Here is a 144,179-nt window from a genome sequence, read left to right as displayed (position 1 = left end):
AATGTTTTATGTGTTATTCAATACTCATCACAAGAAAAATTTAGGGAGAATTTTGGCTGCATTTTTTTCATATGACATGGCTTCATCATAGAGAGTAAATAGCTTTTTTGAAATTAGGATTTCAAATGAAGGATTTGAATATGGGTCTGCCTGATTCCATATCTGATTCTCTGTGCACCCCACTAAGCTGTTTCCTATCATTTCTCTGGACCCACATTCTCTTCAGCCATCCCCCCACCAAAAAAGATGATACCTTCTTATTTCATATTTTTAGCCTTAGCAATGGCACTGTTAGTATCGATTCTGTATCCCTTGGCCTTTTTCATGTGGTAGGAAAAATTCCTGAAGGCATTCAGCATATCTTGACCTTACAACTGTGCTTTTAGACTATTGTTTTTCAAAATAATATGGAGCGTAATGATTTCTTCAGAAGTTGGATTAAAATTTGTACCAACATCTTGGTGACTTCTCTTCAATTTATAAGGTCCCATTCTTGAAGCTGACAACACAGCGAGAAAGTTGGCTTCCCCATGCATGGGACACGAGCTCTTCAGGGAATGATCTGTGGAAGATGCTGAGGAGACATGTTTTCTATTCCTGTGCTACACAATACCAGACTTAGCAGCTTCAAGCAGACACACATTTATTACCTAACACTATCTGTGGGTCACAGTTCCACACATGGCTTGGCTGTCTTCTGCTTAGGATCTCCCAAGGCTGCAGCTAAGATGTTTCCTGGGTTGTGCTCTTCTCTGGAGGCTTTAATGGGGAAGAACCCTCTTTACTTGCTCATGTCATTGGCAGAATTCGTTTCTTTGCCGTTGTAAGACTGACGGCCTCAGCTTCTTGCTGGCTGTTGGTTGGAGGTTGTGCTCAGCTCCTAGAGGTTGCCCTCAGACCCCAAAGGCTGAACACAGATCCCTACCACATGGGCTTATCCAACATGGACACTGACTTCACCAAGGCAGCAATGGAAGTCTCTAGATTTTCATTTACCTTTCCTCTTACTCAATACTGCTTTAGCCTAGCACCAGGTGTATGATGTATGGTCCTTGCTCTGAAAACATTTTGTAGGAGATTGGATGTAGAAATACACAAAAATTAAATATCAAGTCAATAATAAAAATGTCCTAGAATAATATAGTGATGATTGCATGACTTTGTTAATAAGCTAAAACCTACTGAATTGTATAATTCAAGGGATGAATTTTATGTTATATGAATTATATTCAACAAAAGTAAAATACCCAAACTATCCATTAAGTGAACATGCAAAGTAAAAACAATTCAGGTGTGCAAGGATTCAGAAATGTACCTATTCCTTAAAAGCTACTAAAGAATGTACCTTAGGACCATGAAGGATTCAACCACCCAAAATGGGAGAACATTAAATCCAGGAATCCAGGAACGCAACACAGAAGTCAGGCCCCATAGCAGGGGCCTGCACAGGGAACTCTGTATCAGGAACACAGTTGCAAATGCCACCAAACTTCCCCAAAGGATGACCCGAATATACTAGAGTCACCCAGCCATCAGTTTCTATCAGCAGCACATATGGCATTTCTAATGCCTGGAACTCCCTGACAAAAGTGACACCACTGGGGGTGCCTGGGTGGCTCAGTTGGTTAAGTGTCTGCCTTTGGCTTGGGTCATGATCCTAGAGTCCTGGGATCAAACCCCATGTTGAGGTCCCTGCTCAGTGAGGAATCTGTTTCTCACTGCTTGTGCTCGCTCTTGCTCGCTCTCTCTTAAAAAAAAAAAAAAAAAAAAAAAAAAAAAAAAAAAAAAAAAAAAAAAGAAAAAGAAAGGAAGAAAAGAAAAGGAAAAAAAAGAAAGAAGAAAAAAAGTGACACCACTGGGAAGGACTGACGTGATTTAGAAAACTTTAGAAAGTTAAGTCGGGAAATAAAGCACAGAAATTTGATCTCCTGCCCATAACCTTGGATCACTTGGGATTCTGGCAAATAGATCCAAAACTTTACTCAGTCATTACATGGTTGTTAGGCAAATAAACTGGTTTTTATAACTCCCCTTTTTAACTTTGGAAAATGAGGAAATATTGTATTTTTCAAAGAGAAGGTGAGAAAGATGGTCCCTCCAATCTAGAGAAATGGCTGTTTACATGCTAAGTTCATAAAACAATGACAAGAGTGAAAGGGTCAAATATGAAATGGTTACATAGCTCTTTGGGTTAAAGAAGGAGATGCCCAGTAAGAGGACTTAGCAGGTATAATAGGAGGATCTAAAAAGATGACTTCGTCACTGACAAATAAACACCAGCATTTTGTGAAGCAAATATTTCAGCAACACGGAGGCCACCAAAAGTAAAATCAAAACACAGAATCAGTTGTACCATAGTGAGTGAGGGTGGGAGTACTTCACGCTGGTCCACACCATGCACTTGAGAATGGATGAGATGCTAACTTTCCTGTTAGTGTATCTTGCTGCAATTAAATTTTTTCCCATAGAGAGAGAGAGAACTGGTTGCATTGATCGACTCTAAGATAGCAAGAAGTGGGTATGAGACCGCTGTATTTTATTAAAACTCTTGTGTTCTTTGGGTTTGTTAATCGTGTGCCTTCACAAAGCCAGGGTAGTATTTTTGATATTTTGCACTTTGATAAAAACAAAGCAAGTAAATTTTCTATCAGATAAAATACTTGGAGCTGCGGGTAACAGAATTTCCACCTGAAAGCGGTATAAAAATTAAGCAATGCATGGTTTCCCTTAAACAGGAGTCTGGGAGCCGAGTGGGCGGAAGTTCAGCCGGATGGTCCTAGGGCGCCCTCCTGCACCACGTTCCGGTTTGTCGGCTCCGCTCGCTGAGCCTGCTATCCCTTTACAGCACCAGTTTCAAATTCACTCGTTTTTGCTCTGCTTCGCGATGCTGGCGCTGGACTCTGTGCTCAGAAGGCACAATGGTAAGCTTCTCCAAAGAGGGTGCTCCAGGGGAGGGGGCGCCCCTTCCCGGTTGCAGAGAGCAATGCCCCGCTGGCTCCTGCGGCACGCGGTGGCTTGCGGTGCACGAGGCATCGTGCGGGGCTAATCCCCACTTCGGAGGGTTCACCCCCACTCCAGAGGGTGCACTTCCCTCCCAGTGCATCCTGCCCAGTTCCAGCCGGCTTCCCGGTGTCACTGGGGCCCCGGCTGGTTTGTTTCAGCAACATCCAAGAGGGCAGTTTTCCAGAGAGTTCCGCCGGCATTCGGCCAGCTTCCTGGCGACCCGCGGCATTCGCTCCTATACCACTACCCTGCAAATCTGGTGCTTTCCTAGAACGGTTTGCCAGCATGCCGATGGGCAGTTTCCTGCTTGCCAGTGCCGCCCTGGGACACCACAGTTAACCTCTCCACTGGGTTGGGGCAGGGGTGGGGGTGGGGTGTGCACAGCCACGCTCTTGGGAGGTATGAATCTCAGTCAGTCTGGGGGTTGTTGGGCTCCCTTTCTGATTTGTTCCTTCCTTAAACACTCTGCCTCTGTTTCAGAAGTACTGGCTGCTCTTTGTATCTGCTCATCTTGTATTCTTAGAGTTCTCCATACACTTTATGGATTATTTCCCTGTTGACTTAATCATCCTTTCTATTAAACTTTCCTGGTCTAATAAGTGTCTCCTGCCTGGGCCCCGCCTAATGCATGGACGGTGTGTCCCATGACATAGGCAGAATGATGCCTGGAGGGAGACCCAGAGGGACTTTTTCACTTGTGAGATGCTCCCAGCAGATTTCCCATGAAGCCTCAGTGAACAGGGTGGAGTACCAGTCAGAAGAGAAGAAAGCTAGAAAATCATGCATCTGAACTTAAAGTGATAAGCAAAGAACAGTATTGCAAGTTTAAAGTTAAACATCAGTCAGGACATGCAACAGGTTAGAATATAATTAAGCTCGGAGGAGAATCAGAAATGTCTTAGACTCAGGGGCAGACGGTGGTTACGGAAGAAGGCAAGACCTGAGCAGGAACGTAAAGATAGGTCGTGTTTTCCAAGCACTGAAATGAAAAGCAAGGCGTTTTAGATGGAAATAAGTCAATGAGGAAACAGGGAAAGGGAAGCTCAGGTTTTTGTTCTAGGAAAAAACAAAGAAGTAGAATTTTTGAAGGGGAAGTGACCAATGAAATTGACCAGTTCCGTTGTGGCCAAGTCACTTGTGGCCAAGTCACGGGAGCTAGGAATTTCCGCCTCCCGAATGCTTCTTCCCCTGTATTTCTATCACTCTGTATTCAAACCTGTATACAGAAAGGAACTAAATGTCTGCTCACGTGTTTTTGTGATGACCTGTCTCATACGCATTCCTTGGAAAGAACCGTTATTTCTTCCTGTATCACAAGTTACATGCCTCTACTGCTCAGACCTCACAGATCTGCGAAATGCTTATTGGAAATTGGAAATTTTTTTTTTAAATTTATTTGACAGACAGAGATCACAAGTAGGCCGAAAGACAGGCAGAGAGAGGGAAGAAAGCAGGCTCCCTGCTGAGCAGAGGGCCCGATGCGGGACTCGATCCCAGGACCCTGAGATCATGACCTGAGCCCAAGGCAGAGGCTTAACCCACTGAGCCACCCAGGTGCCCCGGAAATTGGAAATTTTTTAAATAGTAAAGCTTTTGGCTATATTTTGTACATGTGTATACAAGTGAAATATTTATTGTATAGTCTAAAGTCATTAGAATAAAAATAACAACCAGGATTATTTTGTCCATCCACTGCCTTAGACAGCCTGTACCAGCTCTCCCCTCACTTACCAACATCTGGGCAGATGCCAGAGTCCCTCTCAAGTATTGAGAATGTTAACCCCCCCCGCCAAAAAAAGTGTTGGTTTGTTTCACTGAACTGTTCTGGCTGATGGTTTTGTTCAGCGTGGGCCGGCCCATGGCTACGTTGCTCTTGGAAAGTGTGCATGATTTCTCTAGAAGCCCTCTGCAGACTTTAGCACCTCATAGCTCGCTGATGAGGATACTGTGCTGGCAGCTCTTCTCTCCTTTCTTCTTGATCACCTCCAGCTCCTGTCCCTAAGAGCACAGCCCATAAAGACTCTTACACTGGGCATGAGACCCGTCAGCAGGCATGAAGAAGGTGGTCCTTCTCATAGAGGCACCTTTGAGAAGTCTCAAGTCTATATTCTTCTGTGTCTGGGGACCTGGAAAAATTCAAGCATCCTTACCATGCTGCTGATCTCTGTCCTCAGCCTTCATCTCTAGGCTGTTCAATCCAGTCTCCTGCCTTCAGGATTCTCTGGAGAGAAGCGAGCATCCCTACCCACATTCACCAGCGCTGCGTGCTCTCAGAGACACACAAAATTATCCCTAGAACACTCCTGTCCAACTTCCCTCTCGGGGGCTGACGGCCCTAGAGAAGGCCTTGGAGATACCACAGCAAACATCTCGCTGAGGAGGTAAACACCAGCTTTCCCTCCTTTAGGTACCCCCCGTTTTCACACATGGCTATCCTAGAATCTCTGTCAGCTGGCCGGAGAGCGGGAAAATGCCTACAGCTCCCCACTCAGCCAACAGCACGCAGCACTGAGACTTCTAGAATTTGGCCACTACATCGAACTCCCCTCAAATTTCTTGTCTTCTCTTGTTATAAATATTTGGGGATTGGGACAGGCACTTGGAAGACCAACTTGGCCACCTCATACTATTTCCTAAAGGCAATCTAGGCACTTGTAAAAATTTGGGGGTACTTGTCAAACCTTACCCTTGGCTCAGTGCCTTTTGACAGAAGTATTCAATGACAGGAAAAGTCCAATCAATATTTTGTTGTTATGATACATATAAATGTCCCTGTGTTTAGACCAAAACTCATTTTGAAAAGGTTGTACGCAGCTTCAGAAATGCATAAAATACAACTTAAAACACAGGTGAGATCCAGAAAAAAATCCGTCTGATACTATAAAGATACTAAAGGTATATCTGTGATTTTTTTTTAAGATTTTACTTATTTATTTGACAGACAGAGATCACAAGCAGGCAGAGGCAGGCAGAGCGAGAGAGACGGAAGCAGGCTCCCCACTGAGCAGAGAGCCCAACACGGGGCTCGATCCCAGGACCTTGGGATCATGACCTGAGCCGAAGGCAGAGGCTTTAACCCACTGAGCCACCCAGGCACCCCTGCGATTTTTGAACAGAAGAGTGACATGATGGAAATAATGTTTTAGAAAGATTAAACTGAGGGGAGCACCTGGGGGGCTCAGTCGGTTAAGCATCTGCCTTCGGCTCAGGTCATGATCCCAGGGTCCTGGGATCGAGCCCCACTTTGGGTTCTCCACTCTGGGGGAGCCTTCTTCTCCCTCTGCCTGCCATTCTGCCTGCTTGTGCTCTGTGTGTCAAATTAATAAGTAAAATCTTCAAAAAATTTTTAAAAAAGAAATATTAGACCGAGGGTGGTGCGATGGCTGGGCGGAAGTGTGACAAGCCTGGGTGCAGAGAGAACTAAAGAGGTCTGTTACAGAAATCTAGTCGTGCAGTGAAAAGGACCTGGCACAGGTGTGCTACTGGTTGTGGGGGCAGAAGGATGTGGGGGACTAGTGGGGGGACTAATGAAGTATGAAACATCTACAGGGGTAGAAGGGCGTTGCTCTCCTACTAAAACCAGGGCATGATGTGTTCAAAAACAAAGCACATTTGAGGACTACTCTTCTTTTCAATGCAGGCCTTTGAGGCCCGGTCTCCGGGAAAGTCCCTCCAAATGGTTCTCCATGGACCCAACAGAACTGGGCACATAGACTCATTAGATAATAACAGGCCAAGCTGGGTGTTTGCTGAGTGCTCTTTAAGATGATAGAGTAAGCAAATGAATCATTGCTCCCCGAGCTCCCCCCACCTTGCCCAAAGGGCAGTTCTAGCCCCATAACCAGCCCTATATTAGATTTTGGAAAACAGCACAGTGATGCCAACTGCTGGGGTAAACCGTCTGTTCAGCTTCTCAGAGAAGAACAAACACCTGGATGCTCCCATCTGGGAAGATGCTCTTTCCCTCTCGGATCCCTAGTCATCCCAGACCCCCTTCAAATGTGGGTTCAGGAGAGTTAAAGGAGAGTCAGTGGAGCAGAGGCACCGGGCTGACATCCTTCTGACGAAAAGCTGGGCTTTGCAACTGTCCTCCATCACATTCTGGAAAGTTCTCTGTGGTTCTCAGGCTGACTGCTTTCAAGCAGTACCAGGCGAGTCCCCTGGAACTTTTCTCAACTATTCTCTACAGCTGTAGAGACAGTTCCTTGGGTGAAATCCAGCCTGCTGAATCACTCATTTCCTGTTCTTGATCTCAGAAATTTCTGTTTGATGCTGTTTTCTGGAAAAAAAATAAATAAATAAATAATAATAATAATAATAATAATTTTTGGCAAAAAAATATCTTATTGTAATGCAGCTTTATGGGTTCATTTTTGAAGTCATTTTTGAAGTCTTGCCATTATAACCACCTTCCTAAGAAAAGTTCTGGGTGCTGAGAAAAAGGCGAGGAGGTTCCTCCCACGACGTGAGGATGTTGGGTGTCATAGGCAAGATTCCCAGTTCTGTTTACACCATAAAGTTGAAGATGTTGCTCAACTGGTCAGCGACAAGTCAGGAGAAGCTGCCATTTAAGAAAAACATCAGACGAATTAGAGGCACAGCCCCAGAATCAGCTGTGTAGGTGTTTCCAAGCCTTCCATCTGTGAGAGCACCCTCTTCTCCTTTAATATCGAAATAAAAGTGAGTTTATCCCCCATCCCTCAGTTAGCTGACTCCCTGCATTTCTCAGGAATCTCAGGGACTTTCCTTTTCTTACAGTTCCTCCCTGCACTAATATCTTCCTTCTGTTCAATTATGTTTCACTTAGATTCTCATCTCTTACATCTGCTTCCTGTCTCCACTCTACGTCAAACCAAACGTGGAAAGATGGATACTCTTCCATGATTTTTCTGAGGTATCACTCACACGAGACTATAGTTTTAATGAAGTTGCCTAAGGAGTCAGAAGTAAGGGAAGGTACTCCATAGTCATACAGCAGGTGGCTGGAAACCGCCTAATAGTGCACATGAGGAGACCCCTCCCCCGTCCCTGGCTCTCTCCTGGCCATTTCCCCCAGAGGGAACATCCCCCTGGCTGACCCCTGCCTCTGACCTCCCTCCATGCAGCTGGACCCAATCCTTCCCTACTCCCCAATTCATCCGCAAGCCCTCTCATAGCCTCCCTCTTAAGCTGCCATGAAAATTGTGAATTCTTGTTTTATCGGGCAGGCCAATTTAATTTTCTTTGTCTCACTGCTCCTCTAGGCCAAGGCCTGGGGTCTCTTTCCCTGCCCAAACTCAACAACCATCAATCATGCTGCCAGCCAAACTGTTTCCCAACTCCCATCCACTACATTAGTTTTTTTAATCATTGAGTTAAAAAAAAATTACATAAATCTTATAACATATCTATTCTTATTAGAAATCAGAAACAGAACATGGATGGCCTCCGTTTCAAATTACCATTCTTAGATTTATTCTAAAAAGTCCATCCACTTAACTTGGGAAAAATAATTTCTATGCTCAACAGTGTTTAGACAAATTTTTTTTCCAGTTCCCATTGAGGGTAATGACTGGGAAAAAGGAGCCATGGTCTGTGGACATGCATTTGGACAATGGATCCTTCTCAACGAACAAAAGACCGGCACCCAATGACACCCAGCCCATCTTGCTTCTTTGCACAAGAGAAGAAACCCATGTGTATGAGAGAAAGACACACAGTGCAATGTAGCATGTGCCATGTTAAAATATGAGAAACACAGACATTGTAAGAAAAAGAGAGCTCTTCTTCCTGTGAAGTTCGCTAATACTTAAAATGTGTATGAAAGAGCCATCATTTTTTTTTTAATCTAGGTTTTTACTCATCTGAATGAGCAAATCCAAAACATGCTGGTGCCGATCTGTGGCAGAGTGTTAACTGGTTTAAGACAAAACGAGAAAAATAAAGATATGTGTTTTGGATACATCCATGTAAGGTTCCCATTGCCTGTGGTAAAGATTGTTCTGTGTCGTGAGACCATCTTTCCACTTTATATCTTCAGTGGTAGAATGTCCTATTTAAAATGAAGCAATGATAATCTGAGATAGTAGTTTTGAGGTGAGGAATTTTTTCAAACTATGTTGTATCAGAGTAAACTATGTCCTCAATTTAGGGGGAAAAAAAAAACTGTTTTTGAGTATCTGGGAACAAATTCTCTAGAAACATATTTAAAGGATTAAGAAAAGAAACAAAACAAAACAAAAACATAAACTCCATCCCCTAGAACTTTTTAAAAAATCACGTAGAGCTTTCCTCAAGTCAGGAAGCAGAAGAGCTATGCGAAAGTCTGTAGACAGGGCCCATCTCTCTCCCAACGTGGAGGGTCTAGAGATTGAACACCAGGGCCAGCTGAAGACCTGGGGTCAGCCCACTCTGCAGTGTCTTCAGTCTCTACTCCAGATTTCCAAATTCTCCTTATGGAGCAAAAGAGGAGTCTGAAATTTTAGCTGCACAGAGAAAAGAAGACACTGTGGTATGATGAGAAGGTTTTAACTCCATCTTTGGAAAGCGGGCTGTGCTGGGGTAGAATCTGATGGCCCCACAGCTGGATCTGTTCTCACGGGAGGTCCAATGCTCACACGTTCACGATCCCAAGAATCAGCGAGGGCTGTTGGATGAGATTTCTGATCGGGAAATGGCTCCTCAGACAGATTATTTTTCTAACAAGCTTTCCCTTTCTTGCAATTTATCTGATCCTTCAAGAGACATCAAAAGTTTATTCTACGTTAATGTAAAATGCATTGAAATTCTAAGTTAGGCAAGTACTTTCTAAGATGAATGGAGGGAAGAGTGGATTTAAGTCTTGAAGAGATCTTGGAAATGCAGAGCCCAGTGCTCTTTCACGGATGCAACACTCCGATGAGAAACTACAGCAGTTACGGGTTCCATAATAAACCAGGATATCCAGCTCATTGTATGACAACGCTTTGCCTCTAAGGCTCCTTCACTCAAATCACGCCACTTCCCTTACTTGCCAAGCTTATATTTTTTTCAGGAGATAGACTTAAGAACATAGTTCTTTTATCTCAGCCTCTTTGGCAAGGCATAATGCACAAATGTTCATGTTCTGGAATTTGTTTTTGATTCTACCTATGTACCTAGAAAATGAAAGTAGTAAACTGTAGTGTCCATATCATCTCCTTGTGTCCAAGTGTTGATTCTTAAATATCTATTTCTTCCTTTATTCATATGTTTATTCCCCCCCCAGCCCCTTCAAAATTTGCATGAGAAGAGAGGACAGTATTCAAAGAGAAGAGAGCACCAGTTCAATGTTCTTGTCTCATCGAACATTCTTTCTTTTTTTTTTTGTTTAAGATTTTATTTATTTATTTGACAGAGAGAGAGAGAGATCACAAGCAGGCAGAGAGGCAGGCAGAGAGAGAGAGGGGAAGCAGGCTCCCTGCCGAGCAGAGAGCCCGATGTGGGACTCGATCCCAGGACCCTGAGACCATGACCTGAGCTGAAGGCAGAGGCTTAACCCACTGAGCCACCCAGGCTCCCGCACATTCTTTCTTTTTAATTTGAGGAGGAGGAAGCTTAAAAGCCTGTAGCTAGCAAGGCCAGTTCCCAGGATATCTGCACCTTCAACAGACTCCCAGCATCTGAGGAGACTGTAGGTAGAACTAAAGCATGGATTCTGGAAGTATTGTCCTGAAACAATACAAGGGAAGAGCAACAGCAAAGTGAAACTAATTCAACTGTATCAGAGCGCCTCCATGAAGAAAGGGATAAAGAAGCCACAGTTGTAGATGGAGGCTGAGGGAAGGTGAGGCTGGGGGCCTTCTGGAGTCCCAGAGGGTGAGAGGCCCTGTGGGCATGGCTGCCAACTTACTGTGTTCACTGCAGAACCTGAGCCAAGGGAACGGGGTCTAGTTTAGCCTGGCAGTGTGCTAAGAGGGAGGAGGAGGGAGAGTGGGAGGAGGTCTGAATAAAAGCAGAGGTGGAAGGGGCCATCCTGTCAGCCAGAAAGACATGTCTTTCTATGGATGGCGCAGGGAGAGGGATCCGTGTGGTTGCACAGATGTTTGAAGGGGAAGAACAACGTAAGATGAAGCCTTTCCTATTCCTTCCCTGTCCCTTCCTTGGTCCAAGTGGAGGCTACGTCATCCTCGTGGAATGTTGGTGAGGAACGTCGGGTAGGGGGAGACAGGAGTATGGTGAAGCCTTGCTTCCCGCTACAGGGTGCTACTGAGGACAGAAGAACGACACTCCAAGCAAAACTGTGGGCTCAGCTGCCATTGTAGACCCCAGTGTGCCGTGGTACCGACCTGCCCTGCTGAACTCAGACACAGGAGTGGAGATGGTATATTTTGGGAAGGCTTCAGAGTTGGAGATTTTCAGGGCAGAGTTTCTAGAGGGAGAGGGTTCTATGTGCTGACTGCTAGAAATGGAGGGACTGTGGGTCCTATGCATGGAGGAAAGGCTGTTGCATTAGGAGTGAATGTGAGACAGAGGAGATGTGAGGGAATGCGGGTGGGGGCTGCCTTGAGACTCCTAGGGAGTCTAGGAGTGGCTTCCGTTGCAGGCAAGTGAAGGAGGCTCTAAGAACAGTTCTTGGCATGACTTAGCTTCACAGACACTGGAAATCCCCAAAGAATACAGGGAATTGAGTTAAAGAGGAAAACCATGACTCAAGCACCTACATCTTCAAGGATCGTGAGGCTGTAACCAGGAGACAAAAAAGTAATTGAGGTCAAACATGAGTTTCAGATAGAGGGTATTTTTCATAAAAATGTAGCGGGGGGCGCAATTATAGCAAAGACAGGGCACCTGGGTGGCTCAGTGGGTTAAGCCTCTGCCTTCAGCTCAGGTCATGGTCTCAGGGTCCTGGGATTGACCCCTGCATCGGGCTCTCTTCTCAGCGGGGAGCTTGCTTCCCGCTCTCTCTGCCTGACTCTCTGCCTACTTGTGATCTCTCTCTCTGTCAAATAAATTAAGGGAAAAAAAAAGACAGGTTGCTAAAGCAGAGGGACAGTGGGATATTTTGGAGGAAGAAAGGGCTTGGGACAAATACAAACGTTGAGTATGATGTCGCCTGTGGAACACAGGGTATAAGTAACCCCAGACCCCTCACCAACTGACAGGATCAGAAAAGCCATTTTCAATAGTAGAAAATGAAGGCTTATGTTAGTTGGGTCTAGAGCCCCAAAGAACCAAACAATGACAATAAAAATGTGGCCTCTCTAGAGTAAATCAGTTTGATGGGGCACGGGGCTTCTTCCCATGGAAACTGTTGGGTTCCATGGATAATATGAATCCCTAGTTGAGGCAAGCCAGGTTGGTCTTTGATGTCATTCAACTTCCACCCACCACTCATTCAGTGAGTATGTATTGAGTACCTTTTCTGTGCCAGGCATTGACTAGAAGCTGAGAAAAACTCTGGAAAACAAAAGTAGAGGTGACCCTTGCCCACACAGACCTTCCAGTCTAATGGAACCAAAGCCTCACCCTCAAGTGTCGAATTACAACATGGTAAGGACACAAAAGAGAAGGGTACTAGGAGATACTGTGATATGGGGCCTCAGCTAACTTGGGGAGTCGGGATGTTCTTCTCTAGGACATGGCATCTGAGCTGAGATCTGAGACATATGTGGCATTAATCACAACAAGCAAGGAAAAGGGCCCAGCATGGGCAAGGATCCTGTGGCAGGAGGTGGTATGAGTGCTTGACTAACTGAAAGGCCAGCACCCCAAAACGAGAGAGAGCATAGTATGTGCAAGATAAGATTAGATGTGGTTCCATGGGGCTAATAACACATTATATGTTAATAAAAAAAAAAAGAGCAATGATATTTCAAGAAAAGACAAGTATAGACCAATATCCCTCAGGAAGACTGATAGAAAAATTCTAAGCAAACTTTTAACAAATCAATAAAAATTGGATAAACTCAGTGTGGTTTATCACAGAAAAGCAAGATTGACTTAACATTCAAGATTCTCCCTGTTAACAAAAAAAAAAGAAGAATTTTGTGGGGCACCTGGGTGGCTCAGTGGGTTAGCCCTCTGCCTTCAGCTTAGGTCGTGATCTCAGGGTTCTGGGATCGAGCCCCACATCGGGCTCTCTGCTCAGTGGGGAGCCTGCTTCCCTCTCTCTCTCTGCCTGCCGCTCTGCCTACTTGTGATTTCTGTCGAACAAATAAATAAAATCTTTAAAAAAGAAAAAAAAAGATTAGATGTGGTCCCAGTAAAGATGGATTGATAAAGGATCAGCACGTAGCATATGCCAAATGTTAGCAATTAGAGCTATTTAGATTTCAGAAGAAGGGGAACCCCAGTAGGGTGGGGAACTTAGGGCCACTTAGATTACATATTTGTTATTGTTTATTTGTATAAAGTACTATTTTTCCATTGGCTTCTAGACTCAGTTTATGGAATCCTCTTTTGTTGAACTTGAGGGGTTTTTTTTTTCCCAATCCCGGAACTGGAACAAAGGAAGGTAAGAAGCAAAAATGTATTTAATTCACCACTTGCTTATTCTCTTATCTTTTTAAAACTTAAAAGTATTTTCTCTGGACCCTGGTCTGGCTCATACATGGCTGTGTGTCCCCGTGGCCTTCTCCCTCTGATCCCTAAGCTCCCCCCACCTATTTTGCAGGATTCTAGTCTTTCTAACCACCACCCCCCTCTGCTTCTCTCCATGAGGCCTTCTTTAATACTGATGAGTTTCATTTCAATTACTGTCCCTTTCATCTCAAACACCAGTGAGGCAGAAACAATGTATAAAGTCAAATTGTTTCTTTGAAAACTAGAATTTATTGTGTCCTGGTGTCACTTTTATTAATTGTTTAAAGTTAATGGTATCCAGACCTGCAGAAACTCTTATAAACATTTAACTTTCTTTCTTCGTCAAAGGGAAATCTCTCTTACACTCTATATACGGTGATGTGCCTTCTGTTGCAGACTAGCTATACACAGTGGATTTATTTACACCAAGGAAACCAGGAATTTGACCCTTGAATAACATCACTAAGGAAAAATATCAGATCAGATAGAATGCAGCTGAACCAACCAGACAGGTAACTGGGAGGATTTTCCATAAGCCTGTTCCGTCCCATAGGCCCTAGCTGTCTGGGCCATAGCAGGTTCCTAGGAAGAGAGGGATCCTTTTTCTGGGGTTCTGAGCCAGACCCAGTTGGAGAGATGCACAGAAAATCACCCTCCAGATAACACAAATAAGAGAAGAATAAGATGCCTTTTGCCAGATTTTTTTTTTAATTTTTTAATTTTTTATTAACATATAATATATTATTAGCCCCAGGGGTACAGGTCTGTGAATCGCCAGGTTTACACACTTCACAGCACTCACCATAGCACATACCCTCCCCAGTGTCCATAACCCCACCACCCTCTCCCTCCCCTCCTCCCCCCAGCACCCCTCAGTTTGTTTTGTGAGATTAAGAGTCTCTTATGGTTTGTCTTGCCTGATTTTTGTCTTAAATTTTTTCAAGAAAAAAGTCCGGGGGGTGGAATATCAAAGGAATCTTAATTTCAACATTAGAGGTATTTTGACGTAATACAATCCCCTGGTTGTGGGGGGTGGTGAGGGGGGACGAGGATCCTGGAGGCAAAATTCCTCCCCAGGGTAGGCGGTGTCCTTGCAGTCATTGTCCCCAAGAGGATCTTGTACCTTGTGGTCCAAGAACAAACTAAGAACAAATTTTGGTGGTTCGAGTGGATGCCAAAATTCACACCAGTCACCCTGACTTTATGGAGGAGAATGTGGAGTTCTGGGCGGGCTCAATTCTTTGATCAGTGGGCTGACCTGCCTGCATCTTAACAAAGAAACAGTTTTCTTTGTGTTTGTTATAGACATAGCAAGTGTCTTTCCCCTTCGTGCTCGAAATTGGATTATAAACATAATTCTTAGCCGTGCTGCCTAATTTATCTGCACAAACTTCATGAAAAGCCATTTCATTACATGAGCTGGAGTCACACTCACGTCTGATGTGTTGCACATGGCAAACAGCATGATTTATATCCTGGTGAGTGGTCTGCCGTAGTCAGGCATTTCAATGCTCTGCCCATTATTTAGATGTATTCAGAATCTCGTTCTTTCTTGCCAGTGGATACTGGGCTTTCTCCAAGAGCTCTATGTACGTGTCAAGATATTCTTTTCCTCGGAGAGATGCCAAAACCAGATTTATCCTGTTCCCCCAAGGTTAAAGCAATGAGGGAGATGTCCTTTGCTTTTTCTTCACTTTTTACTCCCAGAAAATAATTCATCTACATCCACACAGTGACAGCTCTTGGCATGAACAAAGGTGTCCCAAGAAAAGCCAGTAGGCATCCATGTAATTGTTCATGATGGTATCATTGTGTATTTAGCATATTGGTTGGCTGTTAGGTTTAAACAGCAATCTGACCCAAAATAAGACAATATAAAACAAACAAAATTTATACATATTCAGTAAAGTTTTATCATACTTTACAATATGCTTGCAAAATGTCAGTGGGAGTCCAGCAGGTGAAGAAATCCATTATCAGAGATTCCCAAGAAAAGTGAGTCACGTATCTGCTTTTCTATTTTGGTAGCTCTGATTTTCTTCCTGGACTCTTGAAGTAATTTTATATATAATTCATCCGCAATCATATAAGCGGCAATAGTTTTATTTGCTTGCGTGCTTTGGGGATGTAGCCTGGCTTTCTGCCTTTTGCCACCTACGTAGCTGATGCTTCTCATGCTAGTGTTAATTTCCCCATACACCCAGGTATGGATGGGCTGCAAGGAGGTAGAAGCAAGAAGACTGGGGTTGACAATGTATGAGAACTTTTCCAGTGCATGTAATATTTCCAGAATTTTTCTTTTTTTCCCCCTTTCTTGTGTTATTGCCTCCTTTCAAGTTTCCCTTAAGAAAATCATTTTGAGATCAGTGATGATTCCACTGGGTTATAAATATCTCATGTATGTAACTCTCAGGACAAGTCGTCTCGTTCAGTCTATGATATGTTTGAGTGCCGCAGACAGTATTCCCATTTCATACACAGAGGAAGGAGCGATAGAGGTACTTATATCTTAATTAGATCCGTTAGTGAGAAATGACCTGGAACATAGTCCAGTCTTACTGCCTTGAATCCTCTGCCCCCCTCACCCCCCTTAGAGCTGGGTCTCAGCGGTGACTCCGTCTGGTGGGGCGTGACAAGTAAGAAGAGAGAGATCCAGAGCTCAAGGAGAGTTATTTTTAAAAAGTAAAATGCAGGAAGAACACTAACGAAAGACAGTAGGAAATTTGGGATCCACCAACCGTGCAACATGCCCTAAAAATGAACATGGATATGATCACCTTAATAGATGTAGGAAAAGCATTTGACCAAATTTAATGCCAATTTATGATAAAACAGTAAGAATAGGAGGATTTTCCCAAATTGATAAGGGGTATCCACAAAAGACTTACAGCTAACATAGTTACTGGTTTCAGGAATAAAGCAAGGATGTCCACCTTCACAACCTCTACTCAGTATCGTACTGAGTTTCTAGTTAGTGCAATAAAGCAAGAAATAGGGATAAAAGATATACACATTAGAGGAAAAGAAGCAACACTTACTTTATGTAAAGACATGTTATCATGACTTTAGAAAATCCTTCTTAAGAAATACACCCAAAAACCTACTAGAATAAATTAGTGAGTTTAGTAAAGAGACAAATACAAGGTCAATATAAACAAGTTTTATTTCTACATACTACACAACAAGCAAGCAGAAATTGAAATAAAATACCACTTACAGTAAGGAAAAACAAAATACTTAGTCATAAATTTAGCAAAATAGGTGTCAGATGAGTGCACTGAAATTTCTAAAACATTACCAGGAGACGGGGCGCCTGGGTGCCTCAGTCTTTAGGTGTCTGCCTTTGGCTAGGGTCATGATCCCAGGGTCCTGGGATCAAGCCTCACAGTGGGTTCCCAGCTCAGCGGGAAGCCTGCTTCTCCTTCTCCCGCTCCCCCTGCTTGTGTTCCCTCTCTCTCTCTGTATCTCTCTCTGTCAAATAAGTAAATAAAATCTTTCAAAAAACAAAAACAAAAACATTGCCAAGAAAAATTCAACAAGACCTAGGTCAATGGAGATGCATACCATGTCTATGAACCAGAATATTTGATACTACCCAAAGTCTTCTTTTACCGAAGATGTAAATTCTACCCAAATTGATCTATAAATTTAAGGCAATTCCAATCTAAATTATAGTAGGTTATTTGCAGAAATTAACATGTGAATTTTAAAATTTATGTTCACATGTAAAGGATATGGAACAACCAAACAATTTGGGAAAAGAAGTACAGAGTTAAAGGACTTACACTACCTGATTTCAAGACTTTCTATAAAGTGAGTGAAAAAAATAGACATTCCTTGGCTTTGGAACAAAATCAAGAGTTCTAAATAAAATCTTTAAAAAAAAAAAATCAAGAGTTCATGAATAAGTGCACATGTAGGACTGGTTTTCAAGAAACATGCCTTGTAATTCATTGAAAAAATAATAGTTTTCAAAAATAACAAGGGAACAACTATATATTCATTTAAAAAAGAATCCCAATCCTTACTTTAGGTCATACATAAAATTTAACTCTAGGTGGATCATAAGCCTAACTAAAAGTTTATAAATGATGAAGAAAATCCAGGAGAAAATTACTATCATCTCAAGATCATCAAATAGTTCTTAGGATACAAAAGGCACCAACCATTAAATAATGAAAAATTAGATTTTAAAATTTCTGCTTCTTGAAAACACTGTTAAAGAAAATTAAAAGGAGAGACAAAGATATTGTTTTAAAAACTCTTACAGTCTAGGGTGCCTGGGTGGCTCAGTGGGTTAAGCCTCTGCCTTCAGCTCAGGTCATGATCCCAAGGTCCTGGATTGAGCTCCACATCAGCCTCCCTGCTCTGCAGGAAGCCTGCTTCTCCCTCTGCCTGCTGCTCCCCCTGCTTGTGCTCTCTCTCACTATTTCTGTTGCTCAAATGAATAAATAAAATCTTTAAAAAAACTCTTACATTATGATGTAATAATGAGAACATCATAAAAAATAAAGACAATTATGTAAACAGTCACTACACTAGAGAAGGGACTCAAATCACTAACAAACACACAATGAGATGTGTAACACCAGTAGCCACAATGCAATACCACTTCACGCCTCTTAGAATGGCCCCATAAAACAGACTGACAGTCCCAAGCATTGGGGAAGATACGGAGCCACTGGAACGCTGCACACTTTTTGGTCAGAATGTAAATTGGCACAAGCAATGGGAAAATCATGTGATGGTTCTTGATGGTAGAACAGGCAGTTTGCCCACGAACACCAATTCCATACCTAATTATTGACCCAAGAGAGATGACTAGTCTATACAAAGGCTTCCACATGACCGCTTATAGCAGCTTTATTCATAACCGTCAACATCTGGAATTAATCCGGTGCCCATCAGCAGAGAAACTGAGGCACATCCACACAGTGGAATACAAGGGATGAGTTACAAAGCATCCTGAGGGCAAGAAGTGACCCAGGAGCGTCTGCAGATGACTCCATGTGCGTGGCAACGAAGGCATCCGCAGGGATGGAGAGCCGGTCAAGGCTTGTCTGGGGGGGAGGGGTGACTGGGGAGACCGACGGGGAAGGAGCACCAGCGAGCTTTCTTGGGGGAGAGGATTGCTCTCTATCTTGACTGTGATGGTTATTATACGTGTATCATTCATTGAAAAGTATACATAACATGTTTTGGTTTTGTTTTTAAGAACAGACTGCTTAATAAGCATTTCCGGTCCATCAGTCTGTGGCACCCCGGCCAGCATGATCCCCGCTGGGAGCACTGGGAGCTTGGGGCAGTCTCTGGGGCTGAGAAGAGAGCTCCCAAACCCACAGGCTCTGCAAGCAGCTAAGCGGAAGAGGAAAGCCAGCTTCATAATCCTGTTTCCTTCAACCAGAAGAGGCCAAAGGAGAAACTGTCCTAACGGAGACTGGAGGGATGGAGCTATTCCCAAGTCCATTTTCAGCTCTGGGCCAGGAATGGCCCTGGAGAGCTATACAAAGCTGGAGCCAGCCCAGCTGAGAATCACTAGTGTCTGGTGTTCTTTTATTGCCTCCAGTTCCTCGTTCTCTATGTCACCCTGTGGGGGTTAGTGTCTACTTCCCCATCCCAGGTATGGTCTGCCCGGATGTAGTCACAGTGTCTCCTCGGGGACTGGGGTTCCTGCTGCAGAAATAGGCGTCCCATCCCACCCCACCCTCATTCCTAAACCTTGCAGGACTGACAGAGGGGCCGGCTCACCCTCCTGAGCTTCTGGCCTCAGGAAAACCTCAGACTCAAGGTCCAGGGAAGAAGGCACCTACCGTCAGGGGCTGTAACTGGACAGACGCCGTTTTACCCACATGGGTGCTTCTGTGTCATTACCCAGCAGCTGGGACTGAAATGTGGGTACCAAGGACTGTTTGCTTATCTTTGTTTTTGCCAGGCCCGTGCCCACCCCTTTAGCATATGGTATGATCACCCCCTAGGGGTCAAACTCCACTTAGCAACCACACAAATACTCAGACTTTGCACACCCAACCAACAGACTCAAGCTCTAGGAAGACGTTGGTTTACCTTTCAGAAGCCTGAGGGAGGTGACACAGCAACATGGTAACTGCCGGAAATATTCCTGGGATTCCAAAGAAGGCATGAGAGCAGGAGGGACCCTGCTTCCTGCCCTTCCCTTCCCTGTTCCGCTCCCACTTTCTGGGGTCATTTGCAAATACACCTGGGGGAAATGAGACTTTCCCCCTTTCCACTGTACCATCTAGGCATGCAGCCTGTCACGCCCTCCGTCTTCACTTCTGGGTCATGACGACCTTCTTACTCGTCTTAGTCCCTTCTTCCTCCATCCTCCAAAGATCTGATACAGAGAATCAAACCGTAAAGATTTGGGGTAGCTGAGAATAGCTATGGTACCAGTTAAGAAATAACTTCAAATTCACATCTAGGTGCCTCCATACAAAACTCCTGTAGGCCACTCAGCACCATGTCCCACCCCTCCCAGGCTTATCCCCCTCTCAAGCTTTCTGGGGCTACTGGGATCACCAAATTCCTGTGATGCTCTTTCCTATCTAAGCTCGGCCCAAGTGGCCTTGATTTTGTTGTTGTTGTTGTTTTGTTTTGACCTTAAGGTGTGTTCCTCACTAAAAGGTAATTTTGACTTCATCCTAAGCAGGTAGATTCAAAGTACTGCCAAACTTTTACAATAATTCTCCTTTTGATCCTGCCCTTCTTATGTATGTGTGTAAATATACATGTGTGTTTTTACATGTGTGTGTATATATTCTACCTTTCAGACATTAGTACCAATAACTAGTTTTTAAAGATTTGTTTATTTATTTCAGAGAAAGAGAGAGTACAAGTCGGGGAGGGGCAGAGGGAGAGAGAGCATCTCAAGCAGACGCCTCGCTGAGCACAGAGCCGGATGCTGGGCTCGATCTTATGACCCTGAGATCCTGATCTGAGCTGAAACCAAGAGTTGGATGCTCAACCAACTGAGCACTGAGGTGCCCCAATAACTATTTTTAATGTTTATCCAGTCTTTTCACTAATAACAAAAAACTCTGGTTACTGTGTGCACAAATACTTTTCACATTAACATGAAACTTTGCCATGTGCCAATTATTGGACTTGTTAGCCAAACACTTGTTCCTACTTACACATGGCCCCTGAGAAGAACAGTTTCTGGTAACATTTTTCTTCCCAGTTTGACCCTTTGCATGCAGGATCTAAAGATCTTCGGTGAGTCTTTGAAGGCAGCTCAAAATAAGATTCTCCGAGGGACTGAATATCAGATAGCTTGTTCGGGCTTCCAAGAGAAGGTTCCCACTGTCCGCGGAGGCCGCCTCTCACAGAGCATTCGCTGATGGTGCCCTAGAAGGTTTCACGTGCACTCTGCTCAGGAAAGCAGCCTCGGGAGCCCCATCTTTTTGGAAAAACCAATTAACCCTTGGGATGGAAAATAAATTTTCTGACCTAGCCAAGGTGTTTTCTAGACTCCCCTTCAATGCCAGACATAGGAAGCATGGAGGCTTAGCATCCGTGTGGAAAATATGACTCAAACTCGACACTTGCTCATTCCAGACAGCAACATGGTACCTGAATGTAAAGCTAACTGTAACAGGAAACCTGGTTTTCATTACAAGAAGGGTCTGTGTGTAGCTGAAAAGAATCTGACCAGAAAGAAATCAGTCAGTAATTCTACACGCTCAAAAACCAAATGATCCCATAGCAGAGGAGAAATGTGAATCAGAGAGAGCTAAGCCCTCGCAGTAATGTGTCAGAACTCTTCAATAGTGATGAAATCTCAGAACATTTATTATCTTCCTTCTGTCAGCGCTTCCTCCTCAGTGCCTGAGCTCTGGGCCCCGTGTGCCCAGCGCGGACACCTGGAAAGCAGGTGAGCTTTGTCCTCAGTCTTCCCCGAGCTCATTTTGGTTTTTTTACAACTCTTCTCCTTTCCCCTGGACTTTCCCCTCCAGAAACCATGGCACACCGGCAGTCTCCTGCATGTGCCCAGTACTGTACCTGGGATGTGGTAGGCACTCACATATCAGAGGGGTGTTGGGCTAAGTCATTCCCCTTCTTTTCCTGATTCACAGGACAACTGCCCTTGTCCCTCTACCCATCTAGCCCAGTTCTTAACTCCAGTGAGCACGAGTCTGCACAGAACTTTCATCAATGAAGAGCTTAATGTGTTATCAGATCAAGGCTATTCACCGAGATGTCACTCCACAAAGGACACCGTGAAAGCAAGAAGTTGGTGAATCAGGTATCACCGAGTCCCCGGAAACAAAATGCATCAGGATGATTCCTGTGTATTCCTCGTGGACAGACCTGGTCCTTCCTATAGCAGCCTCTACCCCAAGATTTCAAATATTAGTGAATCACGGACTCTGAAAAAATATATGGAAAACAACAGTATCAACAACACATGGTCACTTCCCATTGGAAGACTGGGCTTCTTTCCCTAACTAGTGAGCTGGGTGGATTTATTTTGTGTTCATGTTAGAATCCATCCTGACCTCACATTGCTGAAGATTCTGTGCTTATTCACAGGGCTTTGCATTCACTTTGCCCTCACCCACCCACAGGATTCCCTGGAGCAACTGGAACTCAGAAAGAGGCCCCCATGTTTCCTTGTGTCTCCCCAGCACTGGGCTAGGCAGGAAGTTGGCCAGTTGATCTGCCTTGGGGTCCCAGGCTGGTATGCAAACACCTTCCTCATATGCAGCTCAGAGATCACAACTGGGGGCTTTGGTTCCAGTGTGATTTCTGGAGAACCAAAGAACCTTGACTAACTGTGTCTAGTTGGCCTCTAGGCCTTGAACACACTCTTCTTCACCTAGCACAGTCTTTGCCAAGCTCACTGCAGACCAACTCCTATTCAGCCTTCAGTTTCCAGGTGATCCTCAGGCTTGAGATCTTATCGTGACCTACCGTGTCACCTGATCAATTCCTTTCTAGAGCACCCATCTATAAAAACTTGTGCAGAGCCGGTGTCCCTCATAAGACATGGCCAGGAGGGCTAACTCAGTGCCAGGCTTTGGTAAGACACTTGGTGAACATTTGCTGAATTAAAGACAGAAGTGACCCAGCCACCACACCTCCAGCTGAAGGTAGCTATGTCCTGCAGGTTTTATCCAAAGCCTAGTTACTCCTTTATACTTGAAGAGGAAAACCATAACTTGGAGAAGGAATCAAAAGAGAGGCAACGGTATGAAATACTAGTATGGATGTTGGCTAAGAAAGCAAATCTTTATGGTACAATGTCCAGTGTTACCTCCTACCAGCTCTAAGACCCTAGAGAAATCATGTAACCACTTTTTCCCCCCTTCATTTGTAAAACAGGGATAAGACTATTACAAAATGAATCATGCCATTTGTGACAGTTATGTGAAGTAATACGCACATATAGAACACAGTTAAGAAATAGTGTGTGCTATCACCGCTCAAAAGGAGGATAGCTACCTTAATCAAAGACATTGCTCCACAATGTGCCCAGATCCCAATTCTCATGACTGCGGGCCCTCTACCTGACTTCTCTCAGAATTCATGGACTGGGACCAAGACCAATTCCTGGGGGCTAATGTATTATGAAGTGACATAAGGTACCAAACAGTTTAGAAAAGTTTTTGATCATACACCATGCATATGTCCCACCCCTGCCCCAATCCAAGTCTGGTCAACTTTGCCAAAACACTCTCAGCCATGGATAAGGAAAAGAAGGAAAACAAGTCAGTAATGATTAAACTCAAACCAGAACAGAATTCACTGGTTTGCCTGGGGGTACCCCAGAGCTTGTGCAAGATACCTGGGACAAACTGTAGACCCAGGGTAGCAAATCCATAATAACAGAAGCATTCAGCCTCACTCCCAGGACCCACTCTTCATTCTGCAAGCATTGTCATGATATTCCCTGGAATAATTAAGGACCCCAGAGCTCTGCCTCTGTCAGCTGAATTGAGGGGGGGAAACAAAGTTCTAGGGCAGAATAAGCTGTCCTGAACCTGAGCAGCCATTGGCTCTTGGCACTGGAGCTGGAAACAGAAGTTGGCTCTAAGTCAAAGCTATAAAAGGGGTTGTGAGTGGGATATGTGGAGCTAAGCAGCTGCTGACATTGCAGAGTTCTACATAAAATCCCCAGGTCAGTTTCAGACATTACAACTAGGAGAGCTCTTTATAGCATTCACTGGCAATTTCAGGAAGGTTTCCTTAGGGAATAGAAGATGCCAGGTTGAAACAGCTAAATGTTCCAAGCCTTCAGGTCCTCACGGCCTTCATTCCATATTTCATCAAAATAGAGAGATATGAGTGTGATGAGGAGGGAGGGAGAAGCAGGAAAGTCAACCCCCAAGCAAGTGAAGGGAAGAGAGTGTTACCAAGGAGACACTGAGGTTGAGCTCACCGGAGAGGACCACAGCGGGGAGCTGAGCAGTGACGAGGACCAAACACTGATTTTTTAAAAATTAAAGGAAGCAGAGTAATTGTCCAGCTACCTTATCTTTGGCCAGGCTAAAGAGGTGGAGGGAGGATGAATCTGAGAAATCTTTTCCAACTGTTTCAACCTCTCCCGTCATGCATTTTACTAAAGCTGCTGTGTTAGCATTGCCTCTCCTTTCTGCCTCCCTGCCTGGAGGAGTTTGTGAGTAGTAAAAATGGCTAAAGGGCAGGCCGTGGAGGAGAAGAGGGGGAGAAGGAGAAGGAGGAGGAACAAAGCCCCAGATAATCTTTAAATTGTATAATCGGGTTCCAGAAATTTGACTTCATCTATGTTAAGGAGTTTTGCAAAAATAAATCTTACAATCAAAGAATGTTAGAGCTGGAAGAGGCCTTTAGAAAGATCTTCAGAACTCTATCTATGTAGGGGATAGATAAGGCCACATTTATCCCAGAATAAAGGGCTGATAAGAATGCTTCAGAAAATACATTTCAGTTGGATAATAATTCATACAGCCAACAAGATGCTCAGTATGTTTGCAACAAGAAATGGGAAAGCACCACGTTTAAGAAAGAAGGGATAATTTTTTGGAGAAACTCCGAAAGACAACCCAGAAACAGGCTAGGTAGTGTTCACAAGAAGAGAATGAAAATTTATTGGAAGCCTAGCACGTATTGTGTATTTCCACATGCTTTATCTCCATTAATCTGCATCATAAGTCCTTCAGATTATATACAGGACGGATACCTGATGGAATTTCAGGGAGTGGTGGGGTGGTCAGGATGAGGAGCAGGAGAAGGGGAAGCACTCTGGAGGTCGGTGCACCTGTGTGGGCAAAGACACCAATGCAAGATGGAGCATGGCCAGGCTAAGGACACACAGAAGCCACCGCATGGGGAAAGCCAGTCAAGAAGGGGCAGGAACTATGCTGCCAGGACTCAATCATATAGGCCACGCAAGGATGGTTAGCCTTCATCTTGAAGGGCCTGGAGCGATGTAAAGGAGAAGGGATGACACAAGAGAAATTGTCACTTTCATCTCTTGAAAAATGATTCCTGCTCTAGTTGGAAGGACCACAGTGTTAGAGGCAAGGAGATCAGAGGAGAGATTTCTGGGAAAGAGGATGAAGCGAAGAGTTGACTCTACTCTTTTCAGTCTGTCTAGAACATTTCCAAAATGTGGGTGATGCTTCAGCCCAGTGACAGTTAGAAAGACGTTGAAGGAGTAGAATGTTAAACACAGTGTCCAGAACAAATCACAAATCAGTGATAAAGATCATAGAGTTCATAGAAGAAAAAGAATAATTTCTGGATGAGATTTAGAGACTAGAGGTTTAAGTGAAATTGGGTCTAATAAGAACCATCACCGCTTCAGACCACAAATGCTGCTCCCAGAGGAGCCACAGGACAGCAGGTCACAAGCAAAGAACCAAAGAAACACAGGACACTACTTTGAATGGTCAATTTAAAAAATCCTGGCCAATTTTAAGTTCCAGGGATATTAACAGTAGTTATCAAACCAATAGAAGACTTTCTTCAGTAGTTGGCAGATTGACTAGAAAAGTGGAGGCAGATTTAATTCCCCAGGACTTGTGTTGAGCAATCCAGAAATCTGTGATCAGATAATACACATATTTAATCAACATTCTTTCTGGTATAGACTAGAAAACTGGGTCTTCGGGTGGGCAAGTGACCATCCTGAGTTCACCTATCTAGTGAGTAGTGGGGTTGGAATTCAGACTTACGCCAGCTTCATTTCAAAGTCTGTGCGCATAGCTACTACTTCTTAGTGCTTTTGTTAAAAAATAATAATAATAATAAAAACAACAACAATAAAAAGCAAAACAAAAACAAAAACAAAAAACTCTTGGGGTGCCTGGGTGGCTCAGTCGGTTAAGCATCTGCCTTCAGCTCAGGTCATGTTCTCAGGGTCCTGGGATCAAGCCCCGAGTCAGGCTACCTGCTCAGCAGGAGGCCTGCTTCTCCCTCTCCCTCTGCCACCTCCCCTCACCACCCCTGCTCATGATCTCTCTCTTGTTCCCTCTCTCTCTTAAATAAATAAATAAAATCTTAAAAAAAAATGCTTGTGGTAATTTATATTCTCCAGATGAGTATTACAGAAGGATTTCTTAGAAGGCTCTGTGAACTATTGTTACAAACATTGAAGAACTAGGCCTTTTGAGCTGTGTAAACACGATTCTGATCCACAGTAACAATGGAAACGGTCTTTCTCCATCTGTCGCTACCCCACACTCTACTACTGAGGACTTGAAACACTTAGTGAAGCAACATGTTTAATTTTAATTGCAGCCTTGTCTCCCTCCTCCCCAGAAATTTGTATAAGTGATGGATACCATAGAAGACTTTGAAGTGTCACTTGTAGCACTGGTGCCTTGTCCTTAGACTGGATGAAACAGGTGGCTTCCCAAGGGTCCTATTTCCTTGGTGGCTGTTTGTTTCAGTGCAAATGGAACCGTGGCACCTTCCATACAACCCCTCCAGAAGTGCCTGGACATTTTGTTGCATTCTCAGGGTTCAACATGGGACCTGTGTGGTGTAGATTAACATATATCTACAGGCAATAATCAAAGCAGTCAATGGTTACGTGAGTTTGTTCTTAGCAGACCTGTTTGTAAGCCACAAATAGATCCAGTTGTATTTTTTTAAGATTTTATTTATTTATTTGAGAGACACAGAGAGAGACAGAGAGTACGAGCTGGAGGAGGCACATGGGGAGAGGAAGAAGCAGGCTCCCTGCCGAACAGAGAGCCCAATGCGGAACTTGATCCTAGGACCCCGGGATCATGACCCCAGCTGAAGGCAGACACCTAACCAACTGAGCCACCCAGGCGTCCCTACATCCAGTTTTGAGGACGTAATCAATGACAATGGATCTTTGTCCCTAGGACTAGACTTAATTATCATAATGGAATATGCATGGTTTTTCTGTATGGCTCCAACTGACTCAGAAGAAGAATTTGAGAGAAGCTGAGGAAGTGGTATGGTCACTGGAGTGTGTGTACAGCAGTTCAAGTCAATTTCTTTGACAGATGACTTTTGTCTAGATGTTTACTTTGTTTTTAAAGTCACTATCTTTGCCATTAGTCACACCTCATACCCTGCCCTACCCCGAGTGTGTGGTAGAAAGGGGGAAAGATTTGATGACTTTAATCAAGCCCGAACGACTATTCATATTCACAACAGCTGTTGGCATATGTTGAGTTTTACATTATTTCCTTCCCCTGGGAGTCCTTCATTAATGGGGGTAAAGAATTGTCCTAAACATTTTTTTTGGCAATTTCACTAGGCAACTGTCAAACACTAAAGTATTATATTTGCAGTTGGCCTGGGCAGAGTGTAGATTTTGACCAGTAAAGCTCTGCTTTAAGTCTGCTTCTGTCCTAATCCACAGAAGAGTAAAACTTAAGCCAAAAAAAAAAAAGTTGGATGATTGCCACATATCTCTGCAACTACGGGTTGGATATGAAATAATTTAAAATGCAGTAAAACACAGTAATTTTAGCACATAGGTTAGTGAAAATGCACATGTTTTGCCAAGAGGCTGCACACAGATGGAAAACCTATTTCTAGACACCAATTTATTGGGTTCTAAAAGTCCCCTGTTTACTCCATTCATTGGGGAGCATATTTTCATTTGTAGTTTTTATGTCAAAGCAATTGGTAGTGATTCTAAAGCCCAAGAAAAAGTCTTAGGAGTGATTCTTTGCTACCCATATATATACCGGCAATCAGTGATGGGGAGAAAGTGGATAAAACAGTGAAATATAGACCTGCCAAGTGATTGCAAAAATTAGGAAACTATTCTTGAGAGAAAGAAGTGGGTGATATATGGATGTTCCATCCTTTTGTGTTGGATAGACCCCAGGAGTTATATATCTCTGTTGTCAACAGCCACATGGAGGTAGATAAGGGGACAGATTCCAGGCTCTCTCAGAATTCTGTGTATCATTTTCATGTACAAATATCTACTTCAGTGTCAAAAGTTCTGTAGAGAGAAAAAGCACATGGAAGGGAAAAAGAACACGGCAGCTGGGCCCCAAGTAGATAATGTTGTCACCTTTTCAAGACTGACCTCAACCAGTCAGGAAATCTGGGAAACAACATGAAACTAATGAGTTCCAGTGGAGAAACCCTGAGTTGGGCCTTTTAGCGCCCTGGGTTTTCTAGGATTTTCCTGACCAGGAAGCATGGTGATGGCCGGGATAGGGAACCCCAGCCAGCATCCCCTCTGCTACGGGTCCCCCCTCGACACCTGCAGAACTGGACGAGGCAGTGGCCATTGAAGACAGGAAAGGGACTGTCACAGAGGGCACTTCTGCCTTGAACCTGAATCGCTTTTACTTCATTGTACTTCCCACCGAAGAGAAACACAGAGGGAAACTCCCCAGAGAGGGTTTCTCCGGGATGGGAGCATAGGTGTTGTCTCTAGCTAGTCCTACTTGCAAAAGCTTTATCTGCTTTGTACTTTTTTTGTGTTCCCCAGATTTTTTAAGATGGCTTTCTTTCTCTTAATCCACAGATATTTAATTTGGGAGTGGATTTTATTTATTAGTCTGCATTTTGTTAACTTTGCCCATGTTTCAATGTGATCAGGTCCTTTCTGTTAGGCTTAAATTGTACATACTGTACCATACTGTACTGTACCATCAACCCTTGAAGCATGCAAGAATTAGGGACACGAATCCCCAGGCAGCTGAAAATTCATGTATAACTTTTGACTTCCCCAAAACTTAATGACTAATAACTTACTGTTGAATGGAAGGCTGAACAATAACATAACTGGTTGATTAATACATATTCTGTATGTTCTGTGCTTTGCATACTATATTCTTAAAATAAGGTAAGATGGAGAAAAGAAAATACTAAGAAAATCCTAAGAAAGAGAAAATACATTTTAATAAGTACTGTACTTATTCACGAGTACCGTGTTTGTTGAAAAACATCTGCATATAGGTGGACCCATGCAGTTCAGACCCACATTGTTCAGAGGTCAACTGTATTCTAAAGAATTTCCTGTGAGTCAGAAGACACAGAAGTAAAACCAAGCTCACAAGTGGACACATCAGGGACATTGAAATAAATAAAGATGATCATTGTATTGAAGATAATGAAACCATCTGTCAAGAATCAATTCCTGAAATGGAGAAGCCTGAAACCAAGTTGGACAGGACCTCCTTCCAGTCAGGAGAAGTGTAAAGTTATGGGTTTGGGTGCAGGGTGTAAGTATGTGCATTTTTTAATTTCTCTCTTGGCATTTGTAGTTAAACAAATCTACATCTTTTCCCCATTCCCTCACACAGGGAGTCACTTGGAAGTGTGGAGGTGAACATTGGCACTCTGCTGGCTAGGAAACCTCCAGTAAGCAAAGGCTTTATGATCCACTCCCAAGGAAGTTAAACTCATTGGAAGGAGCAGCAAAATAAATAAATAAATAAATAAATAAATAAATAAATAAATAAATAAATAAAAAGATGTAAGTGTGACAAGAGCATAGTCAGAGTTAATGAGGTTCATCACACAACGCCAGGTATGGGGTCAGAGGCCCTCCAGTCATGTGGATTTGGGAGGACTTTGGGCTCCTTGTACAGAGTAGTGGAGCTAAGTTAGAAGTCTCCAAACAAAGTAAGCCTGGGCATAACTCCAAAGTTAAACTAGGCAACAACTGATAAGAGTTGGGGATCCATTTCTGACTTGGCTTACATAGTTGCCCAGCTTGGAATGTTCTTCCCCACCATTTCTCCTCCCTGCTCCTGGCCAGATAACCCCAATGGTTCCCATCCCTGCCCTGGGCATTGTAGCCCTGCACCACGTAAGAACTGGGCAGTCCAAACCATGGACCCAAAGGGAGTCCTAGCCTGACCTCCAAAGAGTCTCAGCTTTCAAACCTACAGACCTGGGGGCGCCTGGGTGGCTCAGTGGGTTAAGCCGCTGCCTTCGGCTCAGGTCATAATCCCAGGTCCTGGGTTCGAGCCCCGCATCGGGTTTTCTGTTCAGCGGGGAGCCTGCTTCCTCCTCTCTCTCTGCCTGCCTCTCTGCCTGCTTATGATTTCTGTCAAATAAATAAATAAAATCTTTAAAAAAAAAAAAAAAAAACCTACAGACCTGGGCTCTAGACCTAGGGCTTCCATCTTTGTGACTACCTCAGTCAGGGTTCTCCAGAGAAACAGAACAAATAAGGGATATATACATATATATACATACATCTCTCTCCCTCTCACTCTCATATGTGTATATGTATTCTCCAATACAGGAGAGAGACAGGAAGAGATAGAGATACACACACACATATAGACTAACCAATTACAAGGAATTGGTTCACATGATTTGGAAGCTGAGAAATCCTAAGATATGCTGCAGCTTGGAAGATGGAAACCCAGGAGAGCCAAGGATCTACTTCCAGTCATCATCCAAGGGCCTGAGAATCAGGAATTGTGAGTCTGAGAATTGTGTGAGTCTGAATCTCAAGATAAAAGAAAACCAATGTCCCAGCTCAAACAAAGTCAGGCAAGAGAGAGAGAAAGAGAGAGAATTCTCTCTTACTCAGACTTTTTGTACTATTCAGGCCTTCAACAGATTAGATACAGCCCACCCACTTTGGGGAAGGTCAATCGCTTTACTCAGTCTACCAATTCAAATGTTAATCTCATCCAGAAACACCCTCATAGACACATCCAGAGTAATGTTTGACCAAAAATCTAAGTACCCTGTGGTCCATTCAAGACAACACATATCTTTCTTTGGTTGGTTGGGTTTTTTGGGTTTTTTTTTTAAGGATTTTATTTATTTGAGAAAGAGTGAGAGAGAGCAAAAAACTGGGGAGTTGGGCACAGGAAGGCAGGGAAGGATAGAGAGAGAGGGAGAAGCAGACTCCGCACTGAGCAGGGAGCCCCATATGGGGCTCGATCCTAAGACTCTGGGATCATGACCTGGGCTGAAAGCAGATGCTTAACCAACTGAGCCACCCAGGTGACCCAAACTGACACATTTCTATGTGACTTTGGATAAAGTTCTTTAATCTAGGAGAGCCTCAAGTATATCTTTGTATTAAAAGTGGAACTGCTTACTCTCTGGGCTACTAGGTTTAAATTATATGCAAAATCCTTGGCATAGTGTCTGTCCAGTGGGAAGGGCTTGATACTCAGCAGGTATCAATCCTATCCACCACAGCTGTGACTCACTGGGAGATCTATAAGTGTTAAACCCCATACCACTTGTCCTGTGTACACACTACCTCATAGAATCCTCACATCAAGCTTAGGAAGTTTTTACCCCCATTTTACAGTTAAGTAAACTGAGGTTTAGTGAGTCACACCTTGTCCTATGGTCACACAGTCAGTAGTCAGTCCATAGAGCTAATATTTGAACCAGACTTTCTGACGCCAGGGCAAATTCTTTCTTAGCTCTTAGACTAAACATGCTTTCCTAAAGCTATACGTCATGCAAATTATGTAAAAGTTAATTAGCTCGTGAATATTATTTATTTTAATGGCCAGTATTGTAATAGCATTATTCTCTACTATTTTTATTAAGAACACAAAACATTTGAGCTATGTTATGGGTTAAATAGGTTTTTATAAGGTAGCCTGGAAACCAAATTGCCATTTATAATACTATTTCTGAAAATGTGGTCTGAATTTTAAACAGCCAACCTAAAAATGAGTTTTAAATGGTAACATGTTTCCAAGCTGGAAACTGTCTGCTGAAATTAGCAATACTGAGTAATGTTGATTCTTGGTTGTTTAACTAAAGAAAAGTTTTGTTTGTTTTTCACTTTTTGACAACCATAATGAGACAAGACATGCCATTTTCTCTCACAATTATCTGTGTTATTAGAAAGGCTAGCCATGTAATCAAAAATATTCACCCCAAGAGTCCACTCTGGTTTGCTGACACCCCAAGTGTAGGCAAACTCCGAACGAGGGGAAAATAAACACAGATTAGCAAGTGTGAGATTAGAGGTACAGAAGCTCTTCACTCCCAACACAGAGACACACTCCCTGGCACCTAGAGGTGTCCTCTTCCTTCTCTCTCTGGGGGGTCCCAATTGCTCCCTGCCCACTCAGAGCAGCATCACCAGACTGGGACTCTGGAAGCAGAAGGGCCTGAGTTTGACTCCCAAGTTAGTAACTAACTGTGCAACCTTGGCCAACTAATTCTCCAAACTTCATATTTTTTTTTCATCTGTAAAATACATTTCACAGTAAATATTTGTGAGATTGCTGTGGGGATTAAATAATTTTTATTTATAATTCTTATAATAATACACATTATACATACATACTTTTCAGTATAGAACTATTATAATTTCTTGGCAGGTTGAAGGTGGAAGTCCCAGAGGCGATGCAAAGGGTGATGCCTGGCCCCAGAGGCCTGACCAGGGGACGTTGGTGGAGGAGAGAGGAGAGACATTCCTATTCAGGTTGTGAAAAATTACAACCATTACAATTGCCGGATCCCCATTAGTGAGGCTTTCCAGACTCCGATTCCATCGATAATTGCTGTTCTGAGGCTGTGCTTATGGAAAACAGAAATTGCTTTATCCCACCTGGATTTCCCACTGCCTGTTCATTGGCTGTTGCTGGCACTGGGCCCCTCCCTCATGAGCACAGGAGGGCCAGGGCCAGGTGGGGAGGCGGGTAGTTCAGCAGCACACTCCCACCCCTCCCCCTCCTCACCTGTGTCAACTGTGAAGAAGGCCTTAGTGCCACAGCGTTGTGCACCTTATACTCGCTATCCGAAAAGTTCATTCAAATGCACTAGGTAATATCATTAGCAGCTCCAAAGAGCACTTGCTTCCAAATCACACTCATGTTTAAAAATACAACTTAAAAACCACATAGTAACACCACCACCAAAGGATCCATAAATTGGGAAAGAGTCATAGCTACCCTGGTGCAAACAAAAACTCTGGTCTATAAGACACTTCAATCCGATCAGGAATTCTTTACACACCTGTTTTTCGCACATCCTCGTTTTACCCATCGGTATAATTGGAGGAAGTAGATGTAAAAGTAATCTTTTAATACCCAATTAGTCATTCTGCTTACAAAAAACAAATATCTAACCTGCACTGATTAAGTCGGTCAATAGAAAAGCCTTATGGGGACGCCTGGGTGGCTCAGTTGGTTAAGCAGCTGCCTTCGGCTCAGGTCATGATCCCAGCGTCCTGGGATCGAGTCCCACATCGGGCTCCTTGCTTGGCGGGGAGCCTGCTTCTCCCTCTGCCTCTGCCTGCCATTCTGTCCGCCTGTGCTCGCTCTCTCTCCCTCTCTCTCTGACAAATAAAAAAAAAAAAAAAGCCTTATGTTGTGTTTTGTTTGGCTGATATATGTTTCAGTTATATTCTTATACTTTTATCCTCACAGAATATATCATATTCTGAGAAAGAAAACAGATCAGTACCATGAGTAATAAGGAATTTCCAGTGTTATTTTATATCTATTTTAGTCTACTCTATCTCTGGGATTTGACTTGGAAGCTCTCTTTTTTTTAATGTGTTATTTTGTGTTTCTAGAACATGGCTTTGTTAATAATATTGAAACATTCCAAAACAAAGGGAATTCGTCTCAGAGAAGTTAAATTGCTTGCAGAAAGTCATCTATCTATTGAGTGGCTGTGTCAGGATTCAACCTGGATTCCTTGACTCCAAGATCCATACTTATTTCCAATATACACTGACTTTCAGATATTTACAATGTATGTAGACATTGAAAAACAAGTGTTAGATCAATTCATTTTGGTTGGCGTTAGTCATAAATTTATCTGGGTAAATCCAAAATTTATTAAAGATTATTTTGTTCTGACCTATACTTGATTCTAAAGCAGATTGAGGCACAATTTCCGCCTCTGCAGAAAGACTCCAGAGCCAAAACAGATGTTCTCATAAAACTTCTTTGGTAGATGGGTACAGTAACTCCAAATCCATATCACTGATTTTGTGTTTGGGGATTAGTGTTGCTGCACTAAGCTAATTTTTTAGATAGATGATGTGTACTAGGGAAACTATGCATGTGCAAACAGATTAGAACTTTCAGGGCCTGCCTTTCCACACCTGCCATGGTCCCTACTGAGGAACTGCCAAGGCCACAGTCCCTAGGTTGCTCCATGAGCTGGGTGCCATCCACTGTTCCAGAAGGCTCTAGACTTCCTAATTGGGTAGGCAGTCTCAATGGACTATCATCAAGGTAGCCAGCAGACCCTGATGGGGCCTGGCAAAAAACAAAAACAGGGACAAAAACAAAAACAAAAACCCAAACCCATACCAGTCCCAGTTAGAGGGCCTCTTTGACACTTAGAGTCTGAGCAGAAGATAAAAGGGTGGTGAGAAGGAAAGCTGTGGAGACACCAAATAAGTTTAAGCGATGGATAAACTCAGGGTGTGAGTTAACTGAAACTTTGAGACAGCCACAACAATAATAAACACGAATGTCACAGTGTCTACGAAATGCCAGGCTCTATTTTAATGAATTTTGTATCCATCGGCCCATTCAATGTTAGCAATGGGCCCATGAAGAAAGTATTAATCCTTCTTGAGTAGTTCCTCAAAGGTGAGAGAGATGACTCATGATGTCATGTGGCAGTGGCCACAGAAAGTAATAAGGAGGCAGAATGGGACCACAGTCCCTTCAGTCACTTGAATGCCACAAGGACCATATAAATCACCTCTCTACATGCCCTGACCCAGATGTATCTTCTACTCATCCCCTGAGAGTCTGTTTCCCTTGCTGTCATCTCTGTCCCGAAATGGAACCCCATTGCTTGAGGTAGCATGAATAAGTTTCTACTCTGAGCAGCCCCCGAATCGGAACTAACACAGAGCTCACCCACAGCTGTGCTGAGTACGGTTAGGAAAAAAGAAATAGAAATGTAGGTCCACGTGCTGTTTTCTTGAGCTTTCAATATGAGTCACCGATGAACTAACTAGAGTAATGTGCAATACGTTCACACGAGTACGTTAGCCTTCTGCCCAAAGGCAATGGACTCTGTCACCGGGGACAATGCCCAGTACTTAGCATATCAGTAAATGTGAAGGAATGTTATTGAAGAAAAGTGGGTGGGTACACTTCTGTGTATAAAAATGTGCCATGTTTTATAGTCATCCTCACATGACACTAAGAATCCTGTTGACATATAAAAGTTATTTACAAATATTGAAGAAATAACCAAGAGTCAAACCAAAAAGCTCAAGAGTTGTGCTAAGTGATACAATTTACACACCAGGAAACCCCATGAGGGCATAAACTCTCTCCGCAGGACACATTGACCTCTGTATCCCAAGCACTTAGCACAGTGCCTTGTACATAACAAGTTCTCAATAAATATTGAATGAACTGAGCTGAATTGATCTGGTTATCATGTATGCTCCATCTCCATGTAGACTAATCATTCTTATGAATTACACACACACACACACACACACACACACACACACACACACACCAAGTTGGTATGTGGTTTTCAAATGATATATTGTTTTACTTGGTTTTGACCATCATTAAATGAATATCATGATGCACGACGTTTTCTGAGATGTTCAAGGCACTTAATAATATATTACCAAATACACCTGTGTGTTGTTCCATGTGGCTCTGATCCACTCACCGCTGACTTGTTCCATTTTGAGGACATGCCTCAATTTTGCATGATTTTGGTTCATTTGAGGTTTTCTTATTATTACAAGAACTAGTGGTGAACATTCTCCCAGGGATCTTTTGGTGCTTTGGAGTGTACCCTTAGCTGTGGGGTTGCTCGGACAGTCTATAACAACATCCACCTCTATGTTGTGGTGTACTTGGGTATATACTATGACATACTGTGAGATACTCTGACCCATTGTGATAGACTGTGACTCATTCTGATACATGTTATGTATTAAGATATAGTGTGACTCATTGTAATATACTGTTATATACTGCCAAGACATGTTCTCCTCCCACCAGCAATGTCTTGAAACTTCAACACGTAGTAAGTCACATTTCTTAATTTTTCCCAATAAAATAGGTGTAAAATGATATCTCATTCTGGCCTTGACTTTAATTCCTGTGGTTACTAATGAAGTGGAGTGTCTCTTCATATGTCTATTGATTGTCTATGTTCCCTATAAAACAATTGCTTGTGCATTTTGCACATCTGTTGGATTGTTTGTCCATTGGTTTTTTAATTTTTTATATAAAACACAAATTATAGATAAAACTGAGTCCCTCTCGACATTGCCTCCTTCCTTCCATAAAGGAAACCATTACCATTAACTTAGTGCTTATTTTTCTCATAAATTTTGATTGATTTACCATGTTTCTATAAAATATACAAAGTACAATTTTATTTTAACAAACGATTTTGTTATTTTATCTTTAGATACATGTTATCTTATTTATTAATCTTTGTAAAACTTACTTTATTCACTCAACATTACATTCATGAGTTGTATCCACTCTGATAGTTGAAGCACTCCTTTTGCCTTTTAATTGGCATATAGTATGTTCCATTCCATAATGTTATGTATGCATAACTTTAAGGAACTTTTAAGTTTCACCAATTTATTTATATGGGCCTCCATGTGCACATGTGAGAAAGTTTCTGTATATTCCTAAAAGTGGAACTGCTGAGTCATATAAGTTCCCTCATAGCAGTCATCATCAATTAATTGTACTGATTGTATGATGATTCCATTTTCTCCATATTTTTTCTAACAACTGACATATTTAGTAGACTTTTTCCCCCATCTGATGTGAGTGATGTAGTATATCACTGTACTTTTCCTGTGCATTTCTTTTTTTTCTTTAAAGATTGATTAATTTGAGAGAGAGTGTGTGTACACATGTGCAAGCAGGGGGAGGGGCAGAGGAAGAGAAACAGACTCCCTCCTGAGTGCAGAGCTCAGCCTAGGGCTCAATCCCATGACCCTGAGATCATGACCTGAGCCTAAATCAAGAGTCAGATGCTTAACTAACTGAGCCACCCAGGCACCCCTGTACTTTTCATGTGTATTCTATTACCACATTAGTGAGTTTAGACATTTTTTTCAGATGTTTGGATTCCTCTACCAAAAATATCTGGTTCATCCTTTCTCCACTTCATTTTTCTATTGAAGTTTATTTTTCTAATTAATTTTTCTAATTACATACTATTCATTACATATACATTCATACGTATGTCATTATATATATTTTATATATGTTACATGTATATTCAATATATATGATTTATTATATGTTATTGAAATTAATCTGTGTTAGGTAGGTTTTAAGTCTGTAAGTTTTAAGTCTTTTAAGTTTTGAGTCTAGTCTATAGTTTCCTCTTCCTCCTTTCCTTCCTCCCTTCCTTTTTCCTTTTTATACAAAATGTGTAGCTTTAATGCAATGACATTTATATTTTTTCCTTTTTGATTTTTTTCTGTCTTTGTTTGAGGTTTCCTATCTTGGGCTAACATCCTGAAGGCATTCTCCTATCCTTTTTGCTAAGATTTATCCAGTGCCTCAGTCTATCCTTAGGTCAATGTTCCACCTGGAATTGATCTGGGGGCTTTGTATGACAGAGAGGGCTGAATCTATTTTATCTCTTACAAATGGATAACCAGTTCTGCCCATGCCATTTACTCAATAGTTCATCTTTCCTACTGTTTTGTTAAGCTTTATCATAGACTAGGTTTCCACACACGTCAGTTTCCATGTTAGTTGACTCTGGAGTGTGCTACTTGATCCTACACAATATTATACTGCCCATAGTGCTCCAGCTTCCTATGACCTTCTATCCAGAAGGGCAAATTTTCACTCATGATGTTCTTATTTGAAAATGTTGCTTTGGCTATTTTCAGCCAAATTTCCTTTCATTTCAATGTGTCTTTTAGATTTACACGTGTCTTTATTATTCTACATGTCTTTTAGATTCAGCTTGTCAAATTCCATGAAATCTTCCTTAGGTTTTAAATAAAACTGTAGTTAATTACATTTAAATTGCTTTTACTAACATAATTTATGGCCTGGTCTTATTTTTCAACCCTATTTTCTTTTTACCTGAATTTAAATTTATTTTAAATAGTTCTCATTATGTGTCTCATTATAAACTCCTATAAATTCTTTGGGGAATGAGGCAGGATATAATTAAGTAAAATGGGCAAATAAGTGTTTATCTATGTTTCCCATGGGTACCCTGGAGATATAATATTTTTTGATAGATTAAAGATCTTGTGCATCTCTGAATATAAATTCCCATTCTACAGCAAAATAAATATATAAATCAATAAATGTACAAAGTGTACAAAAAAGTGGACTAAATGCATACTAATATCCCAAAAGAGGAAAGGGCTTATTTGGGTTAGGATGGAGGGGGATACTTGAAACCAAGTCACCAATATTCATTTATTTTCCTAAATATTTAATACTGAAAATGTAGAGGCATTATGATTTCTCAAGAATGAAATTCTTACTATCCCCAAATCTTCATATGACACATGAACACAGGCATGGAGCACTTCAGCCCACTGGTAGAATCATTTTACTTCCTCCGTCCTTGTTACTCTATCTTCAAGCTAAATGCATATAGCATGCACCCTTGCGTGAACTTTGTTCAAAATAGCATCACTTTCCTTTGCATTAAATGTGCTTCACCTCCTTTACGGAGCTAATAGCAGTCATTATCTCTAAGAGTCGTACTCAGCACTAAGATAATGCCCCCCATTCCGGAGATTTCAGAGAACCTTTCACCTCATCTTTACTCCACCTCTGAGAAACACAAGTTTAGGTCCCATTTTATAGATGGTGAAGTTTAGGTAGCCTAAATCAAAGGACTTATTCCATTTCCCCCATTACAGTTCTATGGAGGGACATATTCAGCAGTCATCTGGTTAACATGATCTGTGTGGACAGCACACCCAAGTAATACATACTGATAGAGCTCAGAGTGATGCAAGAGGGTTGAGGTTGTGGATCAAATCACCCGTGCAATTGCCAAGTTCCACTTTTTCAGTGTGTCTTACACCCAGTCAAGATCAGCATGCAGTGGCTTTGGGACCATCAGGCCTCTGGTCCTAGGCTGTATTCTCTGAGTTGCTCATTCCCCAGCCTTTCCCAAGGAGAGTGCTAGAGAACACAGGTTTTAAGGGATATTGATAGATAATATATAGTATGGGATTCTTTGGTCAAACAAGTTTGAAAACATCAACAAATTTATTGTAGGATTTATATGTCACTGTTCATTCCCAAAGGGAGTAGCATAGTGCCTGACACAGAATTGGTTTCAATCAGTTGTACCTAGCTAAACAGTTAAAATGTTCTTTTTCCTGATTAAATATTCATAGGCTCTACTCCCTTAATTATATATACACACATATATACCTATATACATGTATATATACATATATATGTATATCTACACATATGTATGTTATATACACATATTATTATATATAATATATAGTTATATATATTGTGTATATTGCATATTGTATATTATATACATTGTATATACATTGTATGTATTTTATACATTGTGTATGTATATACTATATCTATTATACATTGTATATTGTTATATTATATTATATAATTTTATTATTGTATTGTATTATATTATTATTATATGTAATATATTGTATACAATATATATCATATGCAATATGCTGTATACATGTATATATACACATATATATGTTATAATCATAGCATATATTATGTATTTTATATATAATGCATGTAACATAAATATGTAGTATATATTAATTATATATGTTATATATATAAACATACAATAATTATATATTTATATATATATATATATTTTTTTTATATATATATATTATTCTTCCAGAAAGACTTCAACTAAGTGAAAAGGAAGTAAAAATCATATAGAGCACAAAAATTGTCAAAATTGACAAGGCTGTCAAGTTGAGGCCTTGTTCCCCACAAACTACCTACTGGCTTACTAACAGACCAGTGAACCTATTGAATGTTTTTCTTTCCTTTTTTTTTTTTTCTACTGACCTAGAAATAGTGCATGATATCCTCTTTTCATAGCTGTGTGCCAACCACAATGCAAACATGGTAACTATATCAGACCAAACAAGTATGAATGTCATCCTGGATATGCTGGAAAAAAACATGCAGTCAAAGTAGGGAAACAGTCTGACACAGTCTGATTGTTAGGAAACAATCCTAAGTCCCTTTTATTCCTGCCCTAATATAAACTGTCTTCTATTAACATAAAATAAATACTAGTATAGAATAAAATTTTTATTTTTTATTGAGATATAGATGACCTAGAACATTGTGTAAGTTTAAGGTGTGCTTGCTGACTGGATACATTTATATATTGTAATATGATTATCTTTGTAGCATTAGTTAAATCCACATAATGATCATTTCTTTTCTTGTGGTGAGAACATATAAGAGCTGGTTTCTTAGCAACTTTGAAGTATGTAATACAGTATTGTTGACTATAATCATTATGCTGTGCATGAGCTCTCCAGTTGCAAGTTTATGACCCTATCTTATTTTCTCTTTGCCTCACATTAAGAGATGGTAGTAAATAGGGAAATGCTTCAAAGTCATGCAGAGAAGGAAAAGATCAACCACAAGATGCAGACTCTCCAGTAGGGAGACTAATTGATCCTGGAGGAAGGCAAGGAAGCTGCGTTTTGTTTGGCAGAGAACCCTTCATTTTCAAGCCACAGATACACATGACCTTATAAGGTTGGAGGTGGGCAGGCCTGTTGGAAATCTAACTGGTACCAAAGATTGGCTAAAGATTGGTCTGAATGGTAGAGTTGCAGACATTGGTTTCTGGCTGGGACCTTACTGCGAATGATGATCCTATCTGAGAGGCCAGAGGGTATTTATAAATCTTTTGAGCTGTTTATAGTCCTCTAGGAACCGTATGGCTGATTGGATAATGACATTCTTAGAAATGCTATGATATACCTGTTATCATCTCAAAAGGGAGCAAATACATTCATGGTGAGATTATATTAGTTTCTCATTGCTCATGTAACAGATTACTATAAACTTAGTAATGTAAAACAACAAAAAGCTACTCTCTTATGAGTCTTATGAGGCTAAAATGGGTCATATGAGGCTAAAATGGGTCTTATGAGGCTAAAAAAGTGTTGACAAGGCTGTTTCTTTCTGAAGGCACTAGGGGAGAATCTGATGCCTCTCCCAGTTTTTGGTGGTTGCTGGCATTCCTTGGTTTGTAGCTGTGTCACTACAGTCTCTGCTTCTGTCATCACATTGCCTTCTCCTCTTCTGTAACCTAATCTCCCACAACTTCTCTCTTAAGAGGACACTTGTCATGACACTGGACCCTTCCAAATTATGAAGAATAATCTCCCATCTCAAGAGCCTAATTTAATCACATCTGCAAAGTCCTTTCTGCCATATAAGGCAACATTCACTGGTTCCAGGAATTAGGACCTAGATATCTTTAGGGACCAACTAGGGATCAACATATTGCCAGTGTAAAAATGAACTTCTGGGGACTATGTCTTTAGTGGCTGAGGCCTGGTCTGGTGCAATTTGGAGATATATTAAGGGACCTGTTGATAGACTCCACATGACATTGGAAAGTGGAACAGTGAGTCCAGGGGTGGATAGCTTTGGATAGAGAGAGAGAGAGAGAAAGAAAGGGAGGGAGGAAGGAAAGAAGGGTAAGAGGGAGGGAGAGAGGGATGATGGAAGGAAGGAAAGATAAAAGGAAGGAAGGGAGGGAAGAGAGAGAGAGAGAGAAAGAAAGAGAAGGAAAAAAGAAAGAAAGAAGGGGAGGAGGGAGGGAGGGAAGAAGGAAGAAAGGAAGGAAGGGGGGTAGGAGGAAAGAAGAGAGAAAGAAGAAAAATTATGGAGTATTTATGGTTTTAGATCAAGAGTCTGACTTGTCTGTGTACTCAATCTCTGTAATGAACAGAGAAGTTAAAATCGATACAGATACATCACCAGTGTTTAAGGATAGATTAAGATTATCTCTGTTATGGGAGGGATAGATCCTCAAGAGAGTGCACTGTAATGGTCAAAATGGTCAAAAGACAAAAATAGGTCAAAAATTCTTTGAGAGTCCAGGACTCATCGCTGACCTATTGCTGAATAATCAGACATTCATTCAACAAATATTTATTGAGTATTCACTGTGTCCCAGGACTTGGGACAGAAGAGTATATAAACAGATGAAAATCTCTACTTTCCTATAACAATGTGAAGAACAGAACCCAAAGGTACCCTGTCTGAAATAGGTTGAGTAAAACTTCCATGCACCAACTAAGGCACAACCATAGTCCTTGGATACAGCCTTTCCTCCAGGGGGATGGAGACCTCAGGGTTCTGCCACTGTATGGATCTTAGCTGAGAGCTGCTGTGAGGAAACATTCATCTGCTGCTCTCACTCAATCCCAGCCATCAACTGTTACAGAGTCGCGGGGGTGGGGTGGAATTTTCCTGGTCCTGGGGGTTTCTTGGGATTCTGAATTCATCTTTGGTACTTTGACTCGTGTCATGAATTACCTGATCAGCAGTGTGGGATCCCAGGTCATCGATCATGTCAAAGTTGAGCCATCTAAAGGACATGGCCCACATCACCTGTCACTGAACTTCAAGTGTCAGTAATCAGACCATGTTGTCACAATGAAGTAGTGTCTCTAAGCCATAAGTGGGGTCCAGCTTCACAGATTCAATGCTCTACCTTCCTAATAAAGCTGTGCACTCTTTCCTCAACAGCCTCAAGGAAGGATCTGTCCCAGGAGTGTACTAGTGACAAAGTGAGGACTGGGTATGGTAGATGTGATGTTCAGGTTCCTCCAGAGACTCAGGGCTGTTCTGATGGTGGATGTCTAAGTTCCCTTTGGAACATGAAGAGGTATCCAATTTCTGGAGGCTGGTAAGAATCCTTATGTTGGAAGAATTAATCTAGGTAAGAGCTGTGTATTGAGATAAGAGCCAAAAACCAAGACAGGGATTCAAATGAATCACCAAAAACAGGTGTCAAAGTTAGGGCCATGAGATCAAAGAATTTGAAAGCCAAAGAGATGAGAACAAGAGGCATATGGTGGGCGCCTGGGTGGCTCAGTGGGTTAAGCTGCTGCCTTCGGCTTAGGTCATGATCTCAGGGTCCTGGAATCAAGTCCCGCATCGGGCTCTCCGCTCAGCATGGAGCCTGCTTCCCTTCCTCTCTCTCTGCCTGCCTCTCTGCCTATTTGTGATCTCTCTCTGTCAAATAAATAAATAAAAATCTTTAAAATAAAAAATTTTTTTAAAAAGAGGCATATGGTATTCTGAGACACTCCCTAGGTTTTCAAACTGGAACACTTTTTGCATTAATCTTGACCACCAGCTCCATTTTCCAGATGAGGAAATTCGGGTCAGAATGCCAAGGGACTTGCCAAGTAATGGCAGGACTAGAACCCATGCCAGATTCCAGTGGATCCCTCCTTTCTCTTGTGTTCATTAAATAGTCAGCAGAATCACACACTCCCTGGAGAAATGGGTCAGCAGTCCTAAAACCAGTACCTTCAGAGGAGCAGATTGTGTCTGTCAAGTCCCTCACTGTTCTCCAAAGCTCCTATGGATCTTTCATACCTCTCAGTCACTTGCTGACAGCTGTCCACACCTCTGGTGAATATCTGATTAATCTGAAGATATGTTAGCCTACATCCCAAATAGTTTTTCCCTTAAGATTTTTATCACGCTCGGGTAAGTTTGAAAGTTTGATAAGGTTGCAAAGTTCTTTTACTTTCCCAACAGTGAGCAGGTAATTGAAGGACAGACATCAGTTTCACTGCAGACCTTCATGCCCAGGCCTCATGTACAAGGTTTGTAGTCTGGGGTCACTGATGGGAAGTTAACAGACAGCAAGTGGAGAAAAGGACAAGATCTGGCTCACAAATGTTCTTGGAGAAAAGGAGAGATGTGGGGAAATGCTGACTTTGAATGTTTTCTAAGTAGCATGGGTACACTTTATAATCCCGAATGTCCTGGTGTTATTAACACAAAATCTATGATGAGGGATGATCCCTCCGGAGCTGATGAGAACACTGATGAGAACAAACTGTTTTATTTACACAAACATTCCTCAGATGGAGAAATGATGTGGGCGTTTTGACTATGAAGTCCTTAGCACATTGGTTGTTGGCAGTAACTTCAAGGAGTCAGTTCTGACTATTTTTTTCTGTGTTTCCATTCAACGTCTTAGTTTTCTGGGCTTGGAGCATCTCTGGTCCTTACTCAAACATTAGACTCTCTGGGCTAATAAATCTCAGTATAGCTGCCTGACTGGCTGAGGTGTGAGAGAGATGGAAGGATGGTTTCTAGTGTCTGAGAAAGTGTGGATGTCAGGACCATAGAAGCTCACCACCTGAACACCACCACAATGACTCAGGGGGCACTGAAAAAAGTCTTAATGATGTTCCAGACATTGGCCTAAGAGCCAGGATCTGCATTTCCATAGTTTGTCAAAGCCGCACCATGTGCTTGTTCTTCATCCTCATACAAAGGCCTCCAGGTTTGAGGCAGACCCTCCCCGCCAGCTACACCCTTACTTGCTTCTGTCATCTATCAACTACCTTTCCCTACTGCCCTGGTCATCGAGACATGAAACCTGAATCTTTCTCTCCAACACATGGCCTAAAGGCATGAGGGTTGTTTGTGTACCAATGGTCAAGATAATAACCATATGAAACCCCATCTCACATCCATTGGCTTCAGCTGCCTACTCTCTGGTCACTCCAGGGACCTAGCCATCACTGAGAACTCCCCTTGTGAAAATTTGAACTCCAATCTCCACTTCTATGACCCACATCCTCCTGTTCCTTGATGCTTCCAATATTTACAACCTCTTGGTTGTACTTTCTTACTTGTCCAGTCCACACCCCAGGACTAGGCCCCTAAACCCTCCTACCAGCTCCTCAGCATGGTTTACTTCCACTGAAACCTTCCCTTCTCTTCCAGCTGAGCTGCTGATGGCCTAGAGACAACCTAGCCCATCTGCTCCATCTTCCATTGAATCCCAATGTCCATTGTTGGTCCCTCTCTCGTCCTTTTCCACTTTCTTTCTATTCCCCTCTTCCCTTCAGCAACTGGCCCTCACAACATCCCTTGGGCACCTCTGAGAACATCAGTTCCCATCTCACGTCATCAAGACAGGATTATCAGGAGCTAGTGGCTCCAAATTTCTGGATCTCACCTACAAACCCATATGGCAATCTTTCAATCTTTAAAAGAGGGTGTCTCTTTTCTTCTTCCTTCTCAATAATTACCCTTCTGTATTTGTTCTTGGTCTCATTTAATTCTGTTTTGTGAAGGATATTGTTATTACTCTCTCTCTCTCTCTCATAGCTTCAACTTCTTCATAGCTGATGGTAATTTCCCCACATCCTATCACTCTCTCTCCTCTCTAACACAAAATCAAAACTGAAAGGCAGTATTGCATTTTTTTTTTTTTTGCTCAAGAAATATTTCCTGGGAACCTAGTAGTTATCATCCACGATGGCAGGTACAAGAGATTTGTTGGCAAACAAGGTAGACATGACCTTCCTCTTCAAGAAGCTTAGGGTCTAGCAAATGAGAGGGATGATGTAAAATGAATACAAAATGAGTTCACCATGAGAAATAGTAAAAGAAATCGAAAAGAGGCACAAGCTGTACTTCTATCAGGGAACAACTCCTGGGTCCTGGGGAAGAGAGGTTGCTCTCTGAGAGCATGGGTTGGGTAGACAATTCAAGGATGTCTGCTGGCCCAACTGTTTAGTAGCTGGTCGTTTCTTAATTTTGAGCCCCACCTCTCCTTCAGCCCCACTGCCCATACATTTCTTATTTGGACCTCTTTTTGAATAGTCTGCATTTCTACATTCTTGGCTCCTTTCTTCCCCTCATCCCACAGTCATACGGCTTCTATTTTAGCTCTGCTTCCAGATAGGCTTTAACCAGGGCCATTCATGACCTCTTGTTTCTAAATGCAAGGACACTGCCCAGACTGTGTTAAAATGGAAATTCATTAAGATTGCCCAAAAAGAGAGTAACTGTATTCCTTGCTAAAGTAAACAAGTATGATATCTTTGTCTCATGAAATTAGGAATGGAAAATAGGATATAACCATAAGCATGGAAGTTTTTAGTTCAAAAGAAAATCAAGTCTTAAACATTTTTACACTTAAAGATCTTAATAGAATAGACTAATCTCTAGAAAAACACAAGTTATTGACATTGACTAAAAAAAAAACTAAATTAAAATGAAATCATCAAAGAATTGCCTTGAGTTGCTTTTTTTCCACCCAAATGCCAAGGAGTACATAGTCCTTATAAATTACAGAACCTGGCCAGCACCATCCAGTGGGACAACCATGAACTCTGTGTGGCCATTGAGGGCTTAAAATATGCTTCATATGAATTAAGATGACCTGCACATTTAAGTACACAGATTCCAAAGACCAGGGATTTAAAAAAAAAAAAAGAATGTAAAATGTCTCATTAAAAATGTTTATATTGAGGGGCGCCTGGGTGGCTCAGTTATTTAAGCCACTGCCTTCAGCTCAAGTCATGATCTCAGGGTCCTGGGATCAAGCCCCATATCGGGGCTCCCTGCTCAGCGGGGAGTCTGCTTGTCCCTCTGCCCCTCACCCTGCTTATGAACTCTCTCTCCAATAAATAAATAAAATATTTTAAAAACAAAATTTTTAAGAAAACATTTATATTGATCACATGTTGAAATGATAATTTTTTTATTTGAGGAGTTTAAATATATGATTAAAATTAATTTTACCTGTTTCTTTTTATTTTCTTAATGTAGTTACTAAAGAATGTAAAATTACATATGTGGTTCGCATTATACTTTTATTAGACAGTGCTGGTCTCATAAAAGAAGGGATATATATATATATATTTAGCATAAAAGTAAAAGCAATATCAAACACAATATTAGTGAGAGGCAACATTTACTATGATTATGATTTTACCGGGTACCAGTACCGTGCTAAATATTGTACATAAGTTATCTCATCTTCGGTATCAGAACAACCCACAGGCAGGTATCACCGACATTTTTTTAACAGCTTTACCGTGACTGTACCCAGGCAATGCAGCCATCCGGGACAGAGCCAGCCCTCCCATCCAGGTTTACAAACCCTGGATCAGGTGCCCTTGACCTTGATACCCCCCCACCAACATCCGCCAGATCAGGATTAGGAAGAAACACGTACAGTGTCATTTTCCTTAATGCATGAGATTTCTTAAGCTGTCTTGCCTGTGGAATTTCGAGCCACTCTTCTTGGGTCCTGGGGTCAGTTCCGAGCCACCACGAGGGAAAGGATAGGTGCCACATCACCGACTATGAGGAACATAACCCATGACATGTGTCTCAAAGGCTGAAAAGAGACGCAGAAATGCCCCCAGGGCCAGGCAGGCCCACACTCAGCCTGCTGGTGGTTTGACCATTTGGATTCTATTTGCATTCCCTCTGTCCTCCCAGACAAGAACAGGCCTTTTCAAATGGGCTTAGCTCTCCAAATCCACTCAAAATGTCACAAAATTAAATGAATGGTTTCTTAGACACCATGGGGAGTAGAAACCCAATAGCAAAACACTAATGGTTTCCTTTGCAGGAAGCCCCTTTGAGGATAAAAGAATTCATCTAAGAGTCAGACCCCTTCCTGGCTGGGGTGTCTGTCTGTCAGATGACAAGCCGTGGGGAGTCAACAGCACCCTCGCCCCACTCCATCTGTGATCCCAGAGAACAAGAGAGGAGCTGGCCAGAAGGGAAGCAAATCCTGATCCTGTGATTTCAATTACAGGGAGGTGAAAAAATTATTTGATATCTGAGCTTGCTAAAGGCGCCCATTCCTTCCGCTCCAAAGATCTTTCCTGCTAAACTGAACAAAAGAGGAGAAAGAAGTTTCGATGCATATTGAGGGGAAGGGGTAGCGGAAAGAAAGCAAGCACAGCGGGCAGAGAGTTGATGACAATGCAGACAAAAGAAGGAACTTCTTAAGATTCTTTCTAAGAAATGGAATTTGCACCGCGCTGCTTCTTTTATTAGGACATCTCTCCTCCTTTCCCTTGCTCTGTACCTCTCACCCCAAGAATTAGAGTTGGGTGTTTGAGTCGACGTTGATAGCACAGATCTGGTTGTTAGTCTCAAACATAACGTCACTGCAGCCTCCTCTGTGTCTGGACAATGGGAGAGCAAACGTGTGGCCGCTGCCGCTAGGGTCCCCGCTCAGCCCCAGGCAGGCATCCACTGCAGTTATCCTGGAAACAAAACCCTGCCAGGGCTTCTGGCCACACTCCTCTCCACTGAAATGAAGAGACAAGTCCTCCATTCATCCCAGCCACTGCTGAGAAAGACCTCTCCCCAGGCTGTACGTTATGCTAACTATGAGGTCCCACAGACCATTCACACCCACCTTGACCTCTAGGATCCTGTTGGAGTGTGACTTTTCCAAGCTCCCTAAGCCAGTTTCCTCATCTGGGAAGTGGAGGAAAACACGATTTCCCTCATTAGAGAGTGTGAGGCTAAAATATGGATAAATCACTGGGCTTGTGGTAGGAGCTCGGTACTTTGTGTCTCTAGAAATCAGCCCTCCTCCCTGGACAGAAAGGATCACCATAAACTAGGCTTTTAGAAGTCAAATCCCCTGTTCTATACAAGCTCCAATTGCGGCATCCAGCCATGATGAGACAGATTCGCCTCCCTGCCCTGGTGCTTGTCCAGCCCCGTCAGCATTTTCTCTAACCGCATCTCCAAGCCCTGGGCATAGTCAATAAAAATGTTCATCACTGTTGCAGGATGAAGAAGAGTAACCTCGGGTTATGGGTGGCTGAGAAAAATCATCTCATTTTCACAGTTCTGCTGTCCAACAGAGTTACCACAAGCACGTTGCAGTGCAGATAATGAGCATTACATAATTAGAAACAATAATATTTTAATAGAGGAATGCATGAGGGGGAACTAGCCATGTAAAAATTCTGGCATGTTTGTTCTAAAAAATTAAGTCATGCTACCTTGGAGCCCCCCCATTATAAGTTCGGTCTCCTCATCTAGGCTATAAACTTGCCAAAGGCGCGATCCCCTTCTGACATCTGGGAGTTTCCTTCAGCCTTGGCCACTTTGGTTGGCCAACAGCAGTTGCCTAGTTAACAATTGTTACTTGGCTGATTGATCGATTAAGTACAAAATTCTTTGTCTTGAGGCTTCAGCGGCTGAAATGGGAAGGGGGCATGGTTTTCCTGATTTCCTGGAGGCTGTCATCTCAGGGGCTAAGACTTCGGGTGCCATCTTTGTGTGACAGCCCTTCCAAAGGCCCCCTTGTTCAAGACCAAAGGACATCTACTGGGCACTGGGGACTGGAAACCATGCACCTCACTCTGACCCTCTTGCAGGTCCAGACTCATTTCCCTGCCTTCCTTCTCCACCAAGGTGCATAAGCTCCACGCGTCGAGACTCTGCTGAACAAAGCTCAGAGCCCCATGCCAGAAATGAACCTGATGAGCAGACAAGCCCAGGGTTATCTGTGAGGACTGGTCACAAGGCTCCCAGGAATAGCAAGGAAATGCCAAAAATCCCAGGAGCTGTGATGAGGAAAGAGCAGAGGCAGATTTGGGGTGTCAGGTATATGGTTTTAGTCTCAGGACACCCCGTGTGGCCTGGTAAAATCATCACTTGGCCTATAATAACAACCTTCGCCAAGCTGAATCAGCCTGGGCCTCGTAAGTGGCCAACATGACAAACTCCTCCCAGGGCTGTGTCCTAATGAGGCCGGTGGCAGTCCTGTTCTTTGGGGCCTCCCTTCCCAGGCCACCAGGTCTAGGGTGACTGGGCCAAGTCCAGACCTGCTGGTTATGGAAGCAGGGCTCCCCAGAGACTGCGATGGGTAGAGCCGGAAAGGGAAGGAGAGAACGGAAGACTCCAGAGGCTGCTCCTCTCTGTCCCATGCACACAGGCCAGCCTGACGTCTAACTGCCAGCCTCTGCCTGTGGCTGCCCAAGCTTCCTCTGGCTTCCAGAGCCCCCTTGGCCCACACTGGAGGTGGGCTGGAAGCACCTGCTTGCCCAAGCCAGCAGCCCTCCGCCAGTGACTGAGAGAAGGGAGTGTAGAAACACCTTAACTCTCACCCTCAGATGGGGTCACTCTGAACTGCAGCATCTACACGGGCTTCCCAGAGCTCTCCAGTGTGATTAAGCACCCGTGTTTGCTGGGGACCTCTGAAATAAACTACCTGCACCCAAATGCTTGAGGTACTTTATTTACAGTTTCTGCAGCTTAACACCAAAGGCACCATCACCATCAACAAATGCCACAGGGCCATGTGCAAATGGTGAGGAATAGGTGAAGGTCCTGGTCATCTGTCCCCATCCTACAGGATGCGCCTGTGAGAACCAGACCGCTGGGATCCAGCAGAGCTGGGGAATGCTACGGGAGGCTCCCCATCTTCCTGCCCTCTCCAGGGAGTGGCGGGCATGGAAATGCACCCCAGTGTCTTGTGAAACATGCCAGGCCGTGGAAGCCTTCCAGAAGTCATCACTGTCCTCCACATCCATCTTATGCTGCTTTTAGTTCCTTAGTAAGTGAAGGAGAAATCCATGAAACCATCTCCCTGCCAGGGATGTAGCAACAAAAAGCATGATCAGTGGGGCACCTGGGTGGCTCAGTGAGTTAAAGCGTCTGCCTTCACCTCAGATCATGATCTCAGGGTCCTGGGATCGAGCCCCTCATCGGGCTCTCTGCTCAGCAGGGAGCCAGCTTCCCCCCTCTCTCTGTCTGCCTGCCTCTCTGCCTACTTGTGATCTCTGTCTGTCAAATAAATAAATAAAATCTTTAAAAAAAAAAAAAAAAGCATGATCAGCAGAACAGTCACGAGAAAGACCCCGGTCTTGTGTTGACTCCAAAATGGCACAGAGGCTCGTGATGTGCCCACAGACCAAGGCAGATGATCGGCTGGAGAGAGGCTGTGGGGTCCCAGTCAGGCTGCACAGAGCGTAAGTTCTCAGAGCACGGGGTCAGCGTGGAGCGTGGGGCCCATGGGCTATGGGCACACAGCTCAAATGAAGGGCATCGGCTGGCTTACAAGAACTATCAGGACGTTGCCCCAAGAGAGCTGCTTGGTGGTGCCCAGAGAGCAAAGACCTCCAGATTGGTGGGATGGCCGAGGGTCACTCACTGTCCCAAAGGAACTCCAAGCTTCAGAGGTGACATACCATAGGAAGAATCTCCCAGGAGATTGTTTTGTTTTTTTTTTTAATGTTTCATTGTCACCTTCCAACCGACCTCGTCCTTCACATGTGTCTTTGTAAAAATTAACTACTGTTTGAACTCTTTTTTGCTTTGCCTGTCTGGTCAAAACTTCTCCCTCAATATTTGTTTGTGCAGAGTGGAGGAGTGAAAGCTCCGCTACCTTTTTAGATCTATTAGGACTTTTCTTCATGAGGAGAATCTGTTTTTATCATCCTTGATGTTCACGTATTTTGGGGGGTCTCTTCATTATAAAACATACCTAATTCTCATTCTGCTGTGCATTCCCATTGACTAATTTATGTATTTTCTTTTTCATAAAGTCATGGATTACATCATTCCTCCAGATATTGTGAGACATCACTCCCCCAGCCACAGCTCCTCTCTGCTGCTGGGTTCCCAATTCTATTACCTGGCCTGACCCGACCAGGTGGTCAGGAAAACTCAGAGGAAGGGTTGCGTGAGGCGCGTTGTATTTCTAGTACAAGCCGTTCCATCCTCAGGGTTTGTCGTTGTCATGGTGCCAATGCAGAAGTAGAGCCCCCTTGCCCACTGGGGGAAACCCAGAACATCATACAATTTTAATTAGAACAGACATCCAAACAGTAGCAAGTGTGCGGGAGTCTTTTCTGGACCACTGGGCAAGCGTGTAGCTCTGGAGGAGGGAGAGACAGGAAAGACAAGGATGGTACCAGGCACCCCGGCTTTGACTAAGTCTCCAGATCATGCAGAGGGAGAGAGTTTCAAAGACCAAGCCGATCGGTAGATGTCCCCTGGAGCTCTTTTATCATTTTTTTCTATTTCATCGGCTCTTATAACCAATGAATACTTCTTCCTGAACTTATGATTTGGGATATCCATCTATTTTCCAGGGAGAAGGTTTAAATCGGAGTTGTGTCTGTTTAAAATCACCCTGACAAGACTTACTTCATTTCTTTAAGTCCACCTGAAAGAGAAATTCTCTATTACCTCAAAGATATGAAGTCCCTGGGCTGATGTGACTTCCACAGATGTGTGACAGGTCAGTGCCTGTGACTGAGAGATGTGTCGGGAGCCCCTTTATCCTCATCCATTTTGGCATTTTAGAACCCAAACCGGGAGTGTGGAGGCTGGGCCTGATTTCTCTTTCTATTTCTCAAAATGAACCCAGAGCACGTTTTTTGGGGAGAATGTTGGAGGAATGTGATTCAGGCTTGTCTCCTGAAAGAGCAATTTTGCTCTTTGACTGCTTCCGAGATGACGACAGACGTGGGCCATTGCCACAGATTGCCACAAGCAGACAAGTCAGGTAAGCCTGAGGACCAACAGGACTGGGGGTTCTACTTTAATTTTGCCCAGTTTCTGGAAAAAATTACACTAGCACATTAATTTAAAAATCATTTGATTCCTAAATTTGTAATAAATGACACAATTCTGGAAAAGGCAGGGTGACACTCGCACTGCCAAATTGGCTAAAGGAGGCAAATTCCCCTCTCAAATTACTATTTTACTGTAAAGGGTTCTACCGGATCTATAACTTTTTGCAAAGCTTAGGGTAACATTCTGCATTTTTCACCCATAAATGTTTTGAAAGCACTCACCCCATTCCCAACAGCTTATGGTGCACCCATTAAAGCTGCCAATTCTGAGCACAGGTGCAATTTAAAACCAGCTTTTACCTGGATTTAGGTAGCATTTAATTCTACCTCTTATGTAAAGTTCACAAATTAAAATAGACATATGTTTCCTGGTGTCTACATCTGTATATAGTCTTGCAAAAACTTTGGTGATGGGGTGCCTGGGTGGCTCAGTTGGTGGAGCGACTGCCTTTGGCTCAGGTCATGATCCCAAATTCCAGGATCGAGTCCCACTTCGGGCTCCCAGCTCCTTGGGGAGTCTGCTTCTCCCTCTGACCTTCTCCTCTCTCATGCTCTCTCTCATTCATTCTCTCTCAAATAAATAAATAAAATCTTAAAAATAAAATAAAATAAATTTTTAAAAAGCTTTGGTGACAATATAATCATTACTTGTGTGCCTCGAATCCTCCACTGTAAAATTCCTGAAGAAAATCTGGTAAGCTTCCCTCCTCTTTGAAAAAGAAGCTATTATTTAATTTGGAATTAATATCCATTTATTACCACACCCAAAGAATGACTCTCATTGCCTTCCTAAACTCCCCAGAGTTTCAGTATGGATAACTGAAAAAACAAATCTCCAAAGAAATTGTAGCAACTCTAAAAGAAGTTTTACTGAAAAACCAAAAGTGAAAAGCAATCTCTTGACAATGGAAACTACTTAAGGAACAAATGCTAGAAACCTAGTTCTGACCTGTATCTAGAAATATGCTGATGAAGAGGTAGGCAGAAAGTGGCTTTATCACCTTTTGAAAATCAGGGAAAGGTCATTGGGATCATCAACATTAGGAAAATGGGACTGAAAACATTCAAGTCATGATTCCATGATAGAAGACTCTAGAATTTAAGTAGTACTTAATACCTGAGTGGTATTAAAAACCACTCCAAAAATAATTGTACTCTTAAAAAACTCTAAAAAACAATTGTAAATAATCTACTCTAAAAAACAATTGTAAATAATCCAGGTGAGAAGCAAGAAGATTCCAAAAAATAAAATTGCAATAACTACATCAGGAAATCTCTAATGATTTCAGACTTTTAGGTGATATGTTGTAGAGGTGAGTTGGCATCCTAAATAATATTCAAGCATCCACTGAATATTCTTTGCATTTGGGACTGATGCTATGATTTCGCAATTTTGTATTTCTGTAATTGTAGTGTCAAGTTGAAACGAAGCCCATGATTTCAACAGCTCTCTTTCCTCCTGACCAAATTTCCTTGTCTTAGAGTACTCCTCCAGAATATGCACTAACTCCATGTTCAACCCATATGGAACAAAAGTTCAGCTCCTATAAAATGAAAAACTTGGGAACCTAGCCTGACCTGTTAGCAAATCAAGCTAATGCCAGAAGTTTGAATTTTACATGGTAGTGAAGTGGACAATGCTGCCATGATGCTTTTGTAAGAGGAGAATCTATTTTCACAATGCAGAGTAGCGCCATGGCTCCGTGCAGGAAACCAGACTCATAAAGAGATCTGTGTATCTTATTTGCCATGGTGGTTTTCACCAAGATCCTTTGGCTCATTCCATCACCCTGAATGTCTAAATAGTATCTTTAGCTAACATACCCACCCACCCACACATACACACACCTTTTTATAATATAAAACTAATTCTTGGCCCAAATCCCACTCTACTCTCATACCTTTGTGATGAGAGTTGGCTCCTGGGTAAGATTTGAAGACTCTTTTTGCCCGAACTTGAAGCAGTTGGACACAAAAGACAAGATATGGAAACAAACTCAGTGTCCATCAGCGGATGAATGTATATTCATATATATATGTACATATATATATGAATATAATTCAGCCTTCAAAAAGAATGAAATCCTGCTGTTTACAACATGAGTGGACCTAGAGGACATTGTGCTAAGGAAAATAGCCAGACACAAAAAGACAAATACTCTTTGGTCTCACTTGTATGTGAAATCTAAAATATTCAAATTCACAGAAGCAGAGAGATGGTTACTAAGAGCTGGGGGGAGGGAAAATAGGGAGGTAATGGTCAAAGAGTACAAAGTTTTATATAAGATAAGTAAGTTCTGAAGAGCTACATTATAGCGTCTATACCTAACAACACTATATTGATACTTAAATTTTTCCAAGAGGGCAGATCTCATGTTTTGTGTTTTTATAACACACACACACACACACACACACACACACACATGCAACATACACACAACACACATATCAATACATTAACAACAACAATAATAATAGTGGGGGGTAGAAGGAGACTTTGGTAAATTTTGCGTATGTCTATGTGAAGATTTCTGGCTTTTATTTTTACGCTTATCCTTAAATTCATAGGTTGTTACATTAAATGTATACAGACTTTTGCATGTCAATTACACCTCAATAAAGTGGTTTAAAAAAATAAAAGTAGAGGATTCTGCTTAGACATTGCCCCTTTGCTAGTAGTCTCATTGTAGCCTTCAATCAGCCTTAATTAGTAAAAGGCTTGGAAAGATAAACTTGTTTCTCCCTAACACTAAGAACAGAGCTGCCCTATCTGTTTCCTCTGAGCGCATCCCCAAATGGCTTTCTAAAGTGGGGAAGAGCGAGTCAAGGCAGAGATATGCCTCCTTTAGAAGAGAGAAAGACCAGTCTTCTCATTATAACAACCCCATGGTAGGGAAATGGAGAATCAGTCCAAAGAGGGAACATAATCCAAAAGATCCACCAAAGTATGACTCTCAGATGGGATTACGTAGGTCTATAGATTTGTCATCAGATGTCTGGAAGTTTTCCAGAAGGTGTTCCTTTAATTTTATTGTTATGTCATCTTTAATGTAAAATAAATTAATAGACAGTAAACACATTCTAAATTTGCTTGCTAATCATTTTGCAACTATTGCCACTCTGTCACATCTCTGCACTGCTTATATGTACAAATCTACTAGTACAAAATCATTACCTAAGTGATATAATTTTAAAGGCAATGTGATTGTTTTTAAACTACATTTCACTGAACCCCAGAAGCACAAAGGGTCCACAATCCATCCAGTGTAAGAAGCACCATAGTCTTTCTTTTTCCCTGGTTTGGTTCCATTTGCAGTCTTACTATTCCTGTTCTAGAAAATCTATTTTCCTGTGAAATCTATTTTCTTGTTGTGACCCTGCAGCTTAGGTGTTCCTTGACTCCTACAGGAAGTCTTCTCTCCTGAAAGTGTTGATCAGCAATGAGAATGAAATGGGCAGTGAAATTAAGAAATCAGAGGCTCCTACTCGAGTTTAGAATGTCTAGCCAGTTAATAGTTTAGCCTAAGATCTAACCAAATAAAGAATATATTTGGACTGCTCTAGATAGACCTAATGGAACCCTAAAACTGATTTAAAATTACTAGGTTTTCTACTTCATGTGAGTAAGAGAAGCCTATGTTATTGAAAGCAAAGAAACAAAAATGGATGCATTGTTGTTTGACCAAGAGTGATCAGTAAGGTAGTTGTAATATGATTCTTGCTCCCCCAAGATCCCTCAGTACTCAATTAAATATGCATGGGCTGACATCTCTGTAATAAGCAGAAAGAAGCAATGAAGTCACATCCTTGCCTTATTAAAATAATCACCTCAAAATAGTGACCTTAAGATAAAGAAGGAAAAACAAAACTAATGTATCAATTTGCCAACTTCAGAAACATGACTCTGATGTGCCACTGCCCACGGTCATTTCCACTGAAAACCAACCCAGTAGTCTGCAAGCATTAGCAGGAGCTTCTACATCAAGGATATACTCTAAATATGGTCCAAAGACAAGAGTGTCTGCAACGCCTAGGAACTTGTCAGCAATGCAAATTGTCAGACCCTTCTGAGATACTCCGAATCAAAGTCTCCAAGAGTGAGATCTGGAAAAATCAGAGTTTTGCTAGCTCTCCATGCATCAGTTTGAGAAACAGTGTCCCAGATGGGTGACAGCTGATACACGTGAAAGACTGAGAGGACTTGTGCTTACTGGAGACATCACTCATGCAGTCATAATTCAGAGTTTTACCTGAAGGCATCTGTGAATGAAGCTGTGAATGTCCTTCTCCCTCTTTGCTATTCCCCCTCTACTCCCTTTTGGCCCACAGTAGAGTGTATTACAATGACTTTGTTTCCCCAGACTTGATTATCTTAGAAGTCAAACTGAATGCTGAAATAGGACCATACTTACATTTTTTCAGAGTCCCCAGCAAAATACATGACACATAGTTAGATTTTCCATAAACATTCTTGGTGTAAATTAAAATCTACCTCAATAAACAGAAATGGCAGGCCCACTAAGTGATAAATAGTTTTGGAAAAAGTAAATCCAGGCCACACTGGTTCCAAGAATTCTTATATATTGTCATTTTCTTAGCTGCTATTGAATTCTGAACTTCAAAATGTTAATAGATAAAATTTTCACAAGGAATCTGCATTCATCTCCAAGCTATTTTTTTCCTGCTCTTTATGTATTACCAGAAACATCCCTAGTTTTCTTCCCCAATACCACTGATTGGTCTATACTGACTTGGCATTCAAGTTCTAATTTAAAGAATTTTGCTCCATGTAGACACTATCCCTGGTCCAGATTCCCTGGTTCCTGGTACCAGTTCTGTGCACCCTCCCCTAGGTGCTGTGTGCTTTGATGCCAACTGCTCACACCCATGACATTCTGGAGGGAACTGTCTTTAAACCATCAGATTTGCTGTCTCTGTAGCCGGAAGTATCTGGGCATTCACAGATCCAGGGACTGACTGAAAAGGAAATTTGAAAACTCTTTACTCTCAGGACAGGACTCTTTCTGGAGTACAGTTTAGGGAGTTCCACTGTGGAAGCACACTAAGAACCAGGCTGAAAGTGTTCCCTGGCTTGGCATCCTCCCACTCCCTGTCCTGCTTCACCCACTTCCTTACCAGTTTCTCCTGGGACCATGTTCTTTTTTTTTTTTTAAGATTTTATTTATTTATTTGACAGACCGAGATCACAAGCAGGCAGAGAGACAGGCAGAGAGAGAGGGGGAAGCAGGCTCCCTGCTGAGCAGAGAGCCCGATGTGGGGCTCGATCCTAGGACCCCAGGACCATGACCTGAGCCGAAGGTGGAGGCTTTAACCCACCGAACCACCCAGGAGCCCCAAGGGACCATGTTCTTAATAAATTGACTATACTGGCATCCTTGACTTAGGATTGACTTCTGGGAAACCAGAATACTAAGATACTAAGATACTAATACTAAGATACTTGGTATGCCAACTCTCATTCAAATTTAGCCAGCTAGAGAAATGAAAGACAGAAAATAATACAAATAGTACCAACATCAGATATGCCTTTGTCTTCAAGATTCCTCTTTCCACACCAGGACCACTTTTCTAGACACACAGCCTTGTTCGTGTTCTATGGCATTGCTGCGGGTATTTCCCTTTAGCTTTAATTCTTCCATGAAATGGGCAAGGCACCCAAGATCAACAAACCTACTGACTTTGGAAAAACAACAAGAAATTTTTAATGTCCTCTTGCACTGCATCATAAATGTTAGAAGCTGCCACAGATAATCTTTTATTACAAAAATATAACTGGAAAGTTTTGTGTTAATCCTGATGAATATGTGAGGACGATTGGTAACTAAGCAAACATTATACTAAATCTTCATGATTCTTCATATTTAGAATGTTTTTTCAAATTAATTAAAATCATAAATATATGTGACCTGAAGAAAGTCAACTATAATTAATTTTAGTACTAGAAATAGCAAATCACCAAGAAAATAGCAATGTCCATGAAAATTAAATATAATGACATTTCTCCTTCCAATAATCAATAAAAATGTGCAGAGCCTTGACATGTTAAGAATAAGCAGACATTAGTTTGAAACAGACAAAATTTGTGTTCTCCTACATTTCTCTGTCAGTGTTAGAATCAGAAATTTTTTTTTCTTTATCTAATAGTTAAGTTTTTAGGCTCATGAAAGAATTGTAGACCCCACAGACATTCCTTAAGCAACTGAGAAGCTTATGATCTGCCAGTGATCCCTTGGGAAACTACATAAGATTCTCAGATCTAGGGCAATCATCCATTCCTAACAGGACCAAAAGAGAGAAACTAGCATTTATGGAGTGCCTATGGTATCTTTTTTATACTTTTTAAAAAATTTATATATATTATTTATTTTTTTTAAAGATCTTATTTATTTATTTGATAGACAGAGATCACAAGTAGGCAGAGAGGCAGGCAGAGAGAGGGGGGAAGCAGGCTCCCTGCTGAACAGAGAGCCTGATGTGGGGCTCGATCCCAGGACTCTGAGATCATGACCTGAGCCGAAGGCAGAGGCTTAACCCACTGAGCCACCCAGGTGCCCCTATTTTTTATTTTTTTATATATTTATATATTTTTACTTTTTTTTTAATACTTTTACATTATTATTTCACTAATTGAGTCCTCATGTAATTTCGGGAAGGAACTCTGACCAGTCCCATTTTTACTAATGAGACTGTAACCTGAGAGGGATGACATGGTCATCGTGTTGTCAGTATGTGCCACAAGTGCAACCCAAATCCTGACATATACAGTACAGGCCTTTCTTTCCAATTCATGGAAACCCTACAAGCTAGGTACTATTGTATTCTAATTTTAAAGATAAGGAAAATGAGGCACATAAGGCCCAAGGCTACACAGCCAGGAAGTGACGGAGCAGGATTAGAACTAAGACTGCCTTTTGAGTAATAATCAACATTTCTCCCATGTGATCAGACTTGGGTTTAAGATGCTGAACCAAGCACATGTCCATGACTTCAGTCTGTCCTATGAGCCTATTTAAATGATGTTACTCTTTGCAAGTCTTTATTTCTGTTTCCTTTTTTAGCTATGGTAACTATTATTTTGATAGAAATTTTAAAAAGAAATAGAACACTCAAAGTTATCATGGAAACCATCAAAACAAATCAGTGCTAGGAGTGTGATCTCTTGGAAATGAGGTTCACATGCAGAGATGCAGAAGGATAACATTTATTTCTCATTGTACATAGTTGGAATTTTTGTTACTGTGAGCAATGTCTATGTTTTTTTCATTTAGAGGAAAAAAGGAAGAATGAAAAACAAGGAAATAGGACAGAAAGGAAAAGAAACATTCATGAATTTCTACAATAGAATACTATGCAGCTGTCTAAAAGAATGGAGGCAGGTTTATTGTCTTCACATGGAAAAATCCCTAAGACATACTACTAAAAAAAAAAAATTTCCAGGTGCAAAACAATGCATGCATTATATAGTTACTTGTGTAATACAAAGTTGTCATGTGTATATGCCTATATATGTGTATATGCCTAGAAAAATGTGGACAAAGATGTACACCAAATCTACTACTCCTATGAGGAGTAGAATTGAAATGGATAGAATGGGAGAGGAGAAGTTACCCACCGCTCATTAGATATGAATATCTCTATACAGTGTCTACCTCTATACTGTATACTCCTAGACTACTTTTTATAATAAACTTGACTTATATGGACAGAGTTTTTTGGTTTTGCTTTTTTTGGTTTTTGTTTTTTAGAATTTCATTTAGAAATGAATAAGACCCTGGGCCAGCGAGGTCCTCTGAGAAGCAGACACAGAAACATCAGGAGGGCAAGCGGTCTGCTACAGGTGCGGCTGCTATAACATAAGAGGGGAACAGACTGGAACTGGGCAGCAAGACTTCAGACAACCAGACACATCTCTCCCCAGTGCCAGGGAGGGAAGAGGAATCAGGATTAGGCAAGGGGGCTTTAGACCGCAATGCAGATCTGATAACACCATGACCAATCCAATGGGAGCTCTGGGACACAGCTTTTTGAGGGGCTACCTAGGAAGAATGGAGAAGGAGGTTGGTCCCAAAGATGCCAACAGCTGGAAGATATTACCTACCTTGCAGATGAACAGCAAGTTCTTTCTTCAGGGGTCCCCAGCCTACAACTTCCAGAGCTGCCATAAACACAGATACTCCCTTAGAAGCTACAGAGGCCACCCTGGGCCAATCTCTGGAGAGGCCACACTCTAGGGCATATGCTAGTCCATGCCCTGGACTGCTTTTAGCTTCAGCTTTGTCTCTTTATAACAAAAAAATCATAACTGTTCATGGAAGGAAATTTCCTTTCCAATGTCTTATCCTAGTACCCCCTAGGACTCCCAGTGCATCTGTTCATTGATGAGGTGGGAGATACTGAAAAGCCAAAGACTCTTTCATACTTAAAGCAGAGGAATCTTTTCCTTTAAAAAAAATCCCAAAATCCAGTTAAAACTGTAGCACCAGAGCAGTGCAATGCACTCAAAGTTTTCAGAATCCTCTGATGGAGAACAATGATGAAAGTTTATCAGGCTGCTTCTCGTGACCTGTCTCTCTCTCTAAAAGATTACACTGCACTTCCTCCTTCATATCCTGGTCAAGAATAATAAATTCAGGAATATTTTTTTATTCCTATCACTCTCCACCTATGTCACAGACACTTCCCCCATCTACGTATTTTTATGGGTTATTTTTTCCCATTTATCTCCAGAATATATAATAAAAGTTTATTAACTTCTTTTCTCCAGAGAAAAAAGAGAAGGAAGGAAGGAAGGAAGGAAGGAAGGAAGGAAGGAAGGAAGGAAAAGGAAAGGAGGAAGGAAGGAGAAAGAGAAAGGGGAAGGATGGAGGGATGGAGGAAGGAGGGAAAGATAGAGAAAAGAAGGAAGGAAGTGAGGGAGGGATGAAGAAAGATGAGCTATTCTCTTGTTTTGGTATTCTTTTTTTTTTTAAGATTTTTTATTTATTTATTTGACAGGCAGAGATCACAAGTTGGCAGAGAGAAAGAGAGTGGAAGCAGGTTCCCCGCTGAGCAGAGAGCCCGATATGGGGCTCGATCCCAGGACCCTGGGATTATGACCTGAGCCAATGGCAGAGGCTTTAACCCACTGAGCCACCCAGGCGCCCCTCTTGTTTTGATATTCTTGGTGGGATACCTTCTCTCAAGTCTATCAGCAATTCAATACTTCTTTAAGGAAATCAAAAGCATGCTCATTCTGGCCCACAGGAAAGATCAGCTTTCTCTTTCATAAGGACAAATCCATATTTTAGTTTTATGTACTTAGTATATTATGTGTCATCATAAACTCTAGACTTATTATTTCACTTTTATTCTAACCTGAGAGAGTGAAAACCCATATTAACCAAAGGTGCTCAGAAAATAAAGAGACCCAACATCCTATCTTCCTAAGGAAAAAGTACACACTGTAAACCACAGCTGTTCACAATATTCAGGTAGATAATGTTCACATGAGCATCATGGAGCCTTTGGTTGACTAGACGGGCTTTAGGCCAGAATTGCTTCTCAAGGGTGATGAGGTAAATGAATACTCCCTTAGGAAAAAAGAAGGAAAGAAGGAAGGAAGGAAGGAGGAAGGAGAAAGAGAGAGAGAGAGAGAAAGAAAGAAAGGAAGGGAGGGAGGGAGGGGGGAAGGAAGGAAGGAAAAGAAAGAGTATCATTCCCCAAGGTAACAACACTTGGTCTTTCAACAAATATTTATTGGGTCCTTACTATGTGCCAAGAAATATTTTACAAGCTAAGGATAAAGCAATGAAAAAAACAGGTGAAAAAAAACCCTATTCTCATACCAAAAGCACAATTCATGAAAGAAAAAATCTGAATGAGATTGGACTTCACTATAACTGAAAACTTCTCTTCTGTGAAAGACATTATTAAGAGAATGAAAAAAAAAGCCACAGATTGGCAGAAAATTTTGCAAAAACACATACCCTTAAAAGATAGTGATCCGGGTATGCGCTATGGTGAGTGCTGTGAAGTGTGTAAACCTGGCGATTCACAGACCTGTACCCCTGGGGATAAAAATATATGTTTATAAAAAATAAAATTAAAAAAATAAATAAATTTAAAATAATAATAATAATAAAAGAGTGATCCAAAATATACAAAGAACTCTTAAAACTCAACAATAAGGAAACAACCTAACTAAACAAAATAGACAAAAGATCTGAACAAGTACCTCCCCAAAGAAGATACATAGATAGCAAATAAGCACAAGAAGATACTGAACATCATATATCATCAGGCAAATGCAAAGTAAAACTCCAGTAAGATACCCTTACACATCTATAAGAATGTACAAAATCCAAAATACTGACAACCAACGCTGGTGAGGATGTGGAGCAATTGGAACTCCCATTCACTGCTGGTGGGAACGCAAAATGGTATAGGCATTTTGAAATACAGTTTGTGTTTCTTCTAAAACCACACATATTCTTACCGTAAGACCCAACAATTGTACCACTTGGTATTTATCCAGGTTCATAGATAAATGTGTACATGAATACTTTTAACAGCATAATTCATAATGGTCAAAACTTGGAAGCAACCAGATGTCCTTCAATAGGTGAACGACAAACCATAATATATCCCTGCAATGGAATATTATTTTGCAATAAAAATAAATGAACTAACAAGCCATGAAAAGACATAAAGGAAACATAGATGCATATTGTTAAGTGAAGGAAGTAAATCTGAAAAAAAAAAGCTACCTATTATAATGATTCCAACAGTATGAGATTCTAAAAGGCAATACTACAGTCAGTAAAAAGGTCAGTGGCTGCTAGGGGTTGGATTGGAGAGGAGGCAGGGAGGGAAGGATAGAGAGAAAGAGGAAGAGGGTGATGGAGAATATGAGAACTCTGCACTTGCTAATATTTTTATAAACCTAAAACTACTCTAAAATATAAATTCTTTCAATTTTTTTAACATCCTACTCTCATGAAACTTGTAGTCCAGTGGGGAAGAGAAGGGAGGAGGGTGTGGAGAGCCAGTGAAATAACAGAACAATGTAAATGAAGATGGTAGTAGGTGATAAGTGCCATGGGGAGAAGTAAGGCTTGGAGAAGGCTATAGGAGCCAGTGGAGAGAAGTAGGTGTAGTCCAGTTATACTGGAATGAATGTTCCAGATTTGCAGAACACATCAGCTCCCAAGGGGCAATACCAGCTAGGGTACAGAAGCCTCCAAGTAGACCCAAACTCCCTCCCAGGAGTCATTTATCCCATGAAGCTGAGAGATCACAAGGAACCATGAAAAGAGCACAGGCTGTGGAGTCAGACAGATCTGGACTGAGATACTGGTTCTTCTGCTCATCAGCTTCGTGGCTGTGAGTAACTTGCCTCTCAAATTTTTTGTTTCCTTATCTAAGAACTGCAAAAACATTGGCCATGTAGAGATGATGGGAGAGTTAAACAGTATCTCGTAGGTACTCAAACAGTGGTAGTTTTCTCTAGCCGAAAGATTCCCACTGCTGGTGTCAGGAGTGAACAGCAGTAGCCCTGAAGCTGCTGTCCATACACAGAGGTTATGAAGGGGTCGATAACAAGGGCTTTCCCAGTCAAGGTTGATGTGGCCACCATCACTGCAGAGTGGCTACGAGATAATAGCAGGCCCAGTCCTAGTCCTGGGGTGCACTGTTTATGTGTTCCCAGAGAGCCTTCTGTTCAGTGAGCGCGCTCTGTTGAATTGTTCCCCATGGCACAGATGTCCTCATGCACCGTGGTTATTTCGAGATGTCCATCCATGTGTCCCTTCAAAGCAATTCCTTGTCACCTTGTCCACTTTTTTTTTCTCCAGAACCTTGACTATTCAAACAAACCAGCATGCAGTATGCAGTCAACCATAAGCTGTAAAGATATGTGTACCCCCCTGGCCGTCTAGTCACCTAGACAAAGCAAACAACAGGATGTGCTGTTCCGAGTTCTGCCCTCTGAGAGTACTTCCCTTCCCCGATGTCTATAGACACGCCTATTTGCATAGGATGTAGCCGGCACCAACATACTGTCCGGAATCGTGTATAAGCCAGGGCTATGCTCTTTCTTCTCAGTCAACTGATCAATAGAGTTGGGGGAGAGGGAGCAAGGCAGGGCATCCATTTCTCACCCATTCTCTCAGCTCTTTTTTACTTCCATCTGTGAGGGTCATCCACAGGTCCTTGCATATTAGCAGAGAGAACTACAGAAATTATGCCACCTCATACCACATTCTCCAGAAGATAGACCTTGTCTTCTCCCAACCAATAGTCAAACTTTCTGGCCTTCATCGTATTTGGTTCTCCTCCATTCACTAGCCTACTTCTGAGTAAATCACTTTGACCCGGAGAAAGCTGATCACAGACTGGCTTGTTATGGGTTATACACCAATCCCTGAACTGGTACCTGGAGCTATTGCAATGAAATTCGTCTGGCTAGAAGTGGTCCAAGCTCACCCAGGGAGCTGACCACTGGAGTAAATCCTACCCAAACTAATGGCTGCTAAACAACCAAAGGAAAATCTGGGAGCCATTAGGAAGGGGGAAGAGGAAAATGAATGTCAGATGACTAACCAACAAACACCCACTATTGTCACCACTTCCCTTCCCCTCATGTCCTGATGAATGCAAGGAGAAAGTAGGAGGCACAAGAGGAAGGCAAGGGGTCAGGAGAGAAGAAGAGGGGGTGAAAGATTAAGATGAACATGAGAATTAGGGAAAGTGAAATATATAACCAAATAAGGAACCACCATACTTTATTCCCAATTTGCCTCCAGAGATGATGATGATATCAATGTATGTTTATGCAAACATAAGAGTTGATTCCAAAAAATATTTTAGCAATAAGGGCTCTACAAACATTAATTGAAACTCTCAAGGTTCTGTTTACTGTAGAGCAGAGGTCCTTCCCTTTCTCCTCCATGAAGCACTCCAGTTACCTTTCCTGTCACTTTATTACATTATTGGTACCATTTGATTTGAATATAACTTCAGTGTATATCTTGTTTAGGATATAGTATGTACTGCAGCAAGTAATTCCTTGTCCCTATGTGTCTTCTCACTAAGCCAGTGATTCTCACCCGGGGTGATTTTGCCTCCTCAGGAGACATGGGGCAGTATCTGGAGATGTTTTTGACCATCACAACTAAGGGAGCTACTGGCATCTAGTGGGTAGAGACCAGAGATGCTGCTAAGCAGCCCACAATTCACAGGACAGTCCTCTACAACAAAGAATTATCTAGCCAAAAATGCCAACAAGGCCAAGTGGAAAAACCCTGATCTAGGTGCTTAAGTGCATTGCAAATTCATTGCTTCAGAGCCTCTCAGAGCACTGGGATCATTTGGAACCCAGAACAAATGCCCAGCAAGGACTCACTTGGCTTCAGTTGAGTATACAATACGACTGACACATTATAGTTTCACTTAGAAGAGAATCGCCCCGAAAATGGGCAAAACTGATCAGTAGGATAGCTGATAAAATCAATATATAAAAATTCCACTTTCCAGTCAATGGAAGTTTCTCATTCGGACTGACACACACTGAGTTATTTTTCCTTACCTGGACACATGGGCATCACATGCATTTTGTGAAAAAGTGGAGAACTTTGTCAACAGCTTCACTATGGTGAGGTTCTGGTCTCTGTGTTTGCAGCTCAGCAAAGTATATGTGGGCTCTCCAGTAATCTGATTTTGATGCTATAAACTTTAGGTAGGCTTATACCATCTCTGTTAATGTGAAATACGTGGTATCTGACAAAATGTATATATTCCCCCTCACCCAGATTTTACTTCTTCAACTTGAGTGATATTTACTGATTTATACACATTGAAGGCCACAGGCATGGGGACACCATTCACACAGACTGCATTGCTTTCCCCGATCTTTCCAAGAGCCATGGCCTATATTTATAGTAACTCAAGGAGGGGCCTCTAGAAGCTAGGTTATGCTGAGGAACAACCTGAAAATCTCAGCAGTTTAGCACATCAATGGCTTATTTCTTTTGGGGGCAAAGCCCACTGCAAACCCAGCCTAATCTTCAGAGCAATTATCCTCTGTACCCGGTCCAGACTGAAGGCAGTTCCATATCTTGAAGCTACAACATCTGGAACACACAGCCACCTTGATGATCGTTTAAAAAAAAAAAAAAAGAAAGAAAGAAAGTGAGGAGAGGGTATCCTACTGGCAATTAAGCACTTCAAACCAGAGGGTGACATTGACCCAGAACTAATCCCCTAACGTGGTCCAACCACAGGGATTGCGAAGTGTAGCCTTCTGTGAGCTCAGAAGGGGAGAACGAGATACTGGCCAGTGCTCAGATTGCCTAACTCGGGGTCTCTGCCACAGCTGGAACCCGCTCTGCCAGTGTTACTCTGAAAGCTGCAGGAGTTGTGGTTTCAAATGAGATCAAGACTATTTACTGCATATTTCCACTAAAAGAAAAATTACCAAGTACTTATTATTTCAGATGAAGTTATGAATTCAAACTCAACATACAAGATACATGTTTAAGCTAATTATAGTTGTCCTTGCTGTCTGAGTTGGAACAAGCTGCCTCTTTGGTTGGTCCTTAGTACTAGATTTAGCACTAGAAATGTCTGACTTAGTACTAGAAACTGTAAGTGTTGCCATGACCAGACCAGAAATGCAAATGCCACTGCTAGGGCATTTGAGATGGAATTGCCCTAAGAATCCGCTTCTAGTCCAGCATGTGACTGCATAGGTAGCTGGTGAACTTAATTAATGGATGTTTTTGTTCCTTCAATTGAACCAACACATATTGATGGAACATTTGTTCACTGCTAGACATTACACGAATTCGCAAGAGGCACATTAAGAAACACAGAAGTCTAATTCCTGACTGGGGAACTAAGATATATATAAAGAATAGATAATGATAGAAGACTCCATATGGCACCTTGCAGAGGGGATCACCCCAAGAAAGAGACCCTGAGACAGGGGTTTAAATGCAAGAGATTTATCTCAGAGGTAGTTCTGGAATGAGTACAGGAATGAATTAGCTTTCCATTACTGCCATAATAAATTATCACATATGCGGTGGCTTAGAACAACATAAAATTATTATTTCATTATTCTGTAGGTCAGAAGTCTGACACAGATGTCACTAGGCTAAAATCAAGGTGTCAGCAGCCCTTGCCTTTCGCAGGTTCCAGAGGCCACTTGCGTTCCCTGGTTCATGGCCCCCTTCTTCCCGTCGGAGATGGTGACCCCCATCTTCAAAGCCAGAATATCTCATGTCTCTGACCCTCCCTCCGTCATCATTCTCTCTCACTACAGCTGGGAAATGTTCTCAGCTTTTGAAGGCTCATGCCATCAGATCAAGCCTACCTAGATAATCTGGCTTCATCTCCCCATTTTAAGTCCCAAAAGCTGGATCTCATCTACACAGTCCCCTCTGCCCTGTAAAGTAACACACTCACAGGTTCTGGGGAGTAGGGTGTGGATTTCTTTGGGGCCATTATTCTTATCTACCACAGGTAAGAGCGCAGAATCCTAACCACTAGACCACCAGGGAGCATCTTACCTACCACAGATAGCATGGAGCGAGACAGCAGAAGGAAGCCTACAGAGTGCATCTATGACCAGGTCCTTGGGGATCCATCCCACTGGAATCATCTGGGAGATGGTTTAGAACTCCCCTCAGAGTTGTCCTAATCTGAAGGACTTCAGTCTACCATTGGCCGAGGGACTGCTGCTGAGGGCATTTCCTGGAAGCCCTCAGGCCAAGAATCCTAGAAGCTCCCAGGAGCGGGGGGGTGCCTGGGTGGCTCAGTCAGTTAAGTGTCTGACTCTTTATTTTGACTCAGGTCATGATCTCAGGGTCATGAGATTGATCTCCGAGTCGGGCTCCACAATGAGTGTGGGGCCTGCTTAAGATTCTGTCTCTCCCTGGCCCTCTGCCCCTCCCCCACTGCTCATATTCTCTCTCTCTCTCTCAAAAAGAAAAAAAAAAAAAAACGAAGAAGAAGCTTCTAGAACAAAGTGGCAGCCCAGCAAGCCTGTGAAACATGATTACTGAAGAAATCTTGGTGAGGCACCAACAGCACCTCTCACACAAAGAAACAATTTAGTATTTCAAAGTCAAGATGAAGCAATAGATGAATCCTTCATCCTTCTCTGTTAGGAGTGGTATAATAGAATTATAGGACCAAGAACTGGCAATCTGGGTTCACGACCTTTATTTACCACACAGCATCGAATTCTTGAGCCAAACACTTGTCTGAGCTCCATTTCCAATCTGAGAAGTTGGACCAAATAAACTCTAAAATTGCTCCACTTCAGACGCACTGCTTTCCATGGGTTTTTAGGACATGCACCCTGGCGATGGCTGTGCCTTTCCTTAAACATTTCATAAAAGAAATCCACACCAAAGCAGGGGACAGCTGCAAATATCCACTTCTCCCCAACTCAAATTTTAAATGTCAACACACAGTTCACTTACAGAAAGTCTCAGGAAACAAAAACGAATTATTTAATGGAAGGCTGTAATTATCATGAACGCTGCCTGCAATTGACCTGGGACACTAACCAGAGAAAACCGAGAACTGACTAAAGCAGACCTTAATCAACCACATGGAATTTGGAAAAATTGATCAAGTGTGCCAGACTGCAAATGTTCTTGACCTTGGGGATGAGCTCTTGACCTTAGGAAAACTTGTGACTCACAGAATTTCCTGGGAATCCTTGAGGTGGATTTGAACATGCTCGGACAGACTCTCAGTTTGCAAATGACTCTGCTTCAAGATAGAAGTTCACCCCTGGGAAATCAGAACTGATTGGGGGTGGGGGGAGAAGCACAGATATGAGACAGAATCAGGTGCTGCCATTCATAGTCCTTTGGCTTTGCTCTGGGGATATGTGTTATGAAACAACCAGATCCCTTCCTTGTCGTTGATGTACATGCATGTCCCCCAAATCCTCTCTATCGGTTGTCTTCTGCCTACACAAGTGTTGGTCTGGGCAAGAGAGCATGATGAAATTTGCCTTTCGACCCTGCTAATCTTACCCATGCTATTTAGAGGAGCATATACTGCAGAATTTGGGGAGGTTACCCATCCGTACAGGGGACAGCTTAGTGTATGTCCTCTGAGCTGAGCATGTACTCCACATGTCTTCTACTGTATATTTGCATTTAAAGGGGAAAAAGTTCGTGCAAGCTTGAACAAATGCTATGAAATGGATCTGTTGTATGCCTGAGTGATTTGTTTTCAAATTTGATGGTAATCAAGTTAATGTGAGAACACACACACAGAGCACTGTAACTACACTTCTTTGTAACACTTCTAAAGTAATGACCTCTTGTTTCATTGTCACGTTTCAGGGTGAACTTTCAGATTTTCCTCTACATCGCTTTTATATATTAAAATTGGAGAGACACTGAGTTTCAATCCCTTCTAGTGATTCACTGTCTATTTAAAATAACACAAGAGAAAAGCATTTAACTGCTGCAAAGGCGTACATACAAACCACTTACAGCTCATTCTGTTCTTTTTTTAATCTTTCAAAATATAAATTCTATTTACACAAAGTGCAAAGAACAAAATTGTGTGTAAGCTCATCCTTGAGACTGAATAGCACTTAATAATTTATTAAGAGCATGTTTCCATTTGTTACATGTTTGTGACTCCTAATAATGCTTTTAGGTTGAAGACAGGTATAACTTCACTTTACATAGAAAGAAACTGAGAAGCTACGTGCTTTGCCCGGGGTTGCTCTGTGGTCGCTCAGAGTCCCAGTTTGCAGTCTGTTCCCCACCCGGTCCTTGCAGTAGGAAGGATGGAGGTGGGGTGACCCCAGCAACCTCACAGGCCCTGCTCAAATGGGCAAAATGTTCCCAGGCCTCCAAGCTCTCGGTTCTGTAACTTTTCCCTTTGACTCTTGTGAGTGTCCTCACCTCCCACGCTAATTTCTTAGCAACAACTCTGCTTAAAACTCAGTAAGTATTAGCATACATCCCAGGGTTTCTTCTTCCACCAGGATTTCAGCTTTTAATGAAATTCTGGAGCTTCATCTCTAAGAATGAAATTTCAGGGAGCTTTGGGCTGAAAGTGATGGCTGGCTGTTGGGGTTTTGGGCGGTAGGAGAGAGGGACTTTAAAACACCAGTTCTGTTGGGTGGGCAATCGAGCCTTTCGTGATTAACCAAGGCTTGTATTTTTTTTTTTTTAAGTCTTCTTTAGGCATGCTCTCCTCTGTGTCCCTTATAATTTAAAAACATTTCTTTGGAGAGTTTTGTTGTGAAATGGAAAATTGAGGCTCTATTCCAAAACATGGTTTCCCAAAACTTGTTCTCTTAGAAACCGAGTGGTTTATGTGGTTTACGTTTTCATCACCGTCTGAAACATATTTTCCAAAGGACAGAGCCACACATGCCCGCTGGTGCCCTTGCTGACTTTGGCAGCTGGTGAAAGCATTTTTTTTGGTGACTTTGGTCATCTAACACTTAGTTAACCTCGAGACGCGATGTAATTATTCACAAGACTCTGCATATGGATTTTTTTGAAATAATGTCGATGGCTGAAAAACTTGATTTTTTAAAATGTTTTATTTGGTTGTTTTTTAAATATTCTTGACTTGGCTCCTTAAAGTGACCATTCTGCTGATTCCCACCCTTGCACAAACAGAAAAATAACAACAAAAATTTCAGATAAACTATACATTTAGCTTACTGGAGAATATATTTGCTATGCACCAGTGGAGTAAATTCTTCTGTTATAAATACTCTACTCTTGCTGGGGGGTGGTGGGGAGGGAGAGAAGGTATTCAAAGGAAAGTAAGTTTTGATCTGTTTGTATGTGCTGGTTGGGGGTTGGGGGGAACGATGGTTACAGCCAGAGAAGAGGAACAGAAGAGAAGCTAAGAAGGTAGAGATTCAGTCAGAACGAGGCACTGAGACTGTTTTCTCAGCTGTAGGAAGAGAGTTGGAGGGGCACCTGGGTGGCTCGGTGGGTTAAAGCCTCTGCCTTAGGCTCAGGTCATGATCCCAGGGTCCTGGGATTGAGCCCCACATCGGACTCTCTGCTCAGCAAGGATCCTGCTTCCTCCTCTAGCTCTCTCTGCCTGCCTCTCTGCCTACTTGTGATCTCCGTCAAATTAATAAATAAAATATTTTTAAAAAAAAAGAAGAAGAAGAAGAAGAAGAAGAAGAAGAGAGTTGGACAACAATGTTGAAAGAATCCACTCAAAACGCTGAGCTTCCAAGAGACCCAGTCTACTAGGTGCAGAAATCAGGGCAAACAGTAAGAAATTCCTGAACTTCCACCCAAAGTCTCAAGCTAGAAGCCAGCCCTCAGTTGAGGCCTCTGGAGAAGATGACTTTGATGGCTGGGCCATTCCTTTTTAATCTGTGGGGACCCCGAGAGAGAATAGTCTTTTCCTATACTATACGCATTTCTAAGGGAAATTTTAAACCCCCATAGAAGTAGACTTCTTCCGGGGCGCCTGGGTGGCTCAGTGGATTAAATCCTCTGCCTTCAGCTCAGGTCATGATCCCAGGGTCCTGGGATCGAGCCCCACATCCGGCTCTCCGCTTGGTGGGGAATCTGCTTCCCCCTCTCTCTCTCTGCCTGCCTCTCTGCCTACTTGTGATCTCTCTCTCTCTGTCAAATAAATAATAAAATCTTTAAAAAAAAAAAAAAAAAGAAGTAGACTTCTTCCCCAAACTAACAATGGTCATTATTTCGGGCTAAAAGATTCTTCTTGAATTGTTATCTGGGATACAGACATTAAATCAATTTTTAGACTTTGATCCCAGAAATGACTCAGAAAGGAGGACTATCCCACTGCACTTTTCTTCAGCCCATTCTGGTTGAGTACACTTTACTGTTTGGGCCAGAATTCACAAACCAAGCCCAGTGGGGTTCACAGTGGGAGATTCAGTACATGCTAGGATTTGACTACATTGAATACACATGTTCACTGATTCTGCAACAAGAACACGAGTCGGCTCCAGGTCCTGAACCAGAAAAGATACCCGAGCCTCCCAGCAAGGAAGGAGAACTGGCAAATTCATAAATTATAATTCCACATTCACCCTAATGTTTGTACTGAGTCTAAGATCTTGCTAAATTATCAGCATGTGAAAATGCGATTTGAACCTTGTTTCCACTTCGGCCATGTGTTTGAAATTTAAACTTCCAGAAATTCAGCCCCATTTCTATTTACTCATTATCACTGAAAGTTTTACCCAAGGCAAGCTCTGTTATGCAACCTAAGTTATTATCTGCTACAATGGCATCATTAAGAGACTCCAGTGTATCAACTTGATAATTTTTCTTTCTTTTCGCAGATATTTGCTCCAGTGGTATTTATGTTACCTAATGCATGTAAAGGAGGGTCTAACCCAGCACTCACCACTCTTCTTGGGGAAGCAGTGATTTTGATCAGCAACCTAATTTAAACCCCAAATCCAGTTCTGGGGATGATTAATGTGTATCCCAAGAAGGGGCTTCAGGGGTTTGTCAAATCCAATGCTGTATTATAAGAATATGAGAATATGTGTGCTTTTCTGAAGAAATAATTCATAATTCTCAAAGGAGTCTATGACTTTAAGCAAATCTATGAAATCAATATAAAAAATTCTTTGTCTAGAAAGAACTCGAGAAAAGGGCAAAGCCTTCCAAAGATAACACCCATTTGAAGGTAGCCAGTGGAGGTTAAGAGGTCAACTGTGATATGTCAGACGAATCCCCCCCACCCCGTCACAATGACTTTAAAACAGATAATGGGGGGTGGGAACTGGAATGTATGCCTCCCACAGGGGAGGGACACATAAGTCTCATGTTCGAAGCCCAGCCTACATGCCTAACAGGAAGGTTGAGGTAGGTGGCTTTTAAAAATAAAGAGGTGAGCTGGGTAATCCTTAGGAAGCTGGGAGCTCAGAGGTAAAATGAAGAAATCTGTGAGAGCATCGGGTTTAGGGTAGAGGATTTTTTTTTTTTTTAAGGAAATCAGTTTGCCTTTATTAAGCTTTGTGCTCTCTTCAATGAATCAATTAAGAAAAAGACATCCACAAACAAAATGAGCTCACCAAAGAATGGGAGACTCCATAAACTTTGTCTGGGCATAGAGTCTACTGTCTGGAGAAAACTGACAAATCTGTTTCAAACTAATGAGTAGAATTCTGATGGTTACTAAAATTTTTCTAAGTACACTTTAAATGGCCATTGGTTCAACCTAATCATGATTATTGGCTGAGGAAAGAAATTCTGTGGTTATTCTGCCTTCCAAATTAGGAGAAAGTGATTTCCCAAGCTATCCGGAAGCACCATGCGGGGACAGCAGGAGACCCACTGTCCACGTGGCTGCTTTACTTACTCTAGGACCAAGGAAGAAAAGTGTGGTGCTTTCCAGAGATGAACAACAGTGACTTTGGATGGAGACTGGGGATAGAATTCGAGAGAATTAATGGAAAATTTCAAGTGAGGATTTGAACTAGGGAAGAAATCAGCTGCTTTGATGATGAAGCTTGAAATATGGAAGCAGTCACAGAGAGAGCTACGTTTAAACGGAAATTAAGTTTATGGGTTAAGGGGCCAGCCCCCCACACCCCTCTGTCTGCACCCTCCCAGGTCCCTACACACAGTCAATATGTATGATGGATTTTTTTTTTTTTTTTTTGCCTAGATGACATGGCAAGAGGTCTGTATGTGGTACTTGAGCGACAGGTAGAAGAGAGAAGTGTAATGTAAGATGACCTACTGTCTGTCCCAACTTTGTACTGTATTGAACACCTTGGTAAGATGGAGATCATTATCTTGAGAGACTTTGTGAGATCCAGAGCAGAGGGGAGGCCACATTCCTCCCCACCCCATAGCTCTGCCATGCACGGTGGGAAACACGAGTGGCAAGCCCACATGCCCCATGGCGAGTGCAAGTGCTGGCAGGAGCCCCAGTCATGACCAGACTTGCTGTTGGCGTCCTTCCCTCCAATAATTTGCAGACAGCAAATGCTGCAAGCAATCGGGGTCTTCAAGAATGGGAACACAGTTATTCTTGAGCCCTGGTGACACTCCTCTCTGCAGCTCAGAGAAACACCTGGTGAACATTTTGAGGAGAGGCAGGAAGAACTTGCACTGAGGAAGAAGAGTAACAATCTAGAAAATTCAAATATCAGTGTTCAAAATGAACTCTTAGCAGAGGTCTACATCCACATCCTTTCCACCCTCTTGTTCTGTGGCTCTTTTCCCTCTACTGCTGCCCTCCCGCAGCGTACCCTCTCTCTAGCCAGGTTCTACTGTCTTTCTCCACTGACTGCTCTGAGCAGGACGGAGCCACACTAGCCATCCCCAGACACCTACAGTGCTCCTGGCCTTGCCGGCTGAGACCCACAGACGCCGATCTCTCTCACATCTACCTTCCAGGCTCCTGCCCAAATTCCCCAATTCCTTCTCTGGACGGTCCCTAAACATAGGTGTCCCCCCAGGTCATTTATTTGCAGGTTTTTAATTGGACTTCTTGGCAAAAAAAAAAGTCTGTTAATGCAAGACAGCACTTTTTCAGAAAGGAATTCCATATCAGGTAAAGATTTGCGAACTCCTTTGCTTCACCTGAAGCCATCGACCATCATTGTATTTTCTTCTATGTCATTTTCTTGATTTAATTTTAGGAGGAGCTATTTCAGCTGTTGTGGTCAGAAACAGGTATGTATGAGATTCCTTCCTTCAATGTCCAGCTGCTGCCCACAATTCTGTCCCAACATGTGAGCTTATGATGACATGGTTTGTTGCCTGGGTAACAAATATGCAGTCACAAATACTTCATGATCATTTCATTAGAGTGCTGACATATTTATAGGACTTGGGAACAGCAAGGGAACGGCCCCTTTAAATAATGTGCTCTTATGTGGCACAAAATGCCATTTTTCCTCCCTGTGCAGTTTTTTCCTTATGGTTTGCATCATTTCCTATATATGCTGCATGCTGTTTGCATGTTTCTCACAGAGAAAAGAAATGAGAGCATGTTTAAAAGAAATAAGGCAATATAAACATCTTAAAACAAGAGGATCCAAGGAAGAAGGAATATTTACAATAGGAATTTCAAAACGTTTCAAGTTACTACAAACATTCAGCTGTTGAAACCTTCATACATAGTAGGATTTAGTAACGTGTCATTAAAAATGTTAACTCGAAAGTTGTGAGACAACTAATATTTTTAAATAATCTGGAAGGACCTTTCCCTATATTCGAGCATTATTAAGTTTGTTGCCGCAAAAAGTCACTTGAAACGCGGCACTCTAATGACTTGAGACGAAGTATAGATTTCGACTCCATTGAGATTTATCATGACTGATAAACAAGATCGGGTTCCACATTGCAAATCGCTCCGTGAACACGGGTCTTTATTCTCACCGCCACCATCCCCCCTGCCTTTTCATGAATCCTATTCAGAAGTGAACCGTTTATTCGGTTCGGGGAGATTCTCTCTGGAGGGGAAATAATTTTATCAGTAAGACTCCCTGGTGATCAGGCCGACTGGGAACGGCTGTTAATCAGCCTTTTTGACATGGTGGCTTGAATAGCCCTTCCCATGATGCTCTGTGATTCCACCTTAACGCTTTCCTTTTGAACTCACCATGACTCGTAAGTGCCTTTCTCCCCCTTTGTGTGTCTGAAGTTATCCCACTATTAACTTTAATTGGAAAGGAGCCTTTTGTTCCCCCAGAGTAGTCTTACACTAACCACTGAACTCCCTAGGCTGCGATCTCAGGGGTAGTAAAAACTTAATTTTTTTAACAACTGAGGGGGATAAATAATTGACAATGCTGATAACTTGATCGTGGTTAATAGGAAGTGACTGAAAAGGAGCAGACATTGGTACAAATTTGAATTTTTAAAAATGTTTAGATTCAAAGGCTCGAAGAGAAGAGACACAGAGCCAGGCTGAGGAAGTGGGGCTCAAGGAGGATTTTTGCGTGAGGACCTGAGAAGCTTCCTGGCGGAGAACAGAGAGAATATGGGTGAGAGCAGTGTCTCCCCAGGGGTGAGGAGGAGCGATTAGGGCACACATGGGTATGTGTCTGGCCCACTCCCCAAGGACTCATTTCTTGCCGCCCCCCCACCCCCCCAGGAGTGATAACAGGGACAACTATGTCACTTGAGTGTCTAGAAGACTTTGGAAGCATCATGAAGTTCTGCTTTGGAATCTTATAGCACAAAGGTCAGAGAGAGAGACTCAGCCACTGTGGGCTTGTTGTGCCCTTTGGAGTTCTTCGTAACCCCATTGGGCAGACACCAGTGCCCTGGACAGCAAGTATCAGTCACCAAACTCAGATACCCATTGAGTATGACAGAGAGCTGGACACCTTTGTCTAGTACCCAAAGTCTAGCGCCCCTGGTGGACATTGGCTGCTTCACAGGGCTCAGAGCCTTAAGTATAGATCTCAGAAAAGCAGGAAGAAAATGATGTCTTCTAAGTGATAGCTAAAAGGATGCATTTGTGGGTACATCCAAGGTAGTCTCAAAACTATAAGGAATATGGAGTCTGGACTTACTTACAAGGGCATAGTAAAGTCCTACAATAGCAGGTTAGGCGAAAGTCACAGAAATAGACCACCCAGTGCTGCTATTATGACCCCTATTTAGCCGATAGCGTCTTGTGTTCTAGAATAATGATTGGTCTCTATATTGAAGAAAAACAGCCGGATACCACCCAGATCACCATGAACCAAATTTCACATGTTTAGATTTGCTCTCTTCATTATCCTGGAGATCACAGTGTTCATAATAAAATGAACAAATCAAATATTGACATTAACCAGCTTCAAGAGTGAAAATAAAGTTCATCTACTTACTGTCATTCTTGCAGAAAGTACTTTTTGTCTTATTTCAGGAACTAATTGATCTTATAAAATACAAAGAGGGATCAAGTCTCTCTCAAGCAAGAGGGATGAATGTTCAGCCAAAGGAGAGGGTCAAATAGACCCACCAAATTTTTGAAAAATCAAGTTTATTACTAAAGAGATGATAGATCCTTCATTGCCCATGTCACTCTGTATTTGAATATATCTTTAAGGAAAAAGCCCTGCTGAAGGGATCAGAATATCTAAATTCTAGCCCCAGCATTGCTTTATACTTTGCGACTTTTAGGTCATACCTCACTTCTCTAAGCTTTAGTCTCCCTGTATTTAAAATTATGCTAATAACATTGGTCCTATATCCTTGAGAAACTGATTGATAGCAACGACTTATGGGAAGGTGTTTTGTACACTGTAAAGCATGTAGCAAAGACAAGACACTGCAATTGCAACTTCAGGTTCAAGTTTGATCACTTTCTGCATCTGCAGTCCTCATTCCCCTCCCTCTTGTCCTTGCTCTCCTTTCATTATGGTCTCCAGAAGAATGATTTTCCTTCAATACTATATGATGATGCAATCTAGGAGTTTACAGACTTTGATGAGAATAACTTAAGATTTGACCACATTAACGCATAAGGTAGTGACTCCACTCTTTCTGCAGAGTCCCCTTTCCTGGCATAAATAAGAAGATGAAGAAAAGGGAAATTACCTCCTGATTAGATTTTATCTGTGTTGCTCTCTTGATGACTCTTGCTCCTACCTTTTCTTCTGTTCCTTTCTTTGCACTCCCAGGCACCTCTTCCTCATTTTCTTTCAGCACTTCTTTCCTAAGGAGTCCAGGGAAGCCTAGTAAGAATGAAAAAATGTGTATGGTGGGGCAGATGGACTTGGGCTCTGACTCGCTCTGGTACTTACTAACTGTGTAACCAAGAAGAGATCATTCACCTTTCCTTAGTCTCGCTTCCTCCTCTATCCACTGGTGATACTAGTACCCACCAGGTGAGATCAGATAGAATACGTACATAAACTGTCTGTTTCACTTTAACTCATTGGTATTTAATAAACATCCAGCATGAACCAGATTGCACTCAAGACATTTGGAAATGTGGGATTAAATGACAGACACAGTAGGTGCTAAATAGCAGTATCCATTACTCTCTGCCTTTTCCCAGTTTAATAAAAACCTTTAGAGTCAAGGCCATCCTTGGGCAGCCAAGTTCCCATGGGATAATGGAGGCTCTCTAGAGCCAATTCTAATGGCACTACAAAATCACTGAGGTCAAAAAAGAGTTACCTATCCAAGTCAAGTTACCTAGCCTTACTTCTCTGCCATGCCCAAAGACCAGGGCTTCTACAGATTTTACTTTTTTTAGCCTGGAGTCATAGATACTCCAGGCTAAATGAGCTTGCTTCTAAATCCCACACTGAAATGGAGAGGCAGGCAAGGACTGACTGGGACTCCTGCAGAAAGGAGGACAGGGAGTGTCTGAGTCCATGTGGACCTTTGTAACAAAAAACCACAGATCTGTTGGTTTATAAACAACAGAAATTTATTTTCCACAGTTCCGGAGACTGAGATGTCCAAGATCAAGGCATCAACAGATTCACCATCTGATGGGGACTGCTTCCTGGTTTGCAGATGTATGTCTGCTCCTGGTTCACAGATGACTCTGTCCTCACTATGAGGAAGGGGCAAGGGAGCTCTCAGATATCTCTTCCAAAAGGACATGAATTCCATTCATGAAGTCTATACCTTTGGGACCTAATCATCCCCCAGAAGCCCCACCTCTAAATACATTGGAGGTAAGGACTTGAAGACATGAATTTGGGGAGGACACAGACATTCAGTGCATAACAGAAGAAAAGAGCATATAGACACAATCACCCCCAAAAGAGTCCACCCTGAAAAATGATGAAAACAGATTGATCACTGGTGGTAAAGCCGAGATGTGGCTATTATCAGTCTGAAAGGAGGCCACTTACAGGAGTGCATGACCAGAGAGGGTGGTCGTGGAAAGGAAAAGATTCTGGGAGGGAGAGAGACCTGGATGGGAGAGGCAGCCCTTGGGGGCATGGTGGGGAAGGATAAGAAGGAGCAATTTCTGGAAAATAAAAATTAAAATCAAAACAAAGACACACCAAATATCCCACCCCCTCACCCAAAAAGGCATCATTTCTTCAAGAAATATCCCCTTCCTCCACTAACAGGCTTTTAGACTAAGAAACTGAGTATACTACCCAGTTCCTGCTCCCCTGCCTACTACAAATATGTGTAATTGCTAAACTGGAAAAATAGTAAAAATTTAACATTAAATTACATCCCAACATGAATTAAATACGATTTTTAATAGTATGTTTAACGAAGGGATATCTCAAGTCAGAGATTCAAAACTCAGTGAAGAAATGAACAACAACAAAAGATGTGAAACCGGTTGATTGAACTTGATAAAGCAATTGAATTTTTTAAAAGAATTCATCTCAGAAATGAATGCTAAATTACAAGTTTCCCAAAGGAAAAGACATTTGAATGAAAATGTAGTCAGAGACATCGAAGAGAGGAATGGCGAAGAAAATGTATAAAGAAATTTTAAAAATTGAAAGAGAAAATTACAAAGAAAATTCAACATATATTTAATTTGAACATACTTGAAATCACATCCAAAACTACTTTCTAAAAATAAAAGGCTTGACTCTATGTATTGAAAATGCCTACAATGTATATTATTGCCAAGTACAAAGCATATTTTTGCAAAATATTTAAGACTTTGAACTCTATTTTTTATTGAACAATTTATTATTTATTTAAAAAAAAAACTTCAGGCAGAAAAGGTCCCATCACTTACAAAGGAAAGAAAATCAGGGGGTCTCGGAATTCTTGACAGCATGTGTATGTAAGACAACATCGCAGCAACATTTTTGAAAATTCAAGGTGAGAAAGCGTAAGTGGCATGATCTTATACCTGTGCAAGCTTTCCTTCAAGCCACCAATGGTACAGAAAAACGGTTTTAATCTGCAAGAACTCAGAGAATACAGCACTCATAGTCCCTTCCTGACAAACCTACTAACAGATAAGTTTCTTCCAACTGAGAGATGACTGAAGAAACTGGCAAAGAGTCTAGTGCTAAGAGCACAATATATTTAGTGGAGCTTAGAACAAAACAAAGATAGAAGAAGAGTGGAAAAATTTTATGTAAACGTTACATGTTTTGACAAAGTAGAAATAATTAATTGAAAGCTGAGAGAAGTAGAGAGGCAGAGGACAGAATAAAAGTTTATTGACTGTGATGTAAATAGTAAGTGGGAGTCAAAGAACTGAAAGACATCTTTCCTAAACACCTAAGGATGACCCTGCATACCAAGATAAGACCCTCACAGAAGAAATTAATATTTTATTTTATTTTATTATTTATTGTACCATACAACATTTTATATGAGCTTGCTTCCAAATCCCACACTGGAATATGTTATTATTTTATTCTGTTACTTTTCATTTTTATATTTCTAGTTCATTTGCTCTTATTTTATCATTTTTTAAAAACATCTCTGCTGAATAAAAGCCATGAATAAAAGCTACACTTTACCCTAGGAGTAACAGATCTGACCCTAGTCTGTTGGCAGCCAGCAGACTTTACCTTCGTTCTAATTACTCTCAAAAATTGACCACAATTTTCTAAATTTGGAGAGTCATCTACTCTGAGTCAGAGAGGGAAAATCAAAGTAGAGGACTCCTTTGACTTTTGTCAAGTATCAACCCTCAGAGCCCTACTGGAGAGATCACCCTGAAGCACAGGAGGAGAGGCATGGAGAGGAAATAATGCAAATCAGGAGCTGTGGAAATTACACAGCCCAAAAGATCTAGGACAGAGAACCTAGATCAGGCAGGCATCAGATGGTACCATCAGGAATGGAAAGAGACTGAGCAGGTGTTTTTCACAGATCGATGATTTAAGGCAACCTTCACATCATCCATCTCCATGGTCAAGAGGAGGGACTTCACAGAACACAGAGTATTACCCAGAAGCAGTTTCTCCTTATGGAACAACAAATATGAATGTTTTAAACAATCTAACTCTCTCCAGTGTCTTTCCTTTCCTGCGACTCCAATGCCATTCTTTATTCTGCTGAGTTTTTGTAAAGACTCTCTTAAAGGCTAGAAAGGCTTCAAAAGAAATTCTTTTTTTAAGATTTTTAATTTATTTGAGAGACAGATTATGAGCAGGAGGGAGGAACAGAGGGAAAGGGAGAAGCAGACTCCCCAATGAGCAGGGAGCCCGAGAACATGACCTGAGCCGAAGACAGATGCTTACCCAACTGAGCCACCCAGGTGCCCCAAAAGGGATGGTCTTCTCATGGTGAAATTGTGATCTCTATTACAGATCACAGGCTAAAATGTTCAGAAAACATCCTGCTCCCTATGCTTCTACCAACACGACAAGTTAGATTTCTTTGCAAGCCAAGAATAAGTTCTAGAAATCATTTCTCCACGTTGGCCATTCTGAGGATCACAGAAAGGCTAACTCCATTCCAGTCATAAGTTGGACTCTTTCTGACTGTGGCCAATAAATATCAGGTTTCTTCTCAGCTACATCATCAGCGATGATTGTGAAGAGCATATGTGCCAATGCAGTGGCATGGAACCCAGATACCCCTGAGTTTATAAGGTTTTGTCATATCAGCCAGTGCCAGTGGAATAGTCCAGAGCAATGCTCTAATTTTATATGTGAGGAAACAGCTCCAGAGCAGTAAAGGGAATTCTTCATAGCCAAAGAGCTCTGGCAGAACAGATCAGTTCAGAGACCTCTCGGAGTTAAATCATGGCGGGAGGAGATACTGTAGAGCGATATCCGGAAGTGAGAAAGATGGACCCCTCAGCTAGCCCTGAAGGACTACACCACAGCTGTGCAGCTGGACCTTAGAAAGACTGCAGTGGAGTTCCCAGCTCAATGTCCACCCAAGATCCACTTACACTGCACCCTCAATTGCAGGGTACTTAGCAGAGCTGATTGATCAGTACTCCTGTGTGGGTTCCCTAGCACATCACAACGTGCTTGCCAACACTCCATGGGGCAGACCTGTCATATCAATACTTCCAGCTCTCACTATATGACAAATGACAATAATGGCAAGAAGACGATGGTAACAACAGTAGCTATAATAATTGACCGTGTACTATGGACCGGCCCATGTGCTAAGTATTAACCTCCCATTACAGAAACTGAAACTGAGACTTAAAGCTGGAAAGATAATTAACCTGGTGACCTAATTCCAAAGCTTGTGCTCCCTGTGCTATAACACTGTTAGATGATGTGATCCTTCCATAAACCAGTTGCCTGTGTCCCTTTGAGCTGTGGAGACCTATGGAATCTATATGGCGATGGATGGTTCTGGACTCATCTGTGGCCACCATCTTATACAGGTGGCTCTGTGCATGGCATAACTGAGATTCCAAAACATTCTGATCCCTCCATCTCTTGGAGTGGCTGATATGCTGGCTCAGAAGTTAATATTACCTCTCTCCCTGTCCATACTCAAGCCCAATGCTCTATTCTCTCTCATTACAGATCCTATACCTATATCCTGCAATTTCCAGACTAAGAAAAACTCCTCCTTCCAATAATTTGAGCATTTTAGGTCAACCTTAATTACATCAACTTTAGATCTTTTTAAAATATCTTTGTTCTTTTGGCTTCAATATTTACTTTCTCATGACCTCCAGGGACCCAATCAGGAAATATTTGTGGGATGCCAGGATGCTAGTATCAAAACTATCCCTCCGTGTTGGTCACAGACTACTTAGGTCATGGAGATACGCATATTAGGCATATGTATTTCCTCCTTATTAGACTGTGCTACATCTTTTCAGATTTAGACCATATCAGTAAGGATAGCATTATACCGTTCTGCAATAATGAATAAATCCCTAAATCTCAAGGGCTTAATGACAAAAGTTTGCTTCTTGTTCACACCACAGTCTGTTGTTGCCCTGGTGGCTTTCTACCCTGCTTACCCCCAAGTGGCAATTCAGCCGCTCAGGTTGTTTCCGTTTTATTATTCAGCCATCTTAGAGTCCTTCACTTGGAGCCGCACAGGTGAGAAAGAGGGCAGAGAATACACACCTGCTCTTAATGACGGGAGACCTGAAATAGCTCCCCACTTGGGCTCATATCCCATTGGCCTAACTCAGCCACATTGTCCAATAGAACTGCAAGAAAAGGTGGGAAACCAAGTCTTTCTGTGTACTCAAGAAGGAGAGAGCGATGATTAAACATCTCGACAGTCTCTGCCCTCAAATTATATAAACTCTGGCCCTTTAAATCCTAGACCCAACCCTGCTGATACCACATATCCACCCGCCTAAGAAAGTCTCTTCTCTCTGCTTTTAAAATATTGCAAATGTAACTACTTACCACCACCTCTATGGCTTCCACGGTGGTCCCAGCCTCCACCATGGCTGGGCTTGAGGATGAGAACAGATTCCTTACTAGTTTTGTTGCTTCCTCCTTGCCCCATCATAATCTCGTCTCCAAACCGCTCAGAGTAATTGTGTTAGATATGGGTCAAATGGTGACTTGTCCCACTGCACTCAGAGTGAGTGAGCTTCAGAGTCAACATTCTCACTTTGGCCTCCAAAGCCCTTCACGTCTACTCACCCATGTTATGTCACCAACCTTACCCCTCTTCTTACCTCTCCACTCCCCCTCTTTAGGGCCTTTGCCCTGGGCTGTTCCTTCCTCCTAAAATGTCTGGATATCTGCATGGCTAATTTCCCCCTCTTCAAGTCTTTGCTCTGTTGTCACCCTCTCAGTGAGGGTTGCCCCAGCACATTCTACCCCCCCCCACAGTCTTGCATTCCACATTCCCATTTCCCCACTCGGTGTTCTTCATGGTGCTCATCCTCGTCCAACATAGTACGTATTTATTTTATTATCTGGCCCACCATATTCACTGGACTATAAAGCTCCACGAGAACAGGGAATTAGTCTGTGGTTCACAAGTACTTAGTACTGTGCCTGGCACATAACAAGTTCTCAATCAATATTGTCAAATCAAATAAGTGAATGAATCCTGGGACCCAAAGGGCCTAGGAGTGAATCCCGGAATCCTTTTCAACATTTCTGCTAGAAAATGTGGAAGAGGTAAATGCATCTACTTCCCTTAAATCCAAAAATCTCTAAGATATTTTTAGTTTGGCCTTTACTAAGACTTCTGACAAAATTCATCAATGATCATCCCATTACTAAACTCATTTTGTAGGTCTCTGTATATTTTCTTTTTTTTTTTAAGCTCTGTTTTTGACTCTGCCAATATTGTATATTTAGATATTAAGATGTTTAAGGCAAGGATTATGGCTTTCATCTTGATCAGTAGAGAGAGGGTCTTAATACAATCCTTTGGACAGTAGTAATGGTAATTTTTTTAAATAAGCATCTTAGCAATTTTTCTTGGCTTTTATATGTATGCCGATTCTCTTTTATATATAGACCCAGGCCAGGCAAAGAAAAGGGGTGAGCTCAGAAGACATTCTCTCACCCACCCAAAATCCCCTCTGAGACAGGCCTGGAGAATTAGCCCTAACCTCACCGGGCTATCAGAACCATGCAAATGAGACTCCCTTTATCTGTTTAAAAAAAAAAAAAAAAAAAAAAAAAAAAGGCTGCAAAGCAGACCAGAGGGTTTAAAGACCATTTCTTTCTCCCTTCCCAAGAGGCTGGATCACTGATGTCTGGATGCAAGCTGAGCATTACAGTCATTGTTTTAAATAAAAGGTCCCTTTGATCTGGTTTAAAAACACAAACAGCAGGGCCTTTGCCCAATCTGAATTGGACATGTGTCCTTTGATTCTGTAAATAATCAAATTTGAACATAGTGTGTCTTTTAACCACAACTGTGAAGTGTGGAGTGAGGCAAGTTTCTGTTATAAGGAGACAATTTGCATTTATTAAGTAATATTTTCCAACAGTGCATTCTTGTTTCTGAGATTCTGAGCATGTTCCTTCATCAACATAAGGATGAATTATTTCTTTCTCTTCCCCGTCCCCATAATTCTCAACAATAAAGGAAAATCTATTTAGAAGAGCTCAATTTTCCTCAAAGGAACAACAACAAAAAAGGCCTCAAAGAAACCCAAACCAAAGACACTCACATCAGTTCAATCTGCATCTTCTGGACAGCTTTGACTATGACGGGTGGAATGATTAGCTAAAAGGCTTCTCATGGAGTCCAGAGGTTAGCACTGTCTGGATATCATCAGGTATGCAAAACTCTAGGCCCACGGAAGGAAAAGACTCTGCAGGGTACAAAAAATTGTTCACTTTCAACCCTTTTAGTAAAGGAAATGCAAGCCAGGGAGCTTACTTCCTTGGGTCTTTTGGCCTCTAGATTTCTAAGCCCCAGGGCCGAAGGGAGGTTACGACCTTGAGCCCAAGCTCCCCAGAGCCCCAAGGTCATTTCTGAACTTGTATTTAAAGCTCTTCCCCAAAGGGAGTTGCAAAAGTTGGAGGTTGTTTCACTGTCAGGGTCAATTTATATTCGAAAGAGTGCAGGAGATGGGGTCTTTGCCCAGGGGACTTCCTAGGAAAAACAGAATTGACCTATTTCTAAGGAGAATGAATTCCAGAACTCAGTCCCTATGACCCACTCCCCACACACATCCGTTCTCTGTTCTTGGAGCAGAGGAGAGGACTTTCTGCAGATGACTTTTGCTAATAACAATTGTCACCCTCAGTATGAGGAACTGCCAGGATGCCTGGCATCCTTGACCCTTGTCATTAACTCTGACCAGGCAAAGACCCTCACTGCATTCCAATGCCAAGAGTTTAAATCTCAAGTACAGCCTTGCATGGGGCATTGACTAACACAGCAGTGTGAGCTCCCATCGTTCCAAATTTAATATTTACTTTTAAAATGTTTATGCCTTCCTAAAATGATTATTAATGTACTTTACGCATGTTAGATGGAGACATCGCAGCTTTTTTTTTTAGTACCCGAAGTTCTGAAATTCACAGAAATAGCCTTGCTCATAAAGATTACAAAGTGTGTACCTCAAAAGTCCAGGAAATAGGAAAACAAGGCTTACACGTGTCACCACTTATAGCCCACTCACAATCACAGAAAGTAGTATCCTATATAACGTAAGAAATGACCACAGATCAGAGAAACAAGCCCGAGCGCTCTCAGCCTGCTGTAAGTTTATTCCTGCAGGGGATTTTATGAAAAGGTAGATGTCTCAAATCTACACACCATTTTGGAATAAAGAGCTCATCTCACTAGTTTTAAGGTGCACAACTTTCTTTTATACTACAGACAAGATGGCGCATGATAATAATTCCCAAACAGTAAAGACCTATTTAAGGAAAAGTTATGTGAATAACGTTTACCCTTCTCTCTTCTTTCAATAGCCACCAAAATGTGAAGCCAGGAAAAGGAAAAATATCCCTTGCAGAGAGGGAAAATTGCTGTTTTTCTGGAAATCTTTCTTGTGTTTCTCTGAAATCATAGGGATCTGAGATCAGCTTTGTGTGGCCAACGAGAGACTTCTTTTTGCACTAGAAAAAAAAACAGTGGTCGCCTCTGATGCATGCCCCTTTGGACAGAATAAACAGCAACGCGGCTCCTTTCAACTTTGGCTGGAGCCCAGGGTCACGGTAAGTTTTAAATGCGTGTGTCACTTCGTTTTTTAGTATTAGATGCTCAGTATCAGGGTCAGACTTCTACAATGGATACAAAATAATATTTTGAATCATTGAAGACATCCAGCCCCCCTCTGGACTGGAGTTCCTCTCCTTTGGCTCATTACTAAAGAGCTCAGACGGGGTACACATGAAGACTCCCCCTCTGTGCGTAAGAGGAGGCTGGGTGTCCATCTCCTTCTTTTAGCTGTTGACTGGCTGAGCTGAGTTCTAGTGCCTGTTGGACCACTAGCCAGCTGTGTTCTGGGGCTTGTCACGTTTGCTTTTCTGGACATCAGTTTCTTCCTCTCTTAAGATACAAAGGAAGAGCCATGAATAACACCTCTGGAGCTAATGGTCTGTGGTTGTTTAGACAATTGTGTGCAAATGTGATTAATTAGTTCTTAATAAGGACAGAGAAAAAATTAACTGAGTCTGTGGTCAATTAAGCCATCTTAGAGGTTGGTGTAAAAATATTTGTCTAAGTGTTTCCTGTGTAAGAAAGTGAGTGGGATGTTCTTATTGACCTTCATATACAAATGGATAATATGGAAACACATGAAATTCACAAAAGATTACCTAGAAATTAATTTCATCTTACAAATTTGGCTCAAATCTGAAATCATTATTAGAAAAAGATCTATTTGGCTCAAGAATTCATGCCATTGTGAAGTAAAGATATCCCCATGAGAATGAATAAGATAATCAGTCATTTGCTAAGAGAAACTCTAGAGAGAAAAAAATCAAGAGAGAACTTTCCGGGTCAGAGAAAATCCCACAGGGGCGGGCATGGAGAGTATACTGGAGTGACCTGGGGGAAAACTTGGCAGAGTTTTGCCTGAGGGTTCTTTGAATCACAGAGAAAATCATACTCTCCATTTGGCTCTTCTTTCTAAAGTAAATTATCACTTCATGGCTTTGTCCATAGAGCAGGGACGTGAATACGTAGCCTCTCATTCAAATATAGTTGGGCTGACCCCAGTTAAGGCTTGCAGGAGATTCTTAGCAAAATAATTTCTTACCTAATTAGCTGGCACACGTGAACTAATTAGAGCTTTACTCCCTGCCCATAAGAAACTTGAGAAATTTGGTCCAAACATGGAAAATCTGATCTCACTTGTGAGAGTTGAGACACCTGCGAGGGATGGAGGGAAGAGAGGGGTTTATTCAAGTCAAATGAGAAGGCTGGTGCGCCCTGCTTCCATTACATCATTCATTAAGAGGGCTGAGCTGCGGGTTTCACAAAGCCCCGTCACTGCATGATGGAATGGAAGAAATGATCAGACAGAGAAGTAATTGGTGCACGTGTGCTCGGCCATAGCATTAAATGTTTATGGAGTGTTCCGTAAACATCAAGGTAGGAAGCAAATGACTGTAGTCACATAGCAGAGCGGCTGCCTTACATCAGGGACTTTGGGGGATGGAAGGGTTCTGAGCTTTTCACGAGTAAGGCTCATGGGCAGGACATCAAACTACATAATGTCAGCACTAGGTAGAGCTCAGGTATCTGACCAAAGAAATTCCAGATCTGCCCTCTAATTCTGCTAGTTTCTAAATGCATGACCTTGGGCAAGTTAGCTTATCTAGTGCCATTTTCATAGGGTTTTCTGCGGTTGTACTAAGGCAATGAAGGAAACCACTTTTTTTCTTTGTTTTTACTAAATACATTATTATTTGTGTAAAATTATGCAGGCTTGTTCCATACATCTCAAGCAATGTAGAAAACTTGAAAAGTAAAGCAACACATCACCCAAATTGCTATTGTATAAAAATAATCTGTGTTAAAATTTTGTGAATATTCTATGCCTATACTAACAGTTTAAAGCTTTCACTCACCAATTTAAATTATTAATTACTAAATTAATTGCCCAAAGAAAAACACAATACATTTGCTTTCATCTAAATTGGCTGTTCCATATTGATAAAGTTCACAAAGGGATTGCTTAATCACTATCTTACATGAAGCAGAGAGAGGAAAATCTGATTCAGTAAAAGTAGTGCCCAGTAAAAGTAGTGCCCCTGCCAAGCCTGGATTTCTTCTGAAGTACTTTCACAAATATTTGATTCAAATTTCACTTTTTAAACATTTTTCAATTTTTTTAGAACTGCCGTTTAATAAACGCAACTTAGAGATATCTACCTGTTCCGGCGTATGTAAATTAACCTGATTTTCCAAAGACTAAGGAGTGAAGTTATTTCTGCTGTCACTGTCTAGTGAGTAAAGGACACCTTGAGACTGGGGGTGAGTGGTTGAAAAGTAGTATAATTTCTTTAGCCATCTTGTGTGAGGTCAAATCTTCTCAACAGTTTCTAACCCCCTCAACTGTGAATATTAAAATACTCTATGACTGCAACTTGCAATCATAACATCTAAATATTAACATTTTATTGTTACCCTTGATCAATCTAGTAATATCAAAATGTTTTTAATTGTACTAAAATAATTTTATGCTAATAAAAAAATGTTGGTGAGCATCCTTCTAGATACCTGCCAAAGGTAAATGGATGGATGGATAAAAGGAGGAAATAATGGCCAGATCACAGGCTATTTTCATGTGTGTGTGATATTTTATTTAATTTCCTCAAATTTAACAGAAAACATGGGAACTAAAATGATCTAAAGGAATTGCTGAGCCTCAGAGAAATTTTTGAAACTGAAATGTATAAAATTAATCTTATGTTTAAAAGAATTAATGTGGATGTCCATGTGATATCACCCAGGTTTGGAAATTAAAAACTCTCCATGGGTCTTCCCAGATCACATTCACTTCCCCTCAATTATCTGCACAATAATCATTTCCTTGCTGTGCTTAGTACTTTTACTATATAGGGAAGCATCCCGAAACGTTAGTTGTTTAGGTTTGCCTGATTTGGATATTATGTACAAAGAATTATACTTATGCATTCACTTGTGGCTTGCTTCTTTTGCTCAGTCTTCTATTTCTAAGATTTTTATTTTATTTATATGTATAGTTGTATTCATTCATTTTTGCTGTCATATTTATTCCATTATCTAGAAAGAGTACAATTTATCTGATTTTGGTTTTAATTTTCACTTGTCTGATTACTAATGACATAAGGTTTCTTGCCATATACTTATTGGTCAAATGTTTCCTCTTTTGTTAAGGGTTTGTTCAATCTTTTGTTTATTTTTCTCTTGAGTTGTTCGTACTTACTACTAATTAATTCACAGGCAAGACAGATGATTGATTGATAGATGGATAGATACAAATATCTTGATAGATATACATACACATTCTAGATGCTAGATTTGCCCATTATTAAGCTATTATCTCTTATTTTTAAATCCATCTTCCTATATCTTGGTCTGTGACTTTAAAGCTATGTATTAGTTAGCTATTCACATGTAACAAATCACTTGTAAGATTTAGCCATTTTAAACAACACACATCCATTATCTCCCAATTTTTATGGACCAAAAATCCTGGCATAGCTTAGCTATCTCCCTTGCTTCAGAGCCTCTCACAAAACTATAATCACTGTGTCCAACTCAGGGTCTGTGGTCTCATCTTAAGGCTCAACTGGGGAAGGATCCACTTCCAAGTTCAGTCAGTGACATTTGACAGGATTCTCTTCCTCATAGGCTATTGAACTACAGATCTCAGGTCCTTACCTGCTCTTGGCTGGAAACCACCCACAGGTACTTGACATCTGGATTTCTCCAAATGATAGTTTGCTTTCACTGATGCACAAACACCAAGACAATAGATGGAGTATGTCACACAGAAATGAGATCTTTTAACTTTTGCCATATTCTAGCAAGTCACCAGGTCTGGCCCGTACTCAAGGGGAGGAAAACCAGGATGGTGGGAATCTACACTTACTCATTCTCAGTTGGTTCCTGTCAAAGTCCATCAATATAATGCCCTAGAGGAAGTCAGAAGGCAAGAAGAGGGAGAGAACCTGGCACTCTGTATCTCCCACTATTCCTATTAGTGTCACTCCTGCGACGGCTCTTCATCTGGAAGAAGAAGTTGGAAAGAGTAGCAGTTAGTTACAGTCTCCAGAACTTTCCACATTCCCAGAGCCAGTCTCATCACACCTCCTCAGAGGCAGCAACGCCAGCAGGCAGCATGTTCTCATTAGAGCCTGGCATGCAACTCCATGAGGACCCTCCCACACTCACCAGCCTGAGAGCAGCCTCTTCAGAGAATTCCTTCTCCTCCAGAACCTTCTCCCAGCCCCTCATGCCTGATCATTGCACCATTTCTCTGGGACCCTGCTGCCCTAAGTGTGGGAGCTGCTTCTTGTAGCTAACTCTATGTTACCTTGGTACTCCTTTTTTTACTTCTCCAGCCTCCCATACCCATTTAACCAGTTCCCTACATGAAACAGTTTCTGCTAAAACAACTAGGGTGGTTTCTGACTCATACACCAATAGCTTTGCCCAGTTTGAGAGATTTGAAACAGAACTAAAAATTCTTCTTTCCTTCAAAGACTCACAACTCAGTGAGGAAATATTATATATTTACAAACAGCTATAATACAGATATCAAATGGGGCTATAAAAAAGGTATACATAATTGGTTTTAGGAGTTTAGAAGAGGAAAAAGTGCTTCTGGCTTGGAGAACCAGATAGTCTTCCTAGAGAAGGGAGGATTTTAGCTAGATCCTAAAGAGTGGTAATTCTTTATAAGGAATAGCATTCTAACAAGAGGGAGCAATAAGAGAAAAGCAATAAAGAAAATATAATAAGAAATAAGGTTTGGAAGTTAAGTATACAGACAAAAAACTCAGAATCTGGTCTCTATACCAGCACTGCCAACTGGAAATTGACAGTGAGCCACAAATTCAAGCAATGAAGGTAGTCTTAAATTATCTAATAGGCATATTTAAAACAAAAAGTAAAGTGACACAGATGAAGTATGTTATTTCAGGATATGTAAAATATTTTAATTGATGATATAACAGATACTAAACTATTTTACATTCTTTTTCTTAGACTAAGTCTTCAAATTCCGTGTATGTTTGACATTTACAACACCCCTCAATTTGGACCAGTCACATTTCAGGGACTCAGAAGCACATGTGGCTTTTGGCTACCATATTGGACAGCACAGCTCCAAACAAGAGGGAGTCATGAAAGATTTCCGAGCAAGGAACCAAAATAATTAGGGAAGTGCTTTGGAAATTTTAGTGTGGAAAAACTGTGTATTCAGTGAGCAGACATTTACTGACCACCTCATATCTGATAGGAAGAATGTTAAGGCAGTTACTGTTTACTGAATGCAAAACTGTGCCTAATGATCAATGAAAATCTTTGGAATTTTTTTCTAGGGAGAAAAATTAGATGCCCTGTTCTAAAAATGTTTTCAGGTTTATTCATTTATTTTAACATTAGTTAAATTTTATATGTGTAGTGAGAGGCTTGTCAAATTTCTCAAAACAACTGAACATGAAACTGAGTTTTCCAAAAAGTATTCTCCTTAACAAATCCAAGGATATAAAGCTGCATTTTGGATTTATGCTTCCTGAATATTTTAGGATCTGTCAATCCTCCTACTAATCCTCTTCCCTAGAGACCTTTAATATGGTGATTACTGACATTCCTACTAAAACGATAAAAATACAGGAAATGTCATTTTAATGATTGTGGGCTTCAGCCTTTCCAAGTTACAAGATTTAAATGAGAATTATTTACAAGTGAAGTGCACTCCCTCCTAGGAATTCATTTGGCTCACCTGGATTTATGGACTTAGTCTGTTTTCCATTTCATTTTATAAATGTTAAGCTAGTTATTAAGATAGGAAACCCATATTGATAATTCATGGAGTGGCGTGCTCTGTCCATAACCAGCAATGCTCATGTTACTTATTCATTTAATCTTGGGACATCAGTCATGAAACTCTGTATCTTATCTTTTAACATTTGCTATTTATTGCTCTTCTACAAAAAAAAAAAATCCATAATTGTCCTCAAACCCTTTTTGGAATCAAGACAAGAGTAAACAATCTTCAAACTATTCAAGGATTTAGTAAATGAGCTCTTTCCATATTTGGGATCAGATCATCTGACATTGTAATAGGACAATAGAATCTAGGTTCTGAAGTTCAACTTCACAAATGCAGTCTTTGCTAAATAACTCTGGACCTGATCATTGGCAGCATGGACGAGGGGAAGAGGAAAAGGGAATTGAAAATATTTTAACCTTGCAAAATGTCCAGATGTATGGGTGTATGTCCAAAATGTATGGGTGAGTGTCAGTTAATACCTGGTCTCCACTATGAAGCCCATTATACCTTGCCTGGGAAATAAGTCATACTTATGTAAGGAGTGAGTAAGACTGTAGGAGGGAGCCTTTTGGGGAGGGGGCATTATTGATGAGAGCCTGAACTAATGGAAGAGATGAGGAGCAGTCAGGCTAAAGAGAGCCAACCTTGAAGCAAATTCAGCAATTGATATGATGCTAACGGAGAGCTTCATGGGTAACACCTCTCTGGGTTTTCCCACTGTGGTCGCTGGGTACCTGGTTGCAACACTCTCCAAGAGAGAACTGTGGAGCAGGAGTGAATCAGGAGTCTAGGGATAGGGAGGGAGCTGCTCATGGACAGGTGGATTCAACTTCGTGTAGGTTGAGATGCCCACGGGACACAAAGGAGGAAAGTACCACACCCAACTGGATGTATATGCCTAGAATTTGGAAGGCAGATTTGGATAGAAAATATATACTTCATAATCAAGTACTAATTGAAGACATGAATGTAGGTATGCACTCCTGGGAAGTACATGCAGACACAGAGAAAAATGGAACGAGGATAAAACACTGAGAAACCAGCATTTCTGGTTTCAGCAGGAAGGGAGGGAAGAGAGAATATCTCAGGAAGGGAAGAGAGAATATCTCATAAAGGATTCTGAAACTGTAGATGCCAGCTCTTCCCCTGACCTGACCCACACTGGGTTCATCGGCAACTGTGCTGGAGACTTTTCTGGAAACTTGACAACTTCCCTCCTCTCTGCTTCGTTGTCTGAGGACTTTCTCTGGTGCCAAGGGAACCTATTCAGCAAGCAAAAGGGTATCCCAAGGGTACTGAGAATTTAGTGAGTTCAGGCAGAGAAATAATACAGCTCCCCATCCTTAGTGGGTCAATTCTGAAGTGTCTGGTACAGGGTTCATCAGAATTCCCAGAGCACCTACCACACTCACCTCACCTTTAACGTGCCCTTTATCACATTGTTTTCCTATCCCTATTTCACTCTTCCCATTTCTTTGTTCTTCCTGGATCACTTCCCAAATAAATTACCTGTATTCTCTGTCCCCACCCCCTCCTACCACCACCACCACCACCACCAAAATTTACCTGTCAGAGTCTTGGAGGAAAAAACTAAACTAAGATAGAAGGAAAGACAAGCTAGGTAGGAGAAAAATCAGTACAGTCTGATGTCTTGGGGGAAAATCAAGAGGAAGGAGAGAGTTTCTTGAAGAAATTGACCAACAGTGCAAAACAGTGCAAAGATAGTGAGCCAGATAAGGACTGGAAATATTTCTCTGAATTTAGCAGCTAGAAGATGACTTTGACAAGAACATTTTCAGTGAAATGGTGGGAGTAGTAGTCAAATTTTAGGAGCTGTTCTGTGATTGTGAGTAGAAAAGAGGAGGCAGTGATAAATGGAGGAGAAATGGTAGTAGCTGAAAAGAGCATGGAACAAGGAGGGAGGTTTTATAATTTGTTGAAGATGGCATGGACTGAGTGTGCTGAAGAAATGGGCAGTAGAAATGGTGCCAGTAGAGAAGTATGGGCAATTCACAGAATAGAAAAGACCTTGGAAGAAGAGTGAAAGGATAGAACTCCAAGTGGAAGCCATCCATCTTGGCTTACCTTGTCCACAAAAAAACAGGCCAGTGATAAATGTACAGTGAAAAACTTTATGGTAGGTAAGAAATAGAGAAAGTTCCTAACTTGACTTCTATTTTCTCTGTAAAGCAGGAGACCAGTCATTAGTCAATATTGATAGCCGAGATGAGAAGGAATGGAGCTTTGAGGACAGTGGTGAGGTTTGAAAAAGCAGCTGTGGAACTCAGTGCTGTGGAATGTACAGACACATAGAAGGATGGCCAGGGAATACGGAGGCCCCTGCAAAACTGAAGAAGACGATGCTGTGGTGTTTTTAGTCCCTGAGGTGTGGTTCAGCAGCTTAGAGACAGAAGACTAGAAGCCTAAACAATGTGTTTATTCAAATAGACCTAGAACTATATGGCTATGCTAGTCAGGGTTCTCCAGAGAAACAGATCAATAGTGCGTATGTGTGTACGTGTGTGCACATGTGTGTACGTGTTTATGTAGAGTCCAAATTCTGTAGGATGAGCCAGCAGACTAGAGACCCAGGGAAAAGTTAATGTTGTAACTTGCGTCCGAAGGCAAGCTGGAGGCTTGCCCCTCTTCCTTTGGGGACCTCAGTCTTTTTCTCTTAAGACCTTCAACTGATTGAGTGAGGCCCACCCTCGTTATGGAGAGTAATGTGCTTTACTCAAAATCCATGACTGATTTAAATGTTAATATCATCTAAAAAAAAAACCTTCACAGCAACATCTTGCCTATTGTTGGACCAAATATCTGATACATGACCTACCCAAGTTGATAAATTAACCATTACAATGGTGATAGAAAGAGAGTGATTCATATTATAGATAAAAGCCTACACTGATTACAAGTAAAAATACAGCAGCAGAAGCCTGACACCCTGAGGGAAACAATGAAAGGCTCAAGAAACTCAAGAAGAGTTTCTCAGAGTTGTCTGCAGAACATGCCCTAGAGAACATGCCCGAGGATATTTATGAAAGGCAGATTTCCAGGCACTGCCTTCATATGTAGACGATTGGAATCTCTGAGTAAGGCTTTAGGAGCCTGCATTTTTCACACCCGTCAAAGTGATTATCAGGTTCATTAAAGTTTAAGAAAAGCAGGATTAAAGGGGAATTGCTCATGAAGTTGTCCAAGGGAGATGATGGGAATTAGGCAGCAAGGAGAGTTTTAAAATTAAGACACTGTGTCCAAAGTGTGGATTCTTAATATTAAAGATTTATATGCTGCCCAAGTCCCAGGACAAGGTCATGGTTATGGATTGCCAAAATGGAGAGGCAAAGTTCAACACAGCCACCTTAGTCAAGGTACTCTGAGGCTAGGTGGTTGCTGAGGTCACCCACTGACCATTGGAGTTGCCCTGACTGAGGACAGGGTTCACGATGGAGGGTGGATGACCAAGCCATTAGTTGAGAGAGAAGAGGGAGGAACCTACAGGGATACATTACAGCCTCAAGAGCAGAAGGTGATCTATAACATCTCTCTCCTGACCTTGTACTGTACTAGGTGTGGGAAGGTGAGCCCTCCTGCAAATGTCCTCTGGGAGAGCAAGATTGCAATGAGGATAATGGTTTGGTGTCCTATGAAGAGTCAGCAGACAGTAAGAGAATTTAATTCTATTAGAACAGGAGTAGGAGGGGGTGGATAGATGGCACCAGGGAGAGTTTGGAGGCAAGGAGACAATGAGAGACAGGATTTGAAAGGGGGTCTAGAGCATTAGGAGAAGCTAAATGATCAGTGGGTCTTCAGAGCAGAGGCCAAGTCTGACAGGATTTGGGGTCTGCAGGATTTGCTGGATTGCACTTCCAAATGGAATTTGGGGTTGAGAAAAGTCGGTGCCCCTATAGGCCTCAGTTTGTCTCATTAAACGATGGTTATAGCAGATTGGCCTTTGCCCTGGTTCCAGCCAGAATAAGCTATTGTGGTCCCTGGGAAAACCATTTCCCAGATGCGTGAATGAAGATAATGGTTAGTCATCAGGGCCTGTGAAGGGAACATCCCCAGCTACCTCTCAGAGGAAGGTTGAGAAGAATGGAATTTCAGACAGATGAGCCAAAAAGCATGAAAGAGAGAAAGAGCCAAGTGCATTTAGACCATGGTGACCATACCTCCAATTGTGGGTACATGATCCTGCTTTGCTTTGTTCTCCTGAAACCCTCATTTTTCTCTAGGATCACTGTACTATTTGACACTGGTGGGGTGATCTTAGAACTGTCTGAGTGCACAGAGTTGCTGAGAGCTCCCTGTCCTCATGTCCTGGAAAAGGAGAGATAAAAGGGAACCCCCTTTCTGCGCTGGTTTCACCTCCAAAGAATGATGGGCCCAGAGAGGCTGACCGGGACTCTCAAGACACAGCCGCAACCCCAGCAGCCATACCTAATGGCTTTACCAAAAATCTCTGCTATTTCTCACAGCTCGAGAACACCCGTGTGAGCTAATTCAAACCTGGCTTAAAGGGAACAATGTAGAGAAGAATTCAGCCAAGTGCTTTCTTTCCATCTGCCTCAGAGACAATGATGCCAGTGTCATCAAATACAAGAAAAGAGAAATCCACTTAGGAATTATTATTATATTCATTTCTGTCAAAATTATGGTAGAAAGTGCTCACACTATTTCAGTAAAAAAGGTGAAAATGAAAATACTTTCTAAGTAATTATAATAAATCCTTCCTGATTTCTTAAATAATTACTTGATTTTCCTGTTAGAGAAAATAGAAGGCATGAGTTTAATTAATTACATACCACCCTTCAGTTAGGTTCACTTGGGACCCAGGAAATCATTTTGTAAAGTTTTCCTGTATTGTGAAACCTGTCATAGGTACCAACTGATTACACCTTAAGTAACTCAGGAATGTGTGTGTATGTGTCTATGCACACACACGCACACGCACATACGTGTGTGTGTGAGAGAGAGCTTTAACAATTAGAGAAAATACATTTGAACATTTATCCTACAATCTCATGATAAATTTCTTTCTGGAGATGTAAATAAATCAGGTTGCTAAAGAGATAAGAATGTCACAATCCATCTGTGGCCGCTGGATGGCTTGCAGGAACTTAGGTATCACTCGAACTTTGTTAAAGCAATTCATATGCAGGAAAGGAAGGTAATAAAAATGTGTGAGTAAATGGAAGCAAAATCAAGTGAAGTTTTGAGACAACTACCCACGTAATTCTCTCTTTAAATATTCCTTTTGATGAAAGGGAATTGGTGAAATCAATCTACACTGATCAAGTTAAATTCCAAATAAAATTGTTCGGGCACTGTTTTAAGGGCCCCTTATTAAAAATCCAACCCCATGAATATGAAAGTAGCACTTCATTTTAATCTCAAGATGGAATATGTGGACAGGAAACCAGAGATGTGGACTGCACTAGCCATGCCTTGTAGGTCCTCGCCTAAAAAGACAGAACAATCATGCCCATCCCACCTCCCCTACAGGATTGTTCTAAGAAATAAATGAGATCTCTTTTAATTTTGGAAGCACTCAGCAAATGCAAGGGGTTATTGTTCAGTTGTTTTTTTGTTTTTTTTTTCTGGAATTACACTGTGTCTTACCACTTGCAGAAAAAGGGCCTGCACATGAACCAAAAGATAAAGCCCAGCTCCCTTGAGTCTCTTGCTTTTCTCTGCCACTCTGACCACCTCGTACCCCTCCTGCAGCTGAATGTAGAAGAATAGACTCCAGGGTAGGAGGCAGAAGCCGATTGTTAGGCTTCTCTTCCAACTTCGTCAAGATTCTTGGCTTTCTTCTTCATACCAGTAGTTTGAATTATTAGGTAGCAGACATGCTGTCAAAAGACTGGATAATTATCTGTCATTTTCCATGTCTGAAGGCAGCCTTCCACCTCTGCAGTTAGATGGATAATCTGTGCTTGCATTCCAAAATTTATTATATTTGGATTTTATGTGGGTGTGCGTGATCCCTCAAGGGAGAAACCTCAAGGAACCTGTACTCTGCTCACCACCTCCTCCCCCCTCACACCCCCTACACACAAGCACCACACACCACACTCAGCCTTACACACAGCTCCACACCCCACACACACAGCCCCCCATACCACCCACATACATGCACCATACCCCACACACACACACACACAGCCCCACAATGCAGCACACACACACACACACAAAACACACACACTCACTCCAAAGTAGGTCTCTGTGGACCAACAAAGGGTCAGAAACTTTGGATATTTGTTCATTAATCTTTCACCTACACATGTATGTTTATATTCTTATTTTACATCATTTTTCCAATCCATTCAGGGTTCGATCATATGCAGTCAAGTGGAAAAACAAAGTAGCAAATACTGATGGACTTTTTTCTTAAGCTACCATTGCTGTTTGCAAAAGGCTCTCCATTCCGTAGAAAAATGATGGTACTAGTTTTAGAGGAGAAAATGTCCCTGAAAGAGAGGTTCACTAAAGGCAAAAATCAAAATGCTGACTCAGGAGAGAATGTTTTGAGTTGTTTTTCCAGCTGCAGGAAGGGATCTACAATGATTTATCTCTGTCTCTAGCCCAGTTCTCTGTGGGACCAACAGCATGCATTTTTAAGACATCTTGTAGGGGTTGGGAGAAAACCTCCTTCACTCATTCTGAAACTCTATCCAGATAATAGTAATCATGATGAACAATCATGTGTTTATTCAAAATGAATAATGAATGTATTCTCTCAACAGACTGTTGGATGTTCACAGTGTGCTAGGCCCTGAGAAGACACAGATGAAAGACAGTCATCTGCTCTCCAAGATGCAGCCAAGTGGCCCGTCAGCAGAATGATTGCTGATGTACAGCAGAGCCTCTCTGCTTGAGAACAGGGTGAAAGGCACTGGAAAAAGGAATCTTGAAGGGAGAATCAGAAATTTTCCTGCAGACACAAGCACTAGAGCTCTTGCATGGAGGCCTACAAAAGCCTGAGAAAACTGAGCAGTGGTGAGGAGCTCTACATGGCTTGCGCTATGGCTGAGGTCAGATGGTAAAGAAAACTCAGGCCATGTAAGGACTTAATCTGTTGGGTCAGTGGTTCTCTGGGTGTGGTTCTTAGAGTAGCAGCAGCAGCATCACTTGGAATCTTGTTAGAAATGCAGAATTTAGGGCTCAGCCCCAGACCCGTTGAATCAGAAACTCTGAAGGCAGGGCTCAGCAGTGTATGTGTTAGCAGCCTCTCCAATTTATTCTGATGCCACCAGTTGAAGAATCACTGAGTTTGCAACACTGTGTACACATTAGGGGTCTGCTCTATGGTCTCCAACCTGCACAGTCACACAGGCTCCCAAACTCAGAATAGCCCATGCTTGGTTTAACCCTCTGCTCTCGCCATTTTGAAATTCTTTAATGTTTAAAAATTATTCACTTAAATTCAATTTAGTTAACATATAGTGTATTAGTTTCCAGGGTAGAATTTAGTGACTCTTCAGTTGCATGTAACACCCAATGCTCATCACATCACGTGCCCTGCTCAATGCCCATCACTCAGTTACCCCATCCACCCACCCACCTCCCCTCCAGCAACCCTGTTTGTTTCCTATAGTTAAAAGTCTCTTATAGTTTGTCTCCCTCTCTGATTTTATCTTGTTTTATTTTCCCCCTCCCTTCCCCTATGATCCTCTGTTTTGTTTCTTAAATGCCACATATGAGTAAAATCATATGATAATTGTCTTTCTCTAACTGACTTATTTCACTCAGCATAATACCCTCTAGTTTCATCCACATCATTGCAATTGGCAAGATTTCATTTTTGATGGCTGAGTAATATTCCATCATATATATATATATATATATCTCACAGAGAAAGGGAGGGAAAAATAAAATATGATGAAGCTCCATCAGAACTTCGGTGCCCCTCTTGTCCTAAACAAGACACACACAAAGCTTCTGCAACCCTAACCATCCACCCTATGGCTGTAACAAAAAATTGCCACATCATTATTCATTAGGGAAATGAAAATTAAAAATCACAGTGTGATACTATTACATATCTATTAGAATAACTAAAATTAAAAAGACACCACAGCAAGTGTTGGCAGGTAGACAGATTAACAGGTAACTCTCCTCCACCTCTGGTGGGAATGTAAAATTGAATGAACCCAGGGTTCCCTTGCTAAGTATTTTCCATTGAGAGCTGAGTGCATGCAATGCAAAGACTTGAACAGGGAGTGATATCTTATCTGAGCTGTTGGAGGCCCAAAGTTCAAATGTGGCATCCTGAAAAGGACTGCGGACCTGGGGTCATTTTTAACAGGATCCTGCCCAGGAGGACACCTGTCACAGGATGAGAGGATGAAGAGAGTCCAGGTGGGAGGGAGCATGGCAGGCCACAGATTCAAATTGCAGGGCAGACTCAGAAAGACTCTGCAGAGCAGGGACCCTCTGATGACACCGGGAAGTGCTCCTGAGGAAAATCACCAGCTTTCAACAATAGCCAGGCCCACAACGTATGACAAGGAGATGCCACCCTCACTTTCCACACTGTGGTTTTTGCCAGCAATCAGCTGGTAAAGGATATTTAACTCTTAAGTCCAATGCAAGGGTATTGAAATATCTACCTGGCTGAGCATAGTAATTATCAAATGGAAAGTCTGAGGACCTTCAATCACCTAGGAGATAACAGAGAAGTCCTGCCATATGTTGGGGAAAGACTTGGGACTCAAAAATAAATATGTTCTAGGATTACATCCTCAGAATAGTACCTACCTAACAAATGTACTACACTTTAAAATGCCTTAAAATACAGAAAATTCTTGACTAAGTCATAGTCATCCATATGATGGGGCAGTATGAAGATAATTTCACTTATTTCATTTCACTTCCCCATTTTGAAGGCTATGGAACAGCCTAGAAAATCATTAAGATGGTATGGGGGAAAAGTATGACTCAAAACGCTACTCTGTATTGTATGATCCCAGCTCTCTTAACAATTTTTATAACTATATCAATAGGCCACCAGTTTGGGGAATGAGCTTGAGGATTACTTTTAAGTCCTTAATCATACTTTTTTGCATCTTCTACATTTAACCCACAATGTTCTTCAGGTTTTTGTTTGAAAGGGGTGATGGAAGAGCGTGGTGAGGTTGGGGTTGGCCATAGTCTACTGGCTGACAGCTTAAAGAGAAGATTTACAGGGACCCCTGAATCTGCTGACTGCCCTCCACAAAGTGTTGATGAAGCCATGTTAGATAGCCAGCTGGCCTTCTGGAGTGTGAGGTCAATAGGAAATAGTGGGGCTTGGAAAATTCATGCAGTTTTGCACTTGGGTCAGAGGAGTAAGAAATGTTTTGGAACTGTTTTCTGTGTTTATCCGAAGCCCAAATGTCTGTGATTTTTCGGGGGAATGGGAGATAGGACTTCCTGGAGGCAAGTAAATTTGGAACACGTGGTAAGTGGTGCCCAGTGGGACATCTTTTCTTGTGAAAGAATACAACATTTTTCTGAAAAATCTGGAGGGTTCTAGTAGATTAAAAATACAGCATGTTTTATCATTCTGGGAGAAGAAGAGATAAAAAAGAAAAATTGGTGAAGAAATAATAATAATTTGTATCTGTAGAACATTTCGCAATTTTATGAAGTACTTTCCCTTATAAATCACAATTCAGGCCTCAAAGCAGTTAGAGCTGAGAAAACTGACGTGTTCAAGGGCAGCCAGCTAGAAAGAGATGGTGTCGCCCTAGCCTCGTTTGATCAGAAATGTGAGATTTTGAAGCAACAAATATCTTTCCAGGCAGATCTAAGGAAACATTACCAAAAGTTAGCTCTTCTTTCCCTGAAAGCATTACACTAATCTCCAATGCAAAAAAGAGTTTTGTCTAAAAATATATGCTCCCCTACCCCCCAGAGATTACTATCCCTGTCGGGGTTCCTACTTCTGGAGATAAGGTCACCTGATTCAACTTTATCTCCAGAAATAAGAGGATTCCCAGTTGCATTTGAATTTGAGATAAACAATGAATATTTTTTAACATATGTACTTTGTAACATGCAATAGTTGAAATCTTGTATTTTTGTATGTTAAATCAGGCAATCTTACCCAGATATGCAGACTGAATTTCAGTCAGATAGTCTTAGGGAGTATTAAGATTTGTTAGCATTTAAATTATTTCTGGCTTTGCTCTTTGCACTCATCACTGCTTTGGAAGCAAGATTTTAATCTTCATGTTATAACCTGGTGTCATATTCCCTACTGGTTTCTTCCAGCAGAGTCCTGAGTTCTAATCTTCCCTCATGAAGTATTTTTGGATACTGCCAGATGACTTCAGTACCTCTTGACCACAGACAGAAAAAAATGTAAAAATAAACTTAAAATCTTACATTAACAAAGTGCTGAGCCAAAGCAGGAGGGCTACAATGAGGGAATTAAACAAATAATGGCTTTTTGCTTGCTGTCAATGGTAACTGGTCAGGCTACTTCCACAGCACAGACAGCCATTAAAGAAAACCCCCTCTAATGGCTTCCCAACCATCTGGGTCAAATCCATACTCCTCACTCCAGCCCCCAACACTGACCAGCCACTGACGAGCTGCTGGTCTTTCCCTCAAGTCCAAACAGGTATGCACCCCACGGCCTTTGCACTTCCTGTGTCCTCTGTGCAGGCCCATTTCCTCCTGGTTCACTTTATTCCTTCCCAGGTCACTGTTCAAATGTCACCAATCAGAGATTGGTGAATGTCACCAATGTCAGTGACATTGTCAGTGACAGAAATGTCACCACCCCCACATTCCTCTATCCCTCCCACCTCCTTTTACTGTATTTTGTTCATAGCTCTTATCACTACCTGCCATAGTTTATACTGGTGTTACCAAGAGCCAACTCTCTCTAGAATATGAGAAGGAAAATTGTCTCCTGTATTCTGGAGGTAACTCCAGAATATGAGTCTAGAGTCATGCCTGAAAGATGGGCACTTCAGAAATTCTTGACAAAGTGTGGACTCCCAGCCAGAGAGCCATAGGGCTCCCGCACACAAGCAAGGAGGGCACGGTGGAGGGAGGGGACAGGGCAGGTGGGAACTGATATGGAACTAGGAGATGACAAAGTCTTAGAGGCAGGAGAGCCCTACAGACCACTTATTCACTATGGGGGGCCTGCTTCTCACATGTGGTCAGCAGTGTTCTCCTGGGTCAGCTGCTTGTCAAGGCTGACATGTAAGGTATTCTGCCTCACCCCCTTGTACCCACACCACAACGGGCTACACACACACACACACACACACACACACACACACACACACACACTCTACATATGCCATTGAAATAAGCCAGCCTTCCCCACCTTCCCAGGGCTAGAGGGAAAAGACCTTATTTGGGGTTATGGTGGTGACAGTGTTTCCATTAGTTTTTTGTTTGTACCTCAATTCTCCTCCATCCTTCTCACTTTTCCTGCCAAAGTACCCTTATTCCTTTCTTACCAAGCCTTCCCCTGACTTTGGCTCCACTTGTGGTACATTCTGAATTACAACAAAGACAGAAAAAAGCCTCCCTTGGCGCTGGGTTCTCACCCCTCTCTTCCTTAGACTCGACACCATTAACTGACCTGCATCTTGGTCTCCATGGTCGCACCCTCAACCACATGGCCACCCGTGGACTCAGAACTTTCATCCCCACCAGTGCATGAAAACTCCTCTCCCTACAGTCACCAAAGAGCTCCTATCAAGAAAACCCTTAAGACAAAACTACTAGATTTCTTCAGAGCTTTCAGACATAGTTTCTTGCTCCCTCCTCCTAGAGAAATGTTCTGCTCCTGCAGTTTCTGTGTCACATTCTTCCTCATTCTACTCCTGTTTTCAATACTTGCTTAGCCTTACACAGTATTCTCCTCAACCAGTAGCCACATACAGCCACATCGGCTGTTCACTGCACAACTCTGGAGTTTGCCCTTTACCTAGACATTGATATGATCAGTGCCTAGAAATGTGCCACGTACAGACGCAGGACTGTGCACAGAAGCTCTGTATTGACTGTGCATGTTACTACTCACAGTTCTATTTCTATGCACTGAGGCTCTCACTCCTCATGCTCACACAGGACCTATTCATCTGATTCAGTAATTTTAAGCACTACATATATGATGATGACTTTTAAAAAAGATATCCCCGGTCATGATTTTGTTCTTGCATGAGGGACCAGTATTTTTATTGGCATTCTGGGTATTTTTCTCTGGATGCCCCATGGGCAACTCAAATTCAACATTTCCAAAACTTAACTCAGTGTCTTTGTCATTCATCTAACCAGATGTTCTCCTGTATACCCAATTTTGGTTAATGGGTCCATTATCCATCTGGTGACCCAAGTCAAAAGTCTAGGAGCCAACATTTAAGGCTTTTTCTTCCTACTTGCTACATTTCATGTTTCCAGAGGTCCTGCCAAATGAATGCATCCTTGCCTCTCCTTCCCCACTCTTCCAAATATGCTCCTCTTCATCACCCTGGGGCTCCTGCAGAAGGTTCCAATATCTCTCCCTCTGCAATCCATCTTCAACACCATATCCCAAAGTATCTTAATAAAACATAAATATGACCTTGTTATTTTCCTATTCTAAAATCTTCATTATCTTGAAAAGTACATTTAATCTTTTTGAGTAGTACTCTCTTGCTGATGCTCTGGTTTCATATCATGCCAATGACTACCTCTACCTTACTTCAGCCATACTAGGTATCACCAGTTTAGAACAAACCAGGCTTCTGGTATAACTCTATGCTTTGAGATATGCCAACCCCCATGCTGGACATGTCTTCCTCTGCCAGACGACCTGGAACATGGCTCAAAATCAAGCCATCTGAAAACCCAACATTCTACTCACACCAAGCTAGCCACTCCTCCCCTGTGCCACTACTGAAACATGTATACAACTTTATGTGTGTCTTTATCCCGCTGCAGAGTGATTTTGTGTTTACATAAGGGTCTGTGTGTGATTGAGGGCCAAGTTCATGTCTTATTCACACTTGCACCCTCTATGCCTGATCTAGCACCCGACCACAGTATGTTCTCCACGAATACATGCTGGTGAGTGATGAAAAGCTAAATGAATCATCACTGAAGATATTTTACATGATTGGAATTGGTGATAAACAGAAGTGTTGGAAGAGAATTGCTTGCCTATGTTTGATCTTAGGTAGAAAACATCGAAACTTTCATCATTGCATATGATGTTTGCAGTAGCTTTTTTTTTTTGAAGATAGTCTTAATCAGGTTGAGAAATTGTCCTTCTAGTCATTTGTTGAGATTTCTTTAAATCATGAATGAGTGTTACACTTTATCAAATACTTTTCACTTTTGAAGCGATTGCATGTTTTCTTCTCTTTTTTCTATTAAGATGGTGAATTATATTGATTTTCAAATATTAAAGCAATCTTGCATTCCTGGGATGAAAGTACTATTATAATCAATTTACTAATTTTGTGAAGGATTCTTGGTCTATGTTCATGAGGAATACTTCTCTGCAGTTTTGTCTTTTATGACATTTTTATCTGCTTTCTGTAACAGGGTAATACTGGCTTCATAAAATAAATTGAAAAGAACTTCTTACTCCTCTATTTTCTGAAAAAGTTTATTAAAAGTAACTTTATTTTCTTCTTTTAAGTATTTGACAGGAAGCATTTAGGACTAGAGTTTCCTATGTGGGGAATTTTAAATTATAAATTCTGTTTCTTTAATTGAGTTATTCAAGTTTTGAATATACATATATTCAAATATATACATTCTGTAATATGTAGAGAGAGCTACTCCTATTTGGTAATTCATTTTTCTTATTTCTAATTCTTTTATAATAATTTAGTTTTTTTTTAAAGAATGTATCCTTTTCTTCTATATTGTTAGATTTACTGGCATTAAGTTGTTATTTCCTTTTTATTCTTTCATTATCTGTAAATTCTGTAATGATGTCCACTCTTCCACTGATGATATGAATAATTTCTGTCTTCTCTCTTTCTTATTTGATCAGTCTAATGACAAAAAGCTGTGCTTTCTGTTAGTGTAGTATCCTATAAATATCAACGAAGTCAAGACAGTTGATAGTTGTTCAGATCTTCTGTCTTTGCTGAATCCTTGCATAATTTTTTCAATTGTTAAGAAAGAGATGTTTTAATTTCCAGCTATGATTGTGGAATTGTCTATTTCTCCTATTAACTCTGTCAATTCCTGTCTTGTGTATTCTGGAACTACTAGGTGTATACACATCTGCATTTGTTAGCAGCAGCAGCAGCAGCAACTTCCAGAAAGGTGTTCTCTAAGAATCATCAACTTCGGGAATTGCAGGCAGCTAATTGGAAGCAGAATTTCTGCAGTACATGCATGTCCAATGATTTTTTTTATTTCTTTATCTTTCTAGATTAAACTTTTTCTATTTAAAAAAAAACCTAGAACAGTTTCTTCTCTCCTGAATAATACTTTGCAACTATAGCTACAAACAATACTTACAAGGTCATATTAAGTAAACACTGAATATTTGAATATTTATTTAGCAGAAAGTATTATATACATGCTATATAGATAGGATGGGAGGAAGCCTTAGATTAGAGGTGAGGTGTGGGGTTAGTATGAAAGCTAAATTCCCATCTTCCATAGTAGGAAGTCAAATTATAGTCTAACATTGAAAAAATCCCAAAAATAACTTTATATATATTAAATACAAATATGAAAATAATCACAAGAGAAAACATTTAAAAGAACAGAAATTGTTGGGGTACCTGGGTGGCTCAGTCGGTAAAGTATCTGCCTTCAGCTCAGGTTATGATCCCAGGGTCCTGGGATCGAGTCCCACAGGGAGTCCCACATCGGGCTCCCTGCTCAGTGGGGAGTCTGCTTCTCCCTCTCCCTCTACTGTGTGCTCCCTCTCTCTTTCTCTGTCAAATAAATAAATGAGACCTTTTTTTAAAAGAATTGAAATTTTTTATATCTGGGGAGAGGTATTCGGGGATGCAAAATGTTGGGAAAGATGGAGCAAAAGAATGTTTTTATTATTAGCACTATAGTGTTTGACTCTTTAAACTATATACATGTATACTTTGATAAAAATAAGGTTTAACTTAAAATTCTAACTTGAAGTGTGACTCCATCTATGTTAAGGGTCATATAAGTACTACATCAAGGGATTATTCAATAGAAGAAAAATCAGAGCATGCCTGACATATCTGGGCTTCAGAAGCCAAGATATAATTTAAATTGAAGCCTAAAACATGGGAACAAGTGACAATAGATTGTTAGTAATTGATATTACCAGGTTATATGTGTTTTCCAGGAAAGATAAACCCCTGACAGCTTACAGTCCTGAATGTTTAGTGACATTTCCAGACCCAACTTTTTTGAAGCTTTTTCCAACATCTTTTTTCATTTCTGTAACATTGAGGAAATTTATGGCCTAGAATTGTCCTGCTTCCAAGATAAACTAACACTCAATACTATGGCACATTTGGAAAATGAGAGAATAAAATGAAACTTGGCTTCTCTAAAAAAATATTAAAGTCTATTCCAATTAATTGTATCAAATAGCATGTAATTTTTCTTTGAGGATTCAGAAAGCCCTTGAATTGAATTTACCTAAAAAAGTACAATGGAATACTATGCAGCCATCAAAAGAAATGAAATATTGCCATTTGCGACAACGTGGATGGAACTAGAGGGTATTATGCTTAGCGAAATAAGTCAATCGGAGAAAGACAACTATCATATGATCTCCCTGATATGAGGGAGAGGAGATGCAACATGGGGGGTTGAGGGGGTAGGAGAAGAGTAAATGAAACAAGATGGGATCGGGAGGGAGACAAACCATAAGAGACTCTTAATCTCACAAAACAAACTGAGGATGGCTGGGGGGAGGAGGGTAGGGAGAAGGTGGTAGGGTTATGGGCATTGGGGAGGGTATGTGCTATGGTGAGTGCTATGAAGTGTGTAAACCTGGCAATTCACAGACCTGTACCCCTGGGGCTAGTAATACATTATATGTTTATTAAAATTTTTTTTAATTCGATAATAAAAAAATTAAAACAACAACTTAGTTGTTAGAAACAACTCTAAAGAGTCAAAAAATTTAGCTAGGAAGGTATACTATGGGATATATAGATAAGGCAGTTTTATTATTTTCCATTATAACTTTAATTTTTTTTTCTGGGTCCAGGTCTTCACTTGGATGAATCTTAGGTAACTTACAATTTTACATTTTATTTATTTGTTAAAATATTTTATTTATTCATTTATGAGAAAGAGAGTAAGCATGAGCAGGGGAGGAGCAGAGAGAGAGGGACAAATAGACTCCATGCTGAATGCAAAGCCTGACATAGGGCTCGCATGAAGCTTGACATGGGGCTCCATCTCACGACCCTGAGATCACAACTTGACAGAAATCAAGAGTCTAGCACCCAACCAACAGAGTTACCAGTATCTTTCAATTTAAAAAAGTCTTATCTTAGTAATTTAAATTTTCCAGCTCCATAAATGGAAGTGATCTTATTTTGGAGTTAAATTAAATCTTCCCTCCTTCCTCAAGCTCAGGACAATTGCAGATAAAGTCCTGAAGTCAAGAAAGCTGGTGCTGTTGAGATACTCACTGTTCCCTAGTGTACATTTTCTACACCATGTTATGTATTTTCCCCCCAACTGTTAAGCTCAATCATGGCCTCTCCAGCTTTGGAGCAGAGGATGAAAGGAAAAGAGAGGGAAAAGAAGTTTTTACTTGACTACCACAGTGGCTATTTATTTCCTATTGTCTTTGCAGGTGCCTAAACCAGGCTTTACATGGGTTTACATGGGGCTTTCCCTGGAAATCCTTAATCAACTATTTCTGAGATGTGGGTATATTTTCCCCAGTTAGTCACATATATCTCCTTCTTTAGCCAAAATGGAACTTCTTTCTGCATAAGTTCTCTTTTTGTCCTAGCAGACAAGTCAACTTTTATGAGTTGTTCCTCATGAAAATCTTTAGAAAGCCCACACTGACTCTCCATTACAGTCACCCCATAACTGGGAAACACTTGCCCAGTCACTCGGAGTTCAGATTACCCACAGAAGCCATTAAACTGACTTGTTGGCTCATATCTCAACATATAGTTTGTCCATGAGGGTGTGAGCAAAAATTCACTGAATCTGTAATGGAACATGGAACTCATAATCTTTCATTTTCAACTGTTTTATACTCTTGATATGGTGAGATATGTAAGAGACACAAGATCATATGAGGATTGCCCCCTTGGTAAGTCCTTTGTGGTGCTGTGTGTTCACATGGAGTTGTGCCACCCACATTCCCCTTCAAGATGGGACATACTTCTCCAGTTTCTGGGAGTTCTGTAGGCCCACAGCCCCTTCAGAAATAACTCAGCAACAGAAAGCTGTCTCGCCCCTGGTCACATTTTTCTGTGGACAGCCAGCACCCAATGACTAATTGAGGCAGATGTATCAAGGAGACCAATTTGACATAACATAGAACAACTTTGGTAAGCCATTTCAATTCCCCGTGAGGCGAGCTGCGGTTGTTAGGCCTGCATCAGAGCTCAGCTTCTTCCTGTGCCCAAACCTGCTTTTTCCTTCTATCTTTTATAGACACTGATGTTAAGGTCACTTCTTAACAATATCCTGAACACGACTAACCTCTAGGTCAGAGTCAACTTCCTGGAGAACAAAAACAATAACAATAGCATTACATATCAATGAGCTGTGGCATTTATTGAATCTTGTTGCTCAAGCCAAAATTCGTATATTTATATTTTGAAACACCATTTAAAGCAAAAAACAGTAAATATACTAATGGATTTATGCTGAAATGGATTATTGAGAGATAATAAGGACAATTTAACCTTGTTGTACTTTGTTATATAAAGTATAAAGAGTATAAAACACTATATTTTAGTGATTTAAACATAGGACTCAAAAGCTTAAATTTCTTTGAATTACTCATCCCTTTTTTTGTACTATTTGCATACTCTGCCTGTGTATTGCATGTGTTACATTCTGATAAGGGTGAACTTATTAAAGGCAAGGACTATCTCTTTTCATATTTGTATTCCTGGCATCTAGATGAGAAGTAAAGCAACACAAATCAGAATTAGAACTACTTAAAAATCAGAAACAGAATTCAGGTTAGAAAAGGATCATACCATAATTGAAAACATACAGATCATTCCTCAAGAGAAGTAAAGAGTAGGGAGAAAAAATTAAAAAATAATTAATAATTAAAAATAAAAGTAAAAAGAACAACAGGATTTTTTAAGTGACAAATATTAAAAGCACAGAAGAATCAGCACACAGATCAGGACACATATTAGTGTCCCTGAAGAAGAAAACCAAATCAAGAGGAAAGAGCAAAAACAAAATGTCTAAATCAAGAAAACTCTTCTGGGTCAAGATGGCGGAGAAGTAGCAGCTGAGACTACTTCAGGTAGCGGGAAATCAGCTAGATAGCTTATCTAAAGTTTGCAAACACCTACAAATCCAATGGGAGATTGAAGAGAAGAAGAACAGCAATTCTAGAAACAGAAAATCAACCACTATCTGAAAGGTAGGACTGGCGGAGAAGTGAATCCAAAGCGACTGGAAGATAGACCGCGGGGGGAGGGGCCGGCTCCCGGCAAGCGGCGGAGCAACAGAACACAAAATCAGGACTTTTAAAAGTCTGTTCCGCTGAGGGACATCGCTCCAGAGGCTTAACTGGGGTGAAGCCCAGGCGGGGTCAGCATGGCCTCAGGTCCCTCAGGGTCACAGAAGGATCGGGGGTGTCTGAGTGTCGCAGAGCTTACCGGTATTAGAACAGTGAAGCCGGCTACAGAGACAGAGCCGAGGAGTAAGCTCTAAACTCGGGGTTACCTTGAACCAGTCACAGGCTCGGTCAGCTCGGAGCGTGGCCAGAGGCCAGGGTGACGGGAGTAATTGGGCGCTGTTCTCTGAGGACGCACTGAGGAGTGGGGTCCCGGGCTCTCGGCTCCAACGGGCCGGAGACTGGGAGGCCGCCATCTTCATTCCCGTCTTCCAGAACTCTACGGAAAGCGCTCAGGGAACAAAAGCTCCCGAAAGCAAACCCAGCAAACCTGAGCGGATTACTCAGTCCTGCCGGAGTAAGGGCGGTGCAACTCCGCCTGGGGCAAAGACGCTTGAGAAGCACTACAACAGGCCCCTCCCCCAGAAGATCAACAAGAAACCCAGCCAGGACCAAGTTCACCTACCAAGGAGTGCAGTTTCAATACCAAGGAGAGCGGCGGAATTCCAGAGGAGAAGAAAGCAAAGCATGGAACTCATGGCTTTCTCCCCATGATTCTTTAGCCTTGCAGTTAATTTAATTTTTTTTTCTTTTTCAATTTTTTTCTCTTCTTCTAAATTTTTTAACTTTTACCGTTTTCTTTTTTAACGTTTTTTAAATAGTTTATCTAATATATATATATTTTTTTCCTTTTTATATTTTTTATCGGCTTTCTTTTTTTAATAGTTTCTTTTTTTTTTTTTCTTTCTGAACCCCTTTTTATCCCCTTTCTCCACCCTCACGATTTGGGATCTCTTCTGATTTGGCTAAAGCATATTTTCCTGGGGTTGTTGCCACCCTTTTAGTATTTTACTTGCTCCTTCATATACTCTTATCTGGACAAAATGACAAGGCGGAAAAATTCACAACAAAAAAAAGAACAAGAAGCAGTACCAAAGGCTAGGGACCTAATCAATACAGACATTGGTAATATGTCAGATATAGAGTTCAGAATGATGATTCTCAAGGTTCTAGCCGAGCTTGAAAAAGGCATGGAAGATATTAAAGCAACCCTCTCGGGAGATATAAAAGCCCTTCCTGGAGAAATAAAAGAACTAAAATCTAACCAAGTTGAAATCAAAAAAGCTATTAATGAGGTGCAATCAAAAATGGAGGCTCTCACTGCTAGGATAAATGAGGCAGAAGAAAGAATTAGCGATATAGAAGACCAAATGACAGAGAATAAAGAAGCTGAGCAAAAGAGGGACAAACAGCTACTGGACCACGAGGGGAGAATTCGAGAGATAAGTGACACCATAAGACGAAACAACATTAGAATAATTGGGATTCCAGAAGAAGAGGAAACAGAGAGGGGAGCAGAAGGTATATTGGAGAGAATTATTGGAGAGAATTTCCCCAATATGGCAAAGGGAACAAGCATCAAAATCCAGGAGGTTCAGAGAACCCCCCTCAAAATCAATAAGAATAGGTCTACACCCCGTCACCTAATAGTAAAATTTACAAGGCTTAGTGACAAAGAAAAGATCCTGAAAGCAGCCCGGGAAAAGAAGTCTGTAACATACAATGGTAAAAATATTAGATTGGCAGCAGACTTATCCACAGAGACCTGGCAGGCCAGAAAGAGCTGGCATGATATATTCAGAGTACTAAATGACAAAAACATGCAGCCAAGAATACTATATCCAGCTAGGCTATCATTGAAAATAGAAGGAGAGATTAAAAGCTTCCAGGACAAACAAAAACTGAAAGAATTTGCAAATACCAAACCAGCTCTACAGGAAATATTGAAAGGGGTCCTCTAAGCAAAGAGAGACCCTAAAAGTAGTAGATCAGAAAGAAACAGAGACAATATACAATAACAGTCACCTTACAGGCAAGACAATGGCACTAAATTCTTATCTCTCAATACTTACCCTGAATGTTAATGGGCTAAATGCCCCCATCAAAAGACACAGGGTATCAGAATGGATAAAAAAACAAAACCCATCTATATGTTGCCTACAAGAAACTCATCTTAAACCCGAAGACACCTCCAGGTTTAAAGTGAGGGGGTGGAAAAGAATTTACCATGCTAATGGACATCAGAAGAAAGCAGGAGTGGCAATCCTTATATCAGATCAATTAGATTTTAAGCCAAAGACTATAATAAGAGATGAGGAAGGACACTATATCATACTCAAAGGAACTGTCCAACAAGAAGATCTAACAATTTTAAATATCTATGCCCCTAACGGGGGAGCAGCCAACTATATAAACCAATTAATAACAAAATCAAAGAAACACATCGACAATAATACAATAATAGTAGGGGATTTTAACACTCCCCTCACTGAAATGGACAGATCATCCAAGCAAAAGATCAACAAGGAAATAAAGGCCTTAAATGACACACTGGACCAGATGGACATCACAGATATATTCAGAACATTTCATCCCAAAGCAACAGAATACACATTCTTCTCTAGTGCACATGGAACGTTCTCCAGAATAGATCACATTCTTGGTCCTAAATCAAGTCTCAACCGGTATCAAAAGATTGGGATCATTCCCTGCATATTTTCAGACCACAATGCTCTGAAGCTAGAACTCAATAACAAGAGGAAATTTGGAAAGAACCCAAATACATGGAGACTAAACAGCATCCTTCTAAAGAATGAATGGGTCAACCAGGAAATTAAAGAAGAATTGAAAAAATTTATGAAAACAAATGATAATGAAAACACAACGGTTCAGAATCTGTGGGACACAACAAAGGCAGTCCTGAGAGGAAAATATATAGCGGTACAAGCCTTTCTCAAGAAACAAGAAAGGTCTCAGGTACACAACCTAACTCTACACCTAAAGGAGCTGGAGAAAGAACAAGAAAGAAACCCTAAACCCAGCAGGAGAAGAGAAATCATAAAGATCAGAGCAGAAATCAATGAAATAGAAACCAAAAAAACAATAGAACAAATCAACGAAACTAGGAGCTGGTTCTTTGAAAGAATTAATAAGATTGATAAACCCCTGGCCAGACTTATCAAAAAGAAAAGAGAAAGGACCCAAATAAATAAAATCATGAATGAAAGAGGAGAGATCACAACGAACACCAAAGAAATACAGACAATTATAAGAACATACTATGAGCAACTCTACGCCAACAAATTTGACAATCTGGAAGAAATGGATGCATTCCTAGAGACATATAAACTACCACAACTGAACCAGGAAGAAATAGAAAGCCTGAACAGACCCATAACCAGTAAGGAGATTGAAACAGTCATCAAAAATCTCCAAACAAACAAAAGCCCAGGGCCAGACGGCTTCCCGGGGGAATTCTACCAAACATTTAAAGAAGAACTAATTCCTATTCTCCTGAAACTGTTCCAAAAAATAGCAATAGAAGGAAAACTTCCAAACTCATTTTATGAGGCCAGCATCACCTTGATTCCAAAACCAGACAAGGATCCCATCAAAAAAGAGAACTACAGACCAATATCCTTGATGAACACAGATGCAAAAATTCTCGCCAAAATACTAACCAATAGGATTCAACAGTACCTTAAAAGGATTATTTACCACGACCAAGTGGGATTTATTCCAGGGCTGCAAGGTTGGTTCAACATCCACAAATCAATCAATGTGATACAACACATTAATAAAAGAAAGAACAAGAATCATATGATACTCTCCATAGATGCTGAAAAAGCATTTGACAAAGTACAGCATCCCTTCCTGATCAAAACTCTTCAAAGTGTAGGGATAGACGGCACATACCTCAATATTATCAAAGCCATCTATGAAAAACCCACCGCAAATATCATTCTCAATGGAGAAAAACTGAAAGCTTTTCCGCTAAGGTCAGGAACACGGCAGGGATGTCCGTTATCACCACTGCTATTCAACATAGTACTAGAAGTCCTAGCCTCAGCAATCAGACAACAAAAGGAAATTAAAGGCATCCAAATCGGCAAAGAAGAAGTCAAACTATCACTCTTCGCAGATATGATACTCTATGTGGAAAACCCAAAAGACTCCACTCCAAAACTGCTAGAACTTGTACAGGAATTCAGTCAAGTGTCAGGATATAAAATCAATGCACAGAAATCAGTTGCATTTCTCTACACCAACAACAAGACAAAAGAAAGAGAAATTAAGGAGTCCATCCCATTTACAATTGCACCCAAAACTATAAGATACCTAGGAATAAACCTAACCAAAGAGACTAAGAACCTATACACAGAAAACTATAAAGTACTCATGAAAGAAATTGAGGAAGACACAAAGAAATGGAAAAATGTTCCATGCACCTGGATTGGAAGAATAAATATTGTGAAAATGTCTATGCTACCTAAAGCAATCTACACATTTAATGCAATTCCTATCAAAGTACCATCCATTTTTTTCAAAGAAATGGAACAAATCATCCTAAAATTTATATGGAACCAGAAAAGACCTCGAATAGCCAAAGGAATATTGAAAAAGAAAGCCAAAGTTGGTGGCATCACAATTCCGGACTTCAAGCTCTATCACAAAGCTGTCATCATCAAGACAGCATGGTACTGGCACAAAAACAGACACATAGATCAATGGAACAGAATAGAGAGCCCAGAAATAGACCCTCAACTCTATGGTCAACTCATCTTCGACAAAGCAGGAAAGAATGTCCAATGGAAAAAAGACAGCCTCTTCAATAAATGGTGTTGGGAAAATTGGACAGCCACATGCAGAAAAATGAAATTGGATCATTTCCTTACACCACACATGAAAATAGACTCAAAATGGATGAAGGATCTCAATGTGAGAAAGGAATCCATCAAAATCCTTGAGGAGAACACAGGCAGCAACCTCTTCGACCTCAGCCGCAGCAACATCTTCCTAGGAACATCACCAAAGGCAAGGGAAGCAAGGGCAAAAATGAACTATTGGGATTTTATCAAGATCAAAAGCTTTTGCACAGCAAAGGAAACAGTGAACAAAACCAAAAGACAACTGACAGAATGGGAGAAGATATTTGCAAATGACATATCAGATAAAGGGCTAGTGTCCAAAATCTATAAAGAACTTAGCAAACTCAACACCCAAAGAACAAATAATCCAATCAAGAAATGGGCAGAAGACATGAGCAGACATTTCTGCAAAGAAGACATCCAGATGGCCAACAGACACATGAAAAAGTGCTCCATATCACTCGGCATCAGGGAAATACAAATCAAAACCACCATGAGATATCACCTCACCCCAGTCAGAATGGCTAAAATTAACAAGTCAGGAAATGACAGATGCTGGCGAGGATGCGGAGAAAGGGGAACCCTCCTACACTGTTGGTGGGAATGCAAGCTGGTGCAACCACTCTGGAAAACAGCATGGAGGTTCCTCAAAATTTTGAAATAGAACTACCCTATGACCCAGCAATTGCACTGCTGGGTATTTACCCTAAAGATACAAACGTAGGGATCCGAAGGGGCACGTGCACCCGAATGTTTATAGCAGCAATGTCTACAATAGCCAAACTATGGAAAGAACCTAGATGTCCATCAACAGACGAATGGATAAAGAAGATGTATATATACACAATGGAATACTATGCAGCCATCAAAAGAAATGAAATCTTGCCATTTGTGACAACGTGGATGGAACTAGAGGGTATCATGCTTAGCGAAATAAGTCAATCGGAGAAAGACAACTATCATATGATCTCCCTGATATGAGGGAGAGGAGATGCAACATGGGGGGTTAAAGCGGTAGGAGAAGAATAAATGTAACAAGATGGGATTGGGAGGGAGACAAACCATAAGTGACTCTTAATCTCACAAAACAAACTGAGGGTTGATGGGGGAGGGGGGTTGGGAGACGGGGGGTGGGGTTATGGATATTGGGGAGGGTATGTGCTATTGTGAGTGCTGTGAAGTGTGTAAACCTGGCAATTCGCAGACCTGTACCCCTGGGGATAAAAATATATGTTTATAAAAAATAAAATTTAAAAAAAAAAAAAAGAAAAGAAAACTCTTCTGAACTTAAGTTATTTGAAACTACATACAAAAGAGCAGATCACTGAGACTACTAAGAATACTGACCCAGAATGCCCAAAACCAAGAGAGTCTAGTAAAATAACTGTACTTTAAAAAAGAATAAAAAGTCTTTTGGACAGGTAGGCCGAAAAGCAAGGGCCTAATAAATGAAGAATTAGATTATTATCAGATTTTTTCAAAACTAATATTTTATGACAGAGAAAATTGAGTAATATACTTAGAATAGTCAAGAAGAAAAAAGCATGAGTCAAGTATCTTTATATCCCAAAACCTCACTTTCTTTTTTTTTTTTTGCCTTTTTTTAATTCAAAACCTCACTTTCAAGTTTAAAGGGCACATGTAAAGTTTTATCAAAATGTAAGTACTCAAGGAAAATGTTCCCAAGATCCCTTTGAGAAATCTACTGAGTATAAGTTTCAGAAGACCAAATACTAGAAAGACACTGACATGAGGATTGGTGGGAACATTAAATATACAGTTCCTTGTAGAACTAATTATAAATTTACCTTTGACACATGCTCACACACAGAATAAAAGCTTTTTAGTCCTTCCTATCAGAGAGGCCTCAATACACTGACCAACCAAAAAGCAATGATTCTTCATAGAATTCACATTTTGTCTTAAAATAACACTTCCCACTAAAAGAAAGCAGAACTTTTTGGCTGATTCCATGTTAGGGAAGGAAATGTACAAGACAGCCCTCAAACATCTTGTCATACCAGACAGTGAGCAAGTTATTAAAGATCATTAGGGTCATTAAATATACTTAGAAGTCATCTTGAAGAGGTTCTCCCAAGCAAAACATGGAAATATTTCAAAAAGGACAATTACAGTTGGTTGAAATGGAGAATATGATTAAATCTGTAAGTTTATCATAATATTATTACAATAATATTAAGATAATCTAATTAGTTTCCTTAGAAGAAGATAAGTATTTTAAAAATTTGTAAAAAATAAATAAATAGGGGCGCCTGGGTGGCTCAGTGGATTAAAGCCTCTGCCTTCGGCTCAGGTCATGATCCCAGAGTCCTGGGATCGAGCCCTGCATCGGGCTCTCTGCTCGGCAGGGAGCCTGCTTCCTCCTCTCTCTCTCTCTGCCTGCCTCTCTGCCTACTTGTGATCTCTATCTGTCAAATAAAATAAAACAAAATCTTAAAAAATAAATGAATAAATAAATAAATAAATAAAAACAAAGGGGAAAAATCTAGCATTTATCCTTTCTTCTCCCTAAGAATTATATCAGAGTAACAAAATGGTAGATGCAGTAGTATACTCTTTATAGAGCTATTCTTTTTCTTTTTAATTCTTTAAATTCAATTTGGTTAAATATGGTGTATCATTAGTTTCAGAGGTAGAGTTCAGTTACATATAAAACCCTGTGTTCATTACCTCAAGCGCCCCCTTTAATGCCCCTCATCCCCCACCCACCTCCCCTCCAGCAACCCTCAGTTTGTTTCCTAGAGTTCAATATCTCTTATTGCCTACCTCTCTATTTTCATCTTATTTATAAAGCTATTCAAATAATAACAAATAGTGATAGAATTAGAATATCACCATTTTGTACTATCCAGTGAATTAATGAAGTTAGGCACTGAACACCAACAGTTACTAATGTCACAAAAAGAGAAACAACAACATATTCTGTGCCTCGTGGTGAAAATACATAATAATACCTACTGTGTTGCCAAAGGGATCAAGCATGAAGATGATCAAGACTCTGGATCCAATTTCCAACTTAGGAGAAATAGAACAGAGGAGCCTTTACCTGCATCAAGAGAATACAATCAGCAAATACAATCAGTGACAAACTCTTCTATCAAATACTCTCATGGTTCAACAGATAAATTTTAAGGAAAATAAAGGGATAGAGGAGGATTTAGGATTAAAAGAAGACTTAAAGGCATATCCATTTATTTAATGGATTTTATTATTTTATTATTATTTTATTTTATTTAATTTATTTATGGTAATTCCTAGGGTTGCCTATGAGCGTGATGTAGCTATGAGGAAAAGTAAGGAATTGATTAATGTAAAGGCAGGATAATAGTTAGTTACTGTGGGTAGAAGGATGTAATTTCCAATCACACATCAAGGGACTTCCATGTGATTAGTAAAGTTTTATTTCCTTACTGAGTGGTAGTTGCAAGAGCATTTGCTTTTTTACTACTTATGATATACATTCACTTTATATGGTTTTTTAGGTCTGTGTTTTTTCTTACAAAAAAAAGTTGTGTTTTTTTTAATGAAATTTCTCAGAAAAATTAGGGAAGTTACTGTGGGTGATGAAACCTCAAAAACATGCTTTAAAGCAATAATAACCAACAGTATGCTACTGACACCCAGATAGACATATAGATCAATGGAATAGAGTTGAGAGTGCCAAATCATTAAATGGGGAAAGAGTAGTCTTTTCAACAAAATATGCTCAAACAACTAGAAAGTATGAATTTGAATGGTTACCTTACACCAGGTACAAAAATTAACTTAAAATAGATCAAAAACCAAAACATAAAAACTCAAAATATAAAACTCTTAAAAGAAAACAGAGGGGTAAATAAATCTCCATCACCTCGGACATGGCAAAAGATTCTTAGATACATCAAAACCATGAACAACAAAAGGAAAACTATACAATTTGGACTACATCAAAACTAAAAATCTTTGTACTTCAAAGGACACCACCAAGAAAGTGAAAAGATAATGCAAAGAATGGGGAAAAAAATATTCATGAATCGCATATCTGATAAGGAAATTGCATATGTAAAGAATCTTACATTCAATAATAAAAAGACTAATAACCCATTCAAAAAAATAAAAAGATTCTGAATAGATGTTCAGGGAAATAATACAAATGGCCAATGGATACATAAAAGGTGTTCTATGTTATTAGTTATCAGAAAAATGTAAGTCTAAAACACAGTGAGATACCAGTCCAATTGCAGTAGAGATGACTAGAATCAAGAACCAGATTATAACAAATGTTAAGGAGGGTATGGAGAAATTGAGATACTTATGCCCTGCTGATGGGAATGTAAAATAGTGTACCTGTTTTGGAAAACAGTCTAGAAATTCCTCAAATAATTAAACATAAAGTTGTCATATAATTCACACACTCTATTCCCAGGTACATGTGTATAAAAATACACAAAAAAATACACAAAAAAAATTTACATCAATGTGTATTGCAGCATTATTCATAATAATCAAATGTGGAAAAAAATCCAAATGTCCATCAACTGATGTATAGATGAGCAATATATAGTATACCCATACAATGGAACATTATTCAGCCTTAAAAAGAAATGAAATATGAATACATTCTACAACATGAGTTAACCTTGAAAAGACGCAAAAGGGAAGAAGCCAGTCACAAAAGACTACATATTATATGACTCTATTTATATGAAATGTTCAGAATAGGGAAATACAGAGAGATGCAAAGCAGATTAGTGGTTGCTCAGGGCTGGAGGAGGTGGAGAGCAGTGGACTGATAGCTAACTGGTATGGAGTTTCTTTAGGAAGAGTTTCATTAGGAAAATGTCCTAAAATTGATTGTGGTGATGATTGCACACATTTGTCAATAAATTTAAACCATGTAATCGTGCACTTTAAATGGATGAATTGTATGGTATGAGAATTATATCTTGAGAAAGCTGTTAAAAAGACAGAATGATTTTTTTCGATGAATGCTCATTCTGAGATACAAAAAGTGGCCAAAAAAAAGAGATATCCAAGGAATGGTATGACACATAGTTTAAACTAGTCTAATTAGTATTCTCAAAAAGTGAAAATTATTTATCCATAAAACAAGTATAAGACATTAAGAGGCTGAAACAATTTAAGAGATAAGGTGCGGTGTGAAATAAAGTAAACCCACTAAAAATAATCACTAAAGCAGGAGAAAGGGGGGAGAAAACAAAGGACACAGAGAAGAAATCCAGCAAGCCCAACATCCTCCTGATAAATGTGCCTGAAAGAGACAAAGAATGGAGAGAAATGAAACTATCAAATAATAAGAGAAGAGAATTCTTCAGAAGTAAAGATCTTTAGATTGAAAGACCTTAGTGCTCAAGACAGTAAATGAATAGAGGTGCTGACCTAGACACGTGGTGTGAAATCTCAGAACAACTGAAGATAAAGAACAGGATATATAAACTTCCGTAGAGTTTAAAAAATAAAACCTCAACCACCAAGGAACAAATGTTAGGCTTCTCAGCAGCACACTGAGTGTCAGCAGATGATGGATCAATGCCTTCCACAAGACATTCTCAGCCTTCAAGTCAGTCAATCAAGTATGAGTAAAGAATAGACCATGTAGTGGTTACCGGTTTGTCAGATTTGGACTGCCCAGCACTCGACTTTCTTCCGAATAGGATCTCAGTATCCCTACAGAACTTTACCTCTCTCCTGTTACATGTAATCTTAATAGGAGGAAATTCCTGACTCCTGTCCCTCACTACTTACTCAGTTACTAATGTCGAGGGGCTTCTCTAAAGAAGACATATAAATGGCCAGCAGACACATGAAAAGATGCTCAACATCACTCATCATCAGGGAAATGCAAATCAAAACCACAATGACATAATACCTGCTATTGTTAAGATGGCTATTGTCAAAAAACAAAAGATAACAAATGTTAACAAAGATGTGGAGAAATTAGAGTCCTTGCACTCCTTGGTGAGATTGCAAGATGGCACAGAACCATGGAAAACAATAAGAAGTTTTCTCAAAAATTAAAAATAGAGGGGCGCCTGGGTGGCTCAGTGGGTTAAAGCCTCTGCCTTCAGCTCAGGTCATGATCCCAGGGTCCTGGGATAGAGCCCCGCTTCCTCCTCTCTCTGACTGCCTCTCTGCCTACTTGTAATCTCTGTCTGTCAAATAAATAAATAAAATCTTAAAAAATATTAAAAATAGAACTACCCTGTGATCTAGCAATCCCACTTCTGGGTGTCTATGCAGAATTGAAATCAGGAGCTCAAAGAGATATTTGCACTCCTATGTTCATTGCAACTTATTCACAATAACCAACATGTGGAAACACCTAAGTGTCTATCAATGAACAAATAGAAAAAGAAACTGTGGTTTATATATACAATTGAATACCACGCAGCATTAAAAAGAGAAATTCTGGGGCACCTGGGTGGCTCAGTGGGTTAAAGCCTCTGCTTTCAGCTCAGGTCATAGTCCCAGTGTCCTGGGATCGAGCCCCACATCGGGCTCTGTGCTCTGCAGGGAGCCTGCTTCCACCTCTCTCTCGATCTGTCTGCCTCTCTGCCTACTTGTGATCTCTGTCTGTCAAATAAATAAATAAAATCTTAAAAAAAAAAAAGAGAGAGAAATTCTGCCATATGTGGCAACATGGATAATCCCTAAGGACATTAAAGTAAATGAATAGGGCCAGTGACAGAGGACAAATACTGCTTGGTACCATTTATATGAAATGTTCAGGAAATCATTTGCAAAAATCCATCTATCAAAGACACTTCACAAATATTATTACTTCTGAACAGCCATCCAAGAGTCAGTCTATCTCCTGATGTTGGATTTAGATTACAGACTAAATGTTGACAAAGTATTATAGTAACAAATGAATGGAATTTTTATTTTTAGAATACCCTGTAAATATATCACCTATTTCTACATCTTTTGATGATCTGCAACACTATAACCATAAAATAAAGATAAATGATAACATAGGTAATGGATATAAATTGGCTAATTTGTATTTATGCTACAAATTATACTTTATTATGTATTCTATTGATAAATTTTTAACTGATGAAAATACTTTATTGTTTTGTATGCATATACTATTAGATATAACGTCATTATATTTAAAAATAAAACAGAAGATATTTTGGGATTAAGAAAAAATCTGAAGGATAATCCTTCCTCTAATTGCCACATGGTATATGCTATAGAATAGGTCCATGATCTAGTCCTCTAAAATGACACCTCATTTAATCATGGACACAAAGACTAAGCAAACTCTTGGAGCTCATTTTCTTCCCAGTCATGTCAGGAACAGTAAATATCAATGGATCCTACCCAAGATGTTCCTCCTAGGGAGACAGTTGCTATGTTCCCTGATTCCTGCTTTCTTGTTTTACTCCTAGACAGTCATAAATTCTCTGAGATCCCAATAGATTTATTCTTTTATTTTTAAGATACAAAAAGCAAGTTTCTGTTGTCTACAAGAATGAACTGTAAGTGATATTAAGATCTTGCAAATTTCCCCTCAAGAATTTAACAGAAGGGGGCCAGAGCCTGGGTGGCTCATTTGGCTCAGGGCATGATCCCAGGGTCCTGGGATCGAGTCCCATGTCAAGGTCCCTGCTCAGTGGGAGTTTGCTTCTCCCTCTACCTCTCCCTCCGCCTTGTGCTTTCTTTCTCGCTCACTCTCTCTCTCTTTCAAATAAATAAATAAATAAATTCTTCCAAAAAAAGAATTTAACAGAAGATGCATAAGAATAAAAAAAGAAAAAAACAAGACAAAAAGAGGAAAATATACATCACTCTTTAGGAAAGAGTGTATCTGTTCCAGAATATAAATTATATAGAAAAAAAACTAGAAGTCCTGATTGAAGAAGATGATGTAAGAAGATCCTGAACTCACCTCTTCCCATAGAAACACCTAGTCTATAGCTATACCCAGAGTTATTTCTTCTGAAAAAAATTCCAAAAACTAGCTAAGTGACTCCTACATAATAAGTGAACAAATAATCCTCATATGAAACAGGTAAGAGAAACCAAGGCACAATTTTGCTATAAACCCCACCCCTAGTGCAACAACCCACAATTTGGAGGGAACTCAGAATTCCGGTTTCTTCCTAAGCAGGGAAGTTTGAAACCCACATCTGACATCTCATATTCTAAGACCTGCTCCTGAGAGACAAAACTGTAAGCATCTGGCTTTGAAAGCCAACAAGGCTTATATCCAAGAGACCCACAAGGTGACAGCAAAGTAAGAAACTGTTCATAGAGGGCTCATATGGACTCACTCACCCTGTGGCCCAGTACAGAGGCAGCCAATTGAAAACAATCCCAGTCTTTCTGTGAAAGAGACTTGTTAGCTTATCTTAAAGCTTTGGCCTGATGGCCAGACATCTAATTTAACACACAGCTGAGGAACTTCTGAAATACTCTCTGAAAACAGGCCAGCAGGTATTACCTTGGTGTTCTCTCCCTACTTCACTCCAGGTCCTATATCACCTAGGTTGTGTACAAGTTTGGCACCCAGTTTTTGCAGCTACCACCCCTTGGACCCCTGGCTTTGGTGGCCAGAAGGCTTACATTTGTGGGTCCCATAAGACTCTAACAAATGGAAAAAGCATTCTTAACTGCCTACACCCCAGGGAACAGTGGAAAGACAGCAGACTGAAACTCCCCATCTTTCTGTGGAAGAGGCCTATTAGCTTTTCTTCACAGTTGCAACTTGAGAGGCAGCTTCTGATTGAATATACAACTAAAGGCACATGGTAAGCTTCTCCAGAGACCTCAGAGAGTAGATGCTATCATTGTCATCCCCCTCTACATCACTCCTTAAAAAGGAGTTTATGCATACATCTGGTACTCTGGTTTTTGTATTTGTTGCCCAGGGATGCCCCTTGACTTCCTGTCTGGCCCTAGTGGCCAATGGGGTTATATTCCTGGGTGCTATAGGACTGTAACAAATAGAGAAACAGATCTTAACTGGCTACCCTGCACTTTGGCACAGCCCAGAGACAGTGGACTGAAACATACCCCTAGTCTCTCTGTGGAAGGTGCTTATTAGCTTTTCTGCCCAGCTGTGGGCCAAAGAATTCTAATTAAACACACATTTAGGGGCTGACTACAATTCTCTGCAGAGACCAGGGAGGCCAGCAGGTGTCGCCTCCACATTCTCCTTCTGTCCCATCTCTGGTCCCCCAGTGTTTCTGAGAAAGGAGCTTGTATACATGCCTGATACCCCAGCTTTTGTGGCTGTGGCCCAGAGGACACATCCCTTGGTAGCCTGACTCTGGTTGTCTTGTGGAGTTTCTGTTCATGGGCTGTTTGAGGCAGTAGTAAACAAAGAAGCAGTTCTTAACTGGCTGTCACCCCAGGGCTCAGACAAAAAGAACCTCCCCGAAAGAGGTACATTTGCAAACCTTAAAAGCTGCTGCCTGAAGGTATGGCTTCAAATCAGTCTGAATCTAGGAACTAACTGAGACCCTCCTCTTTGAGACAAGACAGGTCTTAGACACCCTCAACTACGAGGAGCCACTAAGAATAAAGTAGACTGTTTGGATAGTCACAAAAGTTTGAGAGATAAACAAGAGCTGAAGCAGGGTTAAAAAGTAAGTTTCATCTTCTACAAAGGCCAGTCCTGCAAGGCTGTGAGAAGTGGCTATTTTATGCAATGCATAGAAACCAATACCAAGAATCAAGTTAAATAAAGAAAGAGAAATACATTCTTAAAGAAAGAACAAGGTAAAACTTCAGAAAAAAAGGTTTAATGAAACAGAGATATGAGACTTATATGATAAAGAGTGCAAAATAACAGCCATAGAGATGTTCACCAAGCACAGGAGAACAATACAAGAACAAAGTGAGAATTTCGATAAATAAAAAATATAAGTACCAGTCACAAAGCTGAAGAGTACAATAACTGAACTGAAAAAAAAATAAATAAATAACAAATAACAAAAAACCAGAATGGTTCAAAAGCATACTAAATGAACAGAAGAAAGAATAAGTGAACTCAAAGAGAGGACAGTAGAACTTATCCAATAAGAATAGCAAAAAGAAAAAAATAATAATAAGGAGTGAAGAGATCTAAAGGGACTTATGGAACAACATCAAGCAGACCAACATTCACATTATAGGGGTCCCAGAAAGAGAAGAGAGAGAGAAAGGAACATAAAACTTATTTGAAAAACTAATGGCTAAAAAGCTCCCTAACCTGGAGAAGGAAAAAACATACAGATCCAGGAAGCCCAGAGAGTTCCAAATAAGAGAAACCCAGAGAGGACCACACCAAGATACATTATGATTAAAATGTTAAAATTTAAAGACAAGAAGAGAACCTTAAAGGCAGGGAGAGAGGTTTAAAAATAATGTGTTATGTACAAAGAAACCCCCATAAAATTGTCAGCATATTTTTCAGTAAAAACTTTTTAGGCCAAAAGAGAGAAACATGGTATATTCAAAGTGTTCAAAGAAAAAAACCTGCCAACCAAGAATACTCTAACCAACAAAACTGCCATCCAGAATTGAAACAGAGCTAAAAAAAAAAAAAAAAAAAAAGAAAAAAATTTCCAGACAAACAAAAGCTAAAGGTGTTCATCATCATTAGACAGCTCTTACAAGAAATGTTAAAAGCACTCTTTAACTTGAAACAAAAGGATATTAACTAGTACTAGGAAAACATGAAAGTATAAATCTCACTGGTAATATATATATATATGAATTATGTAGAACTATGAATACTCTAATGTAAAGGTGATGATTTAATCAGTTATAAAGTTAGCAGAAAGGTTAAAAGACAAAATTAGTAAAAACATAATACTAACATAATACCTAACATATATGATAAAAACATAAATTGTGACATCAAAAACATAAAATATAGTAGGGGGGATTAAAATGTAGTTTTAGAATGCATTCAAACCTAAATTGTTATCAACTTAAAATAAACTGCCATAAATATAAGTTACTTTGTATAAGCCTCATGGTAATCACAAAGTGAAAACCTATAATAGATACACAAAAGATAAAGAGAAAGTAATCTAAGCATGCCACTACCGAAAATAATCAAATCTCGAAGGAAGTGAGCAAGAAAAGAAGAAACCTTTCTTCAAAGGAATTACAAAATGGCCAAAAAAAATAAACAAAATTTCAGTAAGTACATACTTTTCAATAATTACTTTAAATATAAATGGATTAAATTCTTCAGTCAAAATACATAAAATGGCTGAATAAATGAAAAAACAGGAGCCAATTAAAGCTACCTGCAAGAGACTCATTTCAGAGGTAAGGATACACACAGACTGAAAGTGAAGGGATTGAAAAAAATATTTTATGCAAATGACAAGAAAGCTGGAGTATCTACACTTAACATCAGACAAAACAGATTCTAAGACAAAGACTATAGTAAGAAACAAAGTAGGTCATTATATAAAAATGAAGGGGTCAATCCATAAGAGATATAACAATTATAAATATTTATGCATCTCACCTAAGAGCACCTAAGAAGCAAACATTAGCAGAACTAAAGGGAGAAATAAACAAGAATACAATAATTGTAGGTAACTTAATACCCCACTTTCATCAATAGATATATCATCCAGACAGAAAATCATTAAGAAATATTGGCCTTAAATGACACATTAGACCAGATGGACTTAGACATTTATAGGACATTCCATTCAAAAGACACAAAATATACATTCTTCTCAAGCAGACACAAAACATTCTTGAAGATAGATTATATGTTAGGCCAGAAAAAATGTTTTAATAAATTTAAGAAAACTGACATCATATCAAACATCTTTTCTGACCACATAGGTATGAAACTAGAGATCAATTACAAGAAGACAAATGGAAAATTCACAAGTATGTTCAAGTTAAACAACATGCTACTGAACAACCCATTAGTCAAATAAAAACAGAAATTTAAAAAAAAAACCTTTAGACAAATAAAAATGAAAATGCATCATGCCAAAATTTATGAGATGTAGCAAAAGCAGTTCTGAGAGGGAATTTCATCATGATAAATGTCTATGTTAAGACACAAAAAACAGGCAGAGACAAGATGACAGGGAAGTAGGAGGAGGTGCCTTTTCAACCTGTACCCTAAAGTGAGCTGATTACCTACCAAAGAAATCTAATCACCCATGAAATCAGCCTGAGATCAGAATTTTACACATCTGGATCACTACAGGGGCAGAAGACACCAGTGGGCAGGTAAAGGGGAGTGGAAACATTGGACTGATATCAGAAGATAAACAAAAGGGGGAGGGAGCCACGAGAGGCGACCGATTGGAAAGTAATACCCCAATATGAGAGTGCTCAGCATCTGGGGACCAGCATTAACTTGGAGACTGGTTGAAAGCACTCAGAAAGAGCAAAGAATCGTGGGTGTGGGGGGGGATTGTGGTAATCAGGACGGCTAGGGACAGGGGCTTAAGTCCCCGGACCCAGGACAGCCTCCCCTGGCGTTGAGCCAGATAGAGTGCGGTGGAGAAACCAGGTCTTGGTCCCTGAGCCGCCAGCGCGCCTGAGAACGCGTGGGGTCCCGCTCCTGTGAGGGGCTGGGAGCCTCGCCAGACAGCAGAACACCCAGCCATGCTACAGAGCCTGAGACACGCACGCCCCTCACCCTCCCCTGAGAGAGGTGCGCGCAAGCCCAGCGCTCTTAGATCCAGAAAGACCAGGCACTCCCAGCCCGGGCCAGTGGGAAAATCTCAGTGTGTGATCGCTGCTTGGAACCTCTGGCAGTCTGGAGCTGCCCAGACAGCCACCGCTGCCATGGTTTTGGGTACAAGCAGAAGATCCTGCACCCCCAGGGACCATGACTCGGAACCTGCTCTGCCAGCGGCCAAGGGGGATTTTATATGTACTGTGCAACACCCACGGGGGACCAGACTGAGACTTCTCTCTGAAAGGGAGGTCAGGGTGCAGTTTGCTTTCCTCTAAAGCTACAAAAACCATCAAAAGCGGTCAAGGCGAGAGGGGAAAAAAAGAAAAGTGAACAAACATAAAAACCTTCAGAGAACAAAACCCTGAAAAAAAACGGTTTCCTCAGAGCCCACCCCCTTGAGGGGGGCGGGAGGACTTAACTCCAGGAACATCATTGACTGAAAACCCACGTGGCAGGCCCCTCCCCCAGAGAACCAACCAGGAAAGAAAAAGAGAAAAAAAAGACTACAAGAGAACAACCACAACTACTTCATAGGACAACTTTTATTTTTAACTCATTCCCACTATTCTGGTTCATTTTTTTATATAGATAATTTTTTAACCCATTTACCAACACAGTGAAATGTCCAGTACATCAAATTCCATAATAACCTTCTAACCTGAACTTTTTGATATATACACCTGTGTTTTTCTTTTGCATTTCTATTTTTTTTAATTTTTTTAAATTTTAGTTTAGTTTAGTCTAGTTTATTCCTTTTTTATTTTCATTTTCTAATATTCATATAGAGTTAAACTTCAAGGTAATCCCCTTTCCCCAATCAATGCTACCCCTAGGGGTAAACCAATTTTTAATCCCCCTTTATCTTAGAAAAGTTGAGTCCTTTAACAAAGATATCAAGATACATCCAGGAAGAATCAAAACAACCTTCCTCACCCACACTGAGAATTTATAACCACTCTCCCATCTTTTTCTTCCGCCAGTGTTTCTGTATTTTTGTGTTTGTCCTGATAGTATATAAATCTTATATTTGGGGTTCTTTTTGACGAGGTTCTTCCTTTATTTGCTTATATATATATATATATTTTTTTTCTCTGTCATATACTTTTATCAGTCTTTTTGTTTGTCTGTTTTTGTTTGTATACTTCATCAATCTTACCTTGGGGCCCAATTGGGCTGAACCTTCTCTTTTATCTTCCCTTTTTTTCCTCTCTCTCTCTCTTTTTTTTCTTTTTCTTTTATTTTTTCTTTCATCTGGGTGGGGAACCCTGATTGCTCAGAAGCATTCCAGGGTGCACCTTGACTGCACCATGATTGATACATCTAGCTACATCTGTTCAGTCATCTCTCACCAAAATGACTAGGAGGAGGAATGCCCAACAGAAGAAAAATATAGAGGATGGGCCTTCTGCAACAGAGCTAATGGCTATCAACATAGACAATATGTCGGAAAGAGAATTCAGGCTAACAATTATCCAGGCAATAGTTAGGTTGGAGAAAGCCACGGATGACCAAACGGAATTGATTAGGGCTGAACTGAAAGCGACCAGGGATGATGTTCACAATGTTAGGGCAGAGCTGAAAGCTACCAGGGATGAGGTTCACAATGCTCTCAATGAGTTCCAATCTAATATAAATTCTCTAAAAGCTAGGGCAACTGAGACAGAAGATAGAATTAGTGATCTGGAGGACAAACAAATAGAGAGAAAGGATCAGGAGGAAGCCTGGAACAAACAGCTTAGAAGCCACGAAAACAGAATCAGGGAAATAAATGACGCCATGAAACGTTCCAATGTCAGAATCATTGGAATCCCTGAAGGGGAGGAGAAAGAAAGAAGTCTAGAAGATATAGTGGAACAAGTTCTTCATGAAAATTTTCCCAATCTCGCAAATGGAACCAGCGTTCATGTACTAGAGGCCAAACGGTCTCCACCCAAGATTATAGATTCCAGAAAAACATCAAGGCACCTGATAGTCAAATTGAGGAATCATAATTGTAGATATAATCTCTTGAAAGCCGCTAGGACAAAGAGGCTCCTTACTTACAGAGGAAAGCCCATCAGAATAATGTCAGACCTGTCCACAGAGACCTGGCAAGCCAGAAAGGGCTGGCAAGATATATTCAGGGCACTAAATGAGAAGAACATGCAGCCAAAAATACTATATCCAGCAAGACTGACATTCAAAATGGATGGAGAGATAAAGAGTTTCCAAGACCAGCAAGGCTTAAAAGACTATGCAACCACCAAGCTGACACTGCAGGAAATATTAAGGGGGGTTCTATAAAAGAGGAAAAATCCTAAGAATAGCATTGAACAGAAATATAGAGACAATCTACAGAAAGAAAGACTTCAAAGGTAACACGGTGTCAATAAAAACGTATCTATCAATAATCACTCTCAATGTGAATGGCCTAAATGCACCCATAAAACAACACAGGGTTTCAGATTGGATAAAACGACAGGACCCATCCATATATTGTCTTCAAGAGACCCATTTTGAACCTAAAGATAAACCCAGACTGAAAGTGAAGGGATGGAGAAGCATCTTTCATGCCAATGGGCCTCAAAAGAAGGCCAGGGTAGCGATTATCGTATCACATAAATTAGATTTTAAACTAAAGACTGTAGTCAGAGATACAGAAGGACACTACATAATTCTTAAAGGGACTATCCACCAAGATGATCTAACAATTGTAAATATCTATGCCCCAATATGGGAGCAGCCAATTACATAAGAAAACTGTTAATCAAGATAAAGAGTCATATTGATATGAATACATTAATAGTAGGAGATCTTAACACGCCTCTCTCAGAAATAGACAGATCATCGAAGCAGAAAATCAATAAAGAAACAAGAGCATTGAATGACACATTGGACCAGATGGACCTCATAGATATATACAGAACATTCCACCCTAAAACAACAGAATACTCATTCTTCTCAACTGCACATGGAACCTTCTCCAGAATAGACCACATACTGGGTCACAAATCAGGACTCAACCGATACAAAAAGACTGAGATTATTCCCTGCATATTCTCAGATCACAATGCTTTGAAACTGGAGCTCAATCACAAGGAAAAGTTCAGAAGGAACTCAAACACCTGAAAGCTAAAGACCACCTTGCTTTAGAATGCTTGGATCAACCAGGAGATCAAAGAAGAACTGAAACAATTCATGGAAACCAATGAGAATGAGACACTTTGGTCCAAAACCTATGGAATACAGCAAAGGCGGTCCTAAGGGGGAAATACATAGCCATCCAAGCCTCCCTCAAAAAAAAAAAAAAAAAAATGGAAAAATCCAGAATACACCAGCTGTCTCTACACCTTAAAGACCTGGAGAATCAACAACAAATCAAACCAAGTCCACACATAAGAAGGGAAATAATCAAGATTAGAGCAGAGATCAATGAGGTAGAAACCAGAGATACAGTAGAACGTATCAATGAAACTAGAAGTTGGTTTTTTGAAAGAATCAATAGATCGATAAACCATTGGCCACACTAATCCAAAAGAAAAGAGAGAAAGCCCAAATTAATAAAATTATGAATGAAAAGGGAGACATCACAACTAACACCAAGGAAGTAGAAACAATCATCAGAGTTATTATCAACAGTTATATGCCAATAAGCTAAGCAACCTAGATGAAATGGATGCATTCCTGGAAAACTATAAACTCCCAAAATTGAACCAGAAAGAAACTGACAACCTGAATAGAACCATATCTAGTAACGAGATTGAAGCAGTGATCAAAAACCTCCCAAAAAACAAGAGCCCAGTACCTGACAGATTCCCTGGGGAATTCTACCAAACTTTCAAAGAAGAAATAACACCTATTCTCCTGAAGCTGTTTCAAAAAACTGAAGCAGAAGGAAAACTTCCAGGCTCTTTCTTTGAAGCCAGCATTACCCTGATCCCCAAACCAGGCAAAGACCCTACCAAAAAGGAGAATTTCAGACCAATATCACTGATGAATATGGATGCTAAGATTCTCAACAAGATCCTAGCAAACAGGATCCAACAGCACATTAAAAAGATTATCCACCATGACCAGGTGGAATTCATCCCTGGGCTACAAGGATGGTTCAACATTCGCAAATCAATCAATGTGATAGAACAAATCAATAAGAGAAGAGAGAAGAGCCACATGGTCCTCTGAGTTGATGCAGAAAAAGCATTTGACAAAATCCAGCATCCGTTCCTGATTAAAATGCTTCAAAGTATAGGGATAGAGGGAACATTCCTGAACGTCATAAAATCTATCTATGAAAGACCCACAGCAAATGTCATCCTCAATGGGAAGAAGCTTGCAGCCTTCCCATTGAGATCAGGAAAACGACAAGGATGCCCACTCTCACCACTCTTGTTCAACATGTATTAGACGTTCTAGCAACAGCAATCAGAAAACAAAGAGAAATAAAAGTTATCCAAATTGGCAATGAAGAAGTCAAACTCTCTCTCTTCACAGATGACATGATTCTTTATATGGAAAACCCAAAAGACTCCACCCCCAAACTACTAGAACTCATATAGCAATTCAGTAACGTGGCAGGATACAAAGTCAATGTGCAGAAATCAGTGGCTTTCTTATACACTAACAATGAAAATACAGAAAGGGAAATTAGAGAATCGATTCCATTTACTATAGCACCAAGAACCATAAGATACCTGGGAATAAACCTAACCAAAGAGGTAAAGGAACTGTACTCGAGGAACTACAGAACACTCATGAAAGAAATTGAAGAAGACACAAAAAGATGGAAGACCATTCCATGCTGTTGGATCAGGATAAACATTGTTAAAATGTCTATACTGCCTAGAGCAATCTATACTTTTAATGCCATTCCAATCAAAATTCCACCAGTATTTTTCAAAGAGCTGGAGCAAATAATCCTAAAATTTGTATGGAATCAGAAGAGACCCCAAATCACTAAGGAAATGTTGAAAAACAAAAATAAAACTGGGGGCATCATGTTACCTGATTTCAAGCTTTACTACAAAGCTGTGATCACCAAGACAGCATGGTACTGGCATAAAAACAGACACCTAGACCAGTGGAAAAGAGTAAAGAGCCCAGATATGGACCCTCAACTCTATGGTCAATTAATCTTTGACAAAACAGGAGAAAATATACAGTGGAAAAAAGACAGTCTCTTCAATAAATGGGGCTGGGAAAACTGGACAGCTATATGCAGAAGAATGAAACTTGACCATTCTTTTACACTGTACACAAAGATAAACTCAAAATGGATAAAAGACCTCAATGTGAGACAGGAATCCATCAGAATCCTAGAGGAGAACATAGGCAGTAACCTCTTCAATATCAGCCACAGCAACTTCTTTCAAAATATGTCTCCAAAGGCAAAGGAAATAAAAGCGAAGATGAACTTTTGGGACTTCATCAAGATCAAAAGCTTCTGCACAGCAAAGGAAACAGTCAACAAAACAAAGAGGCAACCCACGGAATGGGAGAAGATATTTGCAAATGACAGTACACACAAAAGGTTGATATCCAGGATCCATAAAGAACTCCTGAAACTCAACATACACAAGACAGACAATCATATAAAAAAATGGACAGAAGATATGAACAGACACTTCTCCATGAAGACATACAAATGGCTATCAGACACATGAAAAAATGTTCATCATCACTAGCCATCAGGGAGATTCAAATTAAAACCACATTGAGGTACCACCTTACACCAGTTAGAATGGCCAAAATTAGCAAGACAGGAAACAATATGTGTTGGAGAGGATGTGGAGAAAGGGGAACCCTCTGACACTGTTGGTGGGAATGCAAATTGGTGCAGCCACTTTGGAAAACAGTGTGGAGATTCCTCAAGAAATTAAAAATAGAACTTCCCTATGACCCTGCAATTGCACTACTGGATATTTATCCCAAAGATACAGATGTAGTGAAAAGAAGGGCCATCTGTACCCCAATGTTTATAGCAGCAATGGCCATGGTCGCCAAACTGTGGAAAGAACCAAGATGCCCTTCAACGGATGAATGGATAAGGAAGATGTGGTCCATATACACTATGGAGTATTATGCCTCCATCAGAAAGGATGAATACCCAACTTTTGTAGCAACATGGACGGGACTGGAAGAAATTATGCTGAGTGAAATAAGTCAAGCAGAGAGAGTCAATTATCATATGGTTTCACTGATTTGTGGAGCATAACAAATAGCATGGAGGACAAGGGGAGTTAGAGAGAAGAAGGGAGTTGAGGGAAATTGGAAGGACTCTGAAAAACAATCTGAGGGTTTTGAAGGGGCGGGGGATGGGAGGTTGGGGGAACCAAGTGGTGGGTATTGGAGAGGGCATGGATTGCATGGAGCACTGAGTGTGGTGCAAAAACAATGAATACTGTTACGCTGGAAAAAAAAAGAAAGAAACAAAAAACATCTCAAGTGAACAATATAACTTTACACCTTAGGGGACTAGAAAAAGAAGAACAAACTAAGCCCAAAGTTAATAGAAAGAAGAAAATTAAAAAAAAAAAAAACAGAAGGAAATAAATGAAATAGAGACAGAAAAGATCAATGAAACTAAGAGGTGAGTTTTTTTTAAGATAAACAAAACATGCATACTTTAGCTAGAGTCTCCCAGAAAAAAATAGAGGACTCAAGTAAAATCAGAAAGGAAAGAGAAGGGCACCTGGGTGGCTCAGTGGGTTAAAGCCTCTGCCTTTAGCTCAGGTCATGATCCCTGGGTTCTGGGATCGAGTCCCGCATCAGGCTCTCTGCTCAGCAGGGAGCATGCTTCCCTCACTCTCTCTGCCTGCCTCTCTGCCTACTTGTGATCTCTGTCAAATAAATAAATAAAATCTTTAAAAAAAAAAAGAAAGAAAGGAAAGAGAAAACATTACAAATGATCCCACAGAAATACATGGGATTGTAAGAGATTCCTTTGAACAATTATACACCAAAAATTTGGACAACCTAGAAAAAATGAATAATTCCTAGAAACGTACAACCTACCAAGACTAAATCATGAAGAAACACAACATTTGAACAGATTACTAATAAGGAGACTGAACCAGTAAGAAAGAATCTCCCAACAAACAAAAGTCCAGGACCAGATAGATTCCATGGAATATCACCAAACATTTAATGAAAAATAAATAATTCTTCTCAAACTCTTCCAATAAATAGGAGGGACTCCAAAACATGTGAAAACTACAAGCCGATATCCCTGATGAACATATACGCAAAAATTCTCAAAATATTAGCAAACTGAATTCCACAATACATTTAAAGGTTTATTTGTCATCATCAAGTTGGATTTATCCAAGGGATACAACAATGGCTCTATATCTACAAATCAATCAATGTAACAACATATTAACAAAATGCAGATATGATTATCTCAATAAATGCATAAAAACATTTGACATCCATTTAGCAGCCATTTTTTATAAAAACACTTAAAAATTGGTATAGAGGTAACATACTTCAACAATACAAGTCATATATGACAAACCCATAGCCAACATCACAATCAACAGTGAAACGCTAAAACTTTTCCCTATGATTAGGAAGAAGAGGAGGATGCCTACTCTCACCACTTTTATTCAACATTGTATTGTAAGTCCTAGCCACAGCAATCAGACAAGAAAAAGAAATAAATGGTATCTAAATCAGAAAGGAAAAAGTAAAACTATCAAATACCTCTATTTGCCGATGGCATGATATGATACAAAGAAAACCCTAAACACTCTACCAAAAAATTGTTAGAACTAATGAACTCAATAAAGCTGTGGGATACAAAATCAATATATAAAAATCATTTGTATTTTGATACGATAATGACAAACTATCCAAAAGGGAATTTTAAAAATTCCACTTATAATAGTATTGAAAAGAATAAAATTCCTAGGAATAAATTTAACCAAGGAGGAAAAACGTGTACACTAAAAGTGATAGGACACTGATAAAATAAATTATAAGATACAGATAAATGGAAAAATAATTATTACTCATAGATTGGAGTAACTGATATTGTTAAAATGTCCATTCTACCCTCCAAACAATCTACAGATCCAATGCAATTCCTATCAAAATTCCAATGGCATTTTTCACAGAAAGATAAGAAATCATCCTCAATCTGCATGAAACCACAAATGACCTCCAAATAGCCAAAGCAAACTTCAGAAAGAAGCACAAAGCTGAAGGCATAACACTTACTGATTTCAAACTATGATCAAAGCTATAGTAATCAAAACACTACAATTTTAATATATAAGCAGATACATAGAACAGTGGAACAGAATAGAGAACCAACATACTAATAAATTACTTAATTTATAACAAAGTTAATTAATTTGTAACAAAGGAGCTAAGAATATACAAGGGGGAAAGGATAGTCTCTTTAATAAATGGTATTGGGAAAACTGGACAGACACATGCAAAACCATTAATAAGCCACATACACATAAATGAACCCAAAATGGATTAAAGACTTGAACATAGACTTGAAATCATCAAACTCCTAAAAGAAAAATAGGCAGTAAGATCCTTGACATCACCATTGACAATTTTTTTTGTATTTCACACAAAAGCAAAGACAAACAAAAACAAAAGCAAAAATAAACAAGTGGGACTACATGAAATTAAAAAGCTTCCACAAAGCAGAGGAAACCATCAGCAAAATGAAAAGACAACTTAAGAACAGGATAAAATATTTGCAAACTCTATATCTGATAAAGGGTTAGTATCCAAAATATATGAAGAACTCCTACAACTCAATAGCAAAAACAAACAAATATCTGATTTAAAAATGGGCATGGGAGCAAATCAAAACCACAATGAGTTATCACCTTACACTTGTTAGACTAGCTATTATCAAAAAGACAAGAAATAACATTATTAGCCAGGAGGTGGAGAAGAGTAAACCCTTATGCACTACTTTTGAGAACATAAAGTGGTTCAGTCACTATGGAAAACAATATGGAGGTTCCTCAAAAAATTAAAAATAGAACTACCCTATGATCCAACAATTCCATTTCTGGGTATTTATCTGAAGGAAACAACAAAAAAAAAACATACAAATATATCTGTACCCCCATGTTTTTTGCAGCATTATTTACAATAGCCTGGATGAGGAAACAACCATGAATGAATAGAGAAAATGAAGAATATGTATACAATTGAATATTATTCAGCCCCCCAAAAAAGAAAGAAATCTTGTCATCTGTGACAACATGGATGAATCTTGAGGACATTATGCTTAAGTGAAATAAGTCAGAGAAAGAAAAAGAGAACGAGAAATACCCATCATCTCACTTCTATGTGGAGACTAAAACAAAACAGAACAAGCTCATACATACAGAGAACAGACTGGTTGTTGTCAGAGGTGCCGAGTGGAAGGTGGGAGGGTGAAATGGGTGAAGGGGATCAAAAAGTACACATTTCCACTTACAAAATAAGTAAGTCCTAGGGATATAGTGTACAGCATGGCAACTATAGTTAATAATACTGTGTTGCATATTTGAAAGTTGTTAAGAGAGTAGAGTTCCAGTCACAAGAAAGTTCCAGTCACAAGAAAAAATTGTAATTGTGTGGTGATGGATATTAACTAGACTTATTGTGGTGAATATTTTGCAGTATATACAAGTATCAAATTATCATGTTGTATACCTGAAATGCCTATGATATATGCCCATTATATCTCAATTAAAATAAAATACTTAGGTAAACCTAACAAAACAAGTACAGGGCACATATGCCAAAAACTACACAGTGTTGGCAACAGGAAACAGAGACCTAAAGAAATGGAAAGAACTGACATGGTCATGGATTAGAATACAACAGAGTGAAGGTGTCAAATCTCCTCAAATTGACAGTTTTAATGGGATTTCTGCCAAAATGTTTGTACACATGGATAATAATATTCTAAATTTTATATTAAGAGGTAAAGGAAGTAAAAAAAAATTTTTTTTGAAACCATAATAAAGTGGGAGGAATCACTTACCCCATTTTCAAGGCTTACTATATTGACATTGGCAGAGGGATGGAATCATTAATCGGTGGCCTAGAGCAGAGAACTCAGAAATAGATTTGCACAGATATGCGTAAATGATTTTTTATAAAGTGCAAAAACAATTCAATAGAGTTAAAATAGCATTTTCAAGAAATGTCGCTGGAGCAAATTGGACAACCATAAGCAAAACAAACAAACAAGAAAAAACCCTCAAACTAACTCTCACATCTTATACAAAAATTAATTCAAAATAGATCATAGAATAAAGTGTGAAACTATAACACTTAAAAAAATAAGAGAAAATCTTCAGGATCTAGGACTAGATGAAAAGTTTATAGACTTGACACCAGAAACATGATCCATGAAAGGGAAAGTTGATAAATTGTACTTCAAGATTTAATCTTTTGTTCTATAAAAGACCCTTTTAGGACAAAAAGAAAAACTGCACAGTGGGAGAAAATATTTGCCAACAACGTACCTGACAAAGGATGAAAACATATCAAGAACTCTCAAACTCAACAGTAAAAATTAAAGTCATCTTATTAGAACATTTGTAAAAGGAAATGAAGAGATATTTCACCAAAAAGAATATACAGATTGAAAAAAAAGCACATGAAAAGGTGTTTGTTCTACATCATTAGCAATTAAAGAAATATAAATGAAAATCACAATGAGATGTTACAACACATTTTTCAAAATGCTAAAATTTAAAAAAATAGGGATTCTCTGATGTTGGTGCAGATGTGGAGAAACAAGATCATTCAGATACCAATGGTGGGAATGTCCAATGGAGGGTCACTATGGGAAACAGTTTGGCAGTTAATAGACTACCGCAAGCCCCAGTACATCCCAGCCTGGGCATTCCTGGGCATTCCTGGGCATTGATCCCAGAAGAATGAAAGCCTGTATTCACACGTTATTCATAGTTGTCAAAAACCGAAAATTACCCAGATGCGCTTCAGTGGGCAGATGCTAAAGACAATGTAGTAAATCCACGCCTTGGAATACTATTCAACCGTAAAAAGAACAGACTATAGATACATGCCCAAACCTAGGTGAATCCCCACAGAATTACACCAAATGAAAAGAAGCCCATTCCAAAAGATGACATACTTAAAATTTCATTTACATATCATTGAAATGACAAAATTATAGAGATGAAGGAGAGGGGATAAGAAGGAACTGGCCTGACTCTGGAAGGGTGTGAGGGGTTTGGGGATGATGGCAATACTCTGTCTCTTAGACTGTGTCAAGACAATATCCTGGCTATAATCATGTACTACACTTTCCCAAGACATTACCATAAAGGAAAACCAAGTAGAGTGTAAGTGGATCTCTGAATTCTTTCTTATGACCATATGTGATTCTACAAGTATCTCAAAGATAAAAGTTTAATTAAATAAAATAAAACTAAATACAAGCATACCTCAGTGATATTACCAGTTCAGTTCCAGACTACCACAATAAGGGGAATATCACAATAAAGTAAGTCAAATAATATTTTCAGTTTCCCAGTGCACATAAAAGTTATGTTTATGCTGCACTGTTGTCTATTAAGTGTGATAGCATTATGCTTAGACAAACAATGAACACACCTTAAGACGCCAGTGGGCAGTATTTCTGTGTTTTTGTGTTTGTCCTGATAGTATATAAATCTTACACTTGGGGTTCTTTTCGACAAGGTTCTTCCTTTATTTGCATATATATAATTTTTTTATCTTGTTATATACTTTTATCAGTCTTTTTGTTTGTCTGTTTTTGTTTGTATACCTCATAAATCTTACCTTGGGGCCCATTTGGGCTGAACCGTCTCTTTCATCTTCCCTTTCTTTCCTGTCTCTCTCTCTCTCTCTCTTTTTCTTCTTTTTCCTTTCTTTTTTCTCTCATTTGGGTGGGGAATCCTGATTGCTCAGAAGTGTTCCAGGGTGCACCCAGACTGCACCACGGTCGATACAACCAGCTACATCTGTTCAGTCATCTCTCACCAAAATGACTAGGAGGAGGAATGCCCAACAGAAGAAAAATATAGAGGATGGACCTTCTGCAACAGAGCTAATGGCTATCAACATAGACAATATGTCGGAAAGAGAATTCAGGCTAACAATTATCCAGGCAATAGCTAGGTTGGAGAAAGCCATGGATGACCAAACGGAATTGATTAGGGGCGAACTGAAAGCGACCAGACAGGATGTTCACAATGTTAGGGCAGAGCTAAAAGCTACCAGGGATGATGTTCACAATGCTCTCAATGAGTTCCAATCTAATCTAAATTCTCTCAAAGCTAGGGTATAGAGACAGAAGATAGAATTAGTAATCTGGAGGACAAACAGATAGAGAGGAAGAATCAAGAGGAAGCCTGGAACAAACAGCTTAGAAACCATGAAAACAGAATCAGGGAAATAAATGATGCCATGAAACGTTCCAACGTCAGAATCATTGGAATCCCTGAAGGGGAGGAGAAAGAAAGAAGTCTAGAAGATATAGTGGAACAAGTTCCTCATGATAATTTAAAAATTTAAAAATTTAAAAATATTTCAAATACTTAATTTAAATTAATTTAATTTAAAAATACTTTAATTTAAAAATACTTTATTGTGGGGTACCTAGGTGGTTCAGTTGGTTAAGTGTCCAACTCTTAATTTTGGCTCAGGTTAATGACAGTCTCAAGGTCATGATCTCAGGGTCATGAGATGGAGCCCCAGGTAGGGCTCTATGGTAGGCACTCGCCCCCTCCTTCTGCTCCCTCCCCCCCCCACTCACAGTCTCTCTCTCTCTCTCTCTCTCTCTTTCTCTCTCTCATGCACACACAGGAAGAAAAAAAAAACTCTATTGCTAAAAAATGCTAACCATCCCCTGAGCTTTCAGTGAGTCATAATCTTTTGGCTCGTGGAGGGTCTTGCCTGACGTTGACAGCTGCTGCCTACTTGGGATGGTGGTTCCTGAAGGTTGGGGTGGCTGTATAATTTTCTTAAAGTAAGTTTGCTTCAGTGATTGACTTCCTTTCACAAAAAATTTATAACAGGCTATGCTGTTTGGTAGCATTTTGCTCACAGTAGAACTTGTTTCAAAATTGGAGTCAACCCTCTCAAAACTTCCTGCTGCTTTGTGAATTAAGTATATACAATATTCCAAATTTTTTGTTGTCATTTCAACAATCTTCACAGCATCTTCACCAGGAGTAGATCTTACTCAAGAAACACACTGAAGTTTTGTCATCAGCTTGCAGCAATCCAAATATAATAATAATGAAAAAGATTGAAACATTTTTAGAATTACCAAAATGTGACACAGAGACATGAACTGAGCAAATGATTGTTGGAAAATTGGCTCTGAGAGACTTGCTCCATGCAGGGTTGCCATAAACCTTCAATTAAAAAAAAATGTGATATCTGGGAACACCTGGGTGGCTCATTCAGATAAGCATGACACTCTTGATTTTTGCTCAGGTCATGATCTCAGGATGCTGGGATCAAGTCACACATCAGGCTCTATGCTCAACGAGGAGTCTGCTTGAGGATTCTCTCCCTCTCCTTCTGCCTCTCTCCCCCAATTGTGCCCTCTCTCTCTCTCTCTCTGAAATAAATAAACAAATCTTTTTTTTTTAATGCAATATCTATAAGGCATGATAAAGCAAAGCACAGTGAAATGAGGTATGTCTGTACTAAAAAACAAACAAACAAACATACCTTAGGGGACAAAAGGTGTAAAAAAGCTAAAAGCTCATCTATCCCACAGGTAATTGGAAAGAAATGTAAAGAGTCTATAAATTAAGAAATATCAGTATAAACATATTATCAACATAATTAACAGTATAAAATCATATTGTTTAGAAATAGGAGCAGCTTCAAAATAAGAATCAAAGTGATTGTCCAGGAAGGATGGCTTTGGGAGGGAGAAAGGTGAGGAAGGAGGCCCATATCATTATAAGCTCCTCCTCCATATAGTTTTATTAAAAAATGTATATGCACTGCCTGAACTGAATTAATACATTCATGGTACAATTATTATGTATGTGATGTCGTTATGTTACCACTCATCTTTATCAGTTAATGACTGGATTCAAGGAAACAACGAGGTACATTTTCCTTGCTCCTTTTTACCATGGATCAGAACCTTTCCCAGATCAGAAGTGGAAACAAGGGAAAAGTTTAGCTTGCTTCCTTTCCCCACACTCTGCTTACTTCTGTTCAACTCCCTTGTGATTCTTATTCCCTGCGTGTTCACAAGCACACTCTCCTTTCTCCCTGCCTTACCTCGCCCCCCTTTCTGAGGAATAGGAATGAAATCCCGCATTAAGTCCCTCAAGCTTCAATCTCTTTTTCATTCTTCTCCAGGAAACATCTCTCCTTGAAGAGTCTAAAATCCTTCTCATAATGAACATCTTTGACTATAATTTAAAATTAACAGAGCAGGTTCAAAATAGGGTTACATTATGATTTCTTCATTGTAACTTTCCTTTTTACTATCCAAATATTTGCTCACTCCACTCAGACTGCAAATCCAAAGACCAAAAAAATTCTACTTGAAGATATGTTAGAACTGAGGAGCCACTCTGAGGCAGAAGCTGCTCTAAATTCTTACTCAACAGGCAGAATTCAATGCTTCTAGAGCCTGCAGTCAAAGGGATTTCTAACATGTCATGAAAGTAAGCTGAGCTGAAAAACAGGATTGTGGGTTTTATTCATGGGCAGTACCATGAGTCAGGTAAAGATGTGTCAATGGTTGTACAGTTCAAGTCAAGTGAGACAGTCCATTGGGCCTGACAGTTGGATCTCCAGAAAGCTGCACCAGGATGAAGGAGTGAGCCATTCACAAGGTTCTATATGATGGATTCCTCAAAACGTTTGTTCCAATTTAAGGCTTAATGATAAATCCCTTGTAAACAAAGTTGGTTCTGCAGGTACATTCACACCAAGAAGGGAGCATGGACTCCACTGGGAAGACACTGTTTTTATGGTTTAAAAATTTGGGCTTAGAATGTATCACTTCCCTTGGATTGTACTATCTCTTGGTGAAGTGATAAGTGGAGGGAATGAGCTGTTCATGAGTGTCCTCCAGACCCCAAATGAGCAAGGTGCCATATCTCTAAGACTATGAAAGTTTGTCATCTTCTGTGCATTCCCTTACAGCACTTGTGCTGAGATGATTTCCTCATCTTGGGGAAAGGGAGCTACAAAATCAAGATGATGCATTGTGTAGGTGGGGTAAGTCTAAATTAATAACTTTTGGATTACTTCACCTCAGTAGACCAGCCACCTCTT

This window comes from Lutra lutra, chromosome 11 (assembly GCF_902655055.1).
Source record: "Lutra lutra chromosome 11, mLutLut1.2, whole genome shotgun sequence".
Classification (NCBI taxonomy): domain Eukaryota; kingdom Metazoa; phylum Chordata; class Mammalia; order Carnivora; family Mustelidae; genus Lutra; species Lutra lutra.
The sequence above is the reverse complement of the archived record's forward strand: the minus strand, read 5'-3'. Positions refer to the sequence as shown.